The 126,370-nt window shown below is 43.4% G+C and overlaps 2 protein-coding genes and 1 pseudogene across 5 annotated transcripts; 1 reads left to right on the top strand and 2 right to left on the bottom strand.

Annotated features, from left to right (window-relative positions):
- Positions 1–8,823: 8,823 nt before the first annotated feature.
- Positions 8,824–34,936, bottom strand: Slc25a27 (solute carrier family 25 member 27). Of its 2 annotated transcripts, none has more exons than XM_004653039.2 (9): positions 34,647–34,936; positions 31,681–31,872; positions 29,455–29,539; positions 23,447–23,569; positions 20,010–20,122; positions 18,900–18,984; positions 16,630–16,722; positions 15,900–16,002; positions 8,824–9,482 (listed from the first exon to the last, which is right to left on the bottom strand). In XM_004653039.2, exons 1-9 carry the CDS (start codon positions 34,750–34,752, stop codon positions 9,411–9,413), a joined length of 972 nt encoding a protein of 323 aa, XP_004653096.1. In that variant the 5' UTR covers positions 34,753–34,936; the 3' UTR covers positions 8,824–9,410. The 2 variants fall into 2 exon arrangements, with proteins under 2 accessions (XP_004653096.1, XP_045013693.1); XM_045157758.1 differs by having other exon boundaries at positions 34,610–34,729.
- Positions 34,937–35,419: 483 nt separating this feature from the next.
- Positions 35,420–120,248, top strand: LOC101617879 (24-hydroxycholesterol 7-alpha-hydroxylase). 3 transcript variants are annotated; one of them, XR_006638604.1, is made up of 14 exons: positions 35,420–35,544; positions 43,249–43,384; positions 46,636–46,810; positions 49,086–49,235; positions 50,922–51,015; positions 53,629–53,733; positions 61,876–61,966; positions 88,559–88,692; positions 95,256–95,351; positions 96,212–96,300; positions 112,854–112,941; positions 117,794–118,038; positions 118,412–119,215; positions 119,261–120,248. XR_006638604.1 is itself a non-coding variant. In XM_045157723.1 (12 exons), the coding sequence occupies exons 2-12, from the start codon at positions 43,276–43,278 to the stop codon at positions 117,863–117,865; spliced, it is 1,203 nt and encodes a 400-aa protein (XP_045013658.1). In that variant the 5' UTR covers positions 35,420–35,544; positions 43,249–43,275; the 3' UTR covers positions 117,866–118,389. The 3 variants fall into 3 exon arrangements, 1 of the variants encoding a protein (XP_045013658.1); XR_006638605.1 differs by having other exon boundaries at positions 117,794–117,990; positions 118,412–120,248; XM_045157723.1 differs by lacking the exons at positions 118,412–119,215; positions 119,261–120,248 and having other exon boundaries at positions 117,794–118,389.
- On the bottom strand, positions 43,006–43,105 carry LOC123463118 (annotated as a pseudogene).
- Positions 120,249–126,370: the final 6,122 nt, after the last annotated feature.

Raw genomic sequence — 126,370 nt, forward strand, 5'->3', positions numbered from 1 at the left:
ATGATCTATTGCTTGAAATTGTCCAAGCATGTGAAACAGTTTCAGTACTTAAGGTACAAGCAAAAGAACCAAACTGTTATAGACCATAGGCTTGTGGGTACTCAAATGTCATCCATTTTAATTTTTTTTTCTGAGGTACTAGGGATTGAATCTAGCGCCGTACATGTTCCTGGCTGGTGTTTCGGTAGGGAGTTACATCTCTAGCCATTTTTTAAAAATTTGTTTTCCATTTAATTTGGCCTATGGTTTCACTCTATGCCTAAACACCTTAAGTCTAGGATGGCAGAGTGTGGCCATCACACTGGATGGACAAGCTGGCATGCCCCTGGGTATTTCAAGTATCCCACCTCTTCTTTATAGTAGCTTTATGTTTTAAAAACAAATTTTAATAAATGTATTTATTTATTTGAGAGAGAGAGAAAGAGGGAGAGAGAGAGGGGGGGGAGAGGGAGAGAGAGGGACAGAATGGGCACGTCAGAGCCTCCAGCTGCTGCAAACAAACTCCAGACATATGGACCCCCTTGTGCATCTGGCTTATGTGGGTCCTGGGGAATCAAACCAGGGTCCTTAGGCTTCACAGGCAAATACCTTAACCAGTAAGCCATTTCCCCAGCTCAGATTTAATTTATTATGTCCTATTCTGCTGCTGGAAGGAGAAGTGGAACTTAAAAAAAAAAATATCAGACCCAGGCTGAAGAGATGACTCAGCAGTTAAGGCACTTGCCTGTAAAGCCTAACGACCTAATGGAATAATTTGATTCCCCAGTACCCACGTAAAACCAGATGCACAAGGTGGCATCTTCATCTGGAGTTCCTTTGCAATGGCTGCATGCCCTGATGTACCCATTTTCACTGTCTCTCTTTTCTCTATCTCTTTTTGCTTGCAAATAAATTTTTAAAAATCAGAAAAATCAGACCCTTTCACTATGACTAAGACCCAGCTATGTTACTGCCCATGCTTTATTAATCAAATTTTTGAGATATATAAAAATTATATAAAATACCTCACTCCTATTAGTCTTATGAGGCATTTGGCTTCAGAAAAGAAGAGAGGAGCTATTTTAATTAGAATACTAATATTTAAAGATTAAAGGGGGAAGAATAAAGCCAGAGATGGTATGTGTCTGTAAGATATTTGAATAATACATTAATTTTAGTATTTTTATGAAGATATGATGTGAGGAAATTGGAAAAAACAGACACATTTTTCTCTTTTTTTGTGCTTAGCCCTCTCTGTACATAGAGAACTCTGAACAAAATACAATGTGAGTGTTGAGTCTGTAATTCCACATCACTTTTAAGGTATGAGAAGACTTCTGTTCAGTGTTTGCAGTGGCTGGAGGCCCTGGCGTGCCCATTCTCTTTCTCTCTCTCTCCCTCTGCCTCCTTCTCTTTTTTTGGGTGATTCTCAATGAAGCTTTTGTAAACCATTCACGTGCATACTTTTGTGTAGATGTATATATGCATGGATAAATACTAGAAATGGGACTGGGAGGCTAGGTGGCAAGTGTATTTTCAACTTTATAAGAAATGTAGCAAAATGTCTCCCATAACCACATCAACATAAATTGTCCTCTGTTCTCAGCAGCACTTGGTGCCATCAGTCCCTTTAATTTTAGCCATCTTTTATTTATTTATTTACTTGAGAGAGAGACAGAGGAAGAAGCAGAGAGAAAGAGAACGGGCACTCCAGGGTCTCCAGGCACTGCAGACGAACTCCAGAAGCGTGTGCCCCCTTGTGCATCTGGCTAACATGGGTCCTGGGGAATCGATCCTAGGTCCTTTGGCTTCACAGGCAAATGCCTTAATGGCTAAGCCATCTCCCCAGGCCCACTCTTTTTTTTTTTTTTTGCTATAGTAGTAGCTCACAGTGCTTTGAAATTATTTCCTAAAGATATTGACCATTTAAAAAAATTAGATAGACATGAGAGAGAGAGAAAGAATATTGGCATGCCAGGGCCTCAGCCACCGAAATCAGACTCCAGATGCATGTACCCTGGGCATGTGCAAGCATGGGATCTGGTGAGTTGAACATGGGTCCTTAGGCTTCGCAGGCAAGCACCTTCAATGCTAAGCCATCTCTTTATATGCTTTTGTGCTATTATGCATTTTCTTGTGTGGCGTGTATTTCTCCTACTTTTGCGTGGGCTGCCATCTTACTTTGGAGTTGTAAGCACACTCACATGTTTTGGATACAAGTCCTTTATTAGACATGTGTTCTGTACACATTTCTCCTTTTGACATTTTTATTGACAATTCCCATAAATATAACATAATTCCCTCCCACAAGCCTATCTTTCCCCTCTCCCAAATCCTCCCTCCACGAGATCCAATCTTCTTTCCAACTAGTCTCTCTTCTATGTTGATGTCATCATCATTTTCTCCTATTATGCAGGTGTTTTGTAGGTACCACCAGCCACAGTGGCGTCCTGAATACTAAGATCACTCTGTGTCTAGAAGATTGCATTGTAAGTATTCCTTCCTTTGGCTCTTCCATTCTTTATGCCATCTCTTCTACAGTGGCACCTGAGTTTTGGAGGGTGGGATAGAGATGTCTCATTTAGTGCTGAACAGTCCACCATCACTTCTCAGGACTTTGGCGAGATTTGAGTCACCCTAGTGGTCATTATCATCCGAAAAGAGAGGCTTCTTCAAGCAAAAGTGGAGAGTAAATATACGGGCATAAACATAAGTATGTAGAGGGCAGTTTTGTGGGCATAATATATTAATTTAGCCAAACAACCATAGTAGTAGTTTTCCTGCTAGAGCTTATGACCCTCCAAGCCATAGGCTTTGGATTGGGTTTTTGTACCAGGTTCCCCTTTGTGGAACAGGCCTCAAGTCTAATCACAGAGCACTTGTTTTCCCCCCAATAGACATATTACCATTATAATATATTGGGCCAGCTATAAAGCTTGCAGGATCTTTAACTAGGGTCTGCTGGTTAAGATCATGGATGACCTTTCTTCCCCAGCCAGCTATATAGATCTTATTAACATCCTGGTAGATAACAGGGATCTGTTACCTGGTATCAACGGGTAGTTAATAGGCAGATGGGTTCCAGCTCAGCTCCAGCTTGATTTCTCAATGACCTGCAGCCCAAGCATGTGCAATCTTCAGTGATAGGGTCTTACCATCTCATTCTGGTGGGCAGCTAAGAGCCTTGGCAATACCCTGTAATATTTGTGGGGGGATCAGGAGCCTCCCTGGCCAACAACTTATTGGAAGGCATCTAGTCCTGGCATTGAAATTTTTCTTACGACAAACTGTGGCTTCTGGGCATAATACTACCTACCTCCACAAGATACTTCTGCCCAAACTCTTTTTAAAAATATAGTGGCTAGAGGCCTTGGTACACCAGCTCTTCCTATCTGCCTCTTTCTCTTCCTCAAATACATAGAAAATAAAATACTTTTAAAAACAACCATGGTAAAATCTAGCATTTACTGAGTGCCTGTTAGGTGTCTGGGAATTGCCCAACTTGAGTGTAGCAGTGAACATCACAGAATTGTGTGGCCTTTCCTGGCAAAAGAGTAAGAGTTGAAGAAAGTCTAAGAGCAGAGCTTTGGAGACTGAAAGTGAAGGAGTTGGCAGTAAGGAAGGCCACTGGAGACTGACTGAGCAGCGAGAACACTGCACACGATGTCTCCATCATGAGGAAAGCATATCACAGAAATCAAAGTAGACTAATTCCGTCTGCAGTAGGTAAAGCAGCTCCAATGGTATGTTCCTCTCCTCTGCCCGTGAGTCTGTCCATCATGTAATAACTAGCTACTCATCCTTTTTAGCCAGAGAATAAATAAGTAGGTTAATTAGGAATACTTGGTACACCAAAATTATGACCATGAAGTATAAGTATTCCTTTGGCAACTATAAATGTCTCACACCCAATACCCCAAATTAAGCCAGTTTCAATTTTAACAGTGAAAAGTAAAGGTTTAAAAAATAATTTCTAAGCCAGGCGTGGTGGCGCACGCCTTTAATCCCAGCACTTGGGAGACAGAGGTAGGAGGATTGCCATGAGTTCAAGGCCACCCTGAGATGAGAGTTAATTCCAGGTCAGCCTGGACCAGAGTGAGACCCTCCCTTGAAAAACCAAAATAAATAAATAAATAAAATTTCTAGGGCTGGAGAGATGGCTTAGCAGTTAAGGCATTTTGCCTAAAGCCAAAGGGCGTAGGTCTGATTCCCCAGCCCCCATGTAAGACAGATGCACAAGGGGGCACATGGGACTGGAGTTTGTTTGGAGTGGCTGGAGGCCTTGATATACCTATTCTCTCTCTCCCCCCTCTTTGTCTCTTTCCCTCTCTCTCTCTCAAATAAATAAATAAAAATAAAAAGCTTTAAAAACTTTTAAATAAAATAATAATAATAATTTCTAAACTCCCATCATCTTACAACCACAGTACAGTAAAAAATAAACCATCACCTAACAACAAATTAGGCATTTCAAAATGTTTATTTTTAAAAATCAGAACAACATACTTTATCTACTCTCATATATTCCTGTTAGTGGATGTTTTCAGCGAGCAGACCTCTTTAACCCTCTTTATCTGCTTTTATCAAACCTTCCAAGTGGCTCCTGCTGCTGGCAGTAATCACAGCAGCAAGGGGGGGGTAAAGTATGGAGAGAGAAAAAGAGAAAAATAACCCTGTATTCTTCAACATTCAGAAATAATGAAACACTTGGAGACAAGTATATTTGTATAGTCTCAAAGAAGACTGTGCAGTGGCATAATTTCCACTCTCAAATGAAGAATGATGCAATCACATAGTTATTAGCCATTATAGGCACCTTCATATTGCTGGCACAAAACACCTAACCAAAAGCAGTTGATAGGAGGAAAAGGTTTGTTTTGGCTTACAGTTTGATAGGGGAGCTTCATGATGTCAGGCAAAGGATGGCAGAGCAGAGCGCAGAGGCTGGACATCTCATCTTGCCATAGTAGCTGACAGAAAGCAGCAAGAGGGCTCTATCTACCACTAACAAGCTGAACTAATAAGACCCAATCCTCCCCGAGTGACACACCTCCTCCAGCAAGGCTCCATCTCCCAGCTTGCCACCAACTGGGGACCAACTATTCAAAACACATGAGGCTACAGGGGACAACTATCCCAAGCCACCACAGCTATTAATCATATTTTTTATTATCTAAAACTATTTTTCCTTAAATTTGTATTACTTCAAAACTATTTTGGAAAATGGAGAGATTGCTTAGTAATTGAGATACTTGCCTGCAAAGACTGAGAACCTGGGTTTGATTTCTCCAGGACCCATGTAAGCTAGATGCACAAGGTGGCGCATATGTCTGGAGTTTGTTTGCAGTCGCTAGAGGTCCTGGCATACTCATTCTGTCTCTCTCTCAAAACAAATAAATAAAATATTTCTAAAAGCTACTCTATAGTATATTTATTAAGTGGATGAAGATGATGTCTTAAAAATGATGTTTAAGTGTACGTGATCATTTTGAAAGGAAGTGATTAGTATGGCAGGAGTTTACTGAAATCAGAGGTGTTACCCAATGTTCTTTTGAAGGCAGGAGAGAAACAAAATATGACTCAACCATGTGTCTATATATGTATTTCTCTCCATTATAAAAAGACCCTCCTAATTCTACAGAGACATTCTGTGTGGCTTATACATGGAGTACGAGAGATGTAGTACGTGGTATTTGCTCTCAGGCAACTCAGTCTCTGTAGGTGAAACTGACATGGACCACAGGACATGACCATAGGAGTTGAACCTACTGGAAGCTTCCAAGAAGTACCAGGTGATCATTTTAGGTATTAAAATTGGATCTAAGTAGTCAGTCAAAATGCAGCTGGATGGGAGGTGTGACAGGAGAAAAGTTTGGTGGAGGTCAGGTGCAACCAGGCATCGACATCTCCTGAGAGAAAAATGGAGTAGAGCATCCACAAGAAAGAAGAGACAATGGCCAGAGACAAGGTGGAGGCCTCAGGCATGCCACTGAAGGTTTTCATTTTTATCACGCAAGGTGACATCCTGAGTGGTTTGAAAGAAGCTGCCTCTATTTCAGGGGAAAACAAATGTCATTGTGACTCCACCCTGCAATTTAAGTAGTTTAAAATCATACTTCTAAAACCTGAACAGTTTTCATAACCTTGAAATATAAGAAAATGATTACACCAAGGGAAAACAATACATCTATTTTTTTTTAAAAGACCTATTTTAAAAAAGAGGGTATTGGGTTGGAGAGATGGCTTATCAGATAAGGCACTTGTCTGGAAAGCCAAAGGACCTAGGTTTGCTTCCCCAGGACCCACATAAACTAGATGCACAAGGGGTCGCATGCATCTGAAGTTCGTTTGCAACGGCTGGAGGCCCTAGTGTGCCCATTCTCTCTCTCAAATAAATAACAATGAAATAATTTTTAAAAAGAGGATATCAATATGGTGGCTCCCTTAAGTTCAGACTAGGTAAGATCTAGGTAAGACAAAATTAATATGCATTTTATATATATAATCAATCTTCTCAAGTCTGTAATGGTAAAAAAGAGAAGTAATCCAGGCTGATTTAAAATGCATGAGACAGAAAATGTCATAAAGGGCAGCAGAGATGGCTCAACAGTAAAGGCATTTGCCTGCAAAGTAATGACCTGAGGAGTTCGATTCCCCAGTAACCCACATAAAGCCAGATGCACAGAATGTCATGCATCTGGAGTCTGCTTGCAGTGGCTGGAGGCCCTGGTGGGCCCATTCTCTCTGCCTGTCTCTTCTATCTCTCTCTGCTTGCAAATAAATAAATATATTTTTTAAATGTCATGATGATGAATCTTTGGAAAGACTCAGGAATAGGAGCCCGGGTTGTTGTGACAATGAAAGTAGGCTTTTGCCTTCACCTCATTCTTATCCCTCTGTGGTCGGTTGTAATGTTCACAGTAATTAGGAGATTCCCACGTAGGAGCGTGAGCAACTGTCCTTGTCTGGCCCTCAGCTTCCTTTTATCTTTTCCTTTTTTTTTTTTTTTTTTTTGATTTTTTGAGGTAGGGTCTCACTCTGGCTCAGGCTGACCTGGAATTCACTATGGAGTCTCAGGGTGGCCTTGAACTCTCGGTGATCCTCCTACCTCTGCCTCCCGAGTGCTGGGATTAAAGGCATGCGCCACCACGCCCGGCTCTGGCCCTCAGCTTCCTAACTTGTAAAATGAAAGAATTTGACCAGATGACCCAAGTAACCATTCCACGCAGAAACTCCCAGTTAACTGTTGATTGAGACACCAAGGAACAGTGGATTTAAGCCACATTTGATTCCCAAGACCTCCCCCCACCCCAGCACCACCACCACCAAGGAATAAAGCTACACCAGTTTATCTCAGAGTAATTATTTTGATCTATTATTTACTTAATTTTAAAAATTACAAAACATAAAAACCTCAAATTTCTCCAAAGTGGTCCAGTTAGTGTTTCAGAACACTTGAGAACTTAAGCACATATTACATATATATATATATATATTAAATACATTTAACAGACCAATTACAGATTGACAAAAGGAGACAAACCTAAAGATCTAAACGGATTCAAGTCCACATTCTGCATGTCAGCGTTGCACACAAAGGTAGTTAAACAAGTGCTTCCCCTCTTAAAGTGGCAGTGATTGTGCATTACTGTAGTCACAGAACACTTGTAAACTTTGTCCCATGTCATCTGTTCCAGCAAATTCTATTGGGTTAGCTCTGAGGTCTTCCTTGGGTCTGAGCTGAGTTGTTCTCCTGTTATAACAGTTACAGCCTTTACCACAGCTGTGACCACCTTTCCAGAAATGCCCGTCTGGGGCGGGGGGTGGGGGGGGAGCAGATGTATGCATGTTGGCTGGGAATCATTTCCCTTTCTATGACAAGAAGAGGGACGATTCAAAGACAAGAGGCGTAACTGTCCACCACAGTGGAGACTGATCACATGTTAAGCAAGAAGCTTTGCCAGACTAAGATACAGACTTCTGGAAGCGTTAGCATATCTGAGTTCTCTCTCTCTCTTAGGAAAGAGGAGAGAGAGAAGGAAGGACACATATCCCAGTTGGCTAGCTTCAGGTCAGTCTTGCTTCTAAAATGCCCCTGAGAAACTACTGGTAATAAGAGCTGCTTCATAACAGGTCATGGGTGGCGGAGTTTTAATCAAAGCTGTTGTGATTCCTAGTTAACATTCTTAGAACTAGAGACAATCTGAGCTATAAAGGGCATGTGACAAGACAAATGCTCTGTGGTCATTGAGAGTCAGAGCCTGTGGCTGTCAGGGGAAATTGCTACCAGGGCGATGGTGTGCCAGCCACTTAGATCAGGGGCAAGGGTGAGCGACAGCAGCAGCTTTTTTCCTTGAGGTCCATCAGCTCAACTTCTCTTTTCTTTTCTTTTCTTTTCTTTTCTTTTCTTTTCTTTTCTTTTCTTTTCTTTTCTTTTCTTTTCTTTTTTCTCTTCTCTTCTCCTTCCTTCCTTCCTTCCTTCCTTCCTTCCTTCCTTCCTTCCTTCCTTCCTTCCTTCCTTCCTTCCTTCCTCCCTCCCTTCCTCCCTTCCTCCCTCCCTCCCTCCCTCCCTCCCTTCCTTCTTTCCCATGTAAGCCAGATGCATAAGGTAGCATATGCATCTGGAGTTCATTTGCAGTGGCTGGAAGCCCTGGCATGCCCATTCTCGTTCTTTCCATATCTGCCTCTTTCTCTACCACCAACAAATAAATAAAAAATTTTTAACATTAGCCATAATAAACTTCAGTTTGTTTTTATGCAACATTATTACATATTATAAAATGGAACACATTCAAAAACTACTCCTTCCTTCCTTCCTTTTCCTTTCTTTCTCTCTTCCTTTCCTTTCTTTTTCCTCTTGCAAGAAAACAATTTCCTTCAATGCTACGTAAACTAAAAGTGTTTATTCATGATTTTTCATTTACCTTCCTTTAATTTATTATATGTACACTTGGGCCACAACGAAAAAGCGAGTTGCTAAACTTCAATGATAAATATGAGCATACAGGTTAAATGTGCTCTTAAGCACTGCATATGTGTGGCCACACATTGCTAATGTCTACTTCAGATCTGGGATGCTGCCTCTCTCCAGGCGCTCCTCCTCTGCGCAGGCTCTTGGGCACAGAACGCATCTCTACAGTCAGTCCTCCTCCTCCCCAGTGAGAGCAGTCAGGCCTTCATTCTCCTTTAGAAAACGCAGCGCTGAGTCAAAGTGGATGGGCTTGAGGTCTGACCAGATCACTTTTAGATTAACAGAAGCAGTCAGAAAGAACGTGGGTTTCCAGAGGGGGGAGAAAAAAAATAAAGTGCTGCCCCCTATATGTTGCAGTGTCTGTGGAATAAAGTGTCGTCCTAAAGAGGTAGAAATAATAGTGCGTATATGCGGCCGATATCCACATTTCAAAAACAAGGAGCACTGTATCTTTAAGGACTTAAAATGGATGGACTCCACTCATCTCTCGGATTTTTTCATAAGTAAGCCAGAACACCAATGACCAAGGGGTCTGAAAGATTAACCAAAGAAGTTAGTGCACATTTCCAAGCAATTATAAATATACTATATACAAGCATATCCATCTTTGGGTGACAGGGTCATTTTCAATCCATTTTTTTTTAAGAAAAGGTATTTTGTCTTTTACCTTTACAAAGCACTTTAAACTTACAAGCGTGTTCATGTCTTACTCATCATAGGTTTCTCTGAAAATAACGTGATATAGAAAGGAAATTATCCACACTTTAAAGAGGACACTGAAGCCTACTGGTCAAATGCCTACTGACATGGTGATGAGCTAGGGGTTATTTGTATAGAACCATTTGTGGTTAAAGGGTGCCTTGAATTCTATGCTGGGAAATTAGACACCGAACTTGAAAGTAAGAAGATGTAAGAGTGAGGTTTAAAAAGTCCCAATACTTGATGGCTTGCAACATGTGTATGAGAGTTCACACTATAGAGAAAAGAGCAAGGCTCAGTTTAATCAGGAAGAATGGTGTAGCTGTGTGCACAGGAAATATAGAAGCATATGGACTCAAAGATGATATAAATATCAGGAGGTCAACACTGTTAACAGAGAAAGGCTTGGACCTAATTCCTCTCTTGTTTGGTTCTGAGCAATACCGATCAGAAGAGGAAGACTATTGTATTAGGGAAACAAAGAATTAAGTTCAACCACTGAGAATATAAAATGAATTTGCTTGGAGGCCCCCCCTTTTTTTTTGTATGTCTCTGTGTGTGTTGTACGTGTGTGGTCACATGTGTATGTGCATGTGGAGGGCAGAGGCGGATGTCACGTGTCTTCTGGGTTGCTGTCCACTTTGTTTACTAAGATAGCACCTCACACTTGAACCCACAGCTCGCTGACTGGACTGGTCTAGCTAGCCAGCATGCCCTGGGCATCGCATCTCTATTCCTCAAGCACTGGGATTTCAGCTGGGCTACCACACCCACCTGGTACTGGTCAGAGGTTTTGTTAAATCCACAGATATGTCTCGTGCAGGAAATACCCAGCATGGTACATTGGCAGATGTAGCACTTACTGAGCAGTGGATTTAGGAAAACATCTGCTTGTTGATACATGAAGACATTGGTAAAATCAGGAACAAAAAGCTGTTAAAATACCATATTTTTCTGACAGGAAAAGTGAAGAAAGCCAAAGACATACCTGTAGACCAAGTAGCCAGGGGCATTAGTTAAGACGGACTGTGTCATAATACCTAATAGTTGGGGCTGTCGGGCCAGGGCAACATTATAGGGACCAAATCATAGGCAAATAAAAATAACAATCTGGGACCGAGAGAAGCAAGGTCATGCCACCTCTCCCTTGAGGAAGGAACTGCGACGGAGTTCAGTGAGTTGTGCAATACATTGGATGAGTGGGATTTACTGAGTGCGGTGGTCGCAATCAGATGTCCCCTGGAGCCTCATGGATCCTGAACACTTAGTTCTTAGCTGGTGGGAAAGTGGGAGGTAGAGCCTCGCGGGAGGAGCGGAGTTGCTTGCGGATGGGCTTAGCGGACTGTTATAGCCAGCTTCCCCTTACCAGAGCTCAGCTCACTCCTGCTGCTACCTGTCAGCTCCTATGGCAACATGCGATGCCCACCCTCGGCCATCCTTTCTCTGCCATGACGAAACAGCCCCTCAAGGCTTTAAGCCAAAATAAAAACCACCCCCCCCCAAAAAATACCCCTTAGATGTTTTTGTCCAGCAACACAAACAGCACAGCTGCTGCATGTGGTAGTAGGGTGGCATGTGCTTGCTGCCGGCCTCACGGGCCCAGTCCAAGGTCCAAGGGCACAGGAGGCCGTGGTGCTGCCTCTGGCTTGTTGGCAGCTCTGGTGCTGGGACAAGCATGGCACTTTTTCACTCCTGTGGCTGTGAGGCTGGGGACCCAAGAGCTTTCATGGGTTGATATTCTGAGACAGAGAGCGTGTGTGGAGTGTGTGCGTGCATGTGTATTCGTACGCATGTGGGCACGCGTTGTGTGCACCTGAGTGTGCAGAAGAGAGACTGATACTGGCTGTCTTCCCGTGACGTTCTCATCTCACTTTTTCAGACTGAATCTTCCCCTGAACTTGGAGTTCACTGGTTCAGCGAGACTAGCCAGCCAGCCAGCTGCTAGGGTTCTCCAGTCTTAATCTCTCCAGTGCTGGGACACCTGTGCATGCCACCCTATCCAGCATTTTATGTGGACGTTAGAAATCTGAATCCAGTCCTCATGTTTGCATGGCAAACACTTTTCCCACTAAACCGTATCTCTAGTCCTCATGGGGTGACTACTCTTAAACATTAAGTTTATAAATAAGTCCTTCCTGGTGTGATTCTGTGTTTAGCAAGCAACATTCTGATCAGCACTTGGGTCCCCACAGTGCTTTAGGAGGACACACACTGGCCTCTGAAGACGCCAGCATCTAGCCTGTTTGCTGAGTGTGTGTCGTGTGAGTACGGCAGCTGTTCTCGCCTCATTGTCCCTCATTGCCCTGGGGTCAGCAAGGTGACTTGGAAGTCTTCATGAGTCAGGTTGCTGAGCTCAGCTTTACTCTGTAGTAACCAGCAAGGCAGAAACAAACACCCTACAGATGCTAGCTGGTAAGCCAGTTTCCTTGGTAACAGCCTCTCACCAAGACACACTCCCTTCAAGTTTCCATAAATTAGCTGCAAGATCTTGAGCAACTCAGTACTCTGCATCCGCAAAGGAAAAAGTAGATAGAGTGGAGTGGACTAGTGGTCAGCTCTGCCGCTTTCTAGCTGTGGCAACCTGAGCAAGTCTTTTACACACCGAGACATACTTTGTCACTGGAAAAAATGAAGACAGTAATACCTGCTTTTTCTGGGTTCCTATAAGATTTAGAAATATATCTAAAGAGCTTAGTACATATTAAGTACTCCTTCCTTAGAAATGTTCACGTTGTCTGCCCTTCCTGAGCCCCATATGTCAAGAGAACATGTTGGATCAGGTTTCCACCATTTTACTTGAATATTCTTTTTGTTCTTAATTCTACCTGACTCTTAATATTCCTGTAATGGTTTCTCCAATACTAGAGTCATAGGAATCTCATTTTCCCCCTCTGCCCTTTATCTTCCACATACAGTTAGTTTAAGGTCCTATGTAATAAGCCACAAATGTCCCTTTAATCTATTGCCTTTCCATTTCTACCACTGTCTGTCTCCTGGCTGGACCACCACCCAAAACGCTTTTTCTTTTTTCTCTCTGACTTGGAACCTATCTTTTTTATTGCTTCCAAAGTAATTTTGAGGCCAAAGAAACCTTAGCTTGTGGCTTCCATGCCTGGTTTCTAAATGACTATACCATGACTAAACATGCCCACAAGGTCTTTTCCACCCGGGTCCTTAAGAGAGCCTCTAGCCTTACCCACAGCCTGCCCTGTGTGGACTAAGACTCTGGTCCCACTGAGTTCCTGCCATTCACACATGACGGCTGCTCCTTCCTGTTAACTGCTACTGAAGCCTCGAAGCCCTGTGCAGCCTTCTGGGGCCTTCAGACACAAGCCACATTCACAGCACCGTCCATGTTCCCACTGGGTACTGTTTATACCATTAACACACACAAACACCAGCGCCTTAGAAAGGTTCTGTCCTCCATGAGGCTGTCTGGGTGTGATGCTGAGAACACAAGATCACGACCACCTAGCCTGGCCACATGACTTAGACTTTGGCTTCTGTTTCCTCCTCTATAAAAGAGGAATATGACAGGAGCTTGCGGAATAGACTGTTGGTAGAACTCAATGAGTTGAGCCCCCAAAATAATGACAGCAGTGTTGGCCATGTACGAAGTAACTTGGTCTAGGATCTGTGTATACACTTAACCGTTTCCTCTGTCATTTCCTCTACTACAAAGGACATGTGTTCTTCTCAGTATTGAAGCACCTTTAAGTTCCTAGTTCATGAAAACCTGCATTTTCAGTAAGAAATACACAGTTCTGAAACAATTCTAAAGTATTAATATAATCAAGACCACCAAATGTGTTTTATTTATTTATTTTTGTTGACTCTGGTATACTTTATACTAGGGTCTGAGTAGAAAGGGTCTCTCCAGAAGGCTTACAGGTCGAAAGCTTTGTCCCCAGCCAGTGGCATAAGTGACAGGTGACGGCATCATGGGACAATGACTTTATTAAGAGGATGGGTGAATTCATTCGTGAGTTCTTCCCCAATGGGACACTAAGAAGGTAGGGCCTAGTTAGAGGAAGCAGGTCACTGGAGGGGGTTATGTCTTATCCCTGGCCACTTCCTATAGTGAGCTCCCTACTTAGTGGGTGCTGGAGGTGAGCAGCTTTGCCCCACCACGTACTCCTGCCGTGGTGTTCTGCCTCACCAAAGCATCAAGCAATGGGGCCAGCTGAAAATGGCCGAGATCTCTGAGATCACGAGGCCAAACAAAACCTTTCTCTTTGCAGGTTGTTTGGGCAGACAGACATTTTGTCACGGAGATGAGAGGCTGACCACCAAACGTGCTTTGCCTCAGACATTCCCAAGGGGTTTAGCTGTTGGTTTCATCTTACAACTGCCCACAATCCCTTAGTGATAGCATTGTCTTCCTAAGTCTAAATTGCCATCTCCAATGAGGGCGGTGCTCAAATCTAGAGCTCCATCCCTATGGTCCCCCCAAGATTCTGACCTATACAATGGGGAGGGAACTCTCACGCATCACCACGCAGATGTCCTGTGTGTATCGAACACTTTCACTCTATATCTGAACTTATTGAACGCAAAACCCTCTTCCCTGCAAATGAGCCCCAGCTGTAAAACGTAGGTCATCCTCAGTGCACTAAAACTCAGATCACTGCTCAAGGTCCCGCCCGTCTTCTCTGCTGCAGCCATTCCTCTGTCCTTGTTCAGTCATGCTTCTACCCTCTAAAAACCTGTCAGAGTCTGTCCTCATTTCCCCACTGCTTCCCCCGTCTAAGCCACTGTTAGGCTCGCGTATCCCTCCTGACCTTTTCCTCACCCAGGGAAGACAGAATGATCTAAAAACGCAGGTTTAGCCCAGCCAGTGTCCGTCCCCATGTGTGGGGTTCCCTTGGCTCTCTCAACCTGGCTTCTGCCTCTAATGTCACCCTGCTCCCAGCTGTTCTTTATCCCATGGCTTGTTGGGCTTCTAGCAGTTTCCATTACTTATGCTCTTGGTTCACTCCTCCCTCTCTTACGGCATCACCACCTTTTTGCTTAGCTAAGTCTCATTCATTCTTTAAATCTCAGTTCTAAATTCTTCTTCAGGGAGTTTTTTTTTTTAAACTTTCCAGTCTAAGCTGTAGCTTCTTGCTGTTTCTCTTCTTAGTACCAGGGTTTTTTTTTGACATAACTGGAGTTTCTTATTCAAGTCTAAGTGCTTTTAAGGGCTTGGCATAGAGTAGGTGCTCGATTAAATGTATAGATTGCTATATTACATATAATTATATATGTTGGTTTTTGATTGTTTCAAATTCTAAGCCCATAACTCATATGGGCATTAAATATTACCAGCCATGAGTACTTTGTTTTTATAATATAATTTAAGTCTATGTAATTCTTTATTTTAGTTTACTTAGCAAAATGCAACATCTAAACCACATGAGAATGATATGATACCTTCTTATAAAGCATGGTCTTTATAGTAAAATAATAACTAATATAACATTTGTCATTAAGGTAACAAATTTTAAAGCTGCAAAATTTCATAAAAAGAGCTTTATTGTATAATCTATATATGTGTAATCTACTGAGTTTTAGCTAAGTTGTCCACTAAAAATCTATCTTTATAACAGATTGTTGAGGAATGCATCCGGTTTATTTTACCCAAGTCTACCAAGAGAGACAACATGAGTTTAAGGAGAGGTGAAAGATAAAAATATTTTCAAAAGAAAGGACAGGCCTTTCTTTCTTTCTTTCTTTTTTCTTTTTTCTTTTTTTTTTTTTGTCTTTTGAGGTAGGGTCTTACTCTAGCCCAGGCTAACCTGGATTTCACTATGGAGTCTCGGGGTAGCCCTGAACTCACAGCAATCCTACCTCTGCCTCCCAAGTACTGGGATTAAAGGCGTGTGCCACCACACCCGGCTCAAAGGAGGAGCAGGATCATGTCACAAACAAGTGGGAAAAAGGAGGAAATATTTAGAGTAAAAATAATTAAAATATAAAGAAAAGAAAAATGAAGAAAGGGCTGGAGAGATGGCATAGTAGTTAAGACACTTGTTTGCAAAGCCTAAAGGCCTAGGTTCAACTCCTCAGAACCCACTTAAGCCAGATGCGCAGGGTGGTGCATGTGTCTGGAGCTGGTTGACAGTGGCTGGGGGGCCTGGCATGCTCATCCTCTCTCTCTCTCTCTCTCTCTCTCTCTCTCTCTCTCTCTCTTTCTCTCTGGCTCTCTCAATAAATAAATAAAATTTAAAAAAAGAAATGAAAGTGAAGGAAGATAAAAACCCTAATTTACCATTCTCAGCCATGATGGTAAAAAGCCTTTATATAGACTCATGAATCCTTCTCCTTGGACGGCCTGGATCAAGCAGTCACTTGACGACTTATACAAAAGGCCCCTGGAAAGGAAGCAAGAGACCTCTTGAAATTTCTTCTGTGAAAGCAGACGTACAAGCAAAATAAAATTGTCTAAGTAAGTTAACATGAGTTAAATATTTTCTGTTCATTTAGAACAAATAATATTAGTGTATGTGTGAGCACAGACCGCTTCATCTGAGTTTAGTATTTCCATAGTTGACTCTTCTGATTCATCTCACCCAAATAAAAGTCTACATTTTCAGTAAGAAGTACACATGGTATACACTATGGTCCTAAGCTGCAGCCCTGGCCCTATGCTGCAGTTTACTTCACTCTTTGGAGTGAACAGACTGTGTGGGTCACCTGAAAGGCATAAGCTTATAAGGAAAGTGGTTTGTCAACTCTCAGCAGAGCATGCTTTCAAAAATGCTTCAAGAACAGTTAAGTCACAATGACTACCTTGTGTCTAAATAAGGGGCCTGATAGTTAGCCTGTTTCCTCAAAGGCATAGTGCATGTATTCATCAACAAAGAACAGGTAATTCCATAAAAAATTTTTCTTCATTGAACATGAACATACTTCTGTCATAAATACCTACAAGAAAGAATCTTTAAATAACAAGATTATTCAGGCATGCAGCCCACGCACACAGAGGCTGTTCCATCTACCTTCCTTGTTTGTCTCGTGGTTGGTTCATTATTCGACTTTTGATGACATCCGCTGGTGTTCCCAGAATAGAAGCCACCAGTCCAGAACACAAACTGTGGACAAACGTAATAAAGCTGAAAGATAACATGCAGTAGCTCCTAAGTTCTAAGAAATGGGGTTAAATATTTTAAAAGAATGTAATGTTAGGTATATGGTTGTAATATTCTTTATAGCAATGTTCTTTTAGATTTAAATGACTGCCTTGTTCAAGAAACGGATAGAAATTAAATTAGGAGAATGCCTGTCAACAAACACATGCCCCCCTGACGCCAAGCAGTGAACAAAATGAGTAATACCCTGCTGTGGAGATTTTACCTGGGGAGAGGCAAAGAAGAAAGAGATAATTTCAGATGTTAACAGGTGGTGTGGAAAAAAATAAGATAGGCAGAGACAGGGAGGTGACTCAGCAGGGAAAGGCATTTGCTAACAAAACAGATTCAATTCCCTAGCACCCACATATGGCCCGATGCACAAAGTAGCGCACATGTCTGATTTTTCCTTTCCAGTGGAGAGAGGCCCTGGCATGCTCACAATCCCTCCCTCACCTCCCTCCCTCCCTCCCTTCCATCTCTACTTCCTTCCTTCCTTCCTTTCCTGTCTTCCCTTCCTCCCTCCTCTCCTTCCTTCCTTCCTTCCTTCCTTCCTTCCTTCCTTCCTTCCTTCCTTCTTTCCTTCCTCTCTCTCTCTCTCAAATAAAATATTTTAAAATAAAATAGGCAAATGTGATAACAAGCCAGCAGGGCATGGCTCTAAGGATGACTGCAGAACTCAGTCAGAAGGTAGGAAAGCATGTGCAAAAGAGTAGAAGATACTTGGCCCATTTTTACGCACACCCCTATATATTTCTATTTATTTATTTGCAATGGTGGAAGGGAGGGAGAGAAGAAGGGAAGGAGAGGATATGAGAATGGGCATGCCAGGGCTGCTACAAATGACCTCCAGACATGTATGCCACTTTGTGCATCTGGCTTTCCAGGGGTACTGGGGAATCAAGCCCAGGCCCTCAGGCTTTTTACAAGCAAGCACCCTTAACCTCTAAGCCATCTTCTCAGCCCACACAAGTATCTCTAAATAGCACTGATTTGAGACTCTTAATATAGTTCCAGGAACCAAATGAGAACAGTAGGAAGCCAAGGAGAGTGGACATCTGAAAGGAACTCATTTTAACGGAGAGCTTGGAATGGTGTTTCAAAGAGACTAAGGTCCTGGCCTCAGGGAATGTTAGAAAGGCCACATTCCTTAAAGCCCTTCTATCTGAGCCTTCTTCTCTCTGCACCCCTCCAGGTATCATGTCCTCCTTTTCTGAACCCTACAGTAACTAGTCATTTCCTTGCCGGAGTTACAGTTCATCGTCCTGTTCTCCCTCCGTACAAGCTCCCTGGGTGCCACTGTAAAGCCCTACAGGGGACCTTAAGCACAGCGGGTGGCCACATGCACTGTTGTTGAGCTGAGCTGCAGCCAGTGGTCAGAACCTGTTCCCGGGATGGCCCCACCAACTGTAAATATTTGGCAAGATTTCATCTAAAATATGTTTCAATTCTGTCAGTCTTTTTTTAAAAAATATTTTTTAAATAGTTTTTTTGTCCATTATTTATTTATTTATTTGAGAGCAACAGACACAGACAAAAAGACAGATAGAGGGAGAGAGAGAGAATGGGCGCGCCAGGGCTTCCAGCCTCTGAGAACGAATTCCAGACACGTGCGCCCCCTTGTGCATCTGGCTAACGTGGGACCTGGGGAACCGAGCCTCGAACCGGGGTCCTTAGGCTTCACAGGCAAGCGCTTAACCGCTAAGCCATCTCTCCAGCCCTAAAAAACTATTTTTACTTATTTATTTATTTACTTGAGAGAGAAAGAGGCAGAGAGGGGGTGGGGGAGATCAATGGAGGGAGGGAGAGAATGGGCACACCAGGCCAGCTACTGCAAACGAACTCCATACTTATGCGCCCCCTTGTGCATCTGGCTTATGTGGGTTCTGGGGAATCAAACCTGGGTCCTCTGGCTTTGTAAGCAAGTGCCTTAACCACTAAGCCATCTCTTCAGCCCCTGTCAGTCTTTTACACATTAACTACAAGGCTTTAAAACACTACTGTTTACAAATATACTACCTTCCTCCACTGAGGGTGACACCAGAAGATTCCTGACTGAAAGATTCCCCAAAGTTGGAAAGTCCGTCACCAATTGGAGAAAAAGTGACACAGAATAGGGGGGTCAAGTTGACATCTCTTACCTGGATAAACCATGCGTGGTGATGTTTTCCTCAAGTGGTGTGTTCAATACCAGGTAATGCTTCACCGTGTCGTAAGTGGTTAAGTCTGGCAAAGAAGAAAGGGTGGAATATTCATCCTCTCCCGGTGAGTGTCTTTGTGTCAAGAATATGCTAGGCTTGGGGTAGGAACGTGTGCCCCGTTGGCAAGCAGAGGGAAGCAGGGTTACCAGTGGAGGGAGAGGAAGAGTAGAAGAAAGAGACGCGAAATTGTACCACTTGAACACGTGAATCCAGCTAGGCCAAACTCTTCCTTCACCCTTGGACATTTTAGACTTTGAACTGAAGACTTCCTTTTTGAACCTCAGTTGAGCTGAGACCCTTTCACTTAAAAACAAAAGGTCTTAACCATATCATAAACTGTTATATCCACATACTTTCCTATATCCTACCTTCCTGCATTTTGTGTTTTGAAGCTAGAGAATTAGGTGGATAAATGTGAAATCATACGTCATCTGAGTGAAGGTCTCTACCAACATAATTATGTTAAAAATGATTTCCCTTTATTTTCTCTGATGTTCAGTATAGCTTATTGCTTTGTCAATAATATATATCACCATCTTAGTAACATTAGCTACCTCAGCCCTTCAAAAATGAGTTTGAATCTTTTTAGCTTTGTTGAGGTATAACTGAAAGGTTAAAATTGTTTGTATTTGATGTATATAAAAAGAAACTGGTAACTGAAAATGAGAGGTGAAGGGTAAGGGAGGATTAAGGGCATGTTCTCATTTCCAGCCTGGGGTGCCACGCGGTTTGGGATGGATAACCGGGAGGAGAGATCTGGACAGTGTGTATGTAATGAACATCAGCCAGTTTCATGAGTCAGCTTTAATTGAAAAGGAAAGTGTGGAATTGGATAGGAGAAATAGTTTGGAATTTTCTCCTTATTGGTACAATTTGCCTGTCTGTGTATCCTTTCACACATCACTGTAGAATGAGGTGTGTGAGTTATCGAGAAATGATGCAATTATGATGCATGCTATTAAAAACACAAACTCACAATTTTCACAGCCCCGATGAAAGTCTGTATTATCTAGGTGACTGGGACTCAGAATTCAACCAGGTTTCATTTACCTCCCATGTTCACCAGAGCTGCTCTTTGAATGTTGGGGACCCAGCCTGCCCACAGCCCACGAATTCCACCTTCAGCTACGATTTTTGCAAACGCATGGTGTACACCCCGAAATCTAAGAAAAAGAACAACAAAAGAAAATGTGAAAGTTCTATATATTCTTGTATATGGAGAGCAAGTAGGCAAGGCTCACCTATGGCTGATATAATTTAGAGCAAATCATTAGAAGTAAAGGATTAATAGAAACTGAAGGAATATACCAAAGCCTAATTTCCAGATAAACTCAATAATTATGTTTTTGAAAGCTACTGTTTTCCTGGTTTCTTTTTTTAATTCTTCTTCTTCTGTTTTTGAGACTGGGTCTCATTACTTAGTCCAGGAAGGATAGCCTTAAACTTGCCTCCATCAGACACCACCTTGCCCAACATTATGTAAACATCTTAATGGAAAGCATTATAAACTATGTCATTTTCTTATTTTCCCACAATGATTGAAATACCTCTCTTGATATTTTATAGCATTAATTCACATGCTAATTACAAGAGAAAACAGTGCTCATCTAACTTCTAAATTTATTTTACTGGCAATGCACACTTTTAAGTTTTTACAAATAACATTGGAGGTGTAGTTGTGGCAAAGTACTGACCCAGCATATCCAAGGTGCTGGGCTCAGTCCCCAGTACCACAAAACAACAAAACACAACCCCACCAAAGGACCAACATGGACTCTCATATTCGTTTATGATCCAAACATAAAAGTAGAAAAGACAATTTAGGAATTCTTTTTTTGTTTGTTTTTTTGGGTTTTCAAGGTAGGGTCTCACTCTAGCTTAGGCTGACCTGGAATTCACTATGGAGTCTCAGGGTGGCCTTGAACTCACGGTGATTCTCCTACCTCTGCCTTTCACGTGCTGGGATTAAAGGCGTGCGCCACCACGCCTCGCTAGGAATTCTTAAAATAATATTGGCTCTATGAAAATTATTATCCTATCCTTTCCCCCCCCCCTCTTGCTCTTACAGGTAAAAAATGGTGCCTAACCATGAACCAAATTTGAAGCCTCTTGCATAAAAGAAAAGCTTGGGCTTGAGGAAGCCAGAGCCCATCTAGCGTGGCAGTGCCTCTGTACACTTACTAGCTGTGTTGCTTTTTTAAAAGATTTATTTTTATTTTATTTTATTTATTTATTTGTGAGAGAGATTGTTGCAGTCAGGTTCACACTGCTGGTAGGAATCACCCAACCAAGAGCAGCTTGTGGGAAAAAGAGGTTTATTTTGGCTTATAGGCTTGATGGGGAAGCTCACGATGACAGGGGAAAACGATGACATGAGCAGAGGGGGGACATCACCCCCTGGCCTAATAAGGTAGTCAATAGCAACAGAAGAGTGTGCCAAACACTGGCATGGAGAAACTGGCTATAACAACCATAAGCCTGCCCCAACAATACACTAGCTCCAGAAGGCATTAATTCCTAAAGCTCCATCAGCTGGGAACTTAGCATTCAGAACACCTAAGTTAATGGGGGAACACCTGAATCAAACCACCACAGAGATATACAGAAATAGGCAGGTAGAAAGAGACAGAGAGAAGGAGAGAACCAGGGCCTTCAGCCACTGCAGATGAACTGCAGATGCATGCGCCCCTTGTACATCTGGCTTATGTGGGTCCTGAGGAGTCGAACCTGGGTTCTTTGGCTTTGCAGGCAAGCTCCTTAACCACTAAGCCATCTCTTTACCCCAAGCTGGGTTGTTGTTTTTTCCAGGGCTGACACTCCCCAAATCTTTCCACAAAGATGTCATTTTGACATGCATAATTGTTCTTATGCGGAATGGGAAGCTATGATCACAAACAATGATCTTGGTAGCCAAAATGTATTGAGCACTTATTAAGTTTATTTTACACACGTTACATTTTAATCATGAAAATTCTGGAGTGTATGCATAACATTCCAGTCTACACTTGAGGAAACAGTAATGGTTAGTGAACTTGAAGTTGGAGTATGATAAAGGCGGGCTTTGAATCTCAGCCTGAGCCCATGACATCTACTTCAACATCTGGTAGTCAACCAAAAGTTTTCACCACAGGAACAAAAAGGAAAAAAAAAAGCAATCTGAAACAACGCAAAGAAAAAACAATGGGGAATCAGCGTTAGAAACAAAGGAGACAACAAAGGAGATTCTGGGGTTCTGTGACACCTGGTTAGGTCACAACACTGTTTTTTTTTTTCAAGCCCTTCCTCTTTATAGTCCAGCCTCACTTCCCAGAGCCAGCAGGATGGGAGGGAGCTGGGCGCCGTGGCTGGCATGAAGCCCTCCCCCAGCGCCTCGGCTGGGCATTGATCTGCAGCAGATTTCTCTGTACTCAGCTCAAGCCCCTCCTCCCTGTCCCTGCGTCCTGGGCCGGGTCTGTCTGTCAGATTTGCCCTTCCCCAGGGAGAAACGGACGAAATGACATTTTAATAAATGGTTGAACCTAAAGGTCTTTGAAGAAAGGGAAGGGCTGTCATTATGGGGGTATAATGGGGCTTTATATCACAGAGGCACAATAAAATTCTTCCCTGAATTTCCTTCCTTCCGATGTAGGGAGAATGGGATCAGACAAGGAAATGGAACAGTTTTCCAAGACTGACCTTTCTACTTCCTTCTTTTTCAAGAGGAATGGCAGTTACGTGCCTGTCAGGAAATCCCTTTAAAGATGAGAATGCGGAGACCGAGAATGCCAACCCACAGTAACAGAATTGGTGCCTATCCCATGCCACATTTTCATGACCAAATCTGTTTTATTAATTTTTTTTTTAATTTTTAGTTTTTCAAGGTAGGTTCTCGCTTAAGCCCAGGCTGACCTTGATTGAATTCACTATTCAGGCTCAGGGTGGCCTCAAACTCATGGCGATCCTCTTACCTCTTCCTCCCCAGTGCTGGGATTAAGGGTGTGAACCACCACACCCAGCTTTTTTTTTAGACAGGGTCTTATAGGCCCAACATGACTTAGAATTCACTACTAATTAAAAAATAATAAATAAACAAATAAAACAGCTCACTAATTAGCCCATGCCAGCTTCAAACTCTTGGCAATCCTTCAACTTCCCAACTTCTGGAATTATAGGCACGATTTATCAATGACTGGCTCTGCAAATTCTTTACAGCATCCTACAGTGGGGTACAAGCCTAACTGCTTGTCTTAGAGAAGCAGCTGGAATTTACAAACACACATCATCTGTCTGAAAGAAAACACATGTACTTCACCACACACACACACACACACACACACACACACACACACACACAGATACAGGTTAGGTTTACTCTTAATGAATTTAACTTCCAAATCAAAAGAATCAATATTACTACCTTCACTGGAGATTGGGCTGCCCCTCAGGTAAACATTCAATAATGATAGGGGCGCAGGAGAAGGGACAGAAGCGTTACCTGGAGAGCTTACCTCAGCGGTTTCCCCTCCACTTTCCGCTTTCCTTCCATCTGCATTTGAACCTTCACCAGATCCGTTGGGTTGGCTAAAAACTGGCCAATAACACCAGCCATCATCCCTCCAATGACTGACTTCCTAATTGTAACAAGAGACATATGGTTTTTTAAAGTTGCCCTTCCTTTCACCAATTTACTGGTGAACCAATCCCAAGCTGGTTCAGATCCTGGGTAAAAGACTTAAGAAAAAGTGAAGGGAAGGACAGAGACAGTTTGATTGTTTACTGGCAGCTGGGTTCAAGGGTCCAAATGAATGATAAGCAAAATCAGAAATTCCAGGCCTTATGTGGCCAGAAATGCTTCAAAGAGCTAAACATCTGAACTGTTCATTTAATTGCTATTTAAGTCTGACTACAGGGTAATAAATACAGCATAGATATAACCAACCTAAGAGACAAGGGCTGATAAACCAAAATTTAAAAGCCACTATGGTCGTTTCCCAAGGGCAGGCTTGAAAACATTCCTCGTTTTGAAAGAACTCATTCCAGTCCCATGTTAATCCTCTCCTCTAAACCAGCTGTGAGCAAACTGAAAAATTATAAATGAGGAGGTACATGCGAAAATAGACATTGAACATTTTAGCAGGCAGTTCATAGTACAAAAAAAGTAATATGTTTCCCCTAAACTTAATTTTTAATTTCCCTGATTATTGGTAAGGTTGAACATTTTTCATGGTGTGTTCTTTTTTGCATGTGTGCGTATGTGTGGCATTGTAGGTGTGCATATACTTGAATGTATGTATGTGGGCACAGGTTTATGTGCATGCATGTGGAAGTTACAGGGCAACACTGTGCTTTCTATTGCTTTTCCACCTTATTTTTATGAGACCAGACCTGTGTCACAGCAGCTAGAATTCCTCAATTTGGATAGACAAGGCAGCCAGCAAGCCCCAGGTTCCTACTGGGATCATGAGCACACAGCACACCATCTGGTATTTGTTACAAGGGTGTTGGGAGATTGGAACTCAGGCTCTTGGGCTTCCTAGAGCAAGTAGTTTACCTACTGAGCCATCTCCCAGTTCCATTTTTACATGTTTAATGAAAATTTATATTTCTTTTGGGAGCTATCTCCAAACCCAAACTTGTAGCTAGCACCAGAGAATGGACTTCACTGTTGGTGTTTACCTAGGAACCCAGGACACTTAGAGAAGAGGGGCAAAGCTCTAATATTAAGCAAATAATAATTATGTATCAGACAGGGCCTCCAGCCACTGCAAAGGAAGTCCAGAAGCATGTACCACTTTGTGCATTTGGCTTATGTTGGTCCTGGGGAATTGAACCTAGGTCCTTTGGCTTTGCAAATAATAATCATGTATCAAACAGGTTGTACAAAATTTGACTTGTACTCCATTTCCATTTAAAAAATATCTTATTTATTTATTTGAGAAAGAAAAAGGAGGGAGAGAATGGGCGCACCAGGGCCTCCAGCCACTGCTAACAAACTCTAGACACATGTGCCACCTTGTACATCTGGCTTATGTGAGTTCTGGGGAATCAAACCTTGGTCCTTAGGCTTCACAGTTAAGCACCTCAACAGTTATGCCATCTATCCAGCCTTCCGCCCCCCCCCCCCCCTTTTTGAGATTTAGAAAGTACAGATTTAACAAAAGGTAGCTATACTTTTTCTGTGTTAAAGTTTTTTTGCAAAGTTTTTGGTTAAACCTGCTGTTGTTGACCAACTTTAATGTATTTGTTGTTTTTCTGTATTTGGGATGTGGTAATAGTGTTTTCACTTTTAACCCTCTTTTAAAAAATATTTTATTTTTGCTTATTTATTTGGGAGAGAGAGAAAGAAGCAGAGAGAGAGAGAGAGGCAGCTAGAGAGAGAATGAGTGTGCCAGGGCCTCCAGCTGCTTCAAAGAAACTCCAGAAGCATGCACCACCTTGTACATTTGGCTTACATGGGTCCTGGGGAATTGAACCTAGGTCCTTTGGTTTTGCAGGCAAGTGCTTTAACCACTAAGCCATTTCTCCAACCCCACTTTTTTAAAAAAATATTTTTTATTAGATATGGATATATTTAGTACGTAAACAACACATGTTGGTGCCACCCTTTCCCGCCTCCCTGCCCATTTTTTTGAAGAGGCCCTCCTCATTGGGGATGCAGGACAACCCCATGGGGATTGTTCATCGTGCATTATGGGGGCAGCAGTCAGTTATGGGAGGTTGGCAATGACTGTGCATAATGTACCAATTTGTGGCTCTAACAATCTTTCTGCCCCCTCTTCTGCAAAATTCTCTGAGCCATGTTGTGTGTGGTTGAGGTCTATTTCAGTGATGGGCTCTTCGGAGTCTCTGGATCTCTGGCTTGGTAGGAGATGAGTGTCCTCAGTGTCTACCTCCTTCACTCTTGTGCTGATATCAGGTTCACCAAGAAAATAGCATTCTTGCTCATCCCCAACTTCCTCTGGTTTCAGCTGGGGCCAGGGTGAATTGCTCCAGCTCTCTTGGTCCTTATTCAATTCAATGAGTTAAGGTTTGCAAGCTAAACACTGGGTTCTTTGGTTAACAGAGTGAAGTTTTGTTGTTACTAATCCTAATTGACACTGTTCATAGACAGGGAGTGAAAGTGGAATTTGAGCCCATCTCTATCTGACTGGAAAGCTCTGAGATTTTCAAGAGAGAGAAAATATTTCTTTTCCTGTTGCTCAAAGACTAGCATAGAAAATTTGACTTCACAAATATGGACCCTGGAAATCACTATGGTTCTTTTTAAAAATACATATTCTTAAGTTTCTTTGGATGTATATATGCATGTGTATGGACATGTCAGGGTATCTTGCCATTGCAGAGGAATGTGAGATGCATGCGTTACTACTGTGCCAGGCTTTATGGAAGAACTGGGGAACTGAACCCCGCTGGTGGGTTCTGCAAGCAAGACCTTTAACAGCTGAGCTATCTCTTAACTATATATGGTTCTTTATTTTATGTTTTAAAACATTTTTTGACAATCACTTTTATTTATTTATTTATTTGAGAGCGACAGACACAGAGAGAAAGACAGAGGGAGAGAGAGAGAATGGGTGCACCAGGGCTTCCAGCCTCTGCAAACGAACTCCAGACACGCGCGCCCCCTTGTGGGGAACCGAGCCTCGAACCGGGGTCCTTAGGCTTCACAGGCAAGCGCTTAACCGCTAAGCCATCTCTCCAGCCCCCGACAATCACTTATTTTTTGTGAGAGAGAACTAGCACACCGCATGCCACAGCCTTAGCCACTGCAAATGAACTCCAGATGCGTGTACCACCTTGTGCATCTGGCTTATGCGGGTTCTGGGGAGTCAAACCTGGGTCCTTAGGCTTGTCAGGCAAGTGCCTTAATTCTTAAGCCATCTCTCCAGCCCTGTGCTATGGTTCTTAATAAGCAACAACGTAAGTCTTCAAGAGATTACGGAATGTGAGAATAGACTACTTCAGGAAGAGCCTGGAAGACGTTGTGGGTCAGAATTCCAGATGTTTACAGGAGTTCAGCGTGCAGGAGTGAGTGAGGCAGAAGGGGTGGAAATAAGTAGAACAAAGCCAATTCCCTCCGCATTCACAGAGGAACATGACTCCAACTTGGCTCCTCCCTTGTGTGACACAGTAAGACACGGTACTTGTCTTGAAAGAATAATGTGGGCCCTTGGGGGTTAGGCGAGAAGAAAAGGTGAAGGAGAAACCACAGGGGATACTGAAAGATCCAGTGAGCACAAGACTCAGAAAGTCAAAGGTGTAAGTGACTCAAAAGGGGAGTTAGAAGGGCCTAAATATGCAAGGAGATGAAGATTTGGTACAAGGTAAATCTGATGCATTCTTCTTTCTTACATTTTGAGCATGGAGTACACTAGTTTATGGGTTCAAATCCCGCAACTGCTGTGCTCTTTTTCTAAACTTCTAAATTTACAACCTAAAAATAAAAGAAATAAAAAAATGAAAACAATTACAAAATTAAATTACAAAACTACAGCCTAAACTTCAGCAATGAGAAGCTGTGCGTGTAAACCTGGTTGCTAGAACAAGGCTTGTTCCTGGAGGACAAATCGTCACTGAATGCCTGTCTGTTATTATGCTTTCCTTATGCTCCAGAAGGAGGAACGAAGTAAGGTCCTGTGGGAAACTGGCTAATCCTGATAATCACATGGCCACAACCCATTCCTAAGGATTTTTTTTTCTTTATGAAATTTCAACTAATTCATAAGGGAAATGCAGATAAAGTAGCAATGGGAAAACTCAATGGCTTCAAACATGGAAGAGAGCTGAGTATGGTGCACAAGTCTTGAATCCCAGCACCCGGAGGCTGAGGTAGGAGGACCACTGTGAGTCTGAGGCCGGCCTGAGACTATACAGTAACTTCCAGGTCAGCCTTGGCTGGAGCAAAACCTATCTCAAAAAACCAAAAAGGAAAGCATGAAAGAGGTTTTGCTTAAGTGTAGAGAAGGCTTTTTGCTTTAGGTAAAAGGCTATAGAGTTACTGTTAGTTTTTTATTTAGTAGGACTAATACAAAGTGAGGAAAATCACTTATTTCCTTGACATTGGCTTAAGAACTGTATTACACAAAAATTTCTGATAATACAAAAGCAAGATTATGGTAATAAAAAACATGCATTAATCACAGGTTAGCTTGCTAGAGGAAAAGACTTTATTTTATTCTGTGATTCTTTCTAAGATTAAAAAAATTCATTTAGGGCTGGAGAGATGGCTTAGTGGTTAGGCGCTTGCCTGTGAAGCCTAAGGACCCCGGTTCGAGGCTCAGTTCCCCAGGTCCCACGTTAGCCAGATGCACAAGGGGCGCACGCGTCTGGAGTTCGTTTGCAGAGGCTGGAAGCCCTGGCGCGCCCATTCTCTCTCTCCCTCTATCTGTCTTTCTCTCTGTGTCTGTCGCTCTCAAATAAATACATAAAATTAAAAAAAAATTCATTTAGAAATTTTATCTAGGATCAACAATATCTAAATAAAATTTATGTATCCATGTAAACCAAATTTATGTATTCAGGTAAACCAAATTCAAACATGTGAAAAAATTTAAGGATTTCACTATGTCCTTAACCACTTCACCACATATTTATGGTTTTAACCATTTTACTAGCCAGCTAGATAGTATGGAATTTACCATGCATATGATCTAAATAACATTTCTAAAACAGAGATTAATGTCTTTTGAATATGATAACCACAAAAAATACAAACTAATAGTTTAATGTGTCACATTTATATTCACCAAGCCAGACTAACAATTAGAACATGGTTAGTGTTAGAACAAAGGTACCCCACTAGAATTATTTTTTGGAAGGATTTTTTTTTTTTAAATTTATTTATTTGAGAGCGACAGACACAGAGAGAAAGACAGATAGAGGGAGAGAGAGAATGGGCGCGCCAGGGCTTCCAGCCTCTGCAAACGAACTCCAGACGCATGCGCCCCCTTGTGCATCTGGCTAACGTGGGTCCTGGGGAACGGAGCCTCGAACCGGGGTCCTTAGGCTTCACAGGCAAGCGCTTAACCGCTAAGCCATCTCTCCAGCCCTGGAAGGATTGTTTTTGAGACAGGGGCTCATGTAGCAGAAGCTAATTGGAACTCATGTTCCTCCTACCTCTGACTTCCCAGTGCCGGGATTATAGGTAGGCACTACCACACCTAGCTTAGAATTCTTTTAAAATACTAATGTATGTGTATGTATGTGTGTGTGTGTATGTATGTATGTATGTGTGTGTATGTATGTATGTATGTATGTGTGTGTATATATATATATATATATACACACATATATACACACATACACACACATACATATATATATGTGTATATATATGTGTATATATATGTTATATTTGTATACTGTGTATGCAGTATGCAAAAATGCTCTACTATTTGCACAGCTATTATAAATATTCTCTTAACTTTAATACAAATACATAATTATGCATAACTGTAATCAATAAACAACAAAGCCTTTGAGGATCACAACATATTATTTTCTAAACAAAACTTACCAAAGGGGATAATGCTTATCCTCACTTTTGCCAAACACAACCTCTCGGAGATGTTCATATGTGACCATCCGACCTCCAGAGTACACTGTGTAAAACAGGTCATTGAAAATACAAATTCAGTGCTCTGCTTAACCAAGTAACAGGGCATTCTGACCTGCCCTAGTTAATCTGGATGTCTTTCTCTCAATCCCATGTATTTCTGACACATGGGCTTCTTGGAATTAATTCCAAGAGGGACATACTCCTACAAGTCTTGGACTTCTGCACACTTCTTGTCTGATCTCTCTGGATTAAGATCTCCTTTTTCTGCTTTCTTTACCCCACTGAACCTTTAAGAACTCAGCTCCATATCTATTTTAGAAAGAGCTGACTAGCTTTCCCCCAATAGCCTCAGCTGGGCAGTGCAGACTCTTAGCTCAGCAGCAATTATCACACAGATTAATAATTAACTTGTTCCTGTTGCTTATCTTTCCTTCAGACCATGAAGTTTTACAGGAAGGTTCTGTGTTTTTACTACTTCAAATATGCTGGTCCACAGCTTGGCATATACAAAGGGCATTCTAACCAAATAAGCACATGTAACATTAATGGAGAACTCTTTTTTTTTTTCCCCAGTAAAGTTTCAAACAGGTGAAAAAAAAATTAAGAGCAAAATAACATATGGTTGCCAACAAAATACAAATGAGAAAAAGTGAAATTCAGAAATAATGGGATACCAAAGAAAAAGTATTTAAAAGATGGAAAAATGACATCATTAAAATCAGTACATGGTTCATGCAGAGAGCTTTTCCTGAGAGGTCAGGAAGTTAGATTTGGTATTTCAAGAGCATTAAAAATACACACAGACACACACACACACACACACACACACACACACACACACGCAAAGTACCAAAACAGTAACAGGTTTTGCATATAATTCTGAGAGGTTTTTGATGAATGCATGCTAACTTTCTCATCTGCAAAACAGTATCTAAAAATAGAAAGCCAGTAACTAGGGAGAATGAGGAACTTTTTTGGTCAAGGCAACAGTAAATATATATATATATATATATATAAAGGAATACTATGTCTATTCAACATTCCTTAGAACTGAGTGCAAGATCTCTTGTTTATAGGGTGACCAGTGAATAACTCCTATTCCTGTAAGCATCACTTTGGAAACAGAGTTTTTGTTGTTTTTGAAGTAGCAATTCTCTGGCCGTGGTGGCGCACACCTTTAATCCCAGCACTCGGAGGCAGAGGCAGGAGGATCACTGTGAGTTCCAGGCCACCTTGAGACTACATAGTGAATTCCAGGTCAGCCTGGGCTAGAGTGAGACACTACCTCAAAAAACCAAAAAAAAAAAAAAAATAGCAATTCAGTGGAAGAATCTTTCCTAAAATCCACAGAGGTAGTTCAATGGACTTGAGGACTTTGGTTCAAGGTCACCTGTATTGCACATAACCTGCTTAACCCACGAGACAGGTGAATGGAGCAGCCTGGCCTATGAAGTACAGGACGGAGATCAGTCAGTGTTAATTTTCAAAGAACATGACAAAATTTGAATACTGTGTGGAGAGTTTCTGAAGGGAAAATATGAATCATTCATTTTCCCACGTTACAGCATTAAAGAGTTCATGTGTGTGTGTGCCTGTGTGTGTGTGTGCAGAGCTGTGGAGGCCAGAGGACAACCTCAGGTGTTGCTCCTCAGGAATGCCATATGCCTTTGTGGGACCAGGTCTCTCATCTGCCTGACTAAGCAGGCTAGGCTGCTGGCCAGGAAGCCCCATGGCCTGTCTGCCTGTCTCTGCCTCCCCGCTGTTGGGATTATAAGTGTGTGCCAACATGCCCCTTTTATTAATACATGGGTTTCTGGGAAGTGCAAAGCAAGCATTTGACTGACTGCGTTATCTGCCCGGCCTTAAAGAACTTTTATTAGGGAATTTTCAAACATGCAGAAAGGCAGAGAAGATCTCTCTTTTTTATATTAAGATTTATCAAAATTACTAACACGTTTGCCAGGTACTGTGTCATTTTAAAGTACTTTACAGATATTGCGATTGTTTTATCCTTAAATATTTCCATATGCATTTCTAAAAATTTAGCATAGTACCTCTCATAATAATTGGTAGTTAATATTTTCTTCTATTGAGTTCTCACAGCTGGACCCAGCTGGTCAGAAACGCAGGGGAGAGGAACACAGAACCCGTATCAAACTTACCAGTTAGAAGCAAGATAAATACCTACGTGTCTGTAAATGGCCGGGGTCACTCCTTGCCAGAGCTTTAGGAAGCCTTCCTCTTGGACGATTCCTAAAGCGGTGCGGACCATGCCCCGGTAGGGGGCAGGTTCTCTTGCACTGTCTCCCAACCGAGCCAGAGCAGCCTCGCCTTGCATTTGCAGTCGAGTTTTTGTGAGGTCAAGGGGAAAGGTTGCTAACAACAACAAAAACAACAAATGAGGGGGAAAACCCACACCACTCAGGAAGCAAACAAAAATTCTTCAATCGTATTACTAATAGTTTTCCACCATTTGCTGGTTCTGAAGTTTTACAATACATGAAAATCAGTTAGGGAGACTGATAAAAATACAGATCTCTTAGGCCCGTTCTCATATGTTCTGAGTTCGTAAATGAATGGTTCAAAATTAGTGGATTCTTATACACTGTATCAAAGCATCCCAGATCACTATGAAAATTCAGAACGTGGCAACCATTGATGTGCTTTCATTCAGAAGTTCCCATTTAAACTCTATTTTCATGTCACCAGTAGGAAATAACTTAAAAGTATCCGTATTCTGTTGTGTCCCCTTGACTTCAGCCATGCTTGCTTCAGATCTGATATAACTTTAGGATACTGTGTTACATATTCTTAGGTACTGTAACAAACTTGAAGCTGAGTTCTATAATTTCATGGTTGATTTTCACATGAAAATCAGTCACAGACCTGTTTGAGATACAGAAAATGCAATGGAATTTACAATGACTACCTTTATGTAAGTGTCAATGCTGAATATTCTTTTCTGTCTCTCCCCCCACCCCCGTCCCCGTGAGTGTGTGTGTGTGTGTGTGTGTGTGTGTATGTGTGCATGTTTGTGCCTGGGCCTCTTGCTGCTGCAAACTCCAAACACATGAGCCACTTTGTGCATCTGGCTTTATATGGGTGTTGGGGAATTGAACCTGGGATGGTAGGCTTTGCAAGCAAGTATCTTTAACTGCTGAGTCATCACCCAAACCCTCAATATTTTTTCAATTAAGGTGTTTATTCAATTATTTTTCCAGCACTGATAAGTTTTATGCATGTCCTACTCATGACTTATTTATACATTCCAACTGTATTTGCTAAAAATATTGTTTACATGCTGAATGAAAAATAGATCTTGTACCTTGAAACATGGTTAAGCTAAATGACCTACATCAGGAAGATCAAACTGCTAACTTCATACACAGTGTCCTGAATAACTGAAATAAGGACATTTAGACAAGTTCATGGACATTGCTGACATTACATAAGACTTTCCAGTGACCACTAACCTTTTCTATATAAACACACCTCTTCTATAAAATGCAAGAGAGGGAGAGAGGAACAGAATGTTAAATCTTTTGTAACTATGAGAGAGTGTGTGTGTGGGGGGAGAATGTTAAATCTTTCCACTGGCCTTTAGAAAAGTAAATATCTCGCCAACAGAATAACAAATTGCTTGCATGTAATTCTTCAATATTTTCTTAACATATGAACCTGAAAATTTCAAGTAGGGGCCTCTTTCTTAAACACACATGTGGCTAAATAATTTTTGTTTGGTTTAGGTCTGATGCTCAATGGATTTGTGTTCCATTTTCCCTCCTTAGGCTTTGATTCCCCTGCCGCCCATCCTTATTTCTCACACAGTTCCCTTGTTTTGTTTTTGCAGAGGTTGGGGTTCCACCCAGGGTCTTAGATGTGCTAGGCATACACTCAACCACTGAGCTATTTCTATTCCCATAGCTCCCCCCCACAACTCTCTCCAGAAATTGTTAACAGGGGTATTCCTGTACAAAAGCCAGTGAGTTATAGGAAGAAGCATCAGTTAAAAAGCAAGCTGCAAAATATATCTAATCATTTAGTAGTGAGATTTGAGATTTCCCTAAAAGTTGATGAATTTTATTTCAGTAAAATCAACAACAACAACAACAACAACAAAAATTGTCCATCAGCTTCAAAATAGGCCAAAGGGCAGTAGGGAAAAAATGCAAAGGACCAAAAGACAGATGGGAGCTCGTTATGCTAGAAATAATAATAATAACGAAAACCTTAAAACAGGCCTAATATTTTCCAATGAGTAATGCATCAGAGGTGTTCCTTCTATTTTTTTTAATAGGAAAGATGACATAAGGGTAATGTGAACTGGTTTCTAGAGAACACAGGCTCTGTATTCAAGAGAACACAAGGCTTGTGGAAGAAACCCACCTATTCATGGCACAGCATCCTCACTCCACTGTAGATGCTTCCTTTGTTTTCTGACCTATTCTGACCGATGAACCTGTTCTCCTATGTTCTTATGAGAGCTGAAATAGTTGCATCGCCACGAGCAGCACATTGTAGCTGGCTTTGCATGGCTCCCTACTACTGTTAAGAGGGTCACCCAAGGGACTTTTGGACTGTATATAAGTCCTACTGGCGTAGCAATTATCATAATGTGCCATTGAACAGGTGCCTTCCCTGGCATTTAACCCTTATTTACTACTGACTTCTCAGGATCCTTCCTGCAAGGTAAACCGTGTAGGTTAAGTTCAGCTCCAAGAGGGCAAGCGACCGTTGGATTTAAGAAGATGCCATGAATCGTTAATAACTTTTAAGCCCCACAAGGTGAGCCGCCAACTCGAACTCAAAAGACACCATGAGGCTGTGTAAGAATATAAGTCACGACAGAAATAATGAGAGCTGTGTTTCTTTAAAAAGGCCATCCTCGGGAAAAGGAAGATGATTCCTAGGGAGGGATGACGGATGGTCGTACACATCCAAACCGGGGACCACATCATCCCAGAGGGGACTCATCGAAATCCGCCAGCAAAGGACCCCGGCGATCTCGGACGTGTGGTCCCAAAGCCGGCCTAGCCTGGCTCCGACCCCATCCTCCGGGCGGGCGCCCGCCCGCCCGTCCCCGTCCCCCCCGCGCGACGCCGCAGCCACTTGCCCGGGAGGCCGAGGCCGAGGCGGGGGCGCCCGGGTACCTAGCTCGGCCACGGTCGCCGCGCAGCCCGACAGCAGGAACTTGCTCGCTCGGGGCCATCGCTGCACGAGCGGCACACGCATCTCCTCATCCTCCGGCACGGACATCCAGCTCGCAGCAGCACCGTCGGACCGCAAAGCACCCTCTGCCGCCGGGTGCACCTGCCACTTTCCCAGGGCGGTCCCTTCTCAACCCGCAAGAGGTCGGGTGGGGATCATTTCCCTCGCTAGACCTCGCAGACCCTCCTCCTTCCTGCCTAGCAGCCTCAGCCTCCAGTGGTCCAGAGGCAACCCCCCCTTCCCCTCCCCCTGCACACGGACAAACAAAAGAGGAGCCCACGAGGCTTCTGGGAAATGTAGTTCCACGGGCTCCGAGGCGTCTCTGATTGGCCGGCGGCGAGGCTGCCCTTAGCGCTCGGTTTCCGATGGCAACAGCGCCTATTCCCACCCACCTGGCTGGCCCTGTCTTCGGATTCTTGTACTAACTTATTTATTTATTTGCTTTTTTTTTTTTTTTTGGTGTGGTGGCCAAGGATATTTGATACCGAGGTAGATGTGAGAGGGAGGGAGGGAGGCGATGACGCAAAAATCCTATAAAAATTGGGATGGGGCCGGGGAAAGGCTGCTGCAGTTACGAAAGAGAACTAGTTGCAAAAGTTGCAGCCCCGAGCTCGGGGGAGCGGCGGCGGGGAGGGCGTGCGCCCCGGGCCCCGGAGCATGGACCGCGGGCCGCTGCTGGCCGCGCTGGCCGTGGTGGCGGCGGGCTGCGCCGTGCTCCTGCTCCTGCGGTGGAGGAGCTGCCGTCGACCCCCGTGCATCCGCGGCTCCATTCCCTGGATCGGAGCTGGGCTGGAGTTTGGAAAGGCACCCCTAGAATTTATAGAGAAGGCCAGAATCAAGGTATGTGGCCCTGTCAGGTGGGGTGGGGAGATAATTTTTTTTTTTCTCCTTCCTTTTCTTTTCAATTCATTTCTTTCTTTTTTATTGAATCGCAAGCTTGTTGTTGGAACACCAGAAACATACTTGCTTCCAGCAGTTCAACAAACGTAGTTGTTTATTTCTCCACTAATGGTCAGCCACCGTGTCCTAAACACAAGTTTTTTTTTTTTTTTTTTTTTTTTAAAGTAAAAGCTGAAGAAATGGAATTGTAATGCGGCTTGCCACACGAATTGGAAGTCACACTGGTTGGTTAAGTTCGGAGGGTGCGCTAATGCTCCCACGCCGATGCCAAGTGTAACTTAGTGCTTGCAGTAGCTGGGGCAGACACTGCGATTTGAATTTGTGAAAATGACTATCCATACCTGAAGGGGGTGGGGTAACACTAGGATTTTCCAAAACTTACTTGCAAAGTGGATTTTTACAGATGTAAGGCACACTATTTTTTTTTCCCACCTAACAGTGTTATTGATAACGAAGCCGTATGGAGGTAAAATAATACGATAATATGATAAAGATTTTTGTTCTTAAAGTACCTTCCAAATGTTTGAGCAACTCACAGAAGATATGTTTGTTAGCCTTTTGATTTTTCTTCAGTTTCCACCTCCAAGAGTTAATGGTATTTGATTATCTAATAAATTTTTGTGATATTACTCGCACCAGCATTATGTATTAAATGGTGGTGTTTTCAGTGCGTGCCCATACTCTGCGTAGGCTCCTATCTGATGAGCCCAATTTAGAGGATAGTATTACACATGGTGGCATTATATATGCTGCTGGTTATTAATCCTCAAAGTCTCCCAGGCTACAGCTTAGTTTAAGACTGTAGAATACTGAAGAGAAGTAAAATGAAAAGAGTATGTCAGAATATCACACCAGAATTAGAACCAAAAATTGACTGTGATTTTTGGCTTTTTTCCCCATGCATTCGCAAATTAGTAAACAACAGAATGATATTGTAATACTATTTCATGTGGTTTTGAACCTCAACACATAATGTGAATAACATTCTCATATTATTTCTCTGAGTTTAATGTCTTAATAGCTGTATTTCGTCCTGTGAGGGTAAGATACTTTACTTAAACTCATAGGTGTTTGGCATATTGTTATCTTGATTTCTACCAGTGTATTAATGATATTAATGAATATTGTTAGGTACATGTGGTTTTGAACTTGTCTGATTATTTTTAGGAACCAATTTCTAAAACTAGATTTGCATGGAGAGATACAGGCACTTTAATTCTTTATTTGTTGTGTTACCCTTTTTTTTTTTTTTTTAAAGATGGTAATGGTATACATCTTTTATTTCTCTCTGAGAATATGAACTTGCCTAGCTTCTCATGTCCTGGAAAATATGGTTACCATAGTTCTTTGGAACTTTTGTTGTCTGATGAAAAGTGATCTCTGCTAAAGACATACTTCTTTGTCTCCCACAGATTCCATAGGCATATGAGTTTTTAAGAAGTGTTGGGGTTGTCTCAGATCAAATATCCGTGAGGGCTCTGTCGATTTCCTGATTAAATTAAGTTAATAAGGGTCACTGTTATATTACGTGACACAGCATGCATTATCTTTCTCTGGGATTCAAAAGACTGTGATTCCATTGTTTGATGTCAGGCTCCCAAAACCTTTTAAGAGTTACTCTTTTCTCTTTCCCTTGTATTATCTATCTGAGCAGAAAGGATGTGGGGGTGGGGATTTAAACACACAAACAAGGAAAAACAAAGCAGGAATGTCTTCATTCCCTAACTGAAAAATAAAATAAGAGAGGAGAGAGGGAGAGAGGGAGGAAAGAGAAAAAGAAAAGAAAGAAAGAAGTAGAGCCAGGCGTGATGGTGCACAATTTTAATCCCAGCATTTGGGAGGCAGAGTAGGAGGATTGCTGTGAGTTTGAGGCCCCCTTGAGACGGTATAGTAAATGTGAATTCCAGGTCAGCCTGAGCTAGAGCGAGACCCTACTTCGAAAAGCCAAAAAAGAAAAAAAGAAAAAAATGTGGGAGGAGGAAAGGAAGGACCAGTGGTTTTTTTTTTTGTTGTTGTTGTTGTTTGTTTTGTTTTGAGACAGGGTCTTGCTATTCACAGTATAGCCCAAGCTGGCCTCCAACTCAAAACCCTCCTGACTCAGCCTCCTTAATGCAGCGATACACGCATGCACCATTACTGCTGGCCCACCATTTGCTGTATTAAGCTGTTTTCAGATAAGCTTGAGAAGTCAGGCAGCTATATTGGTCTCAGTAAAACAACATTGTGTAAGTAATCCTTTCACACCTTGGCATATTTGTGGCACCATCAGACTTGACATCTGGATTATGGATGAGGGATTCATTCGGTCTGCTTTTATCTTAGTAGCTGCATTTTGTTTAAATTAGTAACTTTGATTTGCATCTAACTGCCAACTTAATAAGCTGCTGGTTGCCACATAGGATACATTGAACCTTCAAGGAAGGACTTTTAAAATTACAGTATGCTTGTCACCTTCAGCATCTGCTCCCTATGGAGAAAACAGAGGCAAGAAAAATTTGGATGGCTTCAAAAATTTTCCCTTTTTAGATGACTCAGGAGACATCACAGTGCTGGAAAGAAGTGACAGGAGTGCTCAGCCCTGAAACATCTCAATCACACCTTTCAAGGCTCAGGGTCTGTTGCGGAAGAGGTGGCGGAAGGAATGTAAGAGCCAAAGGAAGGGTAGGATTCCTTACAACGTGCTCCCTCCAGACATAAAGTGGCCTGGATATCCATGACCTCACAGTGCCTGACACTACCTACACAAGACCATCATAAGAGTAGGAAAAGATCATGACATCAAAATAAAAGGGAGACCGATTGGGGAGGGGTAAAATGGAGAATGTAGATGCAAAGGGGAAAGTGGGGGGGGGGCATTACCATGGGGTATTGTTTACAATCATGGAAGTTGTTAATAAAAAAATAATAAAAAATGAAAAAAATTCCCTTTTTAAAAATTTAATCTGTGAATGGATTATGAGTTAATATTATTCAAATTTTTAAATTATTAAAACAATAATGGGAAATCCCTGTGTCACCCTTGCAACTCAGTACTCTGCCCTCATTCCCAGCCTTGATAACAGTACTGTTCCTCATTTCACTTGTATGTCACCAGCAGCGGGGAAATGCAATTCAGCACTGCTGTCAGTACAGGTGGAGAAGTCCTCTGAACCACAGGGGTCCTTTAACCAGGGCTGCCCGGATCTTTCAGTTTTCCCACAGAATAGCATCTCAGGACCAATTGGGGTGAAGTAAAGTTAGTGAATTTAGTGACTAAGCAGTGTTAGTTCAAGATGGGCTTCCCCAAAATGGAGTCACCAAAGACATACCAGAGAGTGGGTCACCCAGATTCTTCAAGGGACCACCCAGCCATTATTCCTTCCTTTGCATAACAATGCCCCCAGGTCTAGGTTTCCTCCCCTGTTATCTCCTAGGTCACCTGGTTACTGGTCTGGTGTCACTGCCTGGCTATTTTAGATCTCCCCTAAAGAAGCCTGTTTTACTTCCCCCTTCCTCATCTATAACCACTATCTGTAATCCCAAGTGGACTGCTCAGCTCTTGAGAGTCAGTCCTAGCAGCTCGTGTTTTTCCCGAATAAAAGCTTCCATATTTGCCTCAGAGTGGTTTGTGTGGTCTTGATCACTCCTGAACCTTACAGGCAGGAAGACAAGACATACGTGAGGGTCAGGTATGGGGGTGAGGATCAGAACCACCAAGTGTCTTGGCAAGAGCACGATGTATGATTTTGGGAGCTGCCACCAACCTTTGATATTAGAACAAGTATTGATACTATACTTCTTTCTTATTATCAGAATGTGGAACTTTTAGAGGAGACTTTTTAGGGTACATTGTGTTGGTTTGTAGCATTCTTTTTGTTGTCCTCCATCCTCATGTCATAATGTTGATGGGTTCAATATTGTGCAACCCTTTTTGAGGTCATGACATCCACTGTGATGCTTTCATGATTAATTGTATGCTACATACATACTAATACTGAACATATGGCAACCACAATTGAAAAATACAATGTTGGGCTGGAGAGATGGCTTAGAGGTTAAGGCGCTTGTGTGCAAAGCCAAAGGACTTTGGTTTGATTCCCCAGGACCCACATAAGCCAGATGCACAAAGTGGCACATGCATCTGGAGTTTGTTTGCAGTGGCTGCAAGCCCTGGAGCACCCATTCATAGTCTCTCTTTCCCCCCTCCTTCTGTCCCTCCTTCCCTATTTCTCTCTCAAATAAATAAATAAATGAATAAAATATTAAATATAAAAATACAATGTTGGTTATAATCACTCAGTGAAATATTTAGGTGGAAATCTAGCCATATATGTATTGTGTGTGTGTATGCATATAGATAGATAGATAGATAGATAGATAGATAGATAGATAGATAGATTGATAGGTAGGGAGAGAAAATTACAAAATACCAGTTAAAATATCAAAGACCTTAAGGGAGAGAGAAACTGTGTTCAGACATTAGAAAAGTCAACACTGAGCCGGGCATGGTGGTGCATGCCTTTAATCCCAGAGGCAGAGGTAAGAGGATCACCATTCGAGGCCACCTTTGGACTACATAGTGAATTCCAGGTTAGCCTGAGCTAGAGTGAGACTGTACCTCAAAAAAACAAAACAAAAACAAAAACAAAAAAAAAAAAAAAAGAAAAGAAAAGAAAAGAAAAGTCCACATGGGGCTGGAGAGATGGCTCACTGGTAAAGGCATTTGCCTGCAAAGTCCAAGGACCCATGTTTGACTCTCCAGGTCCTACAAAAGCCAGAAGCCCAGTGGTGAGGCAAGCAGAAGGCCATGCCTGCCCACTAGGTGGCGCAAGCGTCTGGAGTTTGATTTCAGTGGCTGAGGCCCTGGCATGCCAATTCTTTCTTTCTCTCTCTCTAAAATAAAAAAAAAAAATTGAAAAAATATGCATACCATGTGTACTTGTCTTTAATTCATAACAACCGAAGAGGCTGACTTTTGCATAAGAACAACAGTTAACAAGTACACACAAACAAGTGCTATAGAATGCATAGACCGTACATAACCATTTCTCATCATGAAGTGTGGTGCAGTAAGTTAATTCCGACACCACATATCAGCAGTCGGCTCCGTGCTTCTGTGTTTGAACTTGTTCTACTCCTGTAGCCCAGAACTAACCATGTTGCAAAAGGCCCCTATCCTAAGGGAAAGTTAAGAATTCTCATTGAAGCCACACATTGACAGTGATGCTCCTTCTTTTAAGTATTGGTTGATGAACAATTGTAGGTAGGTGGTATGGGGGGGGGGGCAATGTAGATATCTGCATCATAAACATGAGAAAATAAAACTTTACTTTGGGGGACCACAGTGGCCTGGGGGCACCCAACAGTCTATCACTGAGCCTATCTCATGGATGATGGAGAAATGACCAGGGGATGCTATGTATTGTAGTAAAGATGAGTATAAATGATGTATATATACACACACACACATGCACACATATTTATTCTGCTCTAGCAAGGTCATGAACTCAGAGAAGGCAAAACTTGCACCAGAATAGGTTTGTAGGCTGCAGGGAGTGATCTGAGACAAGGGATAATTAGTCATGTATGAAAAAGCAGACATGGATGTGGAACCAAAGAGAAGGCATGGGAGCTTAAAGCCCGTAGCACATCCTATTCTCATTAGCGGGAGGGAGGGTAGAGAATGGGTAGTGATATGTGCATTTTGTACGATTCGGAGGTGACGACATGAAGCCGCTTGCTTACTTTATGTTTTTCCAGCGAGGTTATCAGGCAGCTCACTATCTCACAGGGGAGAAAGTTGGGCAGTATGTGCAGGTGAAAGTCCTTTGGGGAAGTAAAGAAAGTGAACAGGTTAGGAAAGTGTTTAGACACTGTTGAGCGACTGGGTTTCCTATAAATCTGGCTGGCAGGTTTGTATCTTTTCCTTGCGCAGTGCTGAGCTATGTTGCTTGTAAGCTTATTGGTATCTGGAAAATGTTCAAATATCACAACGTTTATATGTCTTCTAATTGTACTTGCTACTTTCTTTTTCTGCATATGTGTATATACTGTGTGGGCTGTGTGTGTGGGAAGAGTTTGCACATGTGCACGGATGCATGCGTGTGTGCGGTCCAGAGTTGAGCCTTGGCCGTTCTCCTCTATCACTCTTCCCTCGTGTTTTCATGAGATGGAGTCTCTCACTGAGCCCAGAACTGCCATTTTCAGTCTGACTGGCTGACCATTGCGCCCCAGCCGTTCTCTGCTCTCCGCCCCCTGCAGCGCTGGGGTTATAGGTATGCATGGTTGCGCCTAGCTGTTCACATGGCTGCTAGGAAGTCAAACTCAGGGCACGTCAAGCCCTCTTGGGTCCTCATGTGTTCATGCTGAACTATCTCCATGAGTCCTATAATTATTATTATTATTATTATTTTTAACAAATTTTTTAATTTATTTTTTATTTATTTTTTATTTATTTGAGAGCGACAGACACAGAGAGAAAGACAGATAGAGGGAGAGAAAGAGAATGGGCGCGCCAGGGCTTCCAGCCTCTGCAAACGAACTCCAGACGCGTGCGCCCCCTTGTGCATCTGGCTAACGTGGGACCTGGGGAACCGAGCCTCGAACCAGGGTCCTTAGGCTTCACAGGCAAGCGCTTAACCGCTAAGCCATCTCTCCAGCCCAATTATTATTTTTTTTAATTTATTTTTATTTATTTATTTGCAAGCAGAGAGCGAGAGAGAAAGAGAGAAGAGGGACAGACAGAATGGGTCCTGTGGCCACTGCAAACAAACTCCAGACACATGTGTCCCTTGTGCATCTGGCTTAAGTGTTTCCTGGGGAGTTGAACCTGAGTCCTTTGGCTTTGCAGGCAAATGCCTTACCGCTAAGCCATCTCTCTAGCCCCTATGATTATTATTTTATAGTAATTATTTTCACACTGTAAGAAAGATGTTCATAATAGCTATCGGATTACACATAACTATCTTATTTTAGGACAGAATAAATTAGGATTTTTATAACTTAGATGTAGCTTGAGTCACATTTTCTAATTAACTACCAGATATAGTAGTTTATTTATTGTTTATTGACAACTTCCTTAATTATAGACAATAACCCCTGGTAATTCCCTTCCTCCCCCCACTTGCCCCTTTGCATCTCCACTCTCCATCATACCCCTTCCCTCTCTCCATCAGTCTCTCTTTTATTTTGATGTCATCGTCTTTTCCTCCTGTTATGATAGTCTTGTGTAGGTAGTGTCAGGCATTGCAAGGTCATGGATATCCAGGTCATTTTGTGTGTGGAGGAGTGCGTCTGGCTCTTACATTTTTATTTTTTATTGACAGCTTCCATACTTATTGACATTAAACCATACTAATTCCCTCCCCTCCCCCACTTTCCCCTTCACAAATCCACACTCCATCATATCCCCTCCCTCTCTCCATTAGTCTCTCTTTAATTTTGCATGTCATCCTTGCACAGGGGCCTGCTAATCTTCTCTGTATTGTTCCAATTTTAGTGTATGTGCTGCCGAAGCGAGCACAGTCTCTCTTCAATTTTGATGTCCTAGTAGTTTTTATCTAACCACAACCTTAGCATTGGCATTCTTGAGGAAAACTGTCTTAAACATAACCCTGGATCAGAAATGAATACTAATATGACATGTATTTATATGCTTTATTTCAGTACGGACCAATATTTACAGTCTTTGCTATGGGAAACCGAATGACATTTGTTACTGAAGAAGAAGGAATCGATGTGTTTCTAAAATCCAGACATGTCGATTTTGAACTAGCCGTCCAAAATCCCGTCTACTATACAGGTAAATGATGTTTTCCAGTGGTTGTTTAGAGAGGTACACCATTGCAATCCAAGAGTCGTTTTAGGTGTAAACTCTCTGTTTCATCAAGAATGCTGAGTTTCCATTCTTTTATTATTAAAGTTAGCGCTATAAAGTGAAAAAGTGGGGGTGGGGAGGGAGGGAATTACCATGGGATATATTTTATAATCATGGAAAATGTTAATAAAAATTAAAAAAAATAAAATAAAATATAAAAGAGAAAAAGTGTGATAAATTTGGTCATTGAAAAAGAAATCACTCAGGCCAGTGAAAGGCAGGATTTTCTCAACAACGTATTGTGGCGTACACACGGAGTCTGCATCCTCGTCCCTAACTTCCGCTGTGTCCATTGTGTTTCCCAGGCTGCAGCTCAGCTTGGTTAGATGTCATCTTGCTTTCTGAGAGTCGATCTCCTCTACTTAGTAAGCAAATGCTATACTAGGTATGGCCTTTCATGATAGTACCCAGAGGGCTAGTAAGGTTTGTTGGCATGGTTTCCCCAGTTCCCATCTGTCTTAGAGACTGCTCGACCGCACCAATGTTGTCTCTTCATGTCTCTCCATCTTCCCAGCCTGCAAACAAATGTGTTTGCGCCCTCTGCCTTCCCCAGGGTGCCCCACTGGCCCATGAAGTATCTGCTTCTTCATTTTAATCCGTGCGTCTGTGTTGTGTCTGTGTGTGCATGGTCATGTGTGTGTGGGTACACATGTATGTGCATGTGTGGAGGTAAGAGGACAACCTCAGGTGTCATTCCTCAGAAATGATGTCTATTTTTTTATTTTTTGGTTGTTAGGTTTTATTTTTAATATTTATTTTTATTTATTTATTTGCAAAGAGAGAGAGAGAGAGAGAGAGAGAGAGAGAGCGGGAGGGAGGGAGGGAGAATGGGCATGCCAGGGCCTTTAGCCATTGCAAATGAGCCCCAGATGCGTGTGCCCCCTTGTGCATCTGACTTACATGGGTACTGGGGTATTGAACCTGGGTCCTTTGGCTTCGCAGGCAAATGCCTTAGCCACTAAGCCCTCTCTCCAGCCCGGTTGTTTGGTTTTTTGAGGGTTTTACCCTAGCCCAGGCTGACTTGGAATTCACTGTGTAGTCTCAGGGGGGTCTCGAACTCACAGTAATCCTCCTACCTACACCTTTATCTCCCAAGTACTGGGATTCAAGGCGTGCACCACGCCCAGCTCTGTCCACCTTTTCAAGACAGTCTCTCATTAACTTGGAGCTTGCCAATTAGGCTAAATTGGCTGGCCAATGAGCCCCAGGATCCTTCTGTCTCTGCTTCCCCAGTGCTGGGATTATAGGTATGTGCTGTAATACCTGGCATCTTTACATGGGTTTTGGGATTAAACTCAGGTTCTTATGCATGCAAGGCAAGCACCTTCCCCATGGCACCCATGGGACTATCTTCCCACTCCCTTGATCTTTTCTCTACTTCACTACACCTGCCTAAAGTGTCTCTGCCCACTCTTACTTCTTCAGCTCCTTTGAGAGAGTCTTTCATGAATCTCTCTGCACTAAGACAAAATCTCTGTTTTGAAAGTTCTCAGTGATTAACAGCAGGGTTAAGTTTTCCCATTTGGTTGCATCGAAAAATCACAAAGTACAGGTTAAATTTGTAACTATTTAATGTTTATGGATATATGGACTACTGGCTTCCTGATCAATGAATATACATGTTTTGAAGGAGGTTGATCTATATGTAATATATGTTGTAGTGACCTTCTTGTTGCTAGGATGAAACATCTGACCCAAAGCAGCTGATGGAAGGAAAGTATTCATCTTAGCTTATAGTCTCAAGGGGAAGCTCCATGGTGGGAGGGAAGAGATGGCGTGAGCAGAGGCTGGGCATCACCTCTGCTACAGAAGGTGGAAATAACCAGAGAGTAAGCTGAGCTGTAACAAAGGGTAGCTGAGCTGTAACACCCCAAAGTGCTCCCCCCAACCAATAACACACCTCCTCCAGCAAGGCTCCACCGTCTCTATTGTCACCAGCTGGGATCCAGGTATTCAAAACACACATGTTAACCAGGAACAACTAATTCAAATGAGCACAATATGTCTTCAGAAAAATGTACCAACTTACCTGCTGGAAGTATATAGAAAATTTCAAAATGTTCACTTGTGTCTCCCCTAGGGCCTTTAATGTTTAAGTATTTATCCTTAATAAGTGAAATATGTTTACCTTGAGTTTGCTTCTCATTACTCTCATACACTTCACTACGGTGTTCAGGAAGTCGCTTTTAAATTAATTTACACAAAAGTTACCCATAACAGAATGATGAAATACAAAATTAAAAATTGCTCTATGAGAAGCTGGAAGATGACTGTGTGGGAAAAGTGCTTGCCATGCCTCAGGATCTGGGTTTACATCCATAGTTCCCTTATGAAAACGCCCAGTGTGATGGTGTACATGTGTAATCTCAGCAGTGGGGAGGCAGAGACAGGGAGCCCCTGGGACTCACTGGCTGGCTTGTCTAGCTGAACCAATGGACTCTCGGTTCAGCATGGGAGCTTGCAGAAGAAGAAGGAGGAGCAATGGAGGAAGACTCCCCATGTCAACCTCTGTACACATGTGCACACCACACATACAAGTGAAAAAGTTACTTAAAATACAATAAAACAAGATTTAGAAAAAAAATCAATTAAAACCAAAGCCTCACAGGCCCTCCAGCCCAACCTCACCAGATGTTTATATTGTAGGAATATGATCCCTTCTATGAAGAAAATAGTAGGATTGACTTGTATATGTGGAAGTAATGCTCAACACAATACCAGAAGATGTGCAGCAATTGGCAGGAGAAATCCGAGCTTATCAATGCGGAGAGGCATGGGAATGGGGAAGGTCAAGTAGAGAATGTTCTGAACGCGTGCAGTGGCATCTGGAAATTGGGGGAAGCACAAAGCGCTGTGTATTTTCTGTACACCTGGAACCAAGGTTTGGGGGAGAAAGGGGCTGAAAATACCATTCCTCTAAATAACCCACTTATATAAATCATAAAGTGAATTACTCTGTAGACTGAGAGGTCATACAGATCAGTCTTTTCCATTTTTATGGCTAGGAGGTGATTTTAAATATTGTGAGGATATTGGTATATAGCCTTGTCCCCACAAAGTGATATTATAAATTTACATATATATGTGTGTGTGTGTGTGTGTGTGTGTGTGTGTATAATTATACATTTCAAGAACTAGTTGCTTATTTTGAAAATAATTTTTTTTTCTGTTTTTAGCATCAATTCCAAAGAAGCTCTTTTTCACACTTCATGAAAAACTGTATGTTATGATGAAAGGAAAAATGGGTCCTTTGAGCATCTGTCAGTTTACTGGGCAACTGACTGAGGCATTACACGAGCAACTGGAAAATTTAGGCTCTCATGGGATGATGGATCTGAACCACTTAGTAAGGTAAATAGGTAATTAGACCTTTTCATCTTTAGTCTTCAAATAAAAAATAGAAATCATTTCACTAGACTTGAGATTTTATCCAGTGGATTAATATTGCTTACCTAACCAGTCTATAGGCGATTGTTTTTTATCTTTTAAATTCTAATTAATTGGTAATGCATGGTTTAGCATTTGTGTTTTATGGTGAACAAATAAGTAAATGTAATCATTTGGCTACAGATGGAGTAAGTTATTCCTAGTCATTGTAACAATCACGCATACTCCTTTCAAATGGCCTTTCATAATAGCCAGGCATCCACTATTCGGGGAAGTTTGTGATTACTGGGATAGGGGAGGAGACAGAGGAGAGAATGGTGTCTTTAAGAGGACAGCAGAGGACCAGGAGATGTTGCTGAGAACTAAGAAGGCGGCGCAGGCCGGGTCAGTGTGGAGAGAGCCCAGGCTTGCTTATCCGAGGAGACCGGAGGTCCAAAGGGCAGGGGAGCCAGAGAAGAGCTGTGGAGAAAAAAGTGTGTTCTGAAGCTTTCTGTAAACATCAAAGGCTGAGCATGTGAACCGTGAGGAAAATCTCCACGTGTCCAAATTTCCCATATATATACATACGTAAAATTTCTCCACATCTGTGCAAATTTTTCACATATAAAAAAATCTATGTATGGATAAAAATTCTATATTCATATAAAAACTCTCCACATGCATACAAACTCTCCACATATATAAAAGCTCTCCACATGTCTAAAACTTCCAAAAATGTGTGAAATTCTCGAGGTGTATAAAATCTCCATGTGCATTAAAACTTTTCAATAATATGCATAAGACATATATTTATTTAGAGCTCTCTGCATCAATAACTCTTCACACGTTTAAAAAGTTGCCATATGTATAAAAATTTTCCATGGCTGGGTGTAGTGGCACATGCCTTTCATCCCAGCACTTGGGAGGCAGAGGTACGAGGATCACCGTGAGTTCGAGGCCACCTTGAGACTACATAGTGAATTCCAGGTCAGCCTGGGCTAGAGTGAAACCCTAGCTTAAAAAGCCAATATATATATATATATATTCCACATGGATAAGATCACTCTACATGGAAAACCAAATTCTGTAAAACATTCTTCCACCTTAGTACTATCCTGGGATGCCAGAGAGAAAATTCAATAGTTGTTACTCACATGGAATGGCATTCAATATTTTGTTAGAGCTCCAGAAATGCACAGGAAACAAAATTAACCAACTAAGCTTAAGATGTTCTAAAGTATACATTGTATCTATCATGTATCTAACTTTTGTAATTTGGGGGAAGGAGATCATAAAGTAATGTCAAGTATTTTTGACAGCTAGTCTATCTTTGAATACTGGATATCCTTAATATTCTTTTTCCTTAAGTATGTCATAGCAAATCTTTTTCCTTGCAAGCAGTAAAAATGTTGATGATAAATATTGCATGTCAATAGGCAATAGTTTGAATATGTGGGATTCTGAAAGAAACGAGGAAATTTGGTGACTAACATTGCCCTGTATTCTCTGGTATTTATTTATTTATGTATTTTAATTTTTGTTTTACTTTTGAGGCAAGCCCAACAGACTGCGCCTCCCTTTCTTTTTAATATGAGAGAGCAAGAGTGAGACTAAGAAAGAGAGAATTGGTGCTCTAGGGCCTCCAGCCTCTGTAATAGAACTCCAGACTCACGTGCCACCTCATGTGCATGTGCGACCTTGCTCACTCACTCATGTCATCTTTTGCATCTGGCTTACTTGGGATCTGAAGAGTTGAACATGGGTCCTTCACAGGCAAGGTTCTTAAACACTGAGTCATCTCTCCTCTGTTTTTTTTTTTTTTTTTAAGGCAGTGTTCTCACTTTTGCCCAGGCTGACCTGGAATTCACTCTGTAGTCCCAGGCTGGCCTTAAACTCATGACGATCCTCCTACCCGAGTGCTGGGATTAAAGGTGTGTGCCACCATGCCCAGCTTCTGGTTATTGCTTGCTACTGTCTAAAGGCATGGGTTATGTCTTAGCTGTAGTTACCATTTCCTAAATAAATGTGTATTGAATTTTAATTATTTTGTTTCTGTTTATGATCTCATATTTGTCAGAGTCTTAATCACCTCAGATAAATAAGATTATAGTTTCATTGTACTAAAACTTTAAGAAGTAATTCTCCTCCCCCACCCAAGTCTGCCACATGTATCTACAGCAATCGCTACTCGATAATAGAATAACCTTCTGTCTTTTGTCTTAGCCACTGGGTCTGACTTGCCATCTGTGTGTCACTGTAGGCGTCTCCTCTATCCAGCCACCATGAGCACGCTCTTTAAGAAAGGTTTGTTTCTCACAAATGAAAGGAAAATCCAGGAGTTCTACCAGCATTTTCAAACTTATGATGAGGGATTTGAGTATGGATCCCAGCTTCCAGAGTGGTTCCTAAGGTAGGGGAGTTTCCTATACTTGGATCTTTGGCCAAATCCTTCTTGAGCCTGTTTTACATTCCACGTATTTCTTCTTGACATAGAACAAAGGCAGTTCAGGTAGGAGAGAAGTGGTCCTATGACCTGGTTTTTCATGGGCAGTTTGGGGGAAGGGAGTGATTTTCACCGTGGAGCCCATGCTGGCCCTGGAACTCATGGTCCTCCTTCCTCTTTTCTATTAAATATTGTTACTTATTTGTTTAGTTGAGAGGGAGAGGCAGAGAGAATGAATGAATGAATGAATATGGGCATGCCAGGACTCCTAGCTACTGTAAATGAACTCCAGATGCATGCACCACTTTGTGCATCTGGTTTTACTTGGGTACTTAGGAATCGAACAGAGGCTTGCAGACTTTACAAGAAAGTGTCTTCAACCATTGAGCCACCTCTCCAGCTCCCTCTTTTCTGAGTGAGACACAGAGAGAGAATGTATTTGGAGAACTTCCATGCCATTTAGAATACATCTTTATCACACTGCTATAGTTTGGAGCTAGATCAGTGGGACCAGTCTGAGCACCATTCTCTCTAAGATAAAAGTAGGTATGGCCAAATGCATTTCTCACATCAGGCTCTGATAAATGTTTCAAAAGAGTGTGAATAACCATGTGGTTTTGCATTCTTGGCAGTAGCTCTGCATCTTGCTCCATTTGTGTAGTCCTAACTGCCATGGGCCAGATGCCTCCTAAGTCACACATAAGCCATCCCTCCTGGTTCTGGAGCCTGGGTGGTTCAAGATCAGGCTGCCGGGAGGGTGGGCTCTGGGGAGCTCTCTCTTTTGGCAGCACACTGTCAACGTGTCAACTCACTGGGTCTTCAGAGTGAGGGAGGCGAGCAAGTGTTTTCCTGTCCTTTCCCTAAAGGCACTAATACTGATTATAAGGCTCAGCCTCATGGTGTGCAAGGTCCCACTTCCTAATGCCATCAATATAAGGATGAGAATTCCAACATTTGGTTTTTGTAAGGACACAGACATGTGGGTCGTCATGGTGCCCACTGGTGATAGGTCAGAGAAGCAGAAAATGATGATAGCCAAGTGCTCTTCTCTGGCTTAATTCAGCCACTGGTCCTTGTGCTGGGTCTTGGTCCTCTTATTATTATTATTTTTTTTTTAAATTTTATTTATTTATTTGAGAGCGACAGACACAGAGAGAAAGACAGATAGAGGGAGAGAGAGAATGGGCGCGCCAGGGCTTCCAGCCTCTGCAAACGAACTCCAGATGCGTGCGCCCCCTTGTGCATCTGGCTAACGTGGGACCTGGGGAACCGAGCCTCGAACCGGGGTCCTTAGGCTTCACAGGCAAGCACTTAACCGCTACGCCATCTCTCCAGCCCCCTCTTATTATTTATATCAGACACAGCGAATGTAAACCCAGCTAGTGGTATTACCCGTTTTCTCATTCAAAGGCAAACTAATATGAATTCAAACATTAACTACAAAAGACACTAGAACGTGTTTGTTTTATCCTCTCAATTTTCTTCATGGAGTAGTAATTCTGAAGGCAGACCTCTTTCGAAATTGAAACTGAAAATGAAGAAGAAACTTGAAGAAATGATTCAAATCGCTCAGATATTTCAGAACCCTTTTATTCTATGTCCTATCACTGTTAACATGCTTCAAATTAATATTTACATATTTTTCCTTATTAGAAACTGGTCAAAATCCAAAAGGTGGCTCTTAGCATTGTTAGAGACAAATATTCCAGAAATAAAAGCACATAGATCTGCAAAAGATAATTCTGCAGTAAGTATTCCTTAGTTTCTTTGACAAAAACATGTGTAATTAGGATGGCAATAAACTGTGTTTAAATATTTTCTTTTTATTTATTTATTTGGGAGAGAGAAAGATGGAGAGAGAAACAGAGAGAAAAAAAGAATGGGCATGCCAGAGCCTCCAGCCACTGCAAATGAACTCCCAGACGCAAGAGCCACCTTGTGCATCTGGCTTATGTGGGTCCTGGGGAATCGAACCAAGGTCTTTTGGCTTGGCAGACAAGTGCCTTAACCGCTAAGCCACCTCTCCAGCCCGTAAACTGTGTTTATTAAAAATACTTTTGTGCCTGGGGAAACAGTTTTGTCAGCAAAGTTCTTGCCATACAAGCTTGAGGACCTGAGTTCAATCCCCACAACCCATGTAAAAGTGTAGTGGGATGTGCTCATAATTCCAGCCCTGGGGAAGCAGAGACAGGCAGATCCCCAGGGCTCACTGCCAATCCATCTAGCCTACTTGGTGAGCTCTAGGCCCGTGTGAGGACCTGTCTCAAAAATGGTGGACAACAATGCCTAGAGCTGTCCCTGGCCTCCACACATACATGCACACTAATCTAATACCCAGGTCTTGGTTTTCTTGCCTACCTCAGAGTGCCATGGACATAAATGAGTGAAATGGTGTAAACTATTGAGGAGCAAAGTGAGGAGCTGGTGAGAGTCTGCATTGTTATAATTACTTAACAAATCACTTCAAAACTGGGTCTGATGGCACAAGTCTGTTATCCAATTACTGGAGGCTGAGGCTGGAAGATGGCAAGTTCAAGGCTTTTCCTGGGCTACAAAGTTAGTTCAAGACCAGGCTAGGCAACTTAGTGAGACTCTGTATCACAATAGAGAGGGCTGGGGATATGCACAATGGAGGAACAGTCACCTGGCATGTGTGAGACTCTGGGTTCGGCCTCCATGACCCATTTTACATCAGTGTTTATACCAAGCTTGTCTTTGTATCATGTGTTAAAAACTGTAGGCTAAGAAAACAATTGTTATCTAATAGTATATAAGCAAATTGGACTGTCCTAGTTAAGAAAAACATAGCATAGAAGTTGTATTTAGGTTAAAAATATTAGATACACATTTCTTCACATCACAAAGGAAAATATGGTTGTTTCATTCTATTTATGCTATTGTAGATATATTTCATGTCCTTATTTGTATTTAAAATTATGACTACTCCACAGAACAGCATGTCAAAAGAATAAAGGATTCTCACGACATATCATTTAGTCTTGTAACAATTCACATTTAGATGTGATAGAGCCCAGCAATAAACGCTATTCATTATTCATAATTAAAACTGTATTCAGCCTGGCTAGTCCGTTCTTACAGAAATGGAGATGAGGCACTAGCTAACATTTATGGAGTGCCACGCACAGTGTGTTAGCCATGAACACAAGACCATTTTTTTTTTTTTTTTTTTTTTGGTTTTTCGAGGTAGGGTCTCACTCTGGTCCAGGCTGACCTGGAATTAACTCTGTCATCTCAGGGTGGCCTTGAACTCGTGGCAATCCTCCTACTTCTGCCTCCCTAGTGCTGGGATTAAAGGCGTGCGCCACCACGCCTGGCTCATTTTTAATTTTTTAAAAACAACTTTAATACAAAGTAAGCTGGGGGTTCGAGTGGTTAATCAGTCTTGAACACTTGCATGCCCCATTAACAGCAAGTCTCTTATGTTGTCATATATTTTATTCCAGCAAGTTATTATTACTTTTTAGTAGTTATTTTCTGTGTCATAGAATTGAAAGCACAATGACTACATTATGGTATGTGCCATTCTCAGGGAGGTTTAGCATGGCGGCCATGAGACTATGAAGAGAAACCATGGCAGAAGGCATATGTGGGCAATAGGGGTGTATAAATGTGATAAAATACCTTATGTGAGGCTGGAGAGATGGCTTAGTGGTTAAGCGCTTGCCTGTGAAGCCTAAGGACACCTGTTCAAGGCTCTATCCTCCAGGTCCCACATAAGTCAGATGCACAAGGGGGCGCACGCGTCTGGAGTTCCTTTGCAGTGGCTGGAGGCCCTGGCACGCTCATTTTCTATCTATTTGCTTCTTTCTCTGTCTGTCTGTCTGTCACTCTCAAATAAATAAATATGAATAAACAAAAAAAATTAAAATACCTTATCTGTATTAAAACATTGAAACCCACTATTTTGTATTATTAATATATGCTAACAAAAGGTGAAAAGAAAGAATGCAGTCTGTACCAGGCCTTGCTTCAAATATTTTGTGGACAACTTGACTAATTTAATCCTCATAGTAGTATTGCGAAGTACACACCCTCTTGTTGCCATTTTATGGACAGTGAAATGGAGACTGAGAGATTAAAAGTGGTTGTGCATAGTCACACTTCTTAATAGTGGGGCCAGGGTTTGAACCAAGGTAGTGACGTAGTGAAACCTCACTGGAGTCCCTGTTCTTAATTACTACACTACAAGTAAGTGTACAAGACCCTTAGTTTGACCCCAATTACAGGCCCAGGCAGAAATAATATCTTTTGTATGAAAGGAAAACGGATGACTTCTTATTTACTAACATCAGCTTTTGTCAGATAACCATGGTTTAACAATATTTTTTCCTTTGCACAGACACTCATGCAGGCATTGCTGGATATCGTAGAGAAGGAAACAGACAAGCAAAGACCCAATTATGGGCTGTTACTGCTTTGGGCTTCTCTATCTAATGCTGCTCCTGTAAGTGCATTACGAAGTGTGGATTGCATTGCTGTCTAGTGTACCTTTATGTCTTCTCTGCTCCTTCCCTCCCCATCTCTCTATCCAGTCCTTGTATTTGCTATGAGCATAGAAAAAACTATAGTGGATTCAGTTGTGAGATTAAAAAAAAAGGGGGGGGGGCTGCAGAGATTGCTTAGTGGTTAAGGCGCTTGCCTGAGAAGCCTAAGGACCCAGGTTTGATTCCCTAGTACCCATGTTAGTCAGATGCACAAAGTGGTAGGTGTGTCTGGAGTTCATTTGCAGTGGCCAGAGGCCCTGACACACCTATTGCTCTCTCTCAAATGAATAAATAAATAAATAAAAATTACAGAAAAAGTAATGCTTAATGAAATCTCCCTAGCTCACCTCGGGGAGGTTAAAGAGGGTTCCAGAGCAAATCCTACCATTGAATTCTGCTGTCTGAAAGGCCGTGTGCAGCAGGCTGAGGGGAAGAGCTTGCCCTCTCTGGTCCGCTGGGACACTGGGCTGTGCCAGGAATGTGCTGTGTACCCACATCCACAGATAGGCAAAGCCAGAAGCCTGGCCTTGCGCTGCGGAGACAGAAGGCCAGTGGATGCTTTCAGGTGGAATTAGTCCAAGCTATAGCCATAGACTATCATGGTGGAGTCTTAGTCTATCTCTTGCTCACATTCACACCTATTTATCCTCTCTTATCCCCTTCCCACCTTGTTCTATTATCCTTCATCCCTCAAAGATTTCCATTTTCAACTTGTGTGTGTGTGTGTGTGTGTGTGTGTGTGGTATGTGGTATGTATGTGGTATATGCACATGTGCATGAAGATGCATGTACCCCATGTGCAAACTTTTGGGGGCCGGAGGAGAGCATCAGCTTCCCTTTTGTCGCTAATCTGCATTTCTCCTTGAGATGAGCTCTCTCTCTCCCCAGAGTGCTGTCCATCACTGAGCCCCAGAAATTGAGTCTGCATTGGGCATCTTTCCTCCACGCTTCCCTGCCACCAGGATCACAGGTGTCCTGGGCCATCCCAAGTGTTTACATGGGTTCTGGGGAGTCAAACTTTGCCCTGTCTGGCCCAAAGGGCTTCATGCTTAAGTGGCAAGCACTCTTTTCAAAAAATTATTTTATTATTTATTTTTATTTATTTGAGAGAGGGAGAGAGAGAGAGAGAATAGGCATGCCATGGCATTCAGCCACTGCAAATGAACTCCAGGTGCATCCTCCACCTTGTGCATCTGGCTTACGTGGGTCCTTGGGGATTGAACCTGGGTCCTTTGGCTTTGCAGGCAAGCGCCTTAACTTCTAAATCATCTCTCCAGCCCATTGGCAAGCACTTTTAACTACTGAACCATCTCCCCAGCCCTGTGTGTGCTTTTATTTAAACTTTCTTTTTAAAAAAATAACTTTAAAATATATTTATTTATTAGCAAGGGGGGGGTGCAGATTGAGTATGCCAAGGTCTCCAGCCACTGCAAACAAACTCCAGACACATGTAACACCTTGTGCATCTGGTTTATGTGGGTCCTGGGGAATTGAACTAGGTCCTTTGGCTTTGCAGGGAAGTGCCTTAACCACTAAGCCATCTCTCCAGCCCTTAAAAATGACTTCTATGTGTGCTCTTTTTAAAGCTGTCATGAGTTAGGATACAGCCGGGAGACTTGTACGTTATATGCTGAGTCCACACCAGTTTCAGTAAGGTGCCCAAGTGGCTCCGTACGTAATCTGAACTGAGAAGCTGGCCCTGCGTACATACTGCTCTTCTATGAAACAGGAGAATTCAGCCTATACCTAATGATACATGCGGTCCTCTCTCTTCCTCTTAACAAGCAGAAATAGGAAGTTGTTCAAGCATTATTTATTTCTCTCTCCCTGTTCTGAAGGCTTAAGTGGCTGAAGTATTTATAGGTTCTAATAACCCAGTTTCCACTTACCTGTTGCAGGATGTATTGGATAAAGAGCATCTTTGCTCATTGGTAAAGGCTTTCAGGTCCTCTCCTAGAAATTCTCAAAGTATGGGCTGAAGAGATGGCTTAACAGTTAAGGTATTTACCTACAAAGCCAAAGGATCCAGATTCAATTCCCCAGGTCCCACGTAAGCCAGATGCACAAGGTGGTGCATGCATCTGGAGTTTGTTTGCAGTGGCTAGAGGCCCTGGCCACACATTCTCTCTTTCTCTCTCTCTCAAATAAATAAATAGAAATAAAATATAAAAATATTTTTAAAAAGATGTGAATTAACCCCAGCACTCGGGAGGCAGAGGTAGGAGGATCCCCATGAGTTTGAGGCCATCCTAAGACTACATAGTGAATTCCAGATCAACCTGGGCTAGAGCGAGACCCTACCCCCCAAAAAAAGTGTGTAAAAAAAGAAATTCTCAAAATGCTCAAAAATGTGTGTCGCTGATGAGAGCATACATATCATTAGGCTCAAACAAAAATTGTCAAAATCTTTCCTCTAATAAATATTCTTCCCGGAGTTTTCTTGTGACTTGATTGAGCTGCCAGGAAACTGAAAACATGAACATCCAAACAACTCCCAAAACAACCCCTTTATCAGAGGATTAATTTTCCAGATCTCATTAGAGAAGTCCCCTGGAAGACAGCTGCACAACACACTATTGATCCAACACAGAGGAATTCAGTTCTTTGGAATTTGTTCCTGGCGCTGGTCTGAAATGATTCAAATCATTCATTTCAGAAAGAAAGTGTTTGATGATGAGTGAACATTCTATCTTGCCAGCTCTTGTTGGCACCTCCAAGAGGCAGCCTGCTGTGTGCCCAGAGCCCTTGGAGAACTTTTTCAGAACTTGGAATATATTACTCCAAGTCCTTCTGGCTTTTAGAGTTTATGTTGAGTAATCTGCTATGATCCTGATGGGCTTGCCTTTGAATGTAACTTGATTTTTCTTTCTAACTGCTTTCCATATATTTTCTTTGGTTAGTATGTTTGGTAGTTTAATTATAATATGGTGAGGAGAGGTTCTTTCCAGATTTTATCTGTTTGGTGTTCTAAAGGATTCCTGTATGTGCAATGGCATCTCTTACCCAGTTTGGGGAAGTTTTATTCTATGATTTTGTTGAAAATGCCTACTATGTCTTTGGAGTGAAATTCTTCTCCTTCTACTATACCCTGAATTCTTATGTTTCTTCTTTTCATAGTGTCCAGAATATCTTAAAATTCCCATTCATACTTGCCTATTAGTTTGTTGGACTGTATTAGATCTGCCACCTGGTCTTCTAGCTTAGGTATTCTGTCCTCTCCTTCATCCATTCTACTGGTGAGATTTTCTACAGGTTTTTTTTTTTTTTTTTTAATTTCATTAACTGTTCTTCATTGCTAGTAATTCTGACTGTTTTTTCTTTATTTCTGTTTCCTTATTTATGTCTTGTATTGACCTCTTTATTTCATTAAATTGGTTTTCTGTGTCTTCTTTGATGCCTTTGATTTCCTCTTTGACTTCTTTGAGCATATTTATAATCATTCTTTTGAAATCTTTCTCAGGCATTTCCTCTAAATCATTCTCACTGGAGGTCATTTCTGATGCATTAATATTTTTGGTGGATTTATATTGTCTTGATATTGGTGTTTCTTGTGTTATAATGTATATATTTTTGCATCTCGGATTAATTTAATGCTTGGATTTTTTTTAATTAGCTGTAGTATTATTAGATGTATCAATCAATCTGATGTTATATATCTTCAGGATAGGAGTTTAAGGTGCTAGGTGTGGCTCTTATGACTCTGAGAGTATCCACAAAAGTGACCCTACATGTTGGGTTTGCCTGCTGTGAGAGTATTCAAATAGGCTGTGTGGAACAAAATATAGGCAGATTCTAAAATTTAGCTAACAATGTACACATTCAATGAAAAACAGCACAGAGTATTTATGCAAGAGTAGGTATTATGACAAGCAGATCCTCTAACAAAGTCACAGTCCCCTAGGATGTGTGTTGCCCCACACCCTTAATCCTGTCAATTAGGAGGCTAAGATTTCTGGTCTGTTGAGGGATCCAAGTCAGCTTGTGACCAAGTGAGACCCTTCCCTAATGAACAACAGAAGAGGAAACAAAGCCACTATGAATCAGGAAGCAACAAATGACAAGCCCAAAACATAGCTTATTTAAGAATGGCAGATCCAACCATCCATCAGATTTAATATATAATTTATCCTGGTATGGAAGATGCAATTAGCACTTCTGATTCAAGCCTATATTCCAGGCTTATTTGGCGGGTACTGACCTGGGGTAATCCCAGTTGCCTTTTGGGATGGTTTTGGTCTCCATTATTCTGCGCTCCTGCTTGGGTCCCTCTTTGCTGTGCTGTGGGTTCAAGTAGGCTGGCCGGGTCACTGGATCACTGCTCTGGTCACTGGGGCTGGGTGGTGTGAGCTCCCCTCCCCTGGTCTCTGGTGCTTGCTGGCACTTGGGCTTGCGGTGGGGGTGGGGAGGCGGTTCCCCCACTGGTCCATGTGATCCCCTACCTCACGAGGTGTTCCTCTGTTGGTCATTGGGGCTCTCCCTTCAAGTTTCTTGGGTTTGCGAGGAGCTCTGGTGTGAGTGGAGAATCCCCTCACCTGGCTTTTCCTGCAGCTCAAGCCGAGCCTTGCAGCTATGGCCCTGTGGACCTGTGTGTGATGCTATCTGTGACTTTAGTTCTAATAGTGTTTGTTTGATGAGTTTGGGAGCCCTCATGTTAGGTGCCTATATGTTTAGGACTGTAATGTCCTCCTGTTGGAGTGTGACTTTAATCAACCTAAAGTGACCTTCCTTATCTTTCCTAACTAATGCTGGAGTGAAGTCTACCTTGTCAGATATTAGGATAGCAACCTCTGCTTGTTTTCTAGGTCCATTTTGCTTGAGACACCATTTTCCAACCTCTCATCCTAAGATAGTGTCCATCCTTTATAAAATGTGGGTTTCTTGGAGGCAACAAATTGAAGGATCCTGCTTTTTAACCCAGTCTGCAAACCTGTGCCTTTTGGTTGGGGCTTTGAGGCCGTTGATATTAAGAGATATTATTGAAAGGTGTGTATTTATTTTTGCCCTTTGTAGTTTTTTCTGGTTTTACCTTTGGTCTCTTGTGTTAAGTAGTATTTGAGTATTGCTTGTTTTTTCCAGGTTCCTTATATGTGTGCTTTTCTTTTCAGCATGGAGGATTCTTTCAAGTATTTTCTGTAGAGCTGGATTTGTCTTCAAATACCCCTTTAGCCTGCTTTTGTCATGGAATGTTCTTATTTCTCTATTTGAATGGATAGCTTTGCAGGATAAAGTAACCTTGGTTGACAGTTGTTAGCTTTCAGAATTTGGAAAACATCACTCCAAGCCCTTCTGGCTTTTAAAGTTTGTGTTGAGTAATCGGCTGTAATCCTGATGGGCTTGCCTTTGTAGGTAACTTGATTTTTCTCTTTAACTGCTTTCAATATATTTTCTTCAAGTGCAGATTGCTAATTACATTCAATACCTTGGCACTTCCCCCTTGGGTAATAGGGGAAGGCACCGAGTGGGGAGACGGGAGAGGATAGCTCTCCTAGTGGCGTGTGAGAATGAACTAGACCATCTCAAGGGTAGAACTCTCCTAATCTAGATGCTTCCATGGGAGACTGCACACAGGGGCTTTGTTCTCCTTGCCACCTCCCTTCTGCAAAGGGTACCACATAGGAGCTGGCACACTAGGGAGGGAGCCAGGAGCAGCTTTGACCTGGCTTGGTGGAGCACTTCCTTACAGACAACTGTCCTTCCTGTTTTGACCACAGGGGGGAGTAGTGGGATCATTTCAAGGTACCTCCTGCTACTTTACAAAAGAGACAGAAAGATTCAAGTCAAAGTACTGCCTGCATCCTCTCAGTGTTACTTTTACAATAAATACTTATAGAAAAACATGAAATGGGAACTCAAACTTCTTTTAGTGAGTTTGTTAATATTTTCCTTATTGTCCAACCTTAGAAGTCTGGTGGGAACTAATTTTAATTTTTATATATACATATAATTTTTTTTCAGGAGCTAGGGTCTCACTCTAGTCCAGGCTGACCTGGAATTCACTAGGTAATCTCAGGGTGGCCTTGAACTCACAGCGCTCCTGCTACCTCTGCCTCTCGAGTGCTGGGATTAAAGGCGTGCGCCACCACGCCCGACAAGATATATATTTTTATGTGGCTTATTAAGGGAAGTTATAAAAGAGTCTTGATATACCAAGAGAGAATTTACAAAATTACCATATTTCAAATAGCACTCAGGTGGGAAATTAACCTATTTTTCATGTAGAGTACTCTCATAACTATTTGTGAGGAGGTGGGGGTTAAATGCAGGATGCTGTGTGCGCCTGGTACCCTAGTGCTGGACCACTGAGCTACGTCTCCAACTCCTCATAATTAATTCACTTTATAAGATTTTAGGTGTGGGCCTTGGAAGATGGTTCGCTGGTTAAAGGTGATTGCTTGCAAAGCATGCCAGTCTGGGATCAATTCCCCAGTACCTAGGTAAAGCCCCATGCACAAAGTGGCTCATGCATTTGGATTTTGTTTGCAGTGGCATGAGGCCTTGGCATGTCCAATCTCTCTCTCTTAAATAAATAAATAAATAAATATTTTAAAAAAGTATCTTAGGTATGGTTTTCTGGAATTATTTCAAAGGAACTTGTTTCATTGGCAGAAAGAAAAATTTTATGATTTAATTAATTTTTGAAACAGGACCTCTCACTTATGTAACCTGGCTGGCCTGAAATTCACTATGTAGACAAGGCTGGCCTCAAATTTGTATTGGTACTTCTGTCTCTGCCTCTCAAAAACTGGGAATGTAGGCATATGCTGCCCCTTCCAGATTACTCATTTTTATTTTTAAAATATTTTATTTATTTATTAGAGAGAGAGAGAGAGAGAAAGGAAATGGGAGTGCTGGGGCCCCTAGCTACTACAAAAAACTCCAGAGGCATGTGCCTCCACGTGCATCTGACTTATGTGGGTTCTGGGGAATCAAACCTGGGTCCTCAAACCCAGAAGGCAAATACCTCAAGCACCAAGTCAGCTTCCCAAGCCCTCGTTTTTATATTAAGGATATTAAAATCTTGAGAATATTTTTGCATTAGATTATGATACTTGATATATGCCTTACATAAGCTATTTCCCAAAATACTTAAAGGAGGTCTATGTAATATTTTATGTTTTTATTTTTAAAAGCAATCCCACCTTTCTTATTTCTTAAAAGATGGTTTTATCTATGATAGCAGTTACTTTCTCCTTGCTGGGACAAAGTATCCAACAAGAAACAGCTAAAATAAGGAAAGGATTTGTGTTTGCCTGACATTATTTATTTAACATAGAGAATGAGAAAGAGGAAAAGAGAGGGAGAATGGGCACGTCAGGACCTTCAGCCACTGCAGACAAACTCCAGACACATGTGCCACCTTGTGTATCTAGCTAACTCGGGACCTGGGGTATTGAACCGAGGTCCTTTGGCTTTGCAGGCAAACGCCTTAACTGCTAAGCCATCCCTTCAGCCCTGGCGCACATTTTTGAAGGGAAGTCTGTCATGGCAAGAGCAGTCAGCCAGCGTCACATTGCCATGAAAGAAGTAGTGTTGAAGGGGAGGTGTGAGGTGCCTGTAACACTTCACAGCCTGCCCCCTCCCCAGTGACACAGTTCTTCCTAAAGGTTCCACAACCTTCTCGAACAACACTGTCAACAAAAGATTAAATATTCAAACACATGAGTCTATGCGGGACATTTTTACAATCAAACCATCACATCTACCTAAATATTTACACTATAGTGGATAAGATTATAAGTTTGATCCCCTTAGAGATAACAGCTCTCTTATTCATAAAATCTAGTCATTTTGAAAGATAATCTATTAAAAAATACATTTTTATTTATTTGAGAGAGAGAGAGAGCATGGGAGTGAGTAAGAGTATGCCAGGGCCTCTGCCATTGTGAATGAACTCCAGACAGATGTGCATCTGCCTTTATGTGAGTTCTGGAGAATGCAACCTAGACCGTTATGCTTTTCAAGAAAGCACCTTTAGCCACTGAGCCATCTCTCCAGCTCTCCGAGGGTAATTCACATACTGTCCTCTGTCTGTCTGTCTAACACTACTGATCCACTCATTTACTTTCAGAGAACTTATTCACTTTCCATGCATTCTCTTTCAGATTGCATTCTGGACACTCGCATTTGTCCTGTCTCATCCTGATGTCCACAGGGCCATTTTAGAAGGCATGTCGTCTGTGTTCGGCACAGCAGGTACTGAATTGATTTATGTAATGCGAGCATTGCCACTTCTTGTGGCTGAAAATATAGCCAGCACACATCCGCCTGGTAACTTGTAGTTTCTCTCCACTTGGATGGGCCTTAATGCCATCTTGCCAACCAATAACAGCATTCTTGCAGGATTCCAACACACCATGTCATAGACATGCATGCCTTCAGCTGACTTAATGAGCTCACTCATTACCCTTCTCTAGCCCGCCAGAGCTCTATGGCTGAAAGCCAAGGTGATGGCTAGGCAAGGTTTCTGGCCCACCATGTGGCAGAATATTGGAAATACTGAAGAAAGGAATCAAATAACAGAGCCAAAGTACCCCAGGGGAGTTCTGGACAGAGAAAAGGTTATTTTATTAAAGACTTCTCTCCACTCCCACTTGAAAGCTGACACTCTGAACCTAATGTGGATTTGGGAGGCTGTGGCACCCTTGCCAGGGAACTTCCCACATAGCCTCATTTTCTCCTGCCCGCCTGGCTGTTAGGATCCTTGATTGGACCCAGGATACAATAAATTACGCAGGAGCCACTCATAGTGTTTTCCAGTCAACCACCTTGAAGACCTTTTCTGAGAAATTACCCAAGCAGAAAATTCCATATAAATGTTCTTTTCTACCTTACCATATAATTTTATCCTTTACCCCGTTGACTCTAAAAGCCAAAATGATGCCATTTTGATGACACCACCCACAGCCACAGCCATGGAGAATTCCAGGTTTGAATCTGGCTCTGGAGAGGATTCCTTGGAGACTGCTTCCTTCTTTAACCACTTCCTGTCTGAAGTGCCGGGGTGGGTCTTGTGATAACCTAACTCAGGAGATGGGGGTGGGGAGAGCCACTCTCTGCCTTATAGTGGCTTCAGCAGGCGGGAGATTCCTCAGGTAGCTGTAGTTTATTTGACGGTCCCGCTGGCATTTATAAGCTGGGAGAGAGGTTCTGCTCAGGAGAAGCTCTCCATTATTTCCCCCCTCACTGCCTCACAGCGCCGCAGGCTGCCTTATCAGTTCTCCGCAGCTTTCATCCAGGCTTTTTTTTCCAGCATATTCTGCTGGAGAGATTTTGAGGCATTTGTATAGTATCTTTTTTTTCTGCTGTGAAATGTTGAAATAAAAAAGTTTTCATAGGTTGACATCTGTCCTAAGCCACAAGCCAAAAACTCAGACTCAATACACTGACTATATATGTATGTATGTATATGTGGTATTTCTAGATCAAGGTTTATTTTACAATTTATTTGCCCAGTATTCTCTCACTTTTGTTTATTAGAAATCAGACTGTATCCTTTATTCCTTGGGGAAAGAAACCATCACAAGCTTCATTTTATCTTCATATAAACAGAGAAATCAAAACTCTTCCCTTTAATATATGAAAGTAATACTAGGGGAAAATAACATGAAATATTGTTCTCCTTGGGAGAGACTCTACAGTTGACTTGGCTTAGCGACACTAATCTTCTTTTGAAATGGCAGAGCAGGGCTGGAGAGATTGCTTAGTGGTTAAGTGCTTGCCTGTGAAGCCTAAGGACCCTGGTTCGAGGCTCGATTCCCTGGGACCCATGTTAGCCAGATGCACAAGGGGGCTCATGCATCTGGAATTCATCTGCAGTGGCTGGAAGCCCTGGCGTGTCCATTGTCTCTCTCTCTTCTCTGTGCCTTCCTCTGTCTGTCGCTCTCAAATAAATAAATAAAATAAACCAAATAAAATAAAAATGAAGTGGCACAGCAGTGTGGGCTGTGCAAGGATGGGTGGGATAAAGGGCAGGAGAGGACCACTGTTGATGGTCTGAATCTCCCACGAGCTGGAAGTATGTCTTCTAGCAATGCCAACAACCTTATTTCCCCTCACAACTTATCACCATCACGGTGTCTTCAAATTCCCTCTGTTATAAATGTCAAACCAAAGCAGCCTAGTGGGGTCTCTTTGCAAAAGATGGTTGCTTACAATTCTTCAATAGGCATACGTGTCTGATGAAAAATTATCCCATCGATGCCAAGATGCTGTGCTCACCTCTAGCAGACTTTAAGAACCAGAGCTGGGTGCTCAAAAGCAATTTCAGTGTTTGGAAGAGGCTGGTGGGTAATGGGGACCAAAAGAACATGCAGTTGGGCAGACTCTAAGAACCCTAAGACCATAAGCTCATGTCACACATTCGCATGTCCACTAAGACCCAAAGCTCCTGTGACATATTCCCATGTCCACTAAGACCCTCCTAAGGTCCTGTGACATATTCCCAAGTCCACTAAGACCCTAAACTCTTGTGACATATTCCCTAGTCCACTAAGACCCTAAGCACCTGTGACATATTCCCATGTCCACTAAGACCCTAAGCACCTGTGACATATTCCCATGTCCACTAAGACCCTAAGCACCTGTGACATATTCCCATGTCCACTAAGACCCTAAGCACCTGTGACATATTCCCTAGTCCACTAAGACCCTAAGCACCTGTGACATATTCCCATGTCCACTAAGACCCTAAGCACCTGTGACATATTCCCATGTCCACTAAGACCCTAAGCTCCTGTGACATATTCCCATGTCCACTAAGACCCTAAGCTCCTGTGACATATTCCCATGTCCACTAAGACCCTAAGCACCTGTGACATATTCCCAAGTCCACTAAGACCCTAAGCACCTGTGACATATTCCCATGTCCACTAAGACCCTAAGCTCCTGTGACATATTCCCAAGTCCACTAAGACCCTAAGCTCCTGTGACATATTCCCAAGTCCACTAAGACCCTAAGCTCCTGTGACATATTCCCATGTCCACTAAGAACCTAAGCACCTGTGTCATGTTTTCAGATACTGTGGGCAGTTTTTTTTTTTTTTTCCTTCCTCAGTTAGTATTCACCACAGGTACCTAAGGCTACTTTGTAGATCTTTCTTTGCACTTTATGCGTCTTCTCATATTCATTTAACTGGCATTCTCTTGCCAAAAGAAAAGAAAAAGAAACACCAATTGGGGGACCTATGTGGAGAAAACAATAACATTTTAAAAATAATTTTTAAATATAAACTAAAGAAACAAAAAGGAATGCCATGGATGGATGGATAGATTTACATGAAAAAGTCCACTTTTTTCAAGTTACTATGTATTTACTTAATGATGATAATTCAAATATGTTTTATAAAAATTACCTAAGTAACCTAAAATTTCTTTCTTTCTTTCTTTCTTTCTTTCTTTCTTTCTTTCTTTTTTTCTTTCTTTCTTTCTTTTTTTTTTTTTTTGAGGTAGAGTCTCACTGTAGTCCAGGCTGACCTGGAATTCACTATTTAGTCTAAGGGTGGCCTTGAACTCATGGCAATCCTCCTACCTCTGCCTCCTGAGTGCTGGGATGAAAGTCGTGCACCACGATGCCCACCTTAAAATTTCTTATAAAAATAACTTTGATCATAAATAAAATTATTAGAAATATAAATTAGTAATATCAGACATTATGAAAGTTGTGGTGGTTTGAATAGATGGCCCCCAATATATTCAGTTTTTTATTTGTTTGTAGTTTGCATCTGCAGTCACCTGGCTGGAGGCAATGTCACTGGGCAGATCTTTTTTTTTTTTTTTAATTAATTTATTTATTTGAGAGCGACAGACACAGAGAGAAAGACAGATAGAGGGAGAGAGAGAGAATGGGCTTCCAGCCTCTGCAAACGAACTCCAGACGCGTGCGCCCCTTTGTGCATCTGGCTAACGTGGGACCTGGGGAACCGAGCCTCGAACCGGGGTCCTTAGGCTTCACAGGCAAGCACTTAACTGCTAAGCCATCTCTCCAGCCCACTGGGCAGATCTTAAGGTGTGGTGGTGGGTTTCAGATTTCAATCTAAAGATATGCAAAGTGTGCCTAGCTGGAGTTCCTGAAGTGTGCTGTGGCTTTTGGCTTTTAGGCTTGTGCTTCATTTTCTCTCTGCTTGGGCCTGTGAAGGCAGGCCAGCTTCTTCTGCCATTATGGACCTTCCCCTGGATCTGTAAGCTTCAATAAATCCCTTCCTCCATAACTGTGCCTAGTCTGGACGTTCATCTCAGTGAACCTGAGGCTGTTTGCTACAAAAGTTCATTATGATATTAATATATAATAGACAAAGAGTCATGAGACTTTCTGAGAGTCATGACTTTTTGGTTTACTGATGGCAATCACAAACCAAATTAGTAATACGTATTTTCAAATTAAAATATATGGAATAAATTATATTTCTTTTCTGAATTCACATTCTTAAGTGCAAAGTTTCCAAATTATATTTTAATGAATTAATATTCCAGAAACCTGATGTATGTAAAAAAAACTACGCTAGGGCTGGAGAGATGGCTTAGTGGTTAAGTGCTTGCCTGTGAAGCCTAAGAACCCTGGTTCGAGGCTCGGTTCCCCAGGTCCCACATTAGCCAGATGCACAAGGGGGCACACGCATATGGAGTTCCTTTGCAGAGGCTGGAAGCCCTGGCGCGCCCATTCTCTCTCTCTCCCTCTATCTGTCCTTCTCTCTGTGTCTGTCGCTCTCAAATGAATAATAAAAAAATTTTTAAAAACTACGCTAAAAAATTTATTGGTAATTGTCATGAACCTAAAAGATATTCAACTTCCTTGAAGCCATCTGCTTGATAACCTGTTTTTCATATTTATTTATTTGCAAGGAGAGAGAGAGAGAAAGAAAGAATGTAGGCACACCATGGCCTCTAGCTACTAGAAACAAATTCCACATGCATGCACCATCTTGTGCATTTGGCTTATGTGGGTGCTGGGGAGGGTCCTTAGGCTTTACAGGCAAGCACCTTAACTGCTGAGCCATTTCTCCAGCCCCTTGATAATCTTTTATCTGCTGTCATCCTTTCTCCCTTGAATTTTCTTTTTTTTTAAATTTTTTATTTATTTATTTGAGAGCGACAGACACAGAGAGAAAGACGGATAGAGGGAGAGAGAGAGAATGGGCGCGCCAGGGCCTCCAGCCACTGCAAGCGAACTCCAGACGCGTGCGCCCCCTTGTGCATCTGGCTAACGTGGGACCTGGGGAACCAAGCCTCGAACCGGGGTCCTTAGGCTTCACAGGCAAATGCTTAACCGCTAAGCCATCTCTCCAGCCCTCCCTTGAATTTTCTATACATCTGACTTAGTGTTTTTCCTACAGATATTTTGTCTTGCTAAACATGCATAAAAATCCCCATGTACAGTAACAAAACATGTAACTGTTTTATAAGGAAAGAAAACCCCAGATTTATTTGTTTTTCTGTTGAAGTATTTGGACAATAACACAAAACAATGATTTTTTAAAATATTTTATTTTTTTATTTATTTGAGAGAGAGAGAGAGAGAAAGAGACAGAGAGAGAGAATGGGCACACTAGGGCCTCTAGCCACTGTAAATGAACTCTAGATGCATGTGTCTCCTTGTGCATCTGGCTTACATGGGTCCTGGGGAATTGAACCTGGGTTCTTAGGTTTCACAGGCAAACGCCTTAACCGCTAAGCCAAAACAATGATTTTGACCTCAAGTTTTTGCTTTGTGTTTTAACACAGTACATGTAACATGACAGCATAGCGTTGTGTTGTAGTGAAGGCTGGAAATAACTAATCTCTTACATACACGTCTTTGCATCGTGTGTTTCCCTAACCTCCTCCTGTTGTTCCTTCCCTCGTGTTCCGGATGCTTCTGTGAGCTCTCTGAAAGAGTCCACAAGACAAAACTAACCTCCAGGAATCCATGTTACCTTTTTTTGCTTCATTAATTATTGTTTGGTATTAGGAAATCATTTTTACTCTAACTATGTTAGGTGTTTAATAAGCACCACTTCCATATTGTCAGATGATGGAAGTCCACGGTCCGTCCCAAGGGTGTGCCGAAGTATGTGGACATTCCCTGATAGCACCAGGGTCTGTTCTTGTGGCTCTCGCCACCTGGAAAATGTCCAGCCAGGGTCCATCAGCCATGTGCGGGAAAACCCTTGTCTTCTTTGCACTGATTGATCAAGTGCCTTATAAGTTATCTCTGCTTAAACAACATTGCTGTAAGATTGCTTGTATCACTGGTTATTTTATCATTTCTTCTCTTACTTTCTATTCTGTTTCTGGGTACTGGAAGCATTTTTCTCACTCTCTCTTGGCCCTCAGGACTACACATTTGGGTAGGAAAAGGTTATCAGGGTCTTTGTCCAAAACCTGATTTTTCATGCCAACTATGAGTGATATGTTTCACTGTGTTTCCTTTCAAAGTTAAAATAACAATTATAAAAAGAATGTTGTTGCTTTACCCATTGAGGAGACAAGAGTAAAGAAATCTCACAGAAAATTCCCACACACCTGTAACCAACTCATTCTCACTACCAATAAATGTCATAGGAAATCTCAATATATAAAACCTTTATTGGGCATATTTATCCACTTTTACTTTATGAGAGATAAGTTTGACCAGTCTAGTGAATATAGGTTTATTTTGAGAAAAAAAATGACATTTTAAATGTAAGTTAATATTTCTGAAACAAGTCATATATGTAATTTTTAAAAATGTAATTCTTTCTGGGCATGGTGGCACATGCCTTTAATCCAGGACTTTGGAGGCAGACAGAGGAGTATCACTGTGAGTTCAAGGCCAGCTTAGGACTACAAAGTGAGTTTCAGATCAGCCTGGGCTGAGACCCTTCCTCAATAAAAACCAAAAAAATAAATAAGTAAAAATGAAGTTCTTGTGTATTTGTTCGGTGATGTGTGTGTTCATGTGTGTAAGTGCAGGCTGCATCCCACACATATGTGGAGGTCAGAGGACAACATCATTTAAGGAAGGGTCTGGTGTTGTTCACCATTAGTTTTGCCAGGCTAGCCTCCCCCGCCTCCCACAAGCTTCCAGTAGATTCTCCTACCTCTGCTCCCTTTCCTGCCCATAGGGGTAGCTGGAATTGTCTGTTACAGCTTCCACTTTTTTTTTTTTTAAGATTTATTCTTATTTATTTATTAGAGACAGACAGAGGGAGAGAAGGGAGAATGGGCACACCAGGGCCTCTAGCCAGTGCAATGGAACTCCAGGCACGTGTGCCGCCATGTGCATCGTTCTTACGTGGATCCTGGAGAATTGAACCTAAGTCCTTTGGCTTCACAGGCAAGCACCTTAACTGCTAAGCCATCCCTCTGGCCCACAGCTTCTATCTTTTACTTGTGTGTTATGGTTCTGAATGAGGGTACTCAATGCTTGTGCAGCAAGTTCTTTATCTACTAAGCCATCTCCCTAGCTCTTAAAACGAAGTTCTTGAACATTTCCTATATTGAGATTTTGAAATTTCCAAAGCTAAGAGAAATACATAAGATCCTCCTAAATAAAAATAAACAAATTTAAAAGGGCTGGAGAGATGGCTTAGTGGTTAGGCACTTGCCTGTGAAGCTGAAGGACCCCGGTTCGAGGCTCGGTTCCCCAGATCCCACGTTAGCCAGATGCACAAGGGGGAGCACATATCTGGAGTTTGTTTGCAGTGGCTGGAGGCCTTGGTGCGCCCATTTTCTATCTATAAGCCTCTTTCTCTGTCTGTCTGTCACTCTCAAATAAATAAAAAGAAACAAAAAATTAAAAAATATCCTCCTATATCTGTCCTATCTTGAGGTTTCTGATTGAGAAAATAAACCAGAAAACTGAATACTGTTGTCTGCTGGTAGCAAGTGATGCCACTGTGTAGTTCAGGGTATAATGAACAGTGTGTAATGTGTAGTGAACACTGTGTGTTCAGCGTAGTAATCATAGGAAGGACGCATTTGCCAAAGCCGTGCCATGGGAAACGAAAGTCGAAAGTAAATAGTAACATTTTATTCTTTGATTTGTACTTTTTGAAGGAATTGTTATTCTAACATTTAGGGGCCCTTCTCTAGAAGGAACTTTTGGAGGAGCCATTCCTAAAGGTTATCACATCCCTGCATTTGGTTTTCAAAGGTTATCTCACATATTTTTATCCTCCATCTTTTCCTTCATGGGCACTCTGACCTTTGCATGCTTAAATGCCTTAAACAAGCTGTTCTGTGAATGTGGAGTGGTAACCCCTGTGGAGGAAAGCTCCCCTCATGACTCAGACGAGCAAGCACGAGTGAGGATCCGTGGCTCCCAAAAAAGATAGAGAGATGGTGGATATAGTATGTGGTACGTTGTAGAGAGACCTTATTCTCTTCTTCTTTTTTACATCTTTCCCCATCCTTTTGTCTTTGGGGAGACACAGCATCAAAACCTGTGTCTCTGTTTAACCTCACCTACAATCTACTTTCAGAGTCTCTCCTTTAGTTATGTCTTAAAAGATCTGTAAGAATTGGAATGGAGAGATGGCTTAGCGGTTAAGCGCTTGCCTGTGAAGCCTAAGGACTTTGGTTTGAAGCTCGATTCCCCAGGACCCACGTAAGCCAGATGCACAAGGGGGCACATGCATCTAGAGTTCGTATACAGTGGCTGGAGGCCCTGGCTTGCCCGTTCTCTTTCTCTTTCTCTCTACCTCTTTCTCTTTCTCTCTGTCACTCTCAAATAAATAAATAAAAATAAAAACAAAAAATTTATTAAAATATCTGTAAGAATCAAAAAATGCCAAAGTATACATTCCATCCCCAAAGTTATTAGTTAAGTCTTTATAGAATGTTTTTCTAGGACTGTAGGAACATTTATTAATATTTTTAAAATTATTTTTATTTATTTATTTGACAGAGAAAGAGAGAGAGAGAGCATGGGTGCACCAGGGCCATTGCAAATAAACTCCAGACGCATGCGCCCTTTGTGCATCTGGCTAATGTGGGTCCTGGGGAATCAAACCTGGTCCTTTGGCTTTGCGGGCAAACGCCTTAACCACTAAGCCCAAAGCATTATTTATTTATTTATTTATTTATTTGAGAGCGTCAGACACAGAGAGAAAGACAGATAGAGGGAGAGAGAGGGTGGGCGCACCAGGGCTTCCAGCCACTGCAAAGGAACTCCAGACGCGTGCGCCACCTTGTGCATCTGGCTAACGTGGGACCTGGGGAACCGAGCCTCGAACCGGGGTCCTTAGGCTTCACAGGCAAGCGCTTAACTGCTAAGCCATCTCTCCAGCCCCCAAAGCATTTTTTTACATACTTCCTTATATGTCACTATGCCTCTGTGTGTGTCCCCGTGCATGTTCGTGTGTGGGGAAGGGGCTTGTAATATGCAGAGGTCGCAGAGTGTCTCTCAAAGCAGGACTTGTAGTGTTTGTGCCTGACTCATTTCTTCTCCAGTCCAAGAAATCACACTGTTAGGATTAATGTTGGAATTTGTCCTTTTTCTTTTTGCCTGGGCAACTCCTGCCGCCCTTTTAGGCTTAATTGAAATTCCAGCCACAGGCAAGAGGAGATGCATCCTATGTTATGGTTATTTATATCCAGATACATTATTTTTGTGCTCTTATGTCCAAAATCTTTTAAGGTTGTAATTGTGTCATGTTCCTTTCCTATTCTGCTTTGGGGAAACAATATGATGTCATAGAAAGTAGCCTGGGATTACCATGAGTGAATGTGGCCCATTGTAAAATTGTAAATTCTCTTAAATCATTCTTAGATTCTGTTTTTTTTTTTTTCTTTCTTTTTTTGGTTTTTCGAGATAGGATTTCAGTGTAATCCAGGCTCGCCTGGAATTCACTATGGAGTCCCAGGGTGGCCTTGAACTCACGATGATCCTCCTACCTCTGCCTCCCGAGTGCTGGGATTAAAGGCGTGCGCCACCACACCCAGCCTGAGATTCTGTTTTGATTTTTTTGTCACTCCGTTGCATCATTCTCAAGTGTGAACTTTATAGATAACATTGTTTTCATGTCAGGAGTACTACTGTCACCATTGACAGGCTACAGTGAGACACCCCTGGTCTAAAGGCTGCTGTGATAGTTTCTAACTTGTCTCATTGGACCCATGAACGTGTCTAAGTAGCTGGCAGGTACCTACAAAGAATCAATGAAATGATCAGAAATATCTGTGAGATTAGATGATCAATCAAGTAATATTACTCTCTTCCTAGCTTCTGCCAGTGCCTTGTGTGGCTTGCAATCAGTAAAGATAGGTAAATGAATCAATAAATGAAGTAATTACACTCCAATCAATTATATATGCTTAGCACATAGAATTTATAGATACTATGTAATTATGACTTTGATATCAAGATTATGTGTCACAGGTTAGGAGCACATTTTAACTATCCCTGATTAGAAGAAACAGCCTTTCTTTTATTTAATTTCAAATATCCTAAGGTTTGATTTTATTGTCTTTATGCCAAGAGTTAAACAGATGGCTTCTAAATTTTACCCCAACCACCCCCCGATTCCCCCACCCACCAATTCCATTGCTCCTTTCCTGTCTTTCTCCTGCAGTGGTCTCCTCTCCCTCAGGCTCTTTCTCCTGCAGTGGTCTCCTCTCCATTAGGTTCTTTCTCCTGCAGTGGTCTCCTCTCCATTAGGTTCTTTCTCCTGCAGTGGTCTCCTCTCCATCAGGCTCTTTCTCCTGCAGTGGTCTCCTCTCCTTCAGGCTCTTTCTCCTGCAGTGGTCTCCTCTCCTTCAGGCTCTTTCTCCTGCAGTGGTCTCCTCTCCCTCAGGCTCTTTCTCCTGCAGTGGTCTCCTCTCCTTCAGGCTCTTTCTCCTGCAGTGGTCTCCTCTCCTTCAGGCTCTTTCTCCTGCAGTGGTCTCCTCTCCTTCAGGCTCTTTCTCCTGCAGTGGTCTCCTCTCCTTCAGGCTCTTTCTCCTGCAGTGGTCTCCTCTCCCTCAGGCTCTTTCTCCTGCAGTGGTCTCCTCTCCCTCAGGCTCTTTCTCCTGCAGTGGTCTCCTCTCCATTAGGTTCTTTCTCCTGCAGTGGTCTCCTCTCCATTAGGTTCTTTCTCCTGCAGTGGTCTCCTCTCCATTAGGCTCTTTCTCCTGCAGTGGTCTTCTCTCCTTCAGGCTCTTTCTCCTGCAGTGGTCTCCTCTCCCTCAGGCTCTTTCTCCTGCAGTGGTCTCCTCTCCCTCAGGCTCTTTCTCCTGCAGTGGTCTCCTCTCCATTAGGTTCTTTCTCCTGTAGTGGTCTCCTCTCCTTCAGGCTCTTTCTCCTGCAGTGGTCTCCTCTCCTTCAGGCTCTTTCTCCTGCAGTGGTCTCCTCTCCTTCAGGCTCTTTCTCCTGCAGTGGTCTCCTCTCCTTCAGGCTCTTTCTCCTGCAGTGGTCTTCTCTCCTTCAGGCTCTTTCTCCTGCAGTGGTCTCCTCTCCCTCAGGCTCTTTCTCCTGCAGTGGTCTCCTCTCCCTCAGGCTCTTTCTCCTGCAGTGGTCTCCTCTCCATTAGGTTCTTTCTCCTGCAGTGGTCTCCTCTCCCTCAGGCTCTTTCTCCTGCAGTGGTCTCCTCTCCATCAGGCTCTTTCTCCTGCAGTGGTCTCCTCTCCTTCAGGCTCTTTCTCCTGCAGTGGTCTCCTCTCCTTCAGGCTCTTTCTCCTGCAGTGGTCTCCTCTCCCTCAGGCTCTTTCTCCTGCAGTGGTCTCCTCTCCTTCAGGCTCTTTCTCCTGCAGTGGTCTCCTCTCCTTCAGGCTCTTTCTCCTGCAGTGGTCTCCTCTCCTTCAGGCTCTTTCTCCTGCAGTGGTCTCCTCTCCTTCAGGCTCTTTCTCCTGCAGTGGTCTCCTCTCCCTCAGGCTCTTTCTCCTGCAGTGGTCTCCTCTCCCTCAGGCTCTTTCTCCTGCAGTGGTCTCCTCTCCATTAGGTTCTTTCTCCTGCAGTGGTCTCCTCTCCATTAGGCTCTTTCTCCTGCAGTGGTCTTCTCTCCTTCAGGCTCTTTCTCCTGCAGTGGTCTCCTCTCCCTCAGGCTCTTTCTCCTGCAGTGGTCTCCTCTCCCTCAGGCTCTTTCTCCTGCAGTGGTCTCCTCTCCATTAGGTTCTTTCTCCTGTAGTGGTCTCCTCTCCCTCAGGCTCTTTCTCCTGCAGTGGTCTCCTCTCCTTCAGGTTCTTTCTCCTGCAGTGGTCTCCTCTCCATTAGGTTCTTTCTCCTGCAGTGGTCTCCTCTCCATTAGGTTCTTTCTCCTGCAGTGGTCTCCTCTCCATCTGGCTCTTTCTCCTGCAGTGGTCTCCTCTCCATCAGGCTCTTTCTCCTGCAGTGGTCTCCTCTCCCTCAGGCTCTTTCTCCTGCAGTGGTCTCCTCTCCTTCAGGCTCTTTCTCCTGCAGTGGTCTCCTCTCCTTCAGGCTCTTTCTCCTGCAGTGGTCTTCTCTCCATCAGGCTCTTTCTCCTGCAGTGGTCTCCTCTCCTTCAGGCTCTTTCTCCTGCAGTGGTCTCCTCTCCCTCAGGCTCTTTCTCCTGCAGTGGTCTCCTCTCCTTCAGGCTCTTTCTCCTGCAGTGGTCTCCTCTCCTTCAGGCTCTTTCTCCTGCAGTGGTCTCCTCTCCCTCAGGCTCTTTCTCCTGCAGTGGTCTCCTCTCCATTAGGTTCTTTCTCCTGCAGTGGTCTCCTCTCCATCTGGCTCTTTCTCCTGCAGTGGTCTCCTCTCCATCAGGCTCTTTCTCCTGCAGTGGTCTCCTCTCCATCAGGCTCTTTCTCCTGCAGTGGTCTCCTCTCCTTCAGGCTCTTTCTCCTGCAGTGGTCTCCTCTCCTTCAGGCTCTTTCTCCTGCAGTGGTCTCCTCTCCCTCAGGCTCTTTCTCCTGCAGTGGTCTCCTCTCCCTCAGGCTCTTTCTCCTGCAGTGGTCTCCTCTCCCTCAGGCTCTTTCTCCTGCAGTGGTCTCCTCTCCTTCAGGTTCTTTCTCCTGCAGTGGTCTCCTCTCCATTAGGTTCTTTCTCCTGCAGTGGTCTCCTCTCCATTAGGTTCTTTCTCCTGCAGTGGTCTCCTCTCCATCTGGCTCTTTCTCCTGCAGTGGTCTCCTCTCCATCAGGCTCTTTCTCCTGCAGTGGTCTCCTCTCCTTCAGGCTCTTTCTCCTGCAGTGGTCTCCTCTCCTTCAGGCTCTTTCTCCTGCAGTGGTCTCCTCTCCATCAGGCTCTTTCTCCTGCAGTGGTCTCCTCTCCTTCAGGCTCTTTCTCCTGCAGTGGTCTCCTCTCCCTCAGGCTCTTTCTCCTGCAGTGGTCTCCTCTCCTTCAGGCTCTTTCTCCTGCAGTGGTCTCCTCTCCTTCAGGCTCTTTCTCCTGCAGTGGTCTCCTCTCCCTCAGGCTCTTTCTCCTGCAGTGGTCTCCTCTCCATTAGGTTCTTTCTCCTGCAGTGGTCTCCTCTCCATCTGGCTCTTTCTCCTGCAGTGGTCTCCTCTCCTTCAGGCTCTTTCTCCTGCAGTGGTCTCCTCTCCATCAGCCTCTTTCTCCTGTAGTGGTCTTCTCTCCTTCAGGCTCTTTCTCCTGCAGTGGTCTCCTCTCCATCAGGTTCTTTCTCCTGCAGTGGTCTCCTCTCCTTCAGGCTCTTTCTCCTGCAGTGGTCTCCTCTCCATCAGGCTCTTTCTCCTGCAGTGGTCTCCTCTCCATCAGGCTCTTTCTCCTGCAGTGGTCTCCTCTCCATCAGGCTCTTTCTCCTGCAGTGGTCTCCTCTCCATCAGGCTCTTTCTCCTGCAGTGGTCTCCTCTCCTTCAGGCTCTTTCTCCTGCAGTGGTCTCCTCTCCATCAGGCTCTTTCTCCTGCAGTGGTCTCCTCTCCATCAGGCTCTTTCTCCTGCAGTGGTCTCCTCTCCATCAGGCTCTTTCTCCTGCAGTGGTCTCCTCTCCTTCAGGCTCTTTCTCCTGCAGTAGTCTCCTCTCCATCAGGCTCTTTCTCCTGCAGTGGTCTCCTCTCCATCAGGCTCTTTCTCCTGCAGTGGTCTCCTCTCCATCAGGCTCTTTCTCCTGCAGTGGTCTCCTCTCCATCAGGCTCTTTCTCCTGCAGTAGTCTCCTCTCCATCAGGCTCTTTCTCCTGCAGTGGTCTCCTCTCCATCAGGCTCTTTCTCCTGCAGTGGTCTCCTCTCCATCAGGCTCTTTCTCCTGCAGTGGTCTCCTCTCCATCAGGCTCTTTCTCCTGCAGTGGTCTCCTCTCCATCAGGCTCTTTCTCCTGCAGTGGTCTCCTCTCCATCAGGCTCTTTCTCCTGCAGTGGTCTCCTCTCCATCAGGCTCTTTCTCCTGCAGTGGTCTCCTCTCCATCAGGCTCTTTCTCCTGCAGTGGTCTCCTCTCCTTCAGGCTCTTTCTCCTGCAGTGGTCTCCTCTCCATCAGGCTCTTTCTCCTGCAGTGGTCTCCTCTCCATTAGGTTCTTTCTCCTGCAGTGGTCTCCTCTCCATCAGGCTCTTTCTCCTGCAGTGGTCTCCTCTCCATCAGGCTCTTTCTCCTGCAGTGGTCTCCTCTCCTTCAGGCTCTTTCTCCTGCAGTGGTCTCCTCTCCATCAGGCTCTTTCTCCTGCAGTGGTCTCCTCTCCCTCAGGCTCTTTCTCCTGCAGTGGTCTCCTCTCCATCAGGCTCTTTCTCCTGCAGTGGTCTCCTCTCCTTCAGGCTCTTTCTCCTGCAGTGGTCTCCTCTCCATCAGGCTCTTTCTCCTGCAGTGGTCTCCTCTCCATCAGGCTCTTTCTCCTGCAGTGGTCTCCTCTCCATCAGGCTCTTTCTCCTGCAGTGGTCTCCTCTCCATCAGGCTCTTTCTCCTGCAGTGGTCTCCTCTCCATTAGGCTCTTTCTCCTGCAGTGGTCTCCTCTCCATCAGGCTCTTTCTCCTGCAGTGGTCTCCTCTCCATTAGGTTCTTTCTCCTGCAGTGGTCTCCTCTCCATCAGGCTCTTTCTCCTGCAGTGGTCTCCTCTCCATCAGGCTCTTTCTCCTGCAGTGGTCTCCTCTCCATCAGGTTCTTTCTCCTGCAGTGGTCTCCTCTCCATCAGGCTCTTTCTCCTGCAGTGGTCTCCTCTCCATTAGGTTCTTTCTCCTGCAGTGGTCTCCTCTCCATCAGGTTCTTTCTCCTGCAGTGGTCTCCTCTCCATCAGGCTCTTTCTCCTGCAGTGGTCTCCTCTCCATTAGGCTCTTTCTCCTGCAGTGGTCTCCTCTCCATCAGGTTCTTTCTCCTGCAGTGGTCTCCTCTCCATCAGGCTCTTTCTCCTGCAGTGGTCTCCTCTCCATTAGGTTCTTTCTCCTGCAGTGGTCTCCTCTCCATCAGGCTCTTTCTCCTGCAGTGGTCTCCTCTCCATCAGGCTCTTTCTCCTGCAGTGGTCTCCTCTCCATCAGGCTCTTTCTCCTGCAGTGGTCTCCTCTCCATCAGGCTCTTTCTCCTGCAGTGGTCTCCTCTCCTTCAGGCTCTTTCTCCTGCAGTGGTCTTCTCTCCTTCAGGCTCTTTCTCCTGCAGTGGTCTCCTCTCCATCAGGCTCTTTCTCCTGCAGTGGTCTCCTCTCCATCAGGCTCTTTCTCCTGCAGTGGTCTCCTCTCCCTCAGGCTCTTTCTCCTGCAGTGGTCTCCTCTCCTTCAGGCTCTTTCTCCTGCAGTGGTCTCCTCTCCTTCAGGCTCTTTCTCCTGCAGTGGTCTCCTCTCCTTCAGGCTCTTTCTCCTGCAGTGGTCTCCTCTCCATCAGGCTCTTTCTCCTGCAGTGGTCTCCTCTCCTTCAGGCTCTTTCTCCTGCAGTGGTCTCCTCTCCATCAGGCTCTTTCTCCTGCAGTGGTCTCCTCTCCATCAGGCTCTTTCTCCTGCAGTGGTCTCCTCTCCATTAGGTTCTTTCTCCTGCAGTGGTCTTCTCTCCATTAGGCTCTTTCTCCTGCAGTGGTCTCCTCTCCTTCAGGCTCTTTCTCCTGCAGTGGTCTCCTCTCCATCAGGCTCTTTCTCCTGCAGTGGTCTCCTCTCCTTCAGGCTCTTTCTCCTGCAGTGGTCTCCTCTCCATCAGGCTCTTTCTCCTGCAGTGGTCTCCTCTCCTTCAGGCTCTTTCTCCTGCAGTGGTCTCCTCTCCATCAGGCTCTTTCTCCTGCAGTGGTCTCCTCTCCATCAGGCTCTTTCTCCTGCAGTGGTCTCCTCTCCATCAGGCTCTTTCTCCTGCAGTAGTCTCCTCTCCATCAGGCTCTTTCTCCTGCAGTGGTCTCCTCTCCATCAGGCTCTTTCTCCTGCAGTGGTCTCCTCTCCCTCAGGCTCTTTCTCCTGCAGTGGTCTCCTCTCCCTGAGGCTCTTTCTCCTGCAGTGGTCTCCTCTCCTTCAGGCTCTTTCTCCTGCAGTGGTCTCCTCTCCATCAGGCTCTTTCTCCTGCAGTGGTCTCCTCTCCATCAGGCTCTTTCTCCTGCAGTGGTCTCCTCTCCTTCAGGCTCTTTCTCCTGCAGTGGTCTCCTCTCCATCAGGCTCTTTCTCCTGCAGTGGTCTCCTCTCCTTCAGGCTCTTTCTCCTGCAGTGGTCTCCTCTCCATCAGGCTCTTTCTCCTGCAGTGGTCTCCTCTCCATCAGGCTCTTTCTCCTGCAGTAGTCTCCTCTCCATCAGGCTCTTTCTCCTGCAGTGGTCTCCTCTCCATCAGGCTCTTTCTCCTGCAGTGGTCTCCTCTCCTTCAGGCTCTTTCTCCTGCAGTGGTCTTCTCTCCATCAGGCTCTTTCTCCTGCAGTGGTCTCCTCTCCTTCAGGCTCTTTCTCCTGCAGTGGTCTCCTCTCCTTCAGGCTCTTTCTCCTGCAGTGGTCTCCTCTCCTTCAGGCTCTTTCTCCTGCAGTGGTCTCCTCTCCTTCAGGCTCTTTCTCCTGCAGTGGTCTCCTCTCCATCAGGCTCTTTCTCCTGCAGTGGTCTCCTCTCCATCAGGCTCTTTCTCCTGCAGTGGTCTCTCTCCTTCAGGCTCTTTCTCCTGCAGTGGTCTCCTCTCCTTCAGGCTCTTTCTCCTGCAGTGGTCTCCTCTCCCTCAGGCTCTTTCTCCTGTAGTGGTCTTCTCTCCATCAGGCTCTTTCTCCTGCAGTGGTCTTCTCTCCATCAGGCTCTTTCTCCTGCAGTGGTCTCCTCTCCTTCAGGCTCTTTCTCCTGCAGTGGTCTCCTCTCCCTCAGGCTCTTTCTCCTGCAGTGGTCTTCTCTCCATCAGGCTCTTTCTCCTGCAGTGGTCTCCTCTCCATCAGGCTCTTTCTCCTGCAGTGGTCTCCTCTCCATCAGGCTCTTTCTCCTGCAGTGGTCTCCTCTCCTTCAGGCTCTTTCTCCTGCAGTGGTCTCTCCATCAGCGTCTTTCTCCTGCAGTGGTCTCCTCTCCTTCAGGCTCTTTCTCCTGCAGTAGTCTCCTCTCCTTCAGGCTCTTTCTCCTGCAGTGGTCTCCTCTCCATCAGGCTCTTTCTCCTGCAGTGGTCTCCTCTCCTTCAGGCTCTTTCTCCTGCAGTAGTCTCCTCTCCATCAGGCTCTTTCTCCTGCAGTGGTCTCCTCTCCCTCAGGCTCTTTCTCCTGCAGTGGTCTCCTCTCCTTCAGGCTCTTTCTCCTGCAGTGGTCTCCTCTCCCTCAGGCTCTTTCTCCTGCAGTGGTCTCCTCTCCTTCAGGCTCTTTCTCCTGCAGTGGTCTCCTCTCCATCAGGCTCTTTCTCCTGTAGTGGTCTCCTCTCCCTCAGGCTCTTTCTCCTGCAGTGGTCTCCTCTCCATCAGGCTCTTTCTCCTGCAGTAGTCTCCTCTCCATCAGGCTCTTTCTCCTGCAGTGGTCTCCTCTCCATCAGGCTCTTTCTCCTGCAGTAGTCTCCTCTCCATCAGGCTCTTTCTCCTGCAGTGGTCTCCTCTCCTTCAGGCTCTTTCTCCTGCAGTGGTCTCCTCTCCTTCAGGCTCTTTCTCCTGCAGTGGTCTTCTCTCCTTCAGGCTCTTTCTCCTGCAGTGGTCTTCTCTCCATCAGGCTCTTTCTCCTGCAGTGGTCTCCTCTCCATCAGGCTCTTTCTCCTGCAGTGGTCTCCTCTCCTTCAGGCTCTTTCTCCTGCAGTGGTCTCCTCTCCTTCAGGCTCTTTCTCCTGCAGTGGTCTCCTCTCCTTCAGGCTCTTTCTCCTGCAGTGGTCTTCTCTCCTTCAGGCTCTTTCTCCTGCAGTGGTCTCCTCTCCATCAGGCTCTTTCTCCTGCAGTGGTCTCCTCTCCTTCAGGCTCTTTCTCCTGCAGTGGTCTCCTCTCCATCAGGCTCTTTCTCCTGCAGTGGTCTCCTCTCCTTCAGGCTCTTTCTCCTGCAGTGGTCTCCTCTCCTTCAGGCTCTTTCTCCTGCAGTGGTCTCCTCTCCATCAGGCTCTTTCTCCTGCAGTGGTCTCCTCTCCTTCAGGCTCTTTCTCCTGCAGTAGTCTTCTCTCCATCAGGCTCTTTCTCCTGCAGTGGTCTCCTCTCCATCAGGCTCTTTCTCCTGCAGTGGTCTTCTCTCCTTCAGGCTCTTTCTCCTGCAGTGGTCTCCTCTCCATCAGGCTCTTTCTCCTGCAGTGGTCTTCTCTCCTTCAGGCTCTTTCTCCTGCAGTGGTCTCCTCTCCTTCAGGCTCTTTCTCCTGCAGTGGTCTCCTCTCCATCAGGCTCTTTCTCCTGCAGTGGTCTCCTCTCCTTCAGGCTCTTTCTCCTGCAGTGGTCTCCTCTCCATTAGGTTCTTTCTCCTGCAGTGGTCTCCTCTCCTTCAGGCTCTTTCTCCTGCAGTGGTCTCCTCTCCATCAGGCTCTTTCTCCTGCAGTGGTCTCCTCTCCATCAGGCTCTTTCTCCTGCAGTGGTCTCCTCTCCTTCAGGCTCTTTCTCCTGCAGTGGTCTCCTCTCCATCAGGCTCTTTCTCCTGCAGTAGTCTCCTCTCCATCAGGCTCTTTCTCCTGCAGTGGTCTTCTCTCCTTCAGGCTCTTTCTCTTGCAGTGGTCTCCTCTCCTTCAGGCTCTTTCTCCTGCAGTGGTCTCCTCTCCATTAGGTTCTTTCTCCTGCAGTGGTCTCCTCTCCTTCAGGCTCTTTCTCCTGCAGTGGTCTCCTCTCCATCAGGCTCTTTCTCCTGCAGTGGTCTCCTTTCCATCAGGCTCTTTCTCCTGCAGTGGTCTCCTCTCCATTAGGTTCTTTCTCCTGCAGTGGTCTCCTCTCCATCAGGCTCTTTCTCCTGCAGTGGTCTCCTCTCCATCAGGCTCTTTCTCCTGCAGTGGTTTCCTCTCCATCAGGCTCTTTCTCCTGCAGTGGTCTCCTCTCCATCAGGCTCTTTCTCCTGCAGTGGTTTCCTCTCCATCAGGCTCTTTCTCCTGCAGTGGTCTCCTCTCCTTCAGGCTCTTTCTCCTGCAGTGGTCTCCTCTCCATTAGGTTCTTTCTCCTGCAGTGGTCTCCTCTCCTTCAGGCTCTTTCTCTTGCAGTGGTCTCCTCTCCATCAGGCTCTTTCTCCTGCAGTGGTCTCCTCTCCATCAGGCTCTTTCTCCTGCAGTGGTCTCCTCTCCTTCAGGCTCTTTCTCCTGCAGTGGTCTCCTCTCCATCAGGCTCTTTCTCCTGCAGTGGTCTCCTCTCCTTCAGGCTCTTTCTCCTGCAGTGGTCTCCTCTCCATCAGGCTCTTTCTCCTGCAGTAGTCTCCTCTCCATCAGGCTCTTTCTCCTGCAGTGGTCTCCTCTCCATTAGGTTCTTTCTCCTGCAGTGGTCTCCTCTCCTTCAGGCTCTTTCTCCTGCAGTGGTCTCCTCTCCATCAGGCTCTTTCTCCTGCAGTGGTCTCCTTTCCATCAGGCTCTTTCTCCTGCAGTGGTCTCCTCTCCATTAGGTTCTTTCTCCTGCAGTGGTCTCCTCTCCATCAGGCTCTTTCTCCTGCAGTGGTCTCCTCTCCATCAGGCTCTTTCTCCTGCAGTGGTCTCCTCTCCATTAGGTTCTTTCTCCTGCAGTGGTCTCCTCTCCATCAGGCTCTTTCTCCTGCAGTGGTCTCCTCTCCATCAGGCTCTTTCTCCTGCAGTGGTCTCCTCTCCATCAGGCTCTTTCTCCTGCAGTAGTCTCCTCTCCATCAGGCTCTTTCTCCTGCAGTGGTCTCCTCTCCATCAGGCTCTTTCTCCTGCAGTGGTCTCCTCTCCCTCAGGCTCTTTCTCCTGCAGTGGTCTCCTCTCCATCAGGCTCTTTCTCCTGCAGTGGTCTCCTCTCCTTCAGGCTCTTTCTCCTGCAGTGGTCTTCTCTCCTTCAGGCTCTTTCTCCTGCAGTGGTCTCCTCTCCATCAGGTTCTTTCTCCTGCAGTGGTCTCCTCTCCTCTCCTTCAGGCTCTTTCTCCTGCAGTGGTCTCCTCTCCATCAGGTTCTTTTTGGTGGGCACCTTGGCATTCTTCCAAGTAGAGCTTTCCAATTTTAGAGTCACAGCGCTGGGAGAACAAGCCACAGATGTGCACTAAAATATACACAGTATGGGTGCAAAGCCATTTCTGAGAGTTTTAACAAAAAAAAAAAAAAAAGATGTTTTGGGGGACTTGGGAAATGGCTTAGCAGTTACATTTGCCTGCAAAGCCTAGGGACCTGGGTTCGATTCCCCAGGACCCATGTAAAACAGATACACAAGGGGGCATATTGTGGGGAGTTCGTATGCAGTGGCTAGAGACCCCTGCATGCCCATTCTCTCTTTCTCTCTACATATCTATCATAAATAAATAAATAAAATATTTTTTGACAAAAGGTGTTTTGTCCTAAAGATGTTTGAAAATTTAGTTTAGTATATTTCCTTTGCTTTGATCTCTTTATCTGTCTTATATTTATCTACCATCTATTTGATATTTATCTATCTATAATCTTTATCTATCTTCTAGCTAGCTATCTGTCATCTATCTATCATATTGATCAATCATCTATCTAATCAAATCTTATCTAATCTGATCTATCTATCTGTCATCTATCACTAGATGATAATGATCTAGGTCTGGTCCAAGAATATTACTTTATTTTTCTCCTGTCACACTGGGATTTGAGAAACTAAACATGTTGATTGAAACATGGACTTTCAAGCTGGGGAGATGGTTCAGTGGCTGCAACATGTGCCACACAAGTGTTGTGACCCATGTAAAAGGCCAGGCATGGTGCATGCCTTGAATCCCAACATAGACCTAGGCAGATCTGCAGGGTTCACAGGCTAGATATTTTATCTGAATGGGTGAGTAAGAGACATGGCTGAGGACACCCAGCATCAGCTTCTGGCTTACACACACACACACATGCTCAATAAAAACACTTCTGGGTCTAGGAAGATGGTTCAGTGGTTAAAGGAACTTGCTTGCAACGTCTGCCAGCCAACCTGGGTTCAATCCCCAAGCTGCCCACATAAACCAGACACAAAAATAAATGGTGCAAGTATATGGCATTCATTTATAAGGGCAAGAGGTCCTGGAGGGCCCTCCCCGCTCCCCACACACAATGCAATAAGTAAAACAAAAATTAACCAGGCATGGTGGCACACACTTTTAATCCTAGCACTCAGGAGGCAGAGGTAGGAAGATCTTTGTGAGTTCAAGGCCAGCCTGGGACTAGAGTAAGTTCCAGGTTAGTTCCAGTGAGGTTCTACCTCGAAAACAAAAACAAAAACAATTTTTTAAAGCACTTATTTTTCACATCTATTTTATAATTACAGATCATAGTTCTAAATTTTTCTATTCAAAATAAGCTTTTATTTCTGTGCTGTGCAATTAAATTTTTTTTTTTTTTGTAATTTAGAATTCAAATAATCTAATAGTACTTAAGACAAAATTTTTTTTTGGCCTAAAGGAGGTCAGAAACTTCACTATTATCAAGTTAGATGTTTTTCAGGGTCAGAGTCATGAATACTGTAGAACAAGTGGGCATTTTAACTCCGTTTTCTCTTTGCTGTGACAAAATACCTGACAAGAGCAACTCAGGGAAGGGAAGGGTTCTTTTGGCTCACCGTCTGAGAGACGCAGTGCATCATGGCCCAGAAGGGGTGGTGGCCGGAGTGGGAGGTGGCGGTGACACACGGGAGGAGGAGGGAGAGAGAGCGCTGCACTCAGCTCGCTTCCTGCTCTTCCACTCTGCATTTAATCCAGACCCTCAGCCCCGGTGCCTGTTTCCTGCCCAGTTAACCTTCTCTGGAAGTTCTCTCACAAACACACACAGAGGTGTATCTCCTAGGTGATTGCAATAAAGATGAGCCTTCACAAATAGTAAGATCAGAATCCCAGCGTGACTGTTGTTCATCACCTATCCCTAGTAAAGTAGAAATGTGGTTTTGTTTTCATTTTTTTTGGCATATGTGTGTCTATGTGTATAAAATAATATTATAGTACCATGTATGGGGTATACATGTGTTTGTACTGGTATGTGGACCCCATGTGGTTTGTGTGTGTGTGTGTGTGTGTGTGTGTGTGTGGACAGGGATGAAAGGAGAATGTCAGGTATCGTCCTTGAGACATGATCTTTCCCTTAACCCAGAGCTGCTGTCTGTCAGCGAGCCTGATCAATTCTCCATTCTCTACCCACTGCAGACCGAGACTACAGAGATGGTGGTCTCAGCCCTGAGAGGCCCTCGTGCTTAAGTGACAAGTACTCTTTACTGTTGAGCCATCTCTCCAGCCAAACACACACACACACACACACACACACACACACATTATTTTCTCTGTATGCTATAGCAGTAGTATGCTGAAAAACCAAAAGAAGGAATATTTGGTGAGTTTGTCCAGTGTAAGTTCTCTATATAGATTTTTAGTGCAAACCAACAGTCTGGAAATGGAAGATGTAGGGTGTGAATTATAGGGTTCTGCTAATTTACTTTCATTGTCTGTTTTTCATGGCCCCTCGCTTGCTGGGTCTTCCTTGTTTTTCAAACTAAAGGGGATATTGATATGATCCCTATCTCAGATCTCAAAATTTCTAGAAGGCCTTACCAAACATTTCATTCCCATTCCTGTTTCAAGTTACTCTCAGTGTGGGATACACATAAGACCTACGCGTGGCAAGTGACTGACAACCTCATAGATGGTCAAGAGAGATTCTCTGGGACAGTGACAGGAGCACCCGTGGTCGATTTTACTAGATTGTTGTTCATTTAAACATGTCCACATTCTTCGTCGGAATTGTCTTTCAGTGGCTACTCTCACAATTCATGACCCATGATCCCCATGGGGGAACCTGGAGATTCAAACCTAAGTTACGAGGCTTCGCTGGCAAGCACCTTAAACACTTAGCAATCTCTCCGGCCCTCATTGCCAGTTTTATTTATTTATTTGTTCTTATTAACAACTTCAATGATTGTAAACAATATCCCATGGTAATGCCCTCCCTTCCCCCACTTTCCCCTTTGGAACTCCATTCTCCATCATATCCCCTCCCCCTACTTAATCAGTCTCTCTTTTATTTTGATGTCATGATCTGTTCCTCCTATTATGATGGTCTTGTGTAGGTAGTGTCTCACTACCAGTGTTTAAACTTCCCTAGTCTTCTGTTCTTCCTCTTTTCTTTGCCAAGCATATCCACCCATTCATCTCCACACATTGTCATTGGACCATTTGTTAACAGATACCTGTTACCTGAGCATTGTGATGCATACCTGTAATATCAGCCCCCTGGGGTCCAAGGCAGGAGGATCTTGAATGTGAGGCCAAAATGTGCCAGATAATGTCTCACAAAAGGTTTTTTCTTGGGTGACTTTAATAAAGGAGACTCAGGGCTGGAGGGATGGTTTAGCAGTTAAGGTATTTGCCTGAAAAGCCAAAGGAGCCAGATTAGATTCCCCTGGACCCATGTTAGCCAGATGCACAAGGGGGAACATACATCTGGAGTTTGTTTTCAGTGGCTGGAGGCCCTGGTGTGCCCATTCTCTCTCTCTCTTTCCCTCTCTCTTTCTCTGTCAAGTAAATAAATAAATAAATAATATTTTTTTTTTAAAAAAAGACTCAGAGAATTTTTTTTTTCTACTTGGTCACTCCATCTGCTTTTAACTACCTTAGAATACTTTATGCCCCTTAAAAGAAATTTCTTGTCTACATGATATGCACTGGTGACCAATGTGCTGTTTGTCCCTTACCTTCCTACTAGACCCAAGGAACTGCAAGTAACACCTGTACCTTACTCTGGTCCTAGGCCCTACTTGGGGCTCAAGAGACTGTCAAAATGCAGGGCTTGCTTCCCTTGGGCATTAGGGGAACCAGCAGCAAAAGCTGTGGTTCTAACTCAGACTCTACTCACCAGCCCCGTTTGCTTCTGAGTCCTTGGGAACACGAGGACTGCAGAGAAGGCCACGCAGGCCACAGTGGCTGTCCCCTTCTGTGGAGTGTCCTGTGGTTGAACAGCCTCATGCCCCCTGCCCTCGCCCACTCGTTCCCTGACGTGGTCAGAAAGCAAATGAAAAGAGGGGTGGATTGTCTGAATTAGATTGGAAACGTTGAATTTTATCTATTTAATTTTTATTTTTTTAAATTTGGGGCTGGAGAAATGGTTCAGTGGTTAAGGCGTTTGTCTGCAAAGCCAAAGGGCTCAGGTTTGATTCCTCAGGACCCACATAAGCCAGATGTACAAGGTGTCTGCCTCTTTCTATCTCTCAAATAAATAAAATAAAAATTAAAAAAAATATTTACTTGGGGGGGGTGCAAAGAAAATGGATGGGTGCACCAGGGTCTCTAACTGCTGCAAACAAACTCAGATGCATGCACCACTCTGTGCATTTGGCTTTATGTGCATACTGAGGATCAAACCAGGGTTGGTCATTAGGCTTTGCAGACAAGTGCCTTAACTGCTGAGCCATCTCTCCAGCCCTGAATTTTATTAAGAAGTACTCTCAAAACCAAATTGAAAGCTGGGTTGTTCTAAGCAACTTTCAAAATGCCAATATTTTTTTCCTACACTGTCATTAACTAAACTGTCTAGTGTGATAAATTTCCTGGTCATACATATATAATACAAATATTAATTTTTAAGTCCCTTCTTCTAATAAAGTGTGCTTGTCACACTTGTTATTAGAAGAAGTTTGGTGCGTCTTTCTTGACGGGCCATGATCATTATTCCATCTGAGGTCTGTGTGCTGCATTGTCCCTATCTTAATGCTCTCTTTGAGTCTTCTGAAATTAATGATTAAAAAACAACAACAACAAAAAAAAAACAAGCCAGGTGTCATGGCTGGTGGCACACACTTTTAATCCCAGCACTCAGGAGGCAGAAGTAGGAGGATTGCCATGAGTTTGAGTCCAGCCTGAGACTGCATAGTGAATTCCAGGTCAGCCTGGGCTAGAGTGAGACCCTACCTTGAATACCCGCCCCCCAGAAAAGCAATGAGATAGGAATCATGGTGCCTGCCGCTACACCACTCAGAAGGATGACAGGAAAATTACAAGTTCAAGACCAGCTTGAGCTGTATAATGAGACCCTGTCTCAAAATATCAAAACCAGACAACCAACCAAATAAGTAAATAATCAGCAGAGAAAAGAAAAAAAGAGCCAGATGTCTTTTCATATCTTTTTCTTTGTTTGCTTTTTATACATTTTTTTTTTTTTTTGGCTAAGATACAAAGAAATGGGCTTCATTATGATGTTTTCGTGAATATACCTTTATACTGGGCTCTTATTCACCCCTCCCACTGCCCTTCCTCATCTTCCCTTTCTCCCTTGTACTGGATCTCATCCCACCCCCACGAAGAGTCTTCCGTTCCGCCTTAATGACCTGTACATTTCCATGATCTCTCTGGTCTCCCTCTGCCTTCTCTGGTTGTGCCCCCTTTGTTCCGTTAACCCCCTTCTTCTGCATGTCGTACGCATTTCTTCTGTCCAGCTCCCACACATTAGAGACAGTTTTGCAGGATTTGTCTCTCTGAGTCTGGCACATGTCACTTCACACAACGATCTCCAGTTCATCTCATTCCCTACATATTCTGTGTAGCTGGATGGGATTCCATTCCGTATATGCACTCACCTTCTTTTTCCTTCTTCCACCTGCCAATGGGCATCCAGGCTCATTCTGCATCTAGCTGTTGCCCATAGAGCAGGTGTCTCTGTTGCTATGTGACTGGGAGTCCGTGCCGTCCTCCCCGGTGGGAATCATGTTGGAGTTCCACTTTTAATTTGTTGAGAAACCTTCATACCGATTTCCATGGTGGCTGCACCGGTCTGAACGTCTACCAGCATTCCCAACGTTCGTGCCATCACCTGTCATGATTTATTTATTTAGTTTCGATGGTGGACATTTGGAATCTCAAAGCAGTTTTAATTTTCATATCAATATGGGCAAATTTTCAGAATACTTATTGCATGCTCATATTTCTCCTTTGCATTTTTTCGTTTCCATCTTTTCTTGCCGTTTTCTTATGGGGGATGAGAATTTGAGCGAGAAAGAATGAGATGAAGGAAAATTGAACAACTTCAAGACAGGGACTATCTTAGTCACACTGTAGCCATCAGGACAACAGAACCAGACTTGGATACCAATCCCTCCTGGAGTCCAATAGCAGTAGTCCTTGTACTTTTCCTGCCGGGGAGTTGAACCTCTGCTGATGAACTGCTGAGAAGGCACTCTGCAGCCTTATTTTTTTTAAATAATATTTTTCTTATTAATTAGTTTTGTACTCAGTGAATACAGTCAAGTTGGTACCATTGTTAGCCTCCTCCCTGTCCTCCCCCTCCCCCTGGCCTCCTTGTTGAGGTATATGGGTCATGCATTGTGGAGTTAGCCCCCAGTTATGGGTAGGAGGAAATGTCTCTGTGTTTCATGACCCAACGTGTGGCTCTGACATTCTTTCCGCCCCCTCTTCCACGAAATTCCCTTGAGCCATGTTGGGTTCATTTTGGGTCTGCTTCAGTGATGAGGTATTGGGAGTGGATCTCAGGGCCTCTTTATCTGTTCAAAACATTCTCTTCACAGGTAAAGATAAGATAAAAGTGTCTGAGGATGACTTGAAGAAACTCCTTCTCATTAAGTGGTGCATTTTGGAAGCCATTCGTTTACGAGCTCCTGGGGTCATTACCAGAAAAGTAGTGAAGCCAGTTAAAATTTTGGTAAGCTTTGGTTTTGTAAAGTAATGAACCTTCTAGCAAGTACATATTTTGCTCATGCATTTTGTGATTTAGATTGACATATTTTTATTAAATACTCAATTTATTATAACAATAAAATTTGTCTATAGGTTATATAGAATATGCTTCAAAATACATATATACTGTAGAAAGCCTAAAACTGACCATTAACATATAGTATTTGACATACACATCATTTTTATGGTGAAAATATTTATGTTCTCAATTTCAAGAGTAAAGTACATTATTATTATCCATAGTAAACTGTAGCTGTGTAATAGATCTCTTGAACCTGTTCCTGTTATTTAAATGGAATTTTGTGTCACTTGGCCAAAAACTTCTCCCATATTTCCCAACCCTAGATAATTGCAACTCACATTTCTGCTCATAGGAGTTCAGTGTTTTGGCTTTTGTTTTGAGATCATGTGCTATTTCCTTCCTGTAACTGTTTTATTTCACTCCACTTAATGTCCTCCAGCTCCATCCATGTTGGTGCAGTTTGGCAGGATTCCCTTCTGTTGAAAGGCTGAATAGTATCGCATAGTGTATGTGCATCTGCATCTAGCATATTCTTTATGCCTCTGTTGGTGGACGCACAGTGAGTGCATACTATGGCGATTGTAAAGCACACCATGGGAGTCATGGGCACAGGACCTCGTTGACATCCTGATTTAATATGCTGTGGAAGCAAAGCTCAGTGGTGGGATAGCTGGGTCCTTTGGTAGCTCTATTTTTAACCTTCTGAGGACCGTCCATGCCTTTTCGCTACATCCTTTTTACCCCCCACCTGCTGTCTTTTGGATAACAGAAGTTCTGACAGATGTGAGGTAATATCTCATTTTGGTTTTGATACCCATTTTCTTGATGATTGAGGATGGGTATTTTATTCTAACCTTGCTGAATAATTTGTATGTCTTCTTTTAAAAAAGTGTCTGCAGGGCTGGTGAGATGGCTTAGTGGTTAAGGCACTTGTTTGCAAAGTCTGAGGACCAAGGTTTGACTCCCCAGAACCCACTGAAGTCAGACGCACAAGGTGACACATGCGTCCAAGGTCACGCACGCACGCAAGGTGGCGCACGCATCTGGAGTTAGTTGTAGTAGCTAGAGGCCCGGTGTGCTAATATTTCTCCACCTCTCTCATAAAAAGAAAGAGAAATGACTAGATTTTTTAGCTTGTCTTAAATTAGATTTTTTTTTTCCTAGGTAGGGTTTCACTCTAGCCCAGGCTGACCTGGCACTCACTATGGAGTCTCAGGGTGGCCTTGAACTCACGGCGATCCTCCTACCTCTGCCTCCCGACTGCTGGGATTAAAGGCGTGCGCCACCACGCGCGGCAGATTGTATTTTTCATTACTGTTGGTTTCCTTGTAAACTCGAGGACGCTTCTTGCAAACACTTTCTCCAGCTCCATAGGCCATTTGCTCAGTGTGGTGATGGCTTCCTGAGCTGTGCCAGGCGTTCTAAGTTTAGTGCAGTCCTCTTTGCCAGTATTCTTGTTGTGAGGTTTTTGGGTTCCAAAAATCATCAGTGTCTATACCCAGATCAATATCAACAACTCTTTCCCCTGTGTTTTTTTCTGGTGGCTGTACAGTTGAAAGTCTCATGTGGAATCCATTTGAGCTGATCTTTGTATAGCTATGCGATAAGCCCCCCGCCCCCACTTTTTTCTTTGGCATGCAGGTATCCAGTTTTCCCAGCATCACTTGTTAAGGACACAGACCTTCTTTTTTTTTCCCATTGGATGTTCTTGGCACATTTATCAAAGAATAGTTGCCCATAATGAAGTGGATTCATTTCTGTGTATTCCATTGTCTTCCATGTGTATGTCGGTTTAATGCCATGATCATGCTGTTTGGTTACTACAGCGACAGCATTGTAGGACATTTTAGGTCATGCACTATGACGTCTCTAGCTTTGCTTATTTTGGTCAAGATTTCTTTGGCTGCCCAGAGCATTCCATGACCCCATGTGAATTTTATGATTATTTTATTTCTGTGAAAAGTATTGTTGGCATTTTTATAGAATACACAAGTATTTAACTTTTAAAAATTTCATTGAGGACTAAGTAACCTTGGAACAGTTTACTTGTATGAGTTATGCAGCACCATTTCATGCTTGGAGAAATTTATCTTTTGCCAAGTACTTCAATTAAAATGTAACCTCTGAATAATGACCTTGGCCATGTGATCCAGCGTCACAATTAGCATAATCCTTTTAAATCAAGCAGAGGAATTGGATTAGCTCTTGTGCGCAGATTCAACAAGTATTCCTGAGCAGCAATAGGCTTCTGGACGGGAAGTGAAGAGTGTTCTTTTGAATAGCTGGAAGACAGTTTCAGGCCGCAGATTACAAAAGTAAGGCTAGACAGCAAGAACGATGTAGGTAATCCCAACTGCCATTCAGAGTCCTAAACTGAATGAGAGGAGAGGTTCTATAGACACAGTGCAAGAAAGTTCTCAAGTGCACACAGGAACGTATGGATGTGCACATGACAGATGTTCAGTTAAACAGTTGTGACTCAATCAGAGAGAGCAGTTTGTATTTATTTATTTATTTATTGGTGTTTGGAGATAGGGTCTCACTCTAGCTCAGGCTGACCTGGAATTCACTATGGAGTCTCAGGCTGGCCTCGAACTCACGGCGATCTTCCTACCTGTGCCTCCCGAGTGCTGGGATTCAAGGTGTGCGCCACCACGACTGGCTCAGAACAATTTTTTAACAAAATTATTTGACTTAATGAGCTTGCCTTATCCAAAGATCACATCAAGTCAGTCCTCCACTCTTGTTTATTTCTTTGAAGTACACAGCCTGGGTGTGCTTGGATCCGAACCAAGAAAATCTGGTAGTACCACACAAAAGAGATGAAAATCATAACTTTGTAATAGCTACAACTTTTGCCTCCAGTGGTGAGAAAATTTATTCAACCGATGTTACATGGAGTATAGCATTTAGTTTTATTGGGAGTTAGACAGTTTTTGCTATAATGAATCAATTTAATTACTTCAAACTGTAAATAGGCTTTGAGAGGAAATTACCTACTTGGTAAATGAAGTTGAGCAGTATGTCTGTTACCTTGAATGTCAATATAATTTTTACCACACTTTTATGAAGTGCCATTTACATCCTAGTTAGTAAATAATTAGCAGGATCAACATAGTTCTTTATCTCTCAGTGGGTATCAAGTGTTTTAAACAAATAGATATTTGTCCTAAATATTTCATTCATCTTGGAATTTTTTTTTTTTTTTTTAATTTTCCGAGGTAGGGTTTCACTCTAGCCCAGGCTGACCTGGAATTCACTATGTAATCTCAGGGTGGCCTTGAACTCATGGCGATCCTCCTACCTCTGCCTCCCGAGTGCTGGGATTAAAGGCGTGTGCCACCATGCCCAGCTTGAAACTTTTGTAAAGTCTTTTTTAAGTTTGATTTTCAGTTATGCATTTCTTGTTTGTAGGAATACAATTGACTGTGTGTGTGTGTGTGTGTGTGTGTGTGTGTGTGTGTTTTGACAGGGATGAAACCCAGGGCTTTATGTGTGAGAGGCAAACACTATTGCTGAGCCCCATCCCTAGGCTACCATTGACTTGTGTGTGATGACTTTGTATTTGCAAATTTACTAAACTTATTTATTGGTTCTAAGAGTGTTGGGCTTTGTTTTTTAGCTTTTCTTTGGCATTTTTCCTGAAGGCAAGAATTTCATTCCTTCCTTATGTAATTTGTTTGCTTTATGACACTGGCTCGAACCTCCAGGACTGCATTGACTCCCGGTGGTAAAACAGCATACTGCTCTATTCCTTGGCCTTAAGGGAAAAGATTTTCATTTTTCACCATTAACTATGATGCCGGGTGTAGATTTTTGCAGATGTTCTTTATGAACTTGAAGACATTCTGTTTTCCTTCTACTTTTCTGAGAATTATGTTTAACATAAATAGGTGCTGGATTTTCCTCATTGATTTTCTGGGTCAATTGATACATTCCTATGCTTTCTCTTATTCTGCCTGCTGATGCGGTGGGTTACATTTACTGGTATTCAAATCTTGAACTGGCCTTTCATGTCTGTAATCAATCTTACTTGATTATGGCGTGTGACTTTTTTATATGCTATTGGACTTGTTTCATTAATATATTTTATTGTTTCATAACGTGTGTGTGTGCGGTTGTGGAATGTGTGTGTGTTGTGTGTGCGTGTGTGTTTCTATGTGGAGGCCAGAGGCTGGCACCGGCTGTCTTCCTGCGTGGTCTCTCCCTCACTGACTTGGCAGCATCTCTCACTTCTCTCACAGCCCTTTGATTCGACTAGCCTGGCTCGTCAGTCTGTCTCAGGGATCGTCTCTACCTGCCCAGGGCTTGGATTCCAGGCAGTCTGCCACGCCCGCCTGGCACTCCCATGGGTGCTGGGGAGCTGAACTCTGGTCCTCACAACTGTGTAGCAAACGTTTCACCTACTTAGCTATCTCCCCAGACTCATTTTTTAAAAATAGTTAAATACTTTTATCTAAAAAGTAAGTACAGGTTCACCAAGAAAACAGCACCCTTGCTTGTTTCTCCAGTTATTCTTAGTTTCAGCTGGGGCTCTTGTGGGGTAACTCTGCAATGCATGACCCATAAACCTCAACAAGGAGGGGCCGGCGGGGGGAGGACAGGGAGGAGGCTAACAATGGTACCAACTCGACTGTATTCACTGAGTACAAAACTAATTAATAAAAGAAGGATAAACAAAAAGTAAGTACATAGAAAATTAAGGCTGTATTTTCTTTTATTACTTTTCCTAGTATCTTTTCTTGGTGTCTCTGTGTGTGTGTGTGTGTGTGTGTGTGTGTGTGGTATGTACATGTTGAGTGGTCATGTGTGTGGAGGCCAGAAGTAATATCAGTTGTTTTCCTTAACTGATCTCCTTGGGTATTTTTTTTTTTTTTTTAATTTGAGAGAGAGAGGTAGAGAGCGAGAGAGAGGGAGAGAGAGAAAAAAAATGGGCATGCCAGAGCCTCTAGCTGCTGCAGCCAAGCTCCAGATGCATGTGCCACCTTGTGCATCAGTACTGGGGAATCAAACCAGGGTCCTTTGGTTTTTTTAGGCAACTGCAGTAACTACTAAACCATTTCTCCATCCCTCAATTCTTTGTTGTTGTTGTTGCTGTTTTTGTTTCTTTTTTTGAGACAGAGTCTCTCAGTGAACTGGGCACTCACAGATTTGGCTCGACTAACTAGCCATCAAGCCCTAGGCATCCCGCTGTCTGTCTCCTCAAGTCTGGGATTGCAGGCCCGCGCTGCCACATCCCGCTTTTAATGTGGGTGTTGGGGATTCAAATTCAAGTGCTCACGCATGCACAGCAAATACTTTACCCATCAAGTTCTCTTTCCAACTCTCATAATGCCCCCCCCCCAAAGGAAGGGTCTCAATTTAGCCCAGGCTGACCTGGGGAATTCACTATGTAGTCTCAGGCTGGCTTTGAACTCACAGCATTTCTCTAACCTCTGCCTCCAAACTGCTGGGGACCCAGGCTCGATTCCCCAGGAGCCACGTAAGCCAGATGCAGAACGTGGTGCATGCGCCTGGAGTTCATTTGCAGTGGTGAGAGGCCATGGCGCCCATTCTCTCTTTCCCTATCCACTTTCTCTCTCTCTCTCTCTCAAATAAATAAATAAATAAATTATTTAAAAGTATCCCCAAACTAAAACTGAAATGTTGAGCATGTTGAGTAATTAAAGAACGTTAGTTTTCTTCTCAACGTACTCCAGCACGTTGCAAAGGACAGCAGGGGCCTGAGGAGATCGCTCAGTGCCTTAGATGACTTGAGGAGCAATCTTGAGGATCTGAGAGGGCCTGAGGTCGTCCAAGTTCAATCCCCAGCACCGATGTAAAAAGCAGAAGGTGGGCACCTCTTCCTCTAACCCCAGTCTCTCTGAGAAGAGACAAGCAAATCCCTGGGGTCTGCTGGTCTCCTGTATCCCACTGTATCACAGCCTGGTCTGGTACTCACTGTGTAAGCAAGAATGACCTTGAATTTGTAACCATCCTGTCTCCATTCCCCAAGTGCTGGGATTGCAAGCATGGGCCGCCATGTTCCGTTTATGCCGTGCTGAGGTTCCAACCCTGGGTCTCGAGCACGGTAGGCAAGTCCTTTACTAATCCAGTTTGGTCCCTAGTCCAACAAATGCCCCTGTGCCCAGTGCTTCTGTAAATGCCAGCTCTGACTCCAAGCCGGCGTGCTGTACTGCATGGCATCTACCGTGGTACCCATAGAGAACACTCAGATCTGTACCGAAGGGACCTTGCACCAGCGTCCAACCTGCTAACACTTGCCTGGTCTCTTCCTCCGTGTAGCCAGGTACACATACTAGCACTAAGAGCCAGAATTAGAAACTAACTATCGCCCGTGTCGGGTAATAGGGATGACCAATTCAGGAAGGTGGATTTTCTTACTCAACTTGGTTAAAAATGCTTCTCTTTGTCACAATGTAGTTACAGCTATATTTTGAACGGACTAGATGCTCTTCAAAGCATATTTCAAAATAAATGATTCGAAACTGATTTTCCTTTCATAGAATTACACAGTTCCTTCTGGCGACTTGTTGATGTTGTCTCCATTCTGGCTACACAGAAATCCGAAGTATTTTCCTGAACCTGACTCGTTCAAACCTGTGAGTTGTCTCTTTCAATATTCATCATTCTTTTTACTTTTGGCAAGAGGATGAATTCATAAACTGACTAAGTCTGTGTTATTGGGCGGTCACATGTCTCTGGTAACCATGAATGAAGCTGGCTACAAGTGCAAATTAGCCTTGCACTGTGGCTGGTGCAACATTACAGATCAGACGGGAAGGATTCTGGAATCAGTATGCTCTAAGCTGCATTTTTAATGTAAAACCTGGAGGAAGGCACGGTGAAGGAAATGGCCCCTCGTTCTGAGAGAAGACTTATTTCCTATTCGTCAGGCATTTGCTTCTCAGGACTGGTTTCCAAGGAGTACACAAAATCAAAATAAACAAATGAAAACAGAGGTCAGTTATTCCTTGTGCTTGGACAATTACAGGGTTGGACAGACTCTTAAGAGAACATCGTTCATTCATTGCCTTTAGGTAATAAATCTACCTAAGCTAGCAACCAGATGTATTCATTCTCTTTCCTAAGCTTCCTCCAGCCAGCGGGGCTGTCAGTGTCTTGCTACCAAATTTATTAGCAAGAGCAATTTCATGATAAAGCCCGAGGCCTTATTATAAATATTCTTCCTTTCCTTGGGTCAGTTTATCTGGTTGATTTACATTATAATTTACATTTACCACTTCATGGGATTCTTTTTAAGCCTTTTTGTTTATAAGTTCATGTTCCAAAAATGCAATTGTGTCTGATATTAATAGCAGGTTGGAAAAAAAAATCACCAATAACTCTGCAACTTTATATGCAAGGATTAGCTACACAGCATCATTTTTAGCCCCGAGAAGTAATGTTAAGCTTATTTATATAAGGCTGATTTAGGGGAAAAAATGTTTTCTTCCCACAGGAACGCTGGAAAAAGGCAAATTTAGAGAAGCATGCTTTCTTGGACTGCTTCATGGCATTTGGCGGTGGGAAGTTCCAGTGTCCTGGCAGGTCAGTGAGACAGCCTGGCCATGTCTTACGCAGAAAAGTGTTCAGAGAGACCACAGTGCAGGGGTCCAGGCTGGGGGCTCCATCTCCCAACTCCTTGCCATCATTGCTTGGCCGGTCAGTGGCGTCCTGGGGTTTCTTTGTCAGTGATGGCTTCTGAGCCTCGTGAGCAGGGAGAGCGTATGTGCAGGAGCCACAGAAGGCCGAGTTGTACCTTCACGGCATGTATAGGGCCCCCGAGTTCACTCCCCATCACAACACAAATAAATAATTCAAAGAGGCGCCAGAGGAAAACAGGGCTTCTGTGGTTCAAATTCAGCTTTCATGAAAGGGCGATTTCATGAAAAGGTCGGGTGCAGCTTTTTGCAAGCACTGACATTTATAGTCGCTCAAGTGCAATATCAGATGGTGGCGACTGTAAGCATCCGTTCGAGCGTGCTCCTGTGTTGTGTGTGTTTTGGGGGTATTGGTATGCTTTTGGCAATTGACATCCCTCCCCAGATGGGTTTTAGAAAGCGTTTCAGAAACCCGGTCCTAAGCAGAGTGCTACTCGGTGGTTCCAGCGAATCAGCTGTTTAGCCAGGTTCAGGTAGTTGGCCTAAACTGGCCAATTAGACCAAAAGGAGAAACTGCCTTACATAATTAGAAAAAAAGGTCTGCTTCCTCCCTTCCATCTCCATACCGAGCATAGATGATGATCGCCCTTTAAACTCTGGTTTTGTGAAGCCTTCCGCTTGATGCCTTTCACAGTTAAATGAATCTGGATTTACTTCATCGAAGATCACCATTATTGAATGAGAATTGTGTTTGCATATTTATACAAGCAGAAGATACATTGAACATCCCCTCTCCATGCCAAACCTTCTGTAAGCGTCAGGAATAGGGCACTGACGAAATAGGGCATGACCTTGGACCTCATGGGATAGCTTCACAGGAGAGGATCCAGTTGGGGAAATGTTGGCACCCATTGCTAACAAAATGTCACCCAGTGAGTGTACAAATCCTTTAAAACTCTTATATTTAACAAATCGTAGCTTATTTTTTAAATATTTATTTGAGAGAGAGAAAGAGGAAGATAGAAAGAATGGACACACCAGGGCCTCAGACACTGTAAACAAACTCCAGACACATGTACCACCTTGTGCATCTGGCTTTACATGGGTACTGGAGAATCAAGCCTGGGTCCTTAAGCTTTGCAGGCAAGCACGAAACTGCTGAGCTAGCTGTACAGCCAAAATTGTAGTTTCTTTAAAGTCAACCAGTCATCTTCATTAATTCATTAATCTCCGCTCATGTTGACAATGACTGTTTACACAATCATCCTGTTCTTTTTTTTTTTTAAAGAATTTTTTAAAATTTATTTATGACAGACACAGAGAGAAAGACAGATAGAGGGAGAGAGAGAGAGAGAGAATCGGTGCGCCAGGGCTTCCGGCCTCTGCAAATGAACTCCAGACGCGTGCGCCCCCTTGTGCATCTGGCTAACGTGGGACCTGGGGAACCGAGCCTCGAACCAGGGTCCTTAGGCTTCACAGGCAAGCGCGTAACCGCTAAGCCATCTCTCCAGCCCCATCCTGTTCTTTTTTGTGTGTTTTAGAGTATTGATATGCTTTTAGCAATTTACATCTCTCCCCAAATGGAGATATATATCTATCTCTATCTCTGTCTCTGTCTGTCTGTCTGTCTATCTATCTATCTATCTATCTATCTATCTATCTATCTATCTATATGGCAGAGAGAGAGACAGAGAGAGAGAATGGACATGCCAGGGCTTCCAGACACGGCAAACAAACTCCAGACATCTACATGTGCCTCCTTCTGCATCTGGCTTATGTGGGTCCTGGGGAATTGAACCGAGGTCCTTTGGCTTTGTAGGCAAGTGTCTTAACCACTAAGCCATCTCTCCATCCCCCAAATGATTCTAATTTAGTCTTAGCCAACCTTAAAAATTCTAACATCCTTTTTAGAAATGATTTCAGAAACCCAGGCCAAAGCAGGCTGGTACATGGTATTTCCCCCAAGACAACTGTCCTGGGCTAAGCAACTGACCTTAACTGGCCAATCCAACCAAATGAGATTTTCTTACACAATTAGAATAAAGTCTCCTTCTTCACTACCATCACTGCTTGATGCCAGCAAGAAATCCTGTGGCTCCAGTTGTTACTATCAGCAAGCATTACGATTAACAGTCCTCATGGCAGTTCAGTTGTCAGTGGATGATGAGCAGAGATATGGAAAGAGCCTGGTCCACACGATGTTATTATATCACCAAATCTACCCATTTTGAAGGACTTTTCTAATTCCTGTTATATTAGACAATAAATGTCTTTGTTTTTAAGTTAATTCCATTTGAAGCTTCTATGCTTAGAGCTGGAAACATGCTGACATACCCACCAAAAACGTCTAGGAGGGCTGGAGAGATGGGTTGGCATTTAAGGCTCTTGCGTATAAAGCATAAGGACCCAGGTTCGATTCTCCAGGCCCCAAGTTAGCCAGATGCACATCATGGTGCACGCATCTGGAGTTTCTTTGCAGTGGCTAGAGGCCCTGGCACACCCATTCTCTCTTTCTCTTTCCCTCTGTATCTAATAAATAAATAAAACAATTAAAAAAATTAAAAAGTACCCTGTAGCAGTTAAAGATTATAATTGAATGTCAGCTACTTTAGGAAGGCCGTTTGACAAAGCACCACCACAGTGACAGTACAACCTATCATGCACATCCTGCCTGGAATTATTGGTTTCCCAGTAGAGAAGCAGCTCTGGAGCCAATAACAGACCTATTGTTTTCACCACCTGCCTAACATCCTAAGAGTAGCTCTTCTCAAAACCGTAGATGTGAGGTTTCTTTTCAGGTCCCTTTACATACATACGTACCTAGTAGCAATAGAGTGCGTTATGTCTATTTTTGACCAAGCTAAAGATTATTGAAGCCAAGGGCTGAAATGCCCTGTGAAGAGCATATTGTGTGGCCGGTGGTGGAGGATTGCGTGGAGATGACTCTTTCTAAGGAGGGGTCCCACAGGCTAAGATGCGTGTGTTCAGTATCGAGCAGTGAGTACACAAAAGAGACCATGAACTGGCAGCTCAATCAGTGGTAGCTGATTTGCACAGAAACCGTGTTTTCCGAACGTGCAGAGCTCTTACTGTACACAGGGCAGAGTCCTGTGTGCTTCAGAGATTGTGGACAAGATTGAGACTTCTCGGCTGTCATTAGATGGCCACACTGTAGTGACAAGGGGGACATGAAGTCATAAACACCTACAAGCACTGCCGGATGAGGAGCAGGTATCTGTCTGGGGTGACTGTAGAGGATTTCATGGGGAAAGTGGCCTTTGAAGGAATCAAAGGAACTTTAGGTTGAGGAAGCAGAATGAATAAAAGGTAATGGGGGGGGGCGGGCTGGAGCGATGGCTTAGTGGTTAAGGCATTTGACTGCAAAGCCAAAGGTCCCAGGTTCCATTCCCTAGGATCCACATAAGCCACATGCACATGTGTGTGGAATTTGTTTGCAGTGGTTAGAGGCCCTGGCACAACCATTCTCAATCTCCCTCTCTTTCTCTATGTGCCTCTCTCTCTAATAATAACTAAATAAAAATAAAATATTTTAAAAAGGTAATTAGGACAGAGAGGTTATAGCGTAGAACTATATGGTGTTTTTGTTGTTGTTGTTTTGTTTGTTTGTTTGTTTTTTGAGGTAGGGTCTCATTCTGGCCCAGGCTGATCTGGAATTCACTATGTAGTCTCAGGGTGGAGAAGTATATGCTTTTAATATTCATTAGGTCAGATGGCAGGTGGTAGTGAGAAATAAAACTGACAAGGCATATGGTCCCTTGAGAAGGCCCCTTAACACTGCTTTAGAAATTTGTGGGCAGTGGACAAGGTACTAGAAAGTAGGAAATGGTTTTGGGCAGAATAAATTAGTGTGGGACATGATATCAAGCCATATGCTTAATATTCCATACAAGGGGCTTTAAGGGGTAGAAATCAGTTCAGGAGATGCGGGGGGATCTCTAGCTATGAACTGAAGTGGCTAGAAGAGGTAGGGAGTAGATAACTTAGGAACTGGAGAGAGCTTGCAAGAAAACCACTAAGCATCCTTTTGGAACTTCTAAATCTGAAATGTGGTAAAATAGCCATCATAATAACCCAAGCCTACAGGTTAAATATAAAATTTTAAAACCTTCTTAAGTCTGGTTTTCTATTACATTTCTGTCTCAAGATACTCAGTACTTTTTTCCTGTCACCTATTTTAAGGAGCTAATTCATGAAACATTTTCTTTTTATAGAGAGTTAAATTTTTTTTTAAAAAAATGCTCAGAAAAGTAAATGACTTCATTTGAGCAATGTATACCAAGACAGCTCTTTCCAGAAACTTAATCTCACAAATCCTTAATCTAAACCCCAGTAAATGACACCCATTCCTAATTGGTATAGCAGGAGCCAACTTATTTCCTCATGCACCAGAAACTCAGCGAATCCAAGAAAGTTGCCTGTAACGAAGCTGAACAAAGTCCATGGTGAACATACTCGGATAACCTCACCACTGTTGCCATGCGCATTATGCCCCAGAAATGGTATGAGGGTCCATCTTGCTTAAAGTCAACAGAGACTTATTTATTTACCTAAATCAGTATTTAATGTTCCCATCGGGAAACTAAGTCAGATGGAAAAATGATAGTTGCTGTTAGTAGCAGTGGGAGGAGGTCTTAAAGAAGCTCCCAGGAGGAGATCCTTATTGCACACTTTCCCTCAGCCTTCTAGGAAAGCAGTACTGCCGGTTAGTTCTGTTGCTATAGAAGGACAGGCTTCTGCAGAGAAACAATCAGGAGAAAGCAGTATGAACTGTGGGACTCCGTCAGAAATAATAGTCTCCAGTTCAGTCTCATTCTACTAAGTGTCACCTAAGACTGTGAGGTTTGTGTGGAGGAATTCAGTCCTCTTGAGTAGAAGCAAACTTCCTTTAGTGGGAGTCTCTGGGAAATGCTTAGGGAATCTTAGCACAGGGGGCCATGCTTCCTGTACCTCGACCCCCGCTGGGATGAACACCAAAGCCAACAAGCCGCGGTTTCCTTGGTTCCCACAAAACTCCTGCAAGAGGAGGACTGCTTGGCTGTTCTATTTTGTGAATTGATCAAGGCTCAAAGGCCAGTGTAGAAAAATAACCTTGATCTTCAGTAAGATGGCTCTGTTTGCAAACAAATGTTTGGATAAGCAATGGGTGTGATAAGAATAAGGCTTCAATTGTTCAATATTTGAGACATGGCATGAAGCATTGAGGCTTCAGGAGTAGAAACAGATTCTGCTTTAAGGTGTGTGTGTGTGTGTGTGTGTGTGTGTGTGTGTGTGTGTAAGAGAGAGAGAGAGAGAGAGAGAGAGAGAGAGGGAGAAAGAGAGATTTTTACTGAATTACTAAAGAAAGTCTGTTGGCAAACTGTCATGAGCACAGCTAATATTAGATCAGTAGCATGATTATTAGGTCAAGTATTTCTTGAACCTAATGTTAATACAATTATTGTGTCCTTTAGTTGTGAATCATTTGAGTGTAGGCTAAGTGGTGGTGTAGGTTCTAGGATTTACCTTACAAAAACCAGATGAAGCCCTTGCCCTGAAGGAGCTGCTACTCTTCCTCAGGCCACTTCTTTAAAAACTGAGGAGACTCAAATATACAAAACATTCCTGAGTAACTTATTGTGGTTGGGAGATGAGATGTGAAAAGGGGGAGCTACGTAATGTAAGATGGCCCAGGAGAAGTGCCCCGGGGCTTCATGTGAGATCACCACCACAATGGAGAGCAGCAAGGAGGATTCAAAAGACCTCTGGACTCAATGTGCAGGAAAGCATGTATTCCTGGGGTTCAATAGTATCAGGCCTTGGAGGAAGAAAAGAAAATATGTGTCCATAGGAATTCAATGTACTTGTATGTTAATACAAAAGGAACTATATATTTGAGATTTATGAAACTCTGAGCATATTTATTTCTGTATATTCATTGTATATATAATATACTTTTTAATTTTTTATTTGTAAGCAGAGAGAGATAGAAGAGAGACAGACAGAGAGAATGGGTGTGTCAGGGCCTCCAGCCACCATAAATGAACTCCAGATGCATGTGCCATTTTGTGCATGTGGCTTTACATGGGTACTAAGGAATGAATCAAACTCCAGTTGGTAGGCTTTGCAGGCCAGTGCCTTAACTACTGAGCCTTCTCTCCAGGCCCAACAATACACTTTTTTTGTTTGTTTTTTTTCTGAGGTAGGGTCTCACTCTAGCCCAAGCTGACCTGGAAGTCACTATGTAGTCTCAGGGTGGTCTCGAACTTTTCGCGACCCTCCTACCTCTGCCTACCAAGTGCTGGGACTAAAGGTGTGTGCCACCACACCCGCTACCAATAATACAGTTCTAATGGCTGTATCTTACCCAGTGAACTATTTTGCATTTGAGTGGCTTTTGTCCTTGAATTCTCAGAAATAGCTGATTGCTTTTCAGGAGTGAGAAAATTCAAGTCCCCTACAGATATAATAGCAAGAGAATGCACTTATACAAGCTTCCAAGGAGTGAGTTACATAAAAGCATCCCCTCGGCTCCATTTGGTAAATATAGTTAAATAGGAGGATTTACTCATGTAACATTTTCTAATGTTCTCACATTTAGAAATGTTTTCTAATATTCTCACCAAGTGAGCACCTGTCCCTTAGCATCCGTAAAAAGAGACAAGCAACGAGGCAGGTGAAGGGTGAATGGAGTTGATGCCAAAACTCTCAGCCAGGCTGCCGGCACTCCTTATTAATCTCCAGCCACGCTGCTCTCTCTGGTCTTGGTGCTTTGCTAAAGATCAGTGACTCACTTCAAGGAGTGCAGAAACCATTGGCAAGATTGCAGCCATTATTTTCCTGGCCACTTTGTCTTGACACTTTGTTCTGAGGTGAAGATTTGAGGCTGTCAGAAACAGCAGCTCACGGGTGCTTTCTGAACTGAGGTGAGAATGCCTCTGAAACAAAACATGTTCTTTTCTGGACAAGGCTTTTCAGAAAAGAACCCTTTTGTCTGTTGGTTACAAAATAGACCTTCGGCCCTTTTGCTGTGCATTGAATTTCTAGACAGGCCACTTATCTGGGGGAGAAGAAAAGACACTTCAGCTTGGGTAGTGTTACCCTATGGACTTCTCTCCCAGTCAAACTGAGTGACTGCCCTTTAGTAATTTAGGTAGAAAACAGGACTGGAATTAAAATAGCACTCTATCACAACACCACCCATAAGTCACCATCTCCCACAGCCCAATGCCATCTCCTTCTTTCTAATAGTCTTGATTTTCATTTGGACAGCCATGGTGTCCCCAGAACTGGTTTCATCAGCTTTGTTGAGGAGGAATCACTGCTCACTAAGCAAATCATCACCTTCACACACTGACCCATCTTCTTCCCATAGTGGTTGTTTTAGATGTTGGTTGATATTTTATGCAGGAAAATGAACTACTGGGGTTTCTGTTGAGACTTCTGCATTTCATGGTTTGCTTTTGAAATGTCCCATATAAGTTCATCGATTGAACACTTGTTTCTCAGCTAGTGGTGATTTGGAAGGTTCTAGAAACTTCAGGAGGTAAGGCCTCATTGGAGGAAGAAAGTCACCAGGGGTCAAGGTTATACTGGGGCCCTTCCTTGCATTCTGTTTCTCATCTGCCACAAACCACCTCCTCTGCCACACACCCCTCTGCCACTGGGCTGTGCCTCACCCCAGGCCCAGGATCAACGGCACTGTGGATGGGAACTCGGGAGCCATGATCCAGAACAAATCTCTCCTCCTTTAAGCCATGTGTGTGTCAGGCATTTGTTCACAGTGCTGCAGGAGTAACTGACAAGGAAGAATAGGAACACCTCTGTAAAACCATAGGCAAACACCTGATGTAGCTCAGGAGAAATGGGTCATTATTATAAACATACTCTGCCAAGAGTGGATCATGGAGAAATAAAAAGCAGAATAGATGAATAAATAATAAGCAGGGAGATTGAATCAATAATCAAAAATTTCCCAAGAAAGAAAAACCCAGGCAGGACCATATAACTTCACCGTTACATTCTTTCTACCAAACATTTTTAGAAAGAGCCAGTGCCAATTTTTCTCAGAAAATCTCTTCCAAAGTATTTATTTGAGATTGGGTGCATGCAGGGTGCTATGGCTATTGACATCTTCCAAGTATTTAAAAGGAGGGAATATTTTTTCCTCTTAAAGGGATTCTATCACCCTGCTACCAAAACCAAAGATACGACAGGAAAATTGTAGACCAATATTCCTAGTGAAATAGATACCCAAGCGAACCAATGAGATGGCATCAAACCAAAGTCAACAGCGTGTTGCCTCTGAGGTTCGAGAATGGCTCAGAGTGTGCCAATCAGGAGATGGGACACCCACATTAAGAATGAAGGACAAACATCAAGAAAGCAGAAAGAGACATCAGGCAAAACTCGGCCTCCTTCCGTAGTCTCAACCCTTGATAGATCAGGTACAGAGAATATCAGGGTGGGTTAGAGTGAGACCGTACATCAAAAATAAACAAGCTGACAGGTGAAAAGTTCAGGGACAGCATAATGGCACCCGTCTTGCACCAAACAGTGTCCACTCTAGCCTCTTTCCTGCATGATACTGGAAGTCCTAGGCAGGTCAGTAGATGAAGTAGGCAAGAAAAAGTTTTTATTCCATCAGAAAAGAAGTAAACTTGTATTGGCAGATAACACGTCCGTATATGTAGATAGGACTGAAGATTCCACCAATGTATTCTTTTCTGTTTTTTGTTTTGTTTTGTTTTGTTTTTTTGAGGTAGGGTCTTACTGTAGCTCAGGTTGACCTGGAACTCACTCTGTAGTCCCAGGCTGGCCTCGAACTTACAGTGATCCTCCTACCTCTGCCTCCCGAGTACTAGGATTGAAAACATTCCTTTAATTGAGAATTTTAATATATGAAAACATGGCGATTTGCTCATAATCCCCTCCCACCACTCTCTTTTGTCCTCTCCCCCATTCCACTTTCCAGGTGGTTCTTTTTCTCTTTTGATGTGTCTCCTTTTCCCTCTCCTCCATCATCTATGCCAAAATGCTGCTGGGCTCAATGATGTGCAAGCCTTGTGGAGGTGATGACATCTGTGATGAAGTCATGAGTGCACCAGTCACTTCCTCTGGAGGACAGTGTCTAGAGTTCTCACTCCCACACCCTGGCTCTTATATTCTTTTCACCTCTTTCTTTTACCATGTTCCCTAGCCTTGGAGGGTATGATAGAGATGGCTTATTCTTTTCTTTTGTTTTGTTTTGATTTATTTATTTGATAGCAACAGGGAGAGAGAGAAAGAGGCAGAGAGAGAGAGAGAGAATGAGAGAGAGGATGGGCACGCCAGGGCCTCCAGCCACTGCAAACGAACTCCAGACGCGTGTGTCCCCTTGTGCATCTGGCTAATGTGGGTCCTGGGGAACCGAGCCTTGAACTGGGGTCCTTAGGCTTCACAGGCAAGCGTTTAACCACTAAGCCATCTCTCCAGCCCAAGATGGCTTATTCTTAAAACCAAAAACAAAAGGGCAAAACCCCAATAAACCAGCCAGATCTAACAGACACAGACCAGGCAATATCCTAAAACATCACACACGGTCTTCTCAAGTATATATATGTTATGTGACAGATTAGCTCAAAGGCAGGCATCTTAACTTTAAATGGGTGTATATGGGCTGGAGAGATGGTTCAGTGGAGAAAGCACTTGCTTGCATAAGCATCAGGATCTGAAGTCAGAGCTCCAGCCTGGACATAAAAAGCCAGGCTTGGGCTGGAGAGATGGCTTAACGGTTAAGGCATTTGCCTGCCAAGCCAAAGGACCTAGGTTCAATTCCCCAGGACCCACGTTAGCCAGATGCACAACGGGGTGCATGCATCTGGGAGTTCGTTCGCACTGGCTGGAGGCTCTGGCGCGTCCATTCTCTCCCCCTCTCTGTCTCTTTCTCTCTCAAATAAATAAAGTTTATTTTTTATATATAAGCCAGGCTTGGTGACACTGTAATCCCAGCACAGGGGAGGCAGAAATAAGAGGCTCTCTGGGGCTTGCTGGCTAACTAGTCTAGGTGAATCTGCAAGCTCCAGGTTCAATGACAGACCCTAACTCAAAAAGTACCATGGAAAGGCTGGAGAGATGGCTCAGCGGCTCAAACACTTACCTGCCTGACAACCCCAGTCTTATTCCCCAGGACCGTGTAAAGCCCGAAGCACAGGCAGGTGTGTGCCTCTGGAGTTCATTTGCAGTGGCTAGAGGGCCCGGCACCCATGCTCTCTTCTTTCTTTGTCTTTTCTCTGCATCTTTCTGCTTGCAAATAAATAAAATGTTTTGAAAATTAAGGTGGAGAGTGACTAAGAGTCAATGTCCAACTCTGGCCTCCACACACACATTTTACACACATGCACTAACTAAAAAGGTGTATATAATCTCCCCCAACAAGAGGATGAAATCACAAGAGTAACAGTAGTAGAAGTAGAAAAATCACAAATTTATACACTTTACCATTCCCAAACAACCAAGTGACCAGAGAAGAAGCCACAAGGAAAATTAGAAAACAGACAAATGCAAATAAAAATACAAAATACCAAAATTACCTGATACAGCAAAAAGAGTTCTTAGGGGCAAATTTGTAATCCTGAGTGCTCATGTCATAATAATGATAAATGCTTATATTATTTTCACCATAAGTGCTTACATTATCACCATAAGTGCTTACATTATCACCATAAGTGCTTATATTATTGTAACCAGAAATGCTTGTATTATTGTCAACATGAGTGCTCATCTTATCACAACCATAAGTGCTTATGTGATCACAACCATAAGTGCTTATATTATTATAACCACGAATGTTTATAGCATAATGACTGTATGTGCTTATAGTCTTATAACCATAAATGTTTGTATTAGTATAACTCTAAGTGCTTCTGTTATTATAACCATAAATGTGTATATTTAACCATAAGTGCTGATATCATTGGTTATATTATTATAATCACAAGTGCTTATATTACCGTAATCATAGATGCTTGGATTATTATATCCATAAATGTTGATTTTATAACATATGAAAAGTTACAGCAACAACCTAATTTCACATTTTAAGGTATCAGAAAAAGAAGAGCAAATTAAACCCAAATTTAGGAGAAAGAAAAATGTTTAAAATCATAGTAGAGATAAATACCAAAACAACACAATGAAATCAATTGTTGGTTCTTTGAGAAGATCAACAAAATTGTCAAACTCAAGTTATGAGACAGAAGGAGAGAGTATTATATAAAAATAAGAAATAAAGATAAGACATTACTCTTGATTATAATGAAGCAGGAAGATTATAAGAATATTAAAGCCACCTGAATGCCCAAACCTAGATAATCTAAATTAAATGTTTAAACCTTAGATATAGCCAGGTGTGACGCCTTTAATCCCAGCACTCAGGAGGCTGAGGTAGCAAGATCACTATGAGTTCAAGGCCAGCCTAAGACTACAGAGTGAATTTCAGGTTAGCCTAGGCTAAAGGGAGACCCTAATTCAAAAAACAAAACACGCCAGGCGTGGTGGTACATGTCTTTAATCCCAGCACTCGGGAGGCAGAGGTAGGAGGATCACTGTGAGTTCGAGGCCACCCTGAGACTATATAGAGAATTCCAGGTCAGCCTGACCTAAAGTGAGACACTACCTTGAAAAACAAAAACAAAAACAAAACCAAAGAAAAAAAGCCCACACAAAAAATCTTAGATATATAAATTCATCAATACTAATTTATGAGCAGTAGGAAATCGCAGGTGGAGTCACTGTAGTGCACCTATCAATCACTCTGTCTGCAGTGTGAGGGAGTGGGCTGGAGCCCGCTCCACTTGTAGGAGCCAGAAAAGAGAATTCCAGACCAGGACCTGAGATGACGCTGGCCTTTCATTGCTTTCCCATCTGTTCCATCTCCGGTTCCACCTGAGCCTATTTCTGACTCTCTTCCATCTTGTTCTTTTCCTTCTCTTTCAACTCACTCTCACACCATTCTGCCTTCCCATTTTATATTTTGTTTTTCGTGATTTATTTGAGAGAGAGAAATAGGCAGGGAGAGAGAGAGAGAGAGAGAGAAGAAGAAGAGAGAGAAGAGAGAAGAAAGAAAGAAAGAAAGAAAGAAAGAGAGAGAAAGAATGGGCACACCAGGGCCTACAGCCATTGCAAACGAACTTCACATGTGTTACCTTGTGCATCTGGCTTATGTGGGTCCTGGGGAATGGAACCTGGGTCCTCTGCAGGAAAACTTGAACACTAAGTCATTTCTCCAGCTCTTCCTTCCCATTTTATTATCTTAATTCAACATAAGGCATCTCCCAGAACATTCTACGTGATTAGGCTCTTGCTGTTCTACCCAACCGAAAGTTTGGTGTCCCGGCCAGATTGTTTCATGGGTGACTGAGCTGTTCTCTGGTAATTTGCGGATCGTGCACTAAACATAAAAGGTTTGATTCATTTACATCTTCCCACATGTATTTTTTCCTTTCTCATTGTCAATTTCCTCTATATCAGCGCTTCTCAAAGCGAGTCTTCAGGTCAGCACTTGTAATATTACCTAGAAACTTGCATGAAATTTGCATACTTGTACCCTTGTCCCACAGCTCCCTGAGGGAGGGATGTGGTCCAGCCATCTGTATTTTCACAGATTCTCCAGAGGATTCTGATGAAGTTTTGAGAACCATCTATGTAGTCAATGTTGGCTCCTGCTGCCTAGTTGATTTTATCCCCCTAGAAGATTCTTCGGAGGGTGTGGTCGTGGGAAGAGCTCTTCCTCCAAACTCAGATAGCTCTCCTTCCATGCATGCTGCCAGCGAAACTGTGTCTGCCTGGTGCCTTGTATGAATTCCAGGGCAAGAGCATTCTATTTTCATAAGCTGCAGCTGGCAGCAACCAGGAACGCACCCCACAGCTCCTGATCCTGGCAGCAGCCCATCCTGGCATCGCCTGCAATGACTTTTACAGGAGAAAAAGAAGCTTTTTCCTTTAAAAGTCAGCGTGAAGCCAGGCCTGGTGTGCACATGTTTGTAATCCAGCAACCAGGGAGGCTGAGCTAGAAGGATCTCTGCAAGTTCAAGGCCAGACTGGTATGCATTGTTAAGTTTAGGGCCATTTTGGAGTGTATACATAGCAAGACTTTAACTCAAAATAGCAACAGCAAAAATTTAGAAAGAGGATTCAGTGTCAAAGTCAGATATCCAAAATGGAAATCATTAATTTCCCACACTCCCAGGTCCCCTGACACACTCTTATTTCTTTTACCCATATCACTGTACAACTAGACAGCTGAGTTTGGGGTTCCCCTTGACCACCCCTCTTTCTAGCTTTCCACATGCATTCCCTCCTGCAAAGCCAGGTGTTACCATCGCAGCGCCAGGTGAGCGTTTACTGTGCCCTCGCCTGGCTCCCGCACTCTTGATTCACCCATCGTCGCTCTCCAGCCAAGGTTCCCGGAGTTGTAATCTCTGAATGTCACCCTCTGCTTAGGAGTCTGGCACCAGTGCCTGGCAGTCAGACCCCTGCATCCGGGACTCCAGCTCCTCCCCGCCCTGACCTCAGCTTACTCTGTCAATACATGGTTACCCACCCCCAAGGGTCTCCATGCTGTCCCCCCTTCTGCCCCATCCTCATCCTCTCTGCTCTTGTCATCTGCTGGCACCCATTCCCACATCTGCTTATTTAAAGCCTCTCCTTCCCACAGGGCGAATTCAAGTGTCACCTTCACCGCTGGCCAGGTCACAGTGCTCACAGCACGCTCCAGACGCCCGCGGTCCCTTTGTCTCCACCCTGACCTTATTCCTCCCTTGGCCGCTACCATCTCATCCTCTCCCCATGCCGTGGTGCCGCTGCATTTGGTGGGGCTTTGTTTGGCAAGAGGGGAAATGCTGCAAATGCTAAGCATTGAAGGAATTCTCAATGTGTTTATGTTTTAATGAGTTTTATTTCTACATGTTCACTGTTATTTTTCTTGTGTTAAAAACAAATTTGTTACAAGAAATATGCCTCATTATTTTCTTTGTTTTGACGTTAGTAGCATTAGGGAGACATTCTTAGCCCAAGCATAGCTCAGCTTGCTCTGAAGAAACTCTGTACAGATGCTCAGTTATGAAGTTCTTTTCCTTAGCATGAAAATCGAATTCTAACAGCAGGCCTGGTGGCGCATGCCTTTCATCCCAGCACTCGGGAGGCAGAGGTAGGAGGATCACCCTGAATTCGAGGCCACCCTGAGACTACATAGTGAATTCCAGGTCTGCCTGGGCCAGAGTGAGACCCTACCTCGAAAAAAACTAAAAAAAAAAAAAAAAAAATTCTTATACTTTAGACATCAGTGAAAAATTCAACATTCATTCTAGTAAAGGCTTAAAAGCACAGTATTTTAAGTTTTTGCCATTGCCTAAAATATAACCTTAGTGGATAATTAAGATAATTCTACTAGAATGTATTCCAATTTGAAGAAAACAAAGTTTTTATCATAGCTTTTCTTCAGCTAAGATATCAAAATGTGTATAATTAATATTACAGGTCATGGTGATATTAACAGTGTTTTAATAGCTGATATTAATTTATTAAAAAAATAAAAACAAAAGAAGCCTTAGTGGGCCCTTGCTTACAGAGAGTGCCGAGAAGAACTGAGTCTGTGGTGATTAAAGTCCGGCTTTTGGGGGGGAAAAGGGTTTATTTTGGCTTACAGACTCAAGGGGAAGCTCCAAGATGGCAGGGGAAAAAATGGCATGAGCAGAGGGTGGACATCACCCCCTGGCTAACATAATATGGTAGACAATAGCAACAGGAGAGTGCCAAACACTGGCAAGGGGCACTGGCTATAACACCCATAAGCCCGCCCCCAACAATACACTGCCTCCAGGAGGCGTTAATTCCCAAATCTCCATCAGCTGGGAACCTAGCATTCACAACACCTAAGTTTATGGGGTCACCTGGATCAAACCACTACAGTGACTTTCAGTTTTCTGAGCCTTTGGATTACCTGTGTTCATTAAGAGCCTGCCTACTCCTAACGAGGTTTGCCTCACCAATGCGATACAAGGGGAAATAGCAGAGCTGCATGTGTTCTTTTCTGGAGGCTTTTGTGTATTCGTTTCTATTTGTATCATAGAAAATAAGTTAATATAGTCTGCTACAAAAATAAATGAATCTTAGTATATTGTAGAGTGTGCCCAAAGCTTTTGTTTCCTGGTCTGTTAGTTACTTTCTCATTAGCCTGACTAAATATATGAAAAGAAGCAACCGCACCAAGGAAGGGCTTATTTCAGTTCACAGTAGCTTACAGCCCATCGCGGCAAGGAAGGCATGGTGACGGGAGCTCGAGGCAGCTGCCCACATCAATCCTCAGCGAGGAAGCAGAGGGTGATGGACGCTGCCGCCCAGCGCGCTTCCTCATTTTTATTCAGTCCAGGATGCCAACCCATGCCGTGCTGTGGCCCTTGGTTAGGGTGTGTGCTCCTACCTCAGTTCACCTAATGTAGGACTTCCTTCTGACATTCCCAGAGATCTGTGTCTGTGGTGATTCTAAATGCTATCGAATTAACACCAAATGGAGCAAAACCATCGTATGAGGAGTGTGTGATCTAAAGGCAGGGGACTCTCGGGTCAAGGAAGAGAAGGGTTTATTCGGGTAGTAGTGTGTACAGCAAAGCCAGCCCGCCTACCCAGCAGCACCGTCTCTGCCCACAGAAGTGCCCTAGTGATGAGCTATCTGACATGGTCCCCAGGAACCACATCTGGCTGGTGAAACTGAGAAACAGAGGTTGTTCCTTTCTTTAGAAAGGTGACACATTTGAGCTTAAGTGGCCTCGTGCAGATAGGTAATGGCCACAGCATTCCCAAGCACAGATTTAAATCTCAGGCTTTGATTCATCACTGCTTCTACTGGCTAAGCATGTGCTATGCATCTTAAAGCAATCTAATCATCCCAACAACTTTATATAGTATGTGGTACTAAATAAAAAAGTAATGTCTTATTCTGCCTTTTAAAAAATGTTTTCATTTATTTATTTGCAATGAGAGAGAGAGAGAGAGAGAGAAAGAATCCAGGTGTGGTGGCACACACCTTTAAGCCCAGCACTTGGGAGGCAGAGGTAGGAGGATCGCCATGAGTTCGAGGCCAACCTGAGACTACATAGTGAATTCTAGGTCAGCCTGAGCTAGAATGAGACCCTAACTTAAAAAAAAAAGACTGGGGGCAGTGGGAGAATGGGTGTGCCAGGGCCTCCAGCTGTTGCTAATAAACTCCAGGTGCATGCACCACTTTTTGCATCTGGTTTTACGTAGGTACTGGGGAACTGAACCCAGGTCATTGGGCTTAGCAGGCAAGTGCCTTAAATGTTAAGCCATCTCTCCAGTCCTTATTCTGTCTTTGCTTTTTTAATGGTAGAAGATTAATTATAAAAACAAGACTATGTGCTATAATTGTGCTTCATGGGTGTTCCCTAACATGTGTTAGTCTTCAGTCTTTCACAGGCAAGTAACTGTCTCATGTTTGACTTTTAGGTGGTTTGCTCTGCTAGAGATTCAAATATGTATTATCTTAATACTTTATAAATACGATTGCAGACTTCTGGACCCATTACCAAAACAGGCAAGTGTTTTCATCATAATTCTCAAGTTTGATATGGACTCTAGTCCTTTGACTGCTTTATTTTTCCAAAATCATTGCCTATATATATATACATATATATATATATACATATACATATACATATACATATACATATACATATATACATATATATCCGTGTGTAGGTGCAAAGTGGGGGGGCATGTGCACACAGGCCAGAGGACCGGCTCAGAGGTTGTTCCTCAGGAATGCTGTCAGCCTCCTCTGACGCAGGCTCTCTCACTGTCTGCAGCTCGCAAGTTAGGCCTCACTGACTGGATAGTGAGTCCCAGGCATCTCTTGTCTCTGCCTCCCTAGCACAGGGATTACAGCCAGGTGCTACCAGGCCTGTTTTTATTTGTTTGTGTTTTGTTTTTTAATGTGGATAATAGGGAGAGAACTCAGGTCTTCATGCTTATGAGTTTGTCTTAATTTTTAAAAATATTTTATTTTATGTATTTGAGAAAGAGACAGATGGGGGAGAGAGAGAGAGAGAGAGAGAGAGAGAGAGAGAGAGAGAGGGAGGGAGGGAGGGAGGGAGGGAGGGAGGGAGGGAGGGAGAGAGAGAGAGAGAGAGAGAGAGAGAGAGAGAGAGAGAGAGAAATGGATGTGCCAGGGCCTCTAGCCATACAAACAAACTCCAGACACATGTGCTACCTTGTGCATCTGGCTTATGTGTGGGTACTGGGGAATTGAACCTGGGTCCATAGGCTTCATAGGCAACTGCCTTAACCACTAAGCCATCTTTCCAACCCCACTTTGCCTTTAAATATTAATGACAATCTGATTTATTCCCTCACTTAGGCTTGATCTTAACATGTGCCTTGGATGGAAGCAGACTGAGAATAGCTCAGTCCTCTTAACTCGGGGTCTGCTCTTGGTGTCCAGTTACTACATGATCAGGACCTAACAGCGATGTTCCCACCACTTCCAGCTTTAGAGACTCTTCAAAGGACTGACCATTTTATTAAAAAATTATTTTTATTTATTTGTTTATTTATTTGAGACAGAGAGAGAGGGTGGGCACTCCAGGGCCTCTAGCCACTGCAAAGGAACTCTGGGTACATGTGCCACCTCATGCATCTGGCCTACGTGGGACCTGGAGACTTGAACCTGGATCCTTAGGCTTCGCAGGCAAGTGCCTTAGCCATTAAGTCATCTCTCCAGCCCAGGACTGACTAATTTTTACACATTTTCCTTAGGTTAAGTAAAGTGGCTTTAAATTTGACTTTGTCTCCCTAGAAAGAGATGTCTTCTCCAGGGCTGTAAGTGAACTATCTTTTTAGATACATCCAAGGTCTGTTTGGATAGCAATCTCACGGGAGGAAACCAATCCCCAAGTCAAGACAGTGAGCAGATATGAAAGGCCATGGCCTTATTCCTTCCTCTGAGCTCTGGGTGTGCTGGTCCTTTAGTTCCATAGAGACAGGGGAGGCTCAAAGTCCTGGACCCTGGAGGGTTTGTTGAACACAGACTGCCCGGCCTTATCCCTGGAGAACCTGATGTGCTGGTTCTGAGAAGGGGCCTGGATTGCTTTTCTCACACATTTAAAGTGCTGCCACTGATGGTGGTGGTGGTCTGAGTGGCACACATTAAGAATTGCTACCACAGAAATAAGGGGAAGCTCAGTTGCACTCCACGCATGTGAGCGTCCCTTGAAAACCTGGATGACAAGTGTAGCTTGAACAGGCCACGTTTCAGAGATTAAGCACTGTGACCTCAGAGCTGCTCACATCATGGCTTGCACTTTGATTAACTCTTGATATAGTGAAGCTGATGTATGGCTGAATGAGACTCCTCAGTGACATGTCAATGGAAGCTGCCCAAGTGTGCACAAAATGTACACTGGAAATGCGTCTTCCAGCACTTTTCACCCATTTCCTTTGTACTTCTCATTTGAGTACAAGTAATAATCAGCGATGAAGAGGATCTCTCAGAATCTCGCCATGAAAGGCGATGCTAACACCCTTGAGGAAGGTTTTCCACAGCCTTCCACAGAGTTGGCAACATGGAGAATGCAGCTGGGACTCACCCTCCAGAACTTGAGCCTGGTCCACCCGGCACATGTCAGTTATGCCCAGCACTGGCTCACCATACAGCTGTTTGCCCACCATCAGGAGGGTACAAGAATTCTGGCCTCATCCTTTGAGAAAGTGACTTTTGTCAAAGCCATGAAGGCCATTAATTTTGGTCAGCTCCTTAAATAAGACTTTTCCTAGCACTTTCTTCCTGGCTATGAATTCTGTTAACTTCTATCATTTATACTTAGAATGTTCTTCTGGTCTCAAAGAGCATCTTACTGCACAGTGGTTCCTCTAGGAAGAGAGAAATCAATGAAAATTATATAACAATCAGAGTTATTTTAATCAGTTATCAAGTGAAGTGATCAAAAGGCGTAGTAAATGACCATGTTGTAAACTTCTTTAAAAAATTGACAGGCATTTTTCTGAACCTTGTTGTCAAGTTCAGGTAAATCAATGGACTTGGAAACACACTCCTCTCTAATAATTTACTTGCATAATAGCAAAAATCAAACATTAGAACCCCTGATTTTAATTCTAAAATAGCCCGTTGTTTTATTTATTTATTTTAGAAGTGCTAGAGAGTGAACCAATGACTTCACATATGCTAGGCAAGTAATCTACCACAGAACTATGATCCCTCTACCCTCAGTGTTTTATTTTTTCAGGACAGTCTTATTCTAGCCCTGGATGACCTGGAATTCACTATATAGTCTCAGGTGGGCCTTGAATTCACAGCAATCCTCTTACATCAGCTTCCCAGAGTGCTGAGATTAAAGGTGTTTACCACCACACCTAGCTCCTTCAGTGTTTTTTTTTTTTTTAACCTCAAAGGTTCTTAAGAAATTTGATTTTGGCCTGGAGAGATTGCTCAGTGGTTAAGGCACTTGTCTGCGAAATCTAAGGACTCATGTTCAACTCTCTAGATCCCACATAAGCCAGATGCACAAAGTGGTGCAAGCATTCAAGGTTGCACATGTGCACAAGGTGGTGTGCTCATCTGGGATTCAATTGCAGTGGCTGGAGGCCCTGGTGTGCTCTCTGTCTCTCACACATACATAAAAAAAAGAAAGAAAGAAGAAAGAAATTTGACTTCTATCTTCTTCCATTATGAAGGAGATAACCAGGACACATGGAGAAGCACTTTAGCCTTTGTGTCTGTGACTGGGGAGGACGCTCGGTCACTCGCTACTCAAGCATGAGCACGTGAGTTCAGAGTTCTAGAACCCATGCAGGGCTGGACACCACAGCATGTGTCTGTGACCCCAGCATGCTCACTATGCAAGGAGAGGTGGGGGCAGGAAAACTTCTGGAAGTTTTCAGACCAGCTGGCCTGGCAAACTTGAGTCATAGAGACTAAAGAGGACCTGCCTGGAAACACGTTGAAAGGTGAGGACTGACTCCCGAAGATGTCCTTTAGCACCTGTAGGCAGTCGCTTTTTCATGCTAGGACAGAATATCTGATACGAAACAGACTGTGGAAGGAAAAGTTTAATGCGGCTTGCAGATTTGAGAGGAAGTCAGTCGTGGCGGGAGCAGACAGCCAGCGTCACTTGAGCAGGGAGCAAGTAGAGCGACCCAGCGGGGCTGAACAGTGATGCTTCACGGCTCGTCCCCAGTGACCTATTTCCTCTCGCAAGGTTCCGCCTCCTCAAGGTTCCACAACCCTCCAGAATAATGCAACCACCTGGGGACAAAATCTTCAAATAGGTGAACTTATAGGGGACGTCTTGCCTTCAAACCTCCATACACGTCCACACTCTCACACACATACACACAAGACCTGTGTGTGGTTGGGGCACTGTCCATTTGGACATTTAGGAAATAACTTCAAGCACACCTCAGATAAATTGATTGGTTGGTTTTGTTGTAGTTTACCCCTCTTTTTAGTTGAATACCTTTAGACAAATCTCTTATGGATCCCCCTGTAGAGAACTACATACTTGTTCATACAGAGTTGTGGGCTCAAGTCTCTTCGGTCAACAGTCTCCTGTATGGTGCTCATACCCTCTTGTGCTCTGTTGTGTTCACACTTGGAAGTGGAATGGTCTCCTCCAATGCCTCCACTTCCTCTTTCCTCACCAGCTCCCGCTCAGCGTTCACAGCAGTGGCTGCTTTTTAGTTCCCAAGCTTATGAAACCTCCATGCCAACTCAGATCTTTCATAACTAGGAAGAAAAAAAAAGTCACAATACGTGGACCCAAAAACGTCTATTTAAAAAAACAATCAAGATCACAAGGACAGTGCGACTGTGGTCTTCTCACCAACTCCAGGTCGTTTTTTTTTAAGCACCTATCACAGGTGCCAAAGAATTCTCAGCCAGTGAGTGATTATAAATGATGTGTCACCACTTTGGAGCCAGAAATATAGAAAGAGCCTTACTTATTTATAGCATCCTCTTCAGCCGGATAAAGGGTAGAGAGCAGTCATACTTACAGGCTGGGGTATGTGAAACCGAGAGGAGGTTGTTTTTAGAATAAGAAACGTTCTTTTCTGCTTGGACAGAAAGCTAGAGTTGATCTTCATACCGTCCAGCTCGCGGGTGTGAACACATCCCACATGCCATCCCTCTGTCTGCAATGGAACAAACCTGGGGTTGAATGCTGTTGACTTATGCTTTTTGTGTTTTTGAAGCCAGGATAACCTGGAATTCACTATGTAGTCTCAGAGTAGCCTCGAACTCATGGCAATCCTCCTACCCCTGCCTCCCAAGTGCTGAGATTAAAGGCACGTGCCACCATGCCCAGCTGCTTATGTTTTTTTTTTTTAATTTGTTTTTAATATCCTGTATTTTTCCGCATTTTTGCTTTTAGAGCTGTCTCCATCTGGTGGGTGTCCCTCAACCAGAAGGGCAATGCCAAATCGAGTATAAGCAAAGGGTGTGACGCCTGCTATGTCTGAAGAGGACCAGAGCCTTCTGCAGGAGTGACATTGTCCCCCCCTCCACCCTGAAAGCTCCTCACCCCGGAGCTGCCCAAACGGCCCCTGCGTTCATTCCCTCCAGGATCAAGTGCGTCACATCATCGCTCTCCCTGCCAGAGAAACCCAAACATCCAGTGTACAGAAAATGCTTTAAATGATTTAAAAAAAAAATTTAAGAAGGTGGAATTCTGTTTTGTTAATAACTGCATCAAGACTTCAAATGTAAATGCAATTTGAATGGAACCCTTGGTATATGAAATTCACTGTGAAGGGATCATACTTAAATTTCTATTTTGAAGAGCCCAAAAAGTTAAATAAATAATGGCTCCTAGAAATGTTCTACCTTTAAAATATGATTCTTAACTGGTAATGGAAATTCTTGGGTTCATTCATGTTAATTATTGAAAATGTGCCTTGTGGGAAGACGTGTGAATGAAGTAGTAGTTTTCTAAGACCTGTAAGGACAGGGATGCTGTGTGACACTCACCTCTCCCCTTTCTCCCATGTAGGACAGCGTCGTCGTCTCTGCACAGAACAATCAACCTCTGCTTACTGAGTTGATTCTTATTTTCATCAAGGTGGAAGTGCTTTTTTGACTCAAAGTGTTTTCAGTTATAGTTCCGCAAAGATGCTAGTTTTGCTGACATGTAGAACACACATCGAATGCTATGTCCAGAAAAATAACTGCACTTGGAATCTATTACACAGCTCTTACCACTGTGGAATCCGCTGCATGAAATCCTGGAAGAAAACATTCCATTCAGGGAAACACGGCACCAGTAATAGTGAACGCAGTCATGCCCAGTATCCAAAGAATTCTTGAAGGAAGTTTTGGGGCCCATCGTCCCCTGGGTTTAGCTGCTTCTCTATCCTAACATCATCCCATGGAGCTGGTAATGATTGCTTAGTCATTCCTCTGTGTACAAGCACACAGCTTCCTAGGAGAAAACGGTCCTTCCATCTCACAGGCCCATTTGGTGGCTGCGAAGCTTAGCTCGCAGCTCACCTTGGCTTCGCCAACTTGGGGGTCAGGACTGGGTCTGCAGAGGCTGCAGATGGCAAAGGGGAAAGTCTGCAGCCACACTGACAGCTGCCACCACCTCTAGGCAGGTTCTACCAAAGAGACGGCTGTGTTCCGAGGGGAGGCCTGTCCCCCAGATGGCTAGGCCCATGGTGAAGCCTCGTGTTTGCACAGGATAGCTGCTTGAATTAAGTTGCATGTGCTCAGAGAAAATATTTGTTTATTCTTGCTTAGTAATGGCAAATGTTACCAGACAAGTCTATGCAGTTTCAGATCGACTGGGTGTAAGGAGGTCAGTTCACATGCGCAGTCATGACTAGCTCATGGGTGTAAGGAGGTCAGTTCACATGCGCAGTCATGACTAGCTCATGGGTGTAAGGAGGTCAGTTCACATGCGTAGTCATGACTAGCTCATGCTTGGAGCTGCCCTGTCTACTTCCTTAAGTTTTACATCACATATAAGATGATAGCCTCCCATGGGAACTGAATTTTTCTGAAAGCAGAGTCTGAGACAGATTGGTGTACAGAGGTAAGGGAGTGAAGAAGCCTCAGGATGACATTAGTGAGGTGTTGTGGCATCAGAGCGTAGGCTGGGACTGCCTGAGGAGACTCCCCAGGCACTGTCCACCTGAGGGACAAGAGGTGGGAGTGGCCACTGGAGTGCACTGATTGATGAGCAAGCGTTCTTGGAGATGTTAACCTGCACGTCCAAGCCGCTTCCGTGTGGGCATTCAGCCCATTTGTCGTCAGAGAAGCCTTGGCACACTTGGCATGAGGTGAGCCTGAGCCCCTGTGGATTTGTTGCCTTCTGTGAGCTGAAGCTGGGCTGAGGGATACGATCTGGGGGCCACCGGGAATATGGGATGTACCCCACTCCGTGCTCCACCCAGGTCTCCCCCTGCTGCCCTCTGTCAGCTCCGGCTATACCTTCTTTAGGTGCTGGCTACCCACTAAAGACCAGTTCACTTTGGCTAACGCTGCCTTTGCACACGTTTTCGGTTGTGCTGACAGGTCTGCACACTCACAGTGAGCTAGAGAACTGCGACCCACCTTGGGGCATAAACTGACTGTAATGTGCTCTTGTAGCATTTAGCTGAGTTGTAGCCAATCACACGTGGCCGAACGTTCAAACCATGTCCAGATCAGACAGGTGCGGGCCAGTCAGGCTCCGCACCTCATTCTGTTTTCTGTCCATCACTTTCTTTTATCAAAAATATTTTCATTTATTTATTTGCAAGCAGAGAGTGATAAAAGAGACAGAGTGGGCGCACCAGGGCCTCTAGCTGCTGCTGACAAACTCCAGATGCATGGGCCACTTTGTGCATTTGGTTATATGTGGGTACTGGAGAATCGAACCCGGGTTGATAGGTTTTTCGGGCAATCACCTTAACTGCTGAGCCATCTTGGCAGCCCAACTGTCACTTTTTATTTTTTTCCTTTGGCTACCCATAACAAGCCCCTGTGAGGTAGGGTGTACGTTCTGCACACTTGTGGGTCTAGACAGCTATGCGATTTTAGTGTTTGCAATGAAAGCCAATGCAGAACTACACAAGTGGCCCTGTCATTGTCTTCTCTTAACAGCTCTCCTGAGAATATGAAGGGGAGGGGCCACCCCTGACCTCAGGACCCCTGAGGGATGAAGGGGAGGCTCTGCTGACCCCTGCAGGTCTTAGGCCTCCCTCATAGAGCCCTGGGCCTTGGAAATTCCTCTGGTCAGGACTCTGCTCTGTTTGTATTGAGAAAATCGTCTTTGTTTGTTTGCTTGGTTGGTTGGTTTTGATATCTTTTTGTTTCTTTCCTTTTGGGCTCTGAAATCCTGAGTTCATTTACAGAGTGAAGATGAGTCTGTGTTTCCTGAGAGGTCTGTGCACTCTCAGACAGAATGTGGACAAGGAGATCAGTTCTCCTTTGCAATAGTGAATAGTTAATATGTGGAGGTCCACTGTGTCCTACGTTCTGGATCTGGTGTGCAACAAAGACCTTGTCCTGGGTCCCATGTGAGGGCGTGGAAGCCAGGACACTTGGGGGAAGGGACTGCGGGTGGAGGATCTGTGTCAGGCCTCTCAGAGGTGCAGAGCAAGGACCACTGACGGGGTTCCAGCAGTTTTTTTAGGAGGTGTGAGGGTGGCCTTTCCATGGGTGGCATCCAGAGGACAGCTTTCTGTGTTACTTCTTGCCTTCCACCTCATCTTGAGATTTTGCCATTTCAAAAGAAAAAAAATTAAGATGGTGTTTGATAAAAAAGATGAGCTTTGTTTGCCGCAGCAATGCAAATATAATCATTACAAATGAGTAAATTAGATAATTCACAAATGGAATAAATGTAAGTTAATATATGTCAAAAAATCTTTCTGGTGACTTGAGACCTTCAAATGAAATTAATCAATAAATAGTCATTAGATATACCTGGGTCATTCTTTAAAGAAATCACACTGTTGAAAGGTTAATTATTAAACATAAGTTTAAGACTTACACATATCGTTTTCATGTGGTAAAGAACAGATAAATATATTCAGGTCTGCTAATTATAAATATGTTATGAAGAAACATATTGCTAAAAATTATTTTCAAGTGGTGATATAAAACAGCTCAAAGTTGCTTACTATTCAGGTTTTCACTAAAAATTAAGATTGGTAAGGACTAAAATTCTAATTAGTGTGGGCTTTAAAATGAGGTAATAAAGGAAACAAAAAAGTATTTTGGCATGGAAAATAATAAAGCATGAAGATGCTTGTTGTTGTTAAGAAGTTATTTTTGCCGGGCGTGTGTGGTGCATGCCTTCAATCTGAGCCCTTGGGAGGCCAAGCTAGGAGGATTGCTGTGAGCTTGAAGCCAGACTGAGACTACATAGCGAATTCCAGATCGGTCGGTCTGGGCTAGAGCAAAACCCTACTTCAAAAAGCCAAAAATAAGAAAAAAGTTGTCTTAGGGCGGGGGAAGTGGCTCAGTGGATCCAACGCTTGTTGTGTGGTGTAAGTGTGAGGACCTAAGATCGATGCCCAGAGCCCACCTACAGCTGGATGTGGCAGCATGAGAGTCGACCCCAGCACACGGGAGGTAAAGAGAACTCTCTGGAAGTCTGCAGGCCAGCTTAGTGTATGCAGCAGTGAACAAGAGAATCTGCCTCACACAGGGTGGAAGGTGAGGGCCCATTCTTGCCAAGGCTGTGCTATGATCTCACCCATGCCTTAGCACGTGTGCACGTGTACGCATGCACGCACACACCATATACATACAGAAAAAAAAAAGTTTAGAGGTTGTTTCAAAATAAAAAACGAGATTTTCATTTCTATTCAACATAAAACGGAAATGCTGTGACAGGCGACTTGAACCACATAAGATTACTCTCCATCATATTATCTATGACAGGTTACATCCTAGACAAACCTGATGAGCTGTTTGCACTTTTATGAAGGGATTTCACTCAGTCATCATTTTCAGTGTGTGACTTCTAAATATAGAAGCTTTCCCATGTAAGGAGGCTGATGTTGTATCAGTCTTTGGAAGGTTCTATAAGACTGAGTTTTCCCTCATGGAGAACTTCTGGAGAAATCTCCGGCAGAAGACGGACTCATTTCACCAGGCAGGCTGCGGAACCGCTGAATATGGCATTGCAAATGCATTCACATTACGCAAAGCTAAGTGAACTGACTGGATTGCCACAGTCAAAGGCATTACAAAGCAATGGCAATCACATACAGGTAGCTGACATTTCAGCTTAAAGAAAACATGGCAGCAAATAATGTAGGGAAAGCAGCATATTTAAGATTAATAAAGAGTATGTATCTACTACTGGTAAAAGCTACATGCCAGTAGGGCATGTATGGAGTAGGTTAAAAGTTCAGCTTTATACCCCCATACCCTAGCTGTTCATTAATACATAAACTCAATTGTGTAAAAAAATAAATAAAGCTAGGTGTGGTGACTCACGCCTTTAACTACACTTGGGAGGCAGAGGTAGGAAAAGTGCTGTGAGTTCAAGGCCAGTCTGGCACTACGGAATGAGTTCCAGGCCAGACTGGCTAGAGTAAGACCCTACCTCAAAAAACAAAAAGTAAATCAGCGTGTACATGGTGGTGTATGCATCTGGAGTTCCTTTGCAGTGGCTAGAGGCCCTGGCATGCTCGCTCCCTCCCTCTCTCTCTCTCTCTCTCTCTCTCTCTCTCTCTCTCTCTCTATATATATATATATATATATATATATATATATATATCTTTCACTCTCAAATAAATAAATAAAATATATAAGAAACAAAGTAAATCAGCAGAATCAATTTTTATACACTTTTGAAAATGAAGAAGATAGTTCACAACAGTGGAAACAGTCTATCCCACGTCTAGGTTCTCTGTGATGGGAGGTCATTGTTGCATCACAGATAATGTTTGTTCTGGCAAGACACGTGTTCAAATCCAAGCTTATCTATAGCTCTGAACGATAGTGAGCTGACCACAGTGGTACCTCGTGTGCCGGTTTCTTCCCTTGCTAAATATTTTTGGCAATGAAAATCAAGAAGTGTACAGAGAAAATTCTCTGCATCCTCACTTTTGTTATGAACCCCAAACAGCTCTAAATAATAGTCTTAGTGGAATAAAAAGAAATGATTGCTGAGAGATCACAAACCTAGAAACATTTTGCTAAGTGAAAGAAGCCAGTCACAAAAACCTGCGTGTTGTGATTCCATTTATATGAATACACAGGGAATGCAAGTGTCCTAGGGCTCGAAGGCATGTGATATTTAAGTGGATAGCAGGCATTGGTTAGAGGGTTTCTTTGGGGGGGGGGCAATAAAAAATTACCACCCTAGGGATGGAAAGATGGCTCAGTTGTTAGGGTGTTTGCCTGAGACACCTAAGGACCCAAGTTTGACTCCCCAGATCCCACATAAGCCGGATGCACATAGTGACGCTTGAGTCTGGAGTTGGTTGGCAGTCCCGTTCGTTCTTTCTCTTTTGCTCTCCCTCTCTTCATAAATAAATAATAAAAAAATTACCACCCTGGTTAATACAACATTACCTCACCGTTCCCTGACCATTTTGGGAGAGGGAGCTTGCTGGTTATGAGAACATTTAAGATTTTCTCCTTTGTCAAATAATGGGAGTTGTCAGGGACTAGGAGTTGGGGAAAATGTTTGTCAAATAGTTATGAGTAAATTTTGAGGATCCATTATACAATATGACAGCTATCATTAATAAAACTTAAAGTTCAGAATAAAACATATTTTAAATTGGCTGTGTGTGGTGGCACACACCTTTAATCTCAGCACTCAGGAGGCAGAGGTAGGTGGATCATGGCCATGAGTTTGAGGCCACCCTGAGACTCCATAGTGAATTCCAGATCAGCCTGGACTAGAATGAAACATTACCTCGGGAAAAAAAAAAAATTAAATTGAGTATAGTGATGTTTAAACAACTCTGAGGACACTGGGGGGAAAAAAAGCCACTGGATCTTGAATATTAAGTTTGAAAATTCTCTGGAGTATCAACTGCACCTCAGTATAACTCCTGTAAGAAACTAGTATGAAGAACAAGTAACCTGGTAAGATTGATTCTTAAAACACAAACACTTGTGCCAAAACATAGAACGTATTAAATACACCACGAAGTGTCACAATTCCCAGTTCTGAGGTTCTCTTCTTTAGGGCTATTTGCCAGTTCTCTGTGAGTGATTAATTCTGAGGACCCTCCAGCCTTCTACGCATCACAGTGAAATTAGGAGTTGTTACCTGGTCCCTGGGAAACAGACATGCTCTGTTCGGTCCTGTGTCAGGTCTGCTTCTCACCTTTGCGGTCCGTAAGGCCCCGGGCTCCTGTGGTTTGTGGACTTTGTGCGGCGTGGCTGGTGACAGTGGAACCTGTGCTCCCCTCTGTCCGCTCCCTGTCTTTCACATTCCGTCAGGGCCTTAGCTGCTTTTATTCAGATTGACAGTGAAAAAGAGAAAAAGAGCAGAAAGTTATGAAAAATGTGAAGTTTTGAAAGGAAAGAAATGTGAGCAACCTTAAAGTCTGGGGCAAGAACACTACAGAGTGGATCTAGTCCACAGAAGATCCCATGTGTACAGAAGATCCCATGTGTACTTCAGGCACTATGGATGAAGGGCAGAGCTACCAAGCCTTTTGGAATCCAGGTGATAGAATCCCAAGTCCCAGATTCTAGATGTGGAGCTTCAGACTTGAATGTTTGCCCTACTGGGTTTTGGGTCATGCATCAGTCCAGTCTTTCCTTGCTCTTCCATTCTGGAATAGAAATATTTATATGGTGCTCTTATATGTTGGAAAGATGTAACCTTCATTTTGATTTTTTTGTTTCAGGGCTCACAGTTGAAAGACTGACTTGAGTCTTTTAAAGTTGTACGGAATGCATTTTGCATTGTGAGACCCTATGTGTGTGTGTGTGTCGGAGGGTCAGGGGCAGAATATAGTAGTTTGATGAGATCGGGGCATTTAGGATATGTTTGAATACTTGATCCCCAGTTGGTGGCACTATTCAGGAAGGTTGTTGGGCCCTGTGGAGGTGGAGGGGCAGGCCTGGGGGTGTCATAGCCTGGCCTCAGTTGCTATCCTCCTCTGCGTTATGACTATGCCGCAATGTGACTCCAGCCTCCTGCTTCTGCCGTGAGGGACTCTATCCTCCAAAATGGTAAGTGGAAATACAATGCTTTTCCTTCTGTAAATTGTTTCTGGTTAGGTATATTGTCCAAGCAATGGGAAAATAATGGATATGGCATCCCAACACTGCTTAGTATACTTTACTGAGGGATTAGAGCTAAGGATGCAGAGGCTCTTACTTTATACTTGCTTGAACTCATGAAAATAAGCAACGGTGTTTTATTCTTCAATTTATCTCCTTATCAGGAGACATGGAAATGGAAAGTAGGGAGATGGCTCAGCAGTTAAAAGTGCTTGTTGTGAAGTCTGCTGAACTGGGTTCAGTTCCCCAGAACCCCTGTAATGCCAGATACATAAAGTGATGCATGCATCTCAAGTTCATCTGCAGTGGTAAGGGTCCCTGGCATGTCCATACTCTCTTTTTCATTCTTAGTCTCTCTCTCTCTCTCTCTCTCTCTCTAATAACTAAATGAAAATATTTCTTTTTTATAATTTATTTATTAATTTATTCAGGAGAGATAAAGTAAAAGAGAATATGGGAGTGCCAGGGCCTCTAGCCACTGCAAATCAATTCCAGATGCATGTGCCACCTTGCACATCTGGCTTATGTGGGTCCTAGGGAATTGAACCTGGTTTCACAGGCATGCACCTTAACCACTGAGCAATCTCCCCTGCCCACTAAATAAAACTACATATCTGTAATCACAGCATTTGGGAGGTGGAAGCAAGTGGGTCATTGTGAGCTCGAGGCCACCCTGAGACTACATCGTGAATTCCAGGTAAGTCCTGGCTGGAGAGCAAGACCCTACTTCGAAAAACAAACAAACAAGCAACAAAAAAAA

This window comes from Jaculus jaculus, chromosome 8, assembly GCF_020740685.1.
Source record: "Jaculus jaculus isolate mJacJac1 chromosome 8, mJacJac1.mat.Y.cur, whole genome shotgun sequence".
Lineage (NCBI taxonomy): Eukaryota > Metazoa > Chordata > Mammalia > Rodentia > Dipodidae > Jaculus > Jaculus jaculus.

Excerpts from the sequence above, each read along its gene's own strand:
- Slc25a27 (XM_004653039.2), bottom strand. The coding sequence starts at position 34,752 with ATGTCCGTGCCGGAGGATGAGGAGATGCGTGTGCCGCTCGTGCAGCGA. Across the intron at positions 29,540-31,680 it reads GGCCATTTACAGACACGTAG|TGTACTCTGGAGGTCGGATG; the intron begins GTATTTATCTTG and ends TGTTTTACACAG. Across the intron at positions 16,003-16,629 it reads CCACGAGACAAACAAGGAAG|GGGCCTTTTGTATAAGTCGT; the intron begins GTAGATGGAACA and ends CTTCCTTTCCAG.
- LOC101617879 (XM_045157723.1), top strand. The coding sequence starts at position 43,276 with ATGGGAAACCGAATGACATTTGTTACTGAAGAAGAAGGAATCGATGTG. Across the intron at positions 49,236-50,921 it reads CTTCCAGAGTGGTTCCTAAG|AAACTGGTCAAAATCCAAAA; the intron begins GTAGGGGAGTTT and ends TTTCCTTATTAG. Across the intron at positions 61,967-88,558 it reads GTCTGTGTTCGGCACAGCAG|GTAAAGATAAGATAAAAGTG; the intron begins GTACTGAATTGA and ends TTCTCTTCACAG.